The sequence below is a fragment of the Anomalospiza imberbis genome, chromosome 10, assembly GCF_031753505.1.
Source record: "Anomalospiza imberbis isolate Cuckoo-Finch-1a 21T00152 chromosome 10, ASM3175350v1, whole genome shotgun sequence".
Taxonomy (NCBI): domain Eukaryota; kingdom Metazoa; phylum Chordata; class Aves; order Passeriformes; family Viduidae; genus Anomalospiza; species Anomalospiza imberbis.
In genome coordinates, this window is record NC_089690.1 from 12,297,892 (window position 1) to 12,419,787 (window position 121,896).

Here is a 121,896-nt window from a genome sequence, read left to right on the forward strand (position 1 = left end):
AGCTCTGGCATGTGTGCATAGGAGGGACTCCAGTTCCTGGCTGCCTGTGGATCTTGCTGCTCCAGGGCTGCCTTGTCCTGTTCGCCAGGCTGGAGCTGTCACTCAGACCCTCTGTCCCCTCTGTCTTGTGAAATCACCTGGCCCCTCTCCCTGCCCTGGGGCGGATGTAATCAGTGCTTCTTTGGGAGCAGCTCAATTAATCAGACTTGTTAAAAGGAGCTTGTATTTGCAGAGCTGGTGAATGTGCTGTGGGACTCGCCTCTGCTCTGTTCTGGCACCTCGGGCTGATGGAGTTGATGTGGTAAAGCAAGACATTGAGCTGCCCGGGTTGAGCCTCCTGCCCTGAACCCAGAGGAGCCTGCTTCCCAGGCTGTAGTGTAAATTGCAAGTGCCTCCAGTCAGTTGATTGAGAGAGCGGTGCCTGCCAGCTTCTCGAGTTACAAAAGCAGTGGCTCTCCGCAGGACAAGCCTGACACGAGTGCTCCTGACTCCTGGCTGATGGGCTGCAGCAGGCGCTGGGCACCACCTCCACCTGGACTTAAAAGCATAGAGCTGTTCCCGACCCTGAGCAGCAGCCAAGCTCTGCTTGATGATTAATGCTTTGCATGTGGTTTTGATAGAGTTGGGCATTTCCTCTGCTGTTATATGGAAAACACGTGGTCGAGGGAGTGATGTGGGGCTGCAAGGACTCTGTAATCATGAGCTGCAGCTGACCCCTGTGACTTGAGGATGCCCCGTTTCCAGGCAAGATGCAAGCCATAGATAGTGGCGAGCAGCAGTCTCAGGTTACAGCTTGCATGGCCCTTCTTAACAAGTCCTAACTCAGAGCGGACAGCTTTAAGATGTGCCAGGATCCACTGGGGTTTCTGTCCAAATCCTGCTGCAAAAGCTTGTTGGATTTTGTCTGGATCAGCCAGGTGCCTGACTGTATCCAGGTGCTGGGAAAATGAAAGCTGGGGTGAGTGAGACCAGATGGATTAAACCTGCTGGGGTTTGATTCCCCAGCTTTGTTCCTGGTAAAGAAACATATTCACCTGATCTGAAAATACATCCTGGGAAGGGGTTGGTATGTGCCTGAGATAGGCAGTGGCAGCTTTTTTTTTTTTTTTTTTTTTTTTTTTTTTTTTTTTTGACCTGATCTCCCTGGGATGAGCTTTCCCTCCCTTCCAACACCTTGCTGGCCTGCCTGCATTGCCACCCTCACAGAGGCATCTCACAGCCAGGTTTTGTGTGCAAGGCTTGGGAATATCAGATTTGTTGTCCCAAGGCAGGTATGTAGCTGTACAGGCTAAGCTTTCTTTCCCTTCCACTATCTGGAGTGTCACCTTCCTGCACTGGAGGTACTGAGGGTAGGAGTGAGCCCACCCTGTGTTCAGAGAAGTGCTCGCAGGACCTGTCTCAGAATTGCATCAGACCAACTCCTGTTGCTGGATGGCTTGTGTGGAGCTGATGTAGACCAGTCATGCATCACCTATAAGAGTGAATGCTGTTCCATCTGAGCAGAGTCCTCCTTTTCTGCTGAAGCAGTTGGTTTGGAAAGCACATTAGAAAAAAGAGACTCTGCTGTAGGCTAATGGAGAACATACAGCAGATCCCAGAGTGAAAGACAAGATGAACCTATTTGCTAATGGAGTTTAAATAGCCTAGTATAAAGCAGATATGGCATGCTTGGGCCGGTTTCTCCAAAGCTTTCTGTGTTTACTCTATCCCACAGCCTGTTGACATGAGAGATCCGCTTGAGTTTGTGAGATTTAAGGGGATCAGAGCAATTCCCAAGAGCTGTGCTCTTGGTGCCAGTTCACTGAGCCCGTGACAAATTGGGATGACAAATGCAGGCTGTGGGTCTGTGGATCATTGTGTGTGGGAATTCTCCTTCAGGTGCAGCAAATGCCTTTAAACTGATGCTGTGGGATGAGCAGGAAAGGGTAATGGAGTAGTGCCAGGGAAGGTACAGGGCTGTGCTATGACCCTGCATGGGGACTGTACAGGACAGGTAGGAAAAGGGGCTTGACTTAGTGCTAGCAGATGGGATGTAGCTCCTGTTGGCTTCCCTGGGCACCTTGCTGAGCCCTGTCTGCTGGTGGAGAGAATCCTGGGAAGGGCTGGAGGCAGGTCTTTCTTGTGACCATTCTTGGGTTGGGCAGCACTTGGCCACAGTCCTCTGGGTGTATTTGCAGACCCGAGGGTGCTGAGCGGGAAGGAGCAGTACTCCAATCCCTGCCTGTTTGCAGTGCACCTGCACGGGGGTCTGTGTGCAGGGGGCTTTTCCTGCCTTCCCAGCACCCTGCTTTGCCCCCCACGCACCACGGAGCTTACAGCCCCGGCTGCCCCTCGCATCCCCGCAGCTCCCTTCCATCTGCTGCTGCTGCCGTCCCGGGAAACCTGTCATTAAAGTCAATTAACTTTTCCCACACTCCTCGTGAGCGGTGCAAAAGCCCCTCCTTGCTTCCTCCTTGGCTCTTAAGTGCTACCATATGGCACAGGCCCCCGCGCCCCCCCACGCCCGCCCTGCCTTTGATTCCAGCCAGACAGCCGGAGCTTTATGATTTAAGCCGGGAGAGCCCTCGTACCAAGCCCTGGGCCGCTCTGCGGCCAAGGTGGTTTTTTTAGCAGGCAAGGCTGTTTTCTGGCAGGAAATGAATAGCTCCCAGATGAGCTCAGGAACCTGAGAGGTCGTGAGAAAGGAGCGAACCCCCGGCGCGGTGGCGGGCTGCCAGCGGTGTGGGGAGCGCGGCAGGGAGCGCGCCGCTGCCGCCGCACACGAGCGCGCCCGGCCCCCGCTGGCAGGCGGCGGGGCCGGCCGCCGGCAGCCCGTGGCCGCACGCCGCCCGCACGCCGCGGCGAGCCCCGGCGAGCCCCGGCCCTGCGGCGGCACAGCCCCCGGCCGGCTGTCCCCGACCATCGGCCGCGCTCCTGCCAAGGGCCCGCAGCCGACGGCTGACCTTGGGCCGGCATCCAGGCGTCCTGCCCGCGGGGAGCGTGGGGTGGTGAAAAAGCAGCCTGGCAGCTGGGCTGGGATTTGGGGGAGCCAGGATGAGAGTCCCCCGGGAGCAGCACTGCAAACCTGCCTGGGGGCTGCGTGCAACAGGGTGTGTGAGCAGGTTGGGACGGCTGTGTGCTGCGGGGGTTGGGATGCTCCGGCCCCGTGGCTTCCAGTTGGGACACACAGCCCGGTGGTGGGACCAGACTTGCCAGCACATGGCTCCGGCTTGCACCAGCACCTCTAGGCCAGCAGCCCCCTTCGCTCTGCTGCTGCCCCTGGGGCAGGGAAGGGGACCTGTGATTTACAGGGGTGACGTGTTTAACTTAAAACAAGTCAAACAAAAGCTCGGTTTGTTTTGCGGAGCACAGACTTCCTGGGGGGATCAGCCCAGACAAACGACTCCACTCCCATTTATTAAACATTTGTGGCCATGCGATCAGCTGGTGCTGGGAACGGCTGGGACAATCTTATCCCCTTCCCAGCCTCTGCAGGAGGAGTGATTTCTGACAGCTCTGCCCAAGCAGAGCTCTGCCCCAGGGGTACCAGCTCCCCATTCCAGCATCTTTCAGGTATCCAAGGACAGTGATATTATCCACACAGGCCATAGTCTCTGGACTGTTTCCCTGCTCAGCCCCGCACAAGCATCTACACTGAGCAGTGGGAACAAGCTGGGGGCACATGTCCCTTGTGCCAGCACCACAGTGAGGGTTGCAAGGGGACTGTGTGGCACTGAAGGGGGTGCGGGGTTGGAGGGGCCTGCTGCTGGTGTGTTTGCCAAGGGGAGTGCAGGGGCAGCAGGGCAGGGCAGAGGTGCTATTGCTGAAGGACAGCCTTGGAGGTAGGGCTACCAGCAATCTGTAATGATTAGGAAGCTGCTCCCAGAAGGGGTTTATTGCCAATAAAGCCAGCTCAGCACAACTGCTGGGGCATTAACCCTTATCTGCCTGGCGCGATAAGAGCTCTGGGCTTTGCCTTCTGGCCCCAAGAGAGCAAACACCCGCCACAGGGCATGGTACAGACTGCACCATGCCCTGTCACCCTGGGGACACAGCCAACATCCTGTGTGGCTGGGACACACCGCCCTAGCACGTGTTCCCAAAGCCCCTGGCCCCGGCTGCTCCTGCCTGCTGCCCTGCACACAGGGGTGAGCAGCAGGAGCCGCAGGGGTGAAGGCTCTGTACCCAAACTCCCGAAGGGTTCAGCTGTACAAAAGCAGCATCCTGCTTAATTAAAAGCAGACCTGCTGTAATGAGCCTGCCAGAACAACAGCGTGGCTTGGGCAGTGCTGCTAGAACAGAGGCTGGGACTCAGCCTCATTGCAGGACTGAGACGTGAGGTGGCTCATGGGCTGCGAGCTGGGGCTGGGAGCCAGGGCTGGGTCACCCTGTGACTGGCTGCAGAGCCACGTCTCTCTCCGTGTTCTCCCAGCCCCACTAAGGAGACACAGTCTGTCTGATCCAGCCTGCTGTTGCATAGCACCTCAACAAAACTCATCCCTAAAATTGCTCCTGGAGTGGGGCCTCTGCTGGGTTCTTCCCCCCAGGTGGGGTCACACACCATCCCTGGGCTGTTGGCTCCCATCACACCCCCCAGCCGCACCGGTACCAGGACCAGCAGCGATCATGCCTGCCCTGCAAGGGGGACATGTCTCGGGCTTTGCCAGGAGAGGCTGCTCCCTGCTTGGGGCTGGGATGGCGCACACCGCTCTGGATAGGGATGCACTGGGGTGCCTCGCAAGAGCCTTTCCAAGACCTTTTTTTTCCGTTGTTTAGACAGCTTTTTCTTGCTGCTGAGGAGGTCAGAAGTGTTAAGGAATATACTTAGTGCAAGTACCTTGGTGTGCAAGCTGCAGGTTGTTTCCTGGACAGGGGGAAATGGCTGGAGCTGCAGAACAGGAGCTGTGAACTGGCACCAATTGTTTGCCTAACAAAGGACACGGGGACCTGTGGCACAACCCAGCAGGGAGATGGCTGGTCACCCAGAGACCCTGCAGGACCCAATGAAGAGCGAGAAGACCCCAGAATAAATCACACCATTGGACCAAGAGGCACATACAGCACAGACTGTGAGGGTATAAACCCCCGGGGATTGCTGTGTTCAGGTCTCTCCCTGGGAACACACAGCTTGACCTGTTGTCATGTCACTGCACCACTATTAAATTAGGAACCAGAGATCTGGACTCTGTTATGGTAAACATGGAGTTGAGTCAGGGAATGAAACTTGTCTGACTGTGTGAGTATGGGATGTGCAGGGAGTCAAAAGGGGCACCCATCGGCTCACTGGGGCCACCCACTGCGAAGGGGCTTTGGTCCCAGCACTGAAAGCGCAGGGTGGTATGAATGTGACCCCCAGAGTGGCTCCTTAGTGCTCAGACAGGAATATTCCTTTAAAAAGAGGGCTGTCATGAATGGCTGGAGGCTCCCACAGCTTGTCCCACTGCAGAAGATGGGCTGTACCTCTGTTCTCTGGAAAACATTATGAGTTCTTGAAACCGTAAAACAATCTGGCTGGTGTTTCTCCCTCTGACGCTGGAAATCTGGACAGTGTTTGTAGCAAGAGAGGGAGCAGGATATAGACACATGCTGAACCTCAGTAATGTATCTGGCCTGGATCTGGCCCTCACAGCCCTGCTGTACCCCAGGCACAGATAAACCCCCATCTCATTTGGCAGTGCTGACACACATGGGGCATCTGCCAAACAGAGGGAGTGGTGCTGGACCCCCGCCCCCCCAGCCCAGCAGTCTCCTCACTGATGCTATGACTGGTATAAAGCAAGACCAACACAGGCTGATCCTGCCAGGCTTGGGAAACATTTGGCTTTTTTGCATCTCCAGTATCAGGCTGAGCCTCATTCCTGCCTCCATCAGGAGGCAGGCTCGTGTCCGGACCTGGGAGCCAACGTGCCTTTGTTCCAGCAGTGATATGAATCCTGTTTATGGCAGGGGAGAGCAAATGGTCCATTGCACTCAGGCCTTCGACAGTAACATGTAAATGCAAAGCAATACTGGAGACCTGTGTGGCTGAGGAAGAGGGGCGAGGACATCCTTCAGGGCTGCATCACAGTGGGTGCTGGAGGAGATGATGAGCCTGGGAAGGGAAGGGGGAGCTTTGGGATGATGGTGCATCAGGACAAATCCTTCCAGTAAGCAGTGTTTCCAACCAAACCAGTCCCCTGCGTGGTGAATGCACAGGGAAATCAGAGCACTTATCCCTAGCTCTGCATCTGGGAGGGCTCTGGTTGGTCATCAGCTGCACAAGGGTCTCACAGCAAAGACTCCAACAGGCCTGATGGATACTTCCTTACCCCCTGCAGCCAAGCCTCGCTCCTCACTGTGGGATCAGTGCTGCTGTATCCCACAGTACAGAGCTCTGCACTTCCCACGGGGCATTTCCTTTCAGCCATCCTTCAGCTTTTATTGTGCTTCGAAACAGAGGCTGGCAGCTGGACAGCCTGGGCTGGTGTTTCTGAGCAGGCTCCAAGCAGATGTTTGTGCTCACAGACGGGGCTGGCGCTCACTGCCTTCCCCGCTGGGCTCAGCTGCGTGCGGGCAGGCTGCAGGCAGAGCCTGGGGCTGCAGGCAGAGCCTGTGGGCGGGCAGCCCCTGCCTGCACTGCTGCCTGTTCGGGGCGCTGCCCCCAGGGGTTTGAGAGTGGGTCTGGTGCCTGGCACAGGCTGAGCAGGGTCATGGCTCCTCAAAGGGATGAGGAGCTGGACCACCGTGGCCACCCACGGCTGAAGTAATGGATGAGGGCTGTGGGATGAGAGCCCAAAAACAGGCAAAGGGGAGAGAGGCATGGCTGAGAGCTGCATTGTGCTTGCTCAGCCAGTGTCACGGTGAGCAAGAGGGTCACAGAGAACCTCTTGGCAAGCTCCTCCCAGGCTGGGTCAGCCCACAGCACAGTCACCACTCCCTCTTCTCTCATCCTGGCCCCCGCTGCAAATCTTGCATGGGGTGAGGGGCTCTCTTATCGCTCAGTGTTTGCCAGTCTGGAGAGGCACACTGTAGTTGCAACTGGTTAACCATCACCCATGTGAAAAAGGGCAGGAAAAGGTCTGACAGCATGGACTGTCCGTGGCCTCCCATCCTTCACAGGGGAGGCTCAGGCCCAGCTGGTCCCATGCATGTGCTGGTGGTTGTGGGTTGCTCCAGCCATGGCTCTCTTGTCAGCTACATTTCACAGCTAAGAGCTGTCCCTCTTGTGTTAAAGCCTGACGAGACACCCCTCTCAAAGTAAACACGAGCCAGTTTATTGCTTGCTGGAGTCATTTCCCGGGAAGGTCAGGAGGGCTTTCCTTGGGGCTTGAGACAGCCTGGTAAGTTCCACTGAGCAAAGGTGTTATGAGACTACCATGTTCTGGGAAGAACAGCACTGGGCCCCAAGGATGACAGCAGCCTCATCTAAACCTTGGAACATACTTCTGTTTGTCTTCTCTTGCTCTTCAGGATGCTGTGCTCTGAGTTCCCCCTCCCACTTGTTTATGGCACTGGTGCAGAAATTTGTGATGGCTGTAATTGCCAGCAGTTTGCTGATTGCACATTCACCTGGTTTACAGGGCCAGAGACAAAAGAGCTAAATCCCCTTCCAAGGTCTGAAACTGTGTCATCCCAGTGGGCAGGAAGGAGAAGGGGTTTACTTATGCATTTGCTTCAAGAGCATCTGGATGTAAAATAGGACGATGCCCCTCAGGGCAAGGGCAGCCCCAGCATCTGTGGGGACTGCCCTGTGACAGGCTCACTGCCCCCATGTGTCTGTCTGCACCAGGGAGGCAGCTGGGCACTCCCTCATCCCCTCCAGGCTTCATGTGCAGGAGGCCAACCCCTGCACAGGCTTCCAGATCTTCTGCCCCCAATCCCTCTGCAGCCCGGGCAAACTGACAGAAAGCTTTCCCCAAGGGCTCAGGCATCACAGACCCAGGTTCTGCGCCGGAGCCGGCCCAGCATTGCAGGGGACTGCTCCTGACCGGGACTGTGTCCCTGCCTCCAGCCGGATCTCGCCAGGAGGCTTTTGAGATGGGGGAACCCCACCCTGAGTGTGAGATCCCAGCAGGAGCTCGGCTGCAGCTGCAGCAGGGCTGAGCAAAGCGATGCAAGATGTCTGGAGACGGCCAGCTACTGGCAGGAGCGTGTGGGAGAGGAGCTGCCCTCCACAGGGCTCTGCCTGCGCAGGAGGGACCACACAGACGCTTCGCCGTCCAGCCCTTCACAGCCTCAGGATGCCTGGAAAGAGGAACACAGATTTTCCATCCACCCCCAAACTGGGTACCCGCTCCAGAGTTGCTCCATCCCCCCAAAAAATATGGGAAGGGGGCAACCTAGACCCTGGCAGGGGTCTGGGGGAGCTGTGTGTGTGCTGCCGGGTGCTGGGGTGGCACAGGTATCGGTCTCTGGGGTCACTGTGGCTGAGGAAATTTTGCATGGGACCCCAGAGATGAGTGAATGAATACTTGGCCAGGCAGAGCCCATGAGGGCAGCGTGGGGAGAAGGGCAGCAGAGCTGAGGCTGGTGTCAGCAGAACACAGTGTTGGGGACACCCTGACCCCTCACTGTGTGAGCTGGGAAGTAGGAGCAGCTGCAGCCCTGCCAAGCCCCAAGCAGGGAAGGACCCTGAGCGCAGCCACGTCAGAGCACGTTCGCACAGAAAGAGTAAAACTTCAGATACCGGGTGTTGTTTCAACCCCAGAGCCTCCTCAATAGTGAGTTGCCCTCCAGAGACCTCCCCTCTGGACACAGAATGGAAGTAGCAGCCTCAGCACTTTGTCAGGAGCAGCGAGCTTTCTGCCTCCCGGCCCTGTTGAATAGCTGCAGAATTCCTTACAGCCCCATTTCACTTCTCCCTCCAATTATCCCTCTGGACAATGGGCTGGGGCTGCAGCGGAAAGTCCCTTTCAGGAGGTGCCGGTGGCAGGACATGCTGCCGGGGCTCCGTCGAAAGCTCCTTTGCTAGGGGGCAGTGACCTGAGTCCTGCAAATGCCACTTTTCGGCCAGGGCAGTAAGCATGCACAGGGTGGCAGGGCCAGCTCAGCCCCAGGGACTGGGAGATGCTCCCTGCAGGGCAGGAAGTGCTTGATAACAAGAGCTAGCCCCAGTCTGCATAACACCTGCAATACGTATTGCAGGGTATTTCAGTCAAAAGTAAGGTACTGAAGATTAATTAAGTACCAGACTGTCATTTTATCTGTACAGACACAGTGGTGATTTGGCCCATTTGGCCCTTCTCTGCACAGTGACTGTGAAGCTGCCAAAGACCACAGGTGCTGCTTGCATGGTGACTCAAGGGACTGGGCTCCTGCAGGTGACACCTTGTATCCAAAGTCCCAGATGTGATCCTTGCTGCACTGGCCACCCTGGTCACCACTCTCCAGCCAGCCATGTGTAGGCCCATCAGCTTCTAAGGTGAACAAACAGGCAGCAGTCGGCACCAGAGCCACTGGGGTTCTCTGAGAGCCTGGAGCTGGTGTTGAGAATCATGGGATGGATGTGATACCTGGGTAAGGGCTGGCCTTCACAGCTTGGAGAGGCCCCTCACTTCCTGAGATGCTCAGCCCCAACCATGCTCATTGCAGCACAGCTCCCCAGAGCCTTCCTCCTGCCCCGCAGAGCAGAACTCACTGAAGGGAGAGTTTAGGGGGGATTATGCTGAGTAAACTTTGGTGTGGGGAAGGGGAAAAGGGGCAGATGCCCAAAGTCTTGAGGCTTCATGGGGGGATTTGCAGCTGTGCAGGCAGGGAGGTTTGTGCAGCCTTTTGTTTGTTTGTTCCTTCCACCGCTGGCTTTGCAAGACTTAAAGGTTGTTTTGGAGGAGCTGACACAGGAGAGTGACTTTGCACCAACAGGTCCAATCCTGACACACTTGAAGCTGTTGCCAAAGCAGGCTGTGCCCAGGCTGGAGAGCCTGCAGAGAAACCCTGGGAGAGCGAGACAAGGACTGAGGACGTTTCCGATGGAGGCAGACAGGACACTCAGCCTACTTAGTTTATCAGGAAGAAGATCAAGAGGTGGCTTGATTACAGTCCCAAGGACCTTGGTGCGAAAGTATCCTGGCAGAAATAACGAACCAGGTACTTAAGAGCTCTTTAATCTAGCAGGGAAAGGCAAAACAAGGGCCAATTGCTCCACATTTCCAGCAGTTCAGGTGATTAACTCCAGAAGGAGAGGCAGGAACACAGGCTGCCCTCCCCAGGCTGCTGCAGGGCTGGCTGGGAACTCACACCTCAGTGTCACCTGGAGCAACATATTTTACCTTAACATAAGCTACAAGAAACTTTTGGGGATGGCAGAAAGGCTCAGAGCTGGGACAGCATTGGGTCCCCTTTGCTTGGGCTACAGAGGGCATATCTCGTCTAGTGAGGTGGTCACCACTGGTGCTTGGGACACTGCAGAGAACATGTGGCACTGTTCAGGAGCAGTGGATAGGGTGACATGGGGTGTGTGGTTCTGGCCAGGGAATCTGCAAAATGGTGTTTCCTTTGAGATTGCAGCTCATGGTGTCCAGGGGATCTCTAGGTGCTGATCTTCCAACTCGAGCAGAGGGACAATTGATCCTCTCTGCAAGCTCACAAACCTGACCAAAAACTCCTGAGGCCACAGAGGAGCTGGATCACCCAGCAATCAGCAGCACCCAGAGCAGATCCTGAAAATATGCCCCTGGGATCTCCCAGTGGACACAAATAACAGGTACTGAGCAGCCCCATTTCCATCATGCCAAAAGCATTGTGGAGTACAAGGAACAGAGCCCTTATCTCATGGAGCCATTCATATTTCTATTTAAGTCCTATTATCCCCTCATTTTTGCAGTTTTTCTAGTTCAAAACCAACAGCCTGGCCAAGGCCTGGTTTCAAAGCACTGGGAAGAGCCCTGGCCCGAGGCGGTGGTGTGGGGACCCTGTGTGCAGCCCTGATGCCCGGCGTGCTGCCAGTGGGGCTAACAAAAGGCCAGCAGCGGGGCCAGCCCGTGCTGGGAAGGCAGCGGCGCCGCTGTTGAATAGCTCTTCCCGCACAGAGGAAGGCATGAAGAGGCGTAATCAAATAAGGGTATCAGCATGGTGCTCCTTGAACGACGCTCCCAGCGTGAGCTGGCGGCGGGGCCGGGTGGAGGTGACAGGTATCTTTATCCCACCACGCAGGAGAGCTCCAACGTCCCGCTGGCAGGAATTTGTCTGCAAATTTTCCCCCATTGAAAGAAGAGAGGGGGCCAGCGAGGCACGGGCTGAGATGATCGCTTGATTAAGGCCAGGGCAGGCGAGGTGGAGAGACGGGGCAGCTCCCAGGGAGCCGTGCTCCCAGTCCTTAACCTCTCCTCGGGAGACCGCAAATTATATCTGTTAATGTATCAGCCCCCTGGTATCCTACAAATAAGTCGTCTGGCTAAGTGTGTGTCAGAGGTTCACAGGAGGAGTTGTTACCTTTTCATCACTTAATCATTTTCATCATCATCATCTTTTAATTTATTTTGCAATAAGCTTTAACCCACTGAGTCCCGGGGAAGGTAGGTGAAGAGGTTTACCAGCCCAGCTGGACCGTAAACACAAGCAGGAGGATCGGTATTGCAAAGAGAGTCTGAAGAATATTGGGAAACAGTTTTATCAGCTCTCACTTGAAAATGGGAAACCCTTTGCCATGGAGGCAGGAGTATTCCCGGCCCTATTTCCCATCCCACTCCCCTGCCAGCTTGCGACATGGGGATGATACGCAGAGCTGGGGTCCACTCTGCCAGGAACCAGGAGCGGCCGGAGGGAGGATGCTCCCCGGGTGTACTGGGACTGGGGAGGGAGGGGGCCCGTCACGCACTCCCCTGGGTGCCAGAAGTGATTTACACAGTGCACCCGAGAGCAGAGTCAATTAAGGTCACATTTCTGTGTTGCTAAACAACAGGCGGCTCTGGGTTCAGGCCCGCTGAAAAGGAAACAAAAGCCACCCCTTGAAACGGGGGCTTTGAGCGGGTTCAAAGGAGCACGGAACAAAAGGCGGGCTTTGTGGCTGCCCTCGCCCGCGCCTTCCCGGGCCCTTCCGCCACCAGAGACACCGTTCATGTGGCAAGGGGGAGCTTTTAATTGTCCAGCACAAACAATGCTGGCATATTTAGGCCGGCCTCATTACAGAGCCATCCGAAATGCTTGAGAAGCATTCCCACCGCTTAGCATAAATAGCAGAAACGCTCTTTCACCAGCAGAGCAGGTCCCATCTGCTCCCAGCCCGGCCTCACCTTGACTTGCAGTGGTGAGCCCACAGGGTCGGCCCCTCTGCCCCACTGCTCCCAAACTCTGGTACAGAAACCTGCCTCCCTGCCCTCAGCACCCCTGCCGTAGGGTGCTCCCCGCAGGAGCAGAGGGGATTTACAGAAAGGGGTGCTCAACTGAATTGGCTGCTGTGGTAGCCCTGTCTGGGCTTTGCTCAGCCCACCTGTCTCCGGCAGCTTGGCTATGGCTGCTGGGAGCTTGAAGGGCATCCTTCACACCTCCTGACTGGACAAGGCAGTTTGGCCCCACTGGGTGCTGGCTGATGTCTTCCATGGGGCATGAGACAGGGAAGGTCTTGGAGACCTTCCCCAGCTGGGCTGAGAATAACAGGGACGTTTCCCAGAGAGACCCAAACCTGACTGAACGAGAGTCTGTTTCAGGTTTACACCCCATTGCACTTATCAGAGCTGCCTACCAGCTTCCCAGCTGGTGTGTGGGTGCCCTGGAGTGAGCCGCCCCGGCAGCCGTGGCTCCCAGCACAGGACAGCCAGGGCAGGCAGCCTGTTTCCACAGCATGGGTGCTGGCACAGAGCCTTGTCAGCCCACAGAGATCAAAGTGAGCAGCGTTTCCCGACCGATACCTGATCCTGGTGCTGGAAGAGAGCCGGGAGACTGCCAAGTGCCTCCTGCACTGTTCCTTCCCACCACCACACAGCACCAAGCACACCATGGGCTCCGCACCTCTGGGCCGCATTTTATGGTACCGTGGTTTCTGCCAGCTCCCTCTTCCTCCTCCTTTGCCTCCTCTTTCTTGCAGGCAACCAGCTCTCCGCACCCCACAGTTTATTAAAAATCCTGGGTACCTTGGAAGAGACAACACAATAGTGTACTTGTTACAGCTGCCTGGTATTAATGGACTGCCCCTTTTGATTTTAGAGTGGAACTTTTGGCAGAAAACCAGGATCCAAAAGGGAAAATTGCTGTAAGCTCAGCAAAAAGGGGGTGGGGAGGGAGGAGAAACAGCCTGTAGCTTTGATCAGAAAAGCTTGAAGATGAATCATGGTGATGCCCAAAGCAGATTTGCTGAAGTTTGATTGCAAAGAGGGGAGCCAGGACTGGTGTGGAGAGGGGTGGCTGGAGTGGTGATGGGGCTGGGGTGGAATGGAGCCCCGGCAGCCAGAGGTTCAAAGGCCTCTGCAGCAAAGAGCAGAATTGGAGGATTATTCACTTTCTATATTTCCACTTCTGCAGCACACATGGGAATCTAATTGGCCAGGATGAGAAATACAGCTAGACAGCTTACAAGTGGACTTGGGAAGACAAAAATATTTGCAGCTGCAAGCCATTAAAGGCAAACCCAGCCTTGCTCTTACACTTTAATTACCCTGCTGTACACTTTCCTCAGCGTACCAGAGCTAGTGTCAGCCCAAAAACCTTTCTGATCTTAAAAAGACAAGCACAACGTCTGGCTGCACCAGGGCAGCAGCACTCCAGCACAGCAGGACTCCAGAGCAGCGAGGGCTGAACACCTTTCAGGGCATCAGGCATCAGCTCTCGCCCACTGCTGCAGTGCAGACCCCAACACTGCCCCTGCAAGGCTGATGGCAGTCCTGGGTCCCATCGGAGATTAGCTTGGCTTTTTGTGGAGGGAGGGCATCCAGCCTTGTAGATTTGGAGCTTCCCATGTACCCTGTGCTCTGCAAGGTCCACCCAAGCCCATCCCAGCATCACCTTGCTGTGACAGCAAGTGGCAAAAGCCTTGGCAGTGGTCACCCCTGTCCTACAGCCTCCCCAGTCCTCCCTGCTGCTGCTGTATTTCAGCTGAGATGCTCATTTCTCAGGGTCCAAAAGCACTGGCAGGGAGATTTCCCCTTTATTGGCACCTGGACCCACCCTGATGGCTGGAGGCAAAGGGTGACGGAATGACCCCATCTCCTCATCTCCCCCACCACAGCGACATGTCCAGGCGACTCTTGGCAGTGCTCTGGGCGCTGCAGGCTGCCCAGAGGGCCATGCTGCCCCCAGCAGCAGTGCAGCCACCCTGAGGCAGCACAGCACTGCCTGCAGGGGCTCTGAATTTGGTGAGGGTGATGCAACGACCATTGCAGCCCAGCCTGCCTGGCCACCACCGTGCTGCTCCCAGCTCCTTGACTGCTCATTTCCTTTTCCGCTCCTGCACCAACACCAAAAATGTTATTCCAGGTGCTGGCCCCAGCCATGCTCACTCCCCCACATGCTTCACCCTGCTTCTCCTGAAACCTGAGGAGAGCTGAACTCATTTTATGCCATTTTATTTCAATGCTCTGAGGGTTAGCCTTGTGCCAGGCATTTTCAGTTCTGCGATAAACACTAAAGAGGACAGGGCCCACACCTTTGCTTAATGAGCAATAGGCAAGGACCGCAGAAGATAAGGAAGAGCCCTCAGGGAGAAGGTCTGAAGTGAATATATGTTGTTTTTACTAGTTTGAGATGTTAAACCCAGGTGCATGCATGGGACAAGGAGAAGACCTGCCTGGAAATGCTGGTGCTGGGACTGTGCACCAGGGCATCAGTTGGGATCTCCCTGGTCCTGAGTCCCCACAACACCTGTGCTGGGGGACTGAGAGAGCTGCCCTGCTCCCACGGGAGACGTGTCTGGGGAAAACAAAGTACAGCAAGGAACTGCTGGAGCAGGGGGCTCAGGAGCCCATCACTGCCCAGGGACATCTCTGCTGGAGCCATCGTGAGAGGGGTGCGTGGGGTGACACTGCGTCCCCGGCACTGTCAAGGGCTGATGGGCACAGCACAGCAGAGCCAGGGTAGAGCAGAGACAGGGGTCAGCCCTGGCAGCAGCCAGCAGGACCCAGCTTATCTCTACTGCCCCAAGCCCTGCCTCCCTGGCAGGACAGCGGTGTGTGCCCACAGAGCCCACCTGTGCCCAAGGACAGTGAGGGGACAGCCACAGCAATGAACGATGGAATGACAGCTGGGGAGGGTGAAGAGAAGGCTAAATTAGGATGCTGGGCACTGCTGGCTGCCAGCCCAGTGCCGCCTGCCAAAAGCCCTTTGGCAGATGAAAATCAAATCCCGGTGGGAAGATGATGCCTGGGGCTGGGCTAAGGGCAAAGGAGTGATGTTAGTCCCTCCACAGGGTGCAGGCTAGTTGAGGACCATTCCGGACATTGTGTCCCCAGCAGGAATTTTCTGTGAACTTCTCTCACACCCTGCTGGAGGTTCCCTGTGACTCCCAGGAGGGAACTGGCTGGGGGACTCATCTTGGGGCCAGGGAGCCAAGGAGGCTGCTGTGTGCCCAGGCCAGCACTGGGCTGCTCCCGGCTCTGCCCTATGCGGCTGCTCCCGGCCCCTGCCAAACCCTGGGGGGCAGCACGGGGGGAGCAGGGGCTCCAGATTGGAACCACATGGAAGCACATTTGCAATGAATTAGGCTGAAAGCCAGCAGCTCTTGCTTGGCTGGGTGTGCAGCCAATCTTTGGGGATTGTCAGCTCCTCCCAGGTTTCCACAGCGGATGTTCCCTGGCCAGAGTGCAGCTGGGCTCTGCGCAGAGCTGCGGCCAAGGCAGCCCAGAAGGAGATGAGGACACGCGCAGGCAGGGACCTCTGCCCACACACACAGCCCCGCTGGCTCAAGTGGGCCCCCACATGCTCCTGGCCTGGGCTGGGCAAGGATTCAGGGGCTGACGATGCTCTGGGGCAAGGCAGTGGTGGTGCACAGGAGGAATTATTTGGCCACTTCCCAGCCTGGCAGGCCCAGGGTGAGCATCATGTCTCCCTGCCTGCCCTGGCTCATCAGCCCCTCAAGCTGCACCCAAGATTAAACAGATGGGGAGCTCTTGCTCAGGCATTGGTGTGAAATCACATCTCAGCGTACCTAAGAAAAGGACAAGATCCAAAAGGCGGGGAAGAAAAGCTCCAACCTGGCAGCCCTCTCGAGGGGTGAGAGGGTTAAGGCACTGGTGCAGAAAGGCTTTGAGTGTGCATGTCAAAGAATGACACTAACAACTCATGTGACAACCTGCCAGGAAAACTTTTCAGATCATAATTCGCATAGCGTTTGTATCATGTTCCCTTCCTGTTTAAAAAGGCAATATGGAAACCGTGCAAGGGGTTATTTGCTGGTCAGACCAATTTGCTGGTTATGTTCCCTGTCACGTGCGTCCCTTTAGGAAGTGATGCCACCACGACAGACATAATTTCTAAAAATAACACCATCCCACACATTAGTCTCTAGTACCATTTGTTCTAATTATTCATTCCAAACTAAAGAATAATGTCTAATCATTAACACTGGGTACATACTAAGCCCCTGCCAGAGCGAGAAGTTGGGCTACCCGCCACATGCCATCTGAGCATCTTCCTTGGTGGCATGTCCTACTGATGGCAGAAAACACAGAGGGCATGCTGCCTTCCTGTGCCCAGCCCAGCCATTTCAGCCCTCACAAACCAGTCAGGAGTATTCCACTGACCCTGCTCCACCTCTACAGGACAAATCCTGGGGGCACCCAGAGTGCCTGTGCAGCCTCAAAGCCACAGCGCGGTGCTCAGCTGGGTGTGTGTGGGCCCCAGCAGCACTGTGGCTCTCTGATAAGGCCATGTCTGTCTCTTGTTTCACGGGTGAGGGTATTTATGAAATGACAGGCTGCAGTGTTAATCTCTGGTTGGCAAGGGAGAATGCCAGCAGCGTGGCAGCCGGGCACAGCCGGCAAAAGCCTTTTGCTGAAGTTGGGTGGGGAGGTGCTCAGGGAGGTTCTGGAGATCAGCCCATCTGCCAGTTGCTTTCACCTCCTGCACTTTGGACAGCCCCTGCTCCCTGATACCCGTGTTCTTGTGCCCAGCTCCCGGTTCAGAGGGGTTGAGGTCTGTGTGTGGGCATCCCCACTGGGTTAACTGACCTGCAAGGACCATGTGCTCCTAGAATGGCCCTGGAACAACACTGGTCAAAATGCAACTCCCCCTTGGATTTTTTATCACCCACATAACACTGGTGAAGGAAGGGAGGCCACCGCCAGGGAACATCTGGGCTCCATTGCTCATTGTCTGAGCAATGAGTGCTCAGACACTCATTAATTGATGTCAGCGCTGAAGACAGAAGGGACGTCAGATATTAAATAAACACGACCGCACTCTGCAGACCAAGCCAGTCCCCCTGGGGAAGGCGCACATGCATCCGCACCCACACGCTCCCCCAGCACGGCCCCAGCCAGGGCCGGGACACAGGCGGCTCACCACACACACGTGTGAGCACAGCCACACGCTCGCCCGCTCCCACACAGCTCCGGTTTCATGTCAGCGAAGGCAGAGCAGGGTAAAAAATAGTCCTCCTTTTCCTTTTTGGTTTTCCAGCAGGCAGATTATCTGCAAGTGCAGAAACCGCCAAAAACTCTAGCCCGTGAAAGAGGGGGATGTGTGGAAGGTGGTCAGAGCCCTCCAGGGTCTGGGCTAGCTGATATTCCCCATCCAAAGTTGCTGCTTGGGGTCACACCTCTGGACACATGCCTCTGGCAAGGAGCAGCTGCATGCCAGAGGGTGTGCACACGCCACATGTGGGGCTGTGCGGGCTGTGTCCTGCCTTTACTGGTGCATCCAGCCCCTCCTGCTGCCCCCAGAGTCCCGCCACAGCCCAGCATCCCACGGGTCTCTGTGCATCCTGTCGGTCCAGCCAGCCGGAATGGACAGTCCCACCCCTGCTTCCACCGAGCTGTGAAAGGCTGTGTTTCTCTCACTCCAACTTCTATAGCCTCCCAGAGTCTTTTCTCCCGCCCTTCCCCTGCCTGGGCTCTGAGGAAGAGCAAGCGTGGGAGCAGCCTGACCCCAGAGAGCAGGGAGGCTGCCTGGCCACTGCCCTGTGACAGACACGTGCTGCAGGGCTGCTCCGGTGACTGCCAGCCCGGGGGCTGAGCGAGCCCATGCACTGTTTCGTTCACAGGCCAGGGCAGCTCTGCCCCACTGCCTGCCTGGTGCCAGGCACAGGATGCACAGCTGGGCTACTGGTCCAGCCCCAGGGCCGGGTCTGGAGTGGGGCTGGGGTGCACCATTACCCTGGGGCAGCATTATCCCTGGGGGCAGGCTGTGGCACTAAGCTGCTTTGATGTGTGTTTTAGTCACACCACAGCACCCAGATAAGGCCTGGACCAGCACACCCGTGCAGGTGTGCAGGATACTCCTGACCTATGTCCACTGCTGCTCCTTTTGCTGCATTACTGGAGCCAAGTTCCCTCCATCCTATGGCATCTTCCACTGAACAGGAAACATTTCAGCAAGACGCATTCAACCTGCACAAGTGCAGGGGGAAAAGCAGCCCCAGCAGGCTGGTAGGTGCCCAGGCTCAGCCAGCGTGATCTCCCATCCCTCATGACATTAAACTTGTGGGTCCCATAAAGGGCAGTGAGGAAAGGGACGGTCAGTGAGACGTGTCCTGTCACACAGGAGCACGGCACCAGCCAAGGGCAGCTTCCTGCTCCTGCGTGTGGTGGGGACTCATTAGCTCAGGGCTGGCTGTGCCTACTTTATTCTCTGGCAGCTTTTGTTCCTTTACAGAAATGTAGTCTCTCTCTCCCTCGCCCTTAGCCCCTTTTAATATTAAGGTCAATAGGTTGACGATTAAGCAGGAAAAGGGCATGAAGAATCAACCAAATTAAATCTTGTGTGCAAACAGGTGGGTGTGAAATTTCAATCAATGGCTGGTGTTAGCAGGGACCCCTGGGATCACGATTTCCCAGGGGAAGACTGGGAAGCCCCAGAGGGATTTGGGTACAAAAACTCCAGACATGGGAGAATAGAAAAAAAGTCTTCTCAAAAACCAATATTGACAAGGTTCCTGTGTTTGCACCCCGGCTTTCCCCGGCAGCACAAAGGGAGATGATTATCCTGGGTCTACCGGGGAGGGGATGACGGGAGCTCAAAGGTGAGCCAGGCCCCCACTCCCCGGCTCCCCTGGCCCCAGCTCCTCCACTTAATCCCCCTCTCGCCCAGGCTTTGAAGTCGCCAGAGGTCGAATATGGGATGTAAATCACGTTAGACGCAGTGTGTGATCACAACGCCGCTGCGAGACAATGCCGTGCTTCCCCCAGTGCCCGGGCATCCCGCCGAGCCGCGGCCGGCCCTGGGCTATAAACATCCCCAGCACCCCCAAGCAGCGGGCGACAGCGGGGACCGAGGGTGGGCTGCGGCCGGGGACACCCATTCCAGGCGGGGCAGAGCCGAGCGCTGCGCGGGGCCGGGAGCCGCGATGGGCACTGGCGCCCGGCGGCCGCGGGGCTGCCGGCAGCAGGAGGCTCGTCCCTGGGATTCATTAGCCGGGGCTGCGGCTGCGGAGCAATGTAAAACACGCTGGGCGTTGGTTCCCGGGGCCGTCCCGCAGCGCTGCACATCTTGTAAGCATTAGCATCACGTAAGGGGAGCCTGCACAGAAGGACCTGGGGTTTATTGGGCTGTAAACTGCGTTGTTCCCGTTACAGTAACGACGTTGCTGGTGAAGAGATGTGCCTTTAGCACATGAGGCTCGGGAACCAGGTGTGCCGGAAGGAAACAGAGCAGGGTTTGGAGGCTCTGCTGTCACCAGTGGGATAATAGAGAAACAAAGCAGACGTGGGAGGAAGCAGGGGGCGGCACCAAGGATATGCCACCCCTGCCCCCAGGGCTGCCGTGCATTTCAGCCCTTTGCATTTATCTGCCCCAGACCCGACTGGCCGGTGCTCGGCCCCCCTGCTCCCTGACATGGGGCAGCACACCCTGCCCTCCGCCTGGCAAGTTCAGACCCGGGTGCAAGGGGTGACAGGGAAACGGCAAGCGACTGCTGGCTCCTTGGCTCTGTTTTGATGGACTTTGCTCTGCCTTGCTCCAGCACTTCCTCTGCCTCCTGTGGCACCTGGGAAGATGTGACACATGGAGTTTGCTGCCCGGAGCAGAGCAGGGGCACTGTTGCCCGAAGGAGCAGCTCTGAGGACCAAGATCTTCCTTGCCCTGTGGAAAAGCCACCCATGTTTAATTTTCCCTTAGTCGCAGAAGCAGCCTCCAAAAAAATAAAGTGATAGTGGACCATAACAATTAACACATTTCCTATTTTCTCATTATCAAAAATGTATCCATGCTCTGCAGGCAGCAGGTTGGCTGGTTTAAGTCTTTTTTCACCAGTTCACACCTAAACCACGACTCATTTTTCAAGACCAGCACCAGAACTTACCAGCCATCACCGTCTGGCTGCACAGACCTGGATGAACTGCTTTATAGGCATGTTCCCACTAATCTGGCTCCAAATGCCCCTGTTTTCTGCCTGGTGCTGCCACCTGTCTTGGTGGCCCTGGCAGACCTTCCCAAGCAGGTGCCTGGTGAGAAACACAGAACCTGTCATACTCCCCACCTGGTGACAAGTGACAGAGAGGGTGATGGTTGATGCCAGGGACCTGAACCCCATGGCATCAAACCTCTGCACATACCCACTAACAGGAGTCAGGCACAGGCACCAACCCACCTCACCCTCCCACTCCCAGGCTCCCCTCCACTGCCGTGCTCCATCCCTTCTCACTGCTGCAGTGCCCAAGCACAGGACCCTGGCAGTCAGAAACTATCTGCTTTCAAAGCCTTTTTTCCTTTCTTCTTAACTGGGAGAACAGAGAGGTTTTTATTAAACAAAAATATGTTGTTATTGTGGAAAATATCTGCTCTCCACAGAACATGCCTTGCATTCGCTGTACACATTGCGGACCATACCAGAAAACATCTGATGTGCTTCCAAAATAGACGGGGCATTTATTTTCTTATTAGAGTGGAAATTTTCTTCAGGAAATAGGTTTTACCTAGTTTTCGCTGACATTTGCTGCAGCAGAAAGCAAATAGCCCTGTCCCCATCTCACCCTTTCATCTCCAGGAGGTGGCATCATATGGGCATCGTGGCATGACCAAAACCTGCAGCACAAACCCTGGCATTGATTCAAGATTTGACCCAAGTCCTGTAAGCCACCAAGCAACAACCACCAGCACCCACCCAGGCTGACCCAAGAGGGAACCATATTTTCCTGGGGCAAGATGATATCTGTCTGCAAAAACACAATATGGTACTGGTTTCTGGCTTTCAGTTAGTGTTGATGCTGTACAGTCATACTGGCCAACGTTAAATAGATGTTTATCAAGCAAAGTCAAACCTAAATATTGCCATTTCAGTTTGGTATTTTCTATGATTGTTCTATATAACAGGGGAAAAAAAAAAGAGAAAAAGCATGCAATGTTTTGTTCATGTCTTTCAAATTCATCTGTGATTAATGTAGATGTTAGGGTGGTGATTACAACTGCACCCATCGGTTTTCCCGCTGCATCTGTAGCACAAGGTGGGATGCACCTGAGGACAACTGTTATGATCCCTCCACAACAGCTCTGTCTGGGTCTGAGTCTGACTCTGTCAGCAACATTTCCAGTTGGGGACCACTCCTTATCTCTCTTTCCTCCAACAAAGCTTCTGGACACAGCAAAGAAAATTGTCTGTGCTCCATCACCTGAAATTTGCCTTACCCAGAGCTCCCAACCAAGTGCTTTTAGGTTCAACCCTCAGTGGTTCCCCTTGCACTCTGGAGAGCCTGGGGGCTCCTTAGGCAAGGGCTGCCTTCTCCAGAGACCAGCCCAGGAAGCTGCTGAGGTGCCGTGTGACACAGCCAGCCGGGACACAACCATATTCTCTATTTCTTTCTCTTTTTTTCAAACAGATTTCTGAAAAAACATCTGCTGTGCCCCAAGCCCACACCGGATCTGAAGATCAAAATAAAAGACTTTTGTCTTTTTATTAAGCATTTTAGCAAACGAGACTATTACATTCATATTATATTTCCCTGTTTTGTACAAACACGTTTAAGTCAGCACTAAGAGGATTACGTTTATGGCGCACCAATCTCTGCTCAAATGGGTTGACTAAGGAAACTCTTGTTAAACAGTATTTTCTCTAATGCCTGTTGCTTTTCTTCCTTGCTTTAGTGCTCAGACGTCTATCCAGGCTCCCTAAATCCACCCGCCCCATAAGCTTTCAGATCAAGACTCTTCCCCCCTCTGCCCCCCTCCACACTCTTTAATACAGCTGAAGATGAACATTAGTGCTTGGTTCAACTGCACTGGAAAGGGAAAGGGCAGATTCATCAAAATCTTTATACCTCCATAGAAAAATGTAGCCTTTTGCCTTTCCTCGAGTGAATGTCTTTTCTAGAGGGTATTCATTAGGGGTTTGGTCTGTTTTTGCAGACAGCTCCACAGATGTTGACATTTTTTTTCTTCACTGGGTTAAGACGCCTTCTATAGGCTTTCAGTCTTCATTTGTTACTTCTTTATTATCCAAGAGGGGTTTTTCTTTTTTTTTTTTTTCCGCTTCTTTTTTTTTCCTTTCTTCCCAAGGAGTTGACTCAGTTCTCTGAAGAGAGCAGTGGTAGTCAGGCTCATTATTATCTCGGGCCCTTTTTCATCGCCCCGGCAGGCCGGCTGGGGCCGCAGGGCCATTGTGGCAGAGCAGCAGGTAGCTGTGGCACAGCGGGGTCAGCGCTCCGGCCGGCGCAGCGCCTTTGTGTGCCCGCCTCGTGCTGCTGGCTCCGTTTGTCCGGCGGTGGGAAAGGTCAGGAGCATGCTGCTGCTCCGTACCTGAGGTTTTGTCTCCAGCCACTGCTGAGAACTTATGTAAATAATTCATTGGAAAGCAATCGCCAGACCTAGGGGGGAGCAGAGAGAAGGGGTGGAGATGTGCTGGCAGGGTGGCACCAGAGGTACCTGGTCCATCCAACATGCTTGCCAGAGTCTTGGCCAGAGCTGTGATGTGCTCGGGAAGCCATGGGCTTGCCACATTCCATAAGGCTTCATATCATCACTTCTATACACCATGATAGCTGGTTTCCCACTGCAAACTTTGCCAAGAGAGCCATTTGTGTGTGGAGGCTTAAAGCATGGTGCAGGCAGTAGCCTGCACTGAAATCCCCATCTCCGAGGCCGAACGCAGTGCAGTTAGACCAGGACCCGTTACCCTTGCCTGCAGACATACGCCATCCAAATGCTCATCTCAGTGCCAGTACCTCTACCTCAGCTCCCACAGAAACTTTACTGTGTATCTTGAGATTTTTCCACAATAAAGGTTGGCAGCACGGACATGGGAACTGGCAAAGGCATCATAATTCAAGTGGTGCTTCAGGACCTGCCGTAACAGAAACCCGAGGTAAGGACTCCAGCTAATTCACAGCAGGGCTCATTGTATCACCCCATCTCTGCAAGCCATACATTATCTCAAGGCAAACCAAAGCCCTTCTGCTCTTCCTGAGAGCCCTCCCAGCCCATTTCCACAGTGCCTGGAGTCACCAGCCCTGTGGAGAGCATGGAGCTCCCCAGCCGTGCTCCCAGCATGAGCTGGTGTTGGGGACAGGGCAGAGGTGACAGGTATCTTTATCCCACCATGCAGGAGAGCTCAAAAGTCCTGCTGACAGGAATTTGTTTGCAAATTTTCCCCCATTGAAAGAGTGAAGGGACTGATAAGACTGCTTGATTATGGCAGGGGCAGGCAAGGCAGAGGGATGGGGCAGCTCCAGGGGAGCCATGCTCCTAGTCCTTAACCTCTCCTCCTCAACCAGATGATTTAGTACCTTGGTGGGGCATGTTGGCTCCAGCCACGGGGCAGGGGGTGGACATTAAGGGTGATGTGGTCCCAGTTAGCAGTCACTATCTGAAAGAAACTACCTGTGATTGGGGAGGGAAGGTGCCTGGCCAGCAGACATGGCTCCCTCCTGCCCCGCAGAGCTGCAGGTCTGTGCCAGTGCTAGGTGCCCACATTGGGTGCCTAAGCACTCCCCAGCTGTCCTTGCCCAGCCAAAAGTGGAGCAGGAGGGGAGCAGCTCCCCCCTGCCTGCTGCAGCCCTGTGCTCAGCCTAGGACACTGAACTTGACTGGAGTCCACATGAGAATACTGATGGGGAGGCCAAAATCCATCACATTCAGCCCCCACCAGTATGCTAAAAGCTCTTGCCATTTTCTCTTTTAATCATAGCTTTAGCAGGAGAGCTCCCATTAGCTTTCCACATCATCCCTGGGGAAATAGTGCTGATAGATGTGTGAGATCAGGCAGGTGGATTTTCTTTTCATCACATACACTGGAAAAGCCTTCCACTGCTAAAAGCAAGAGGAGACTGAGCCAGCTCTTGCAGACTGTTAATGATTCAGCTGGAGGGTCCTGCCTGGATTTCTTGCTCTGCTCTAGTGCCTGGGTGCTGCCTGGCCCAGCAGGCAGGGCAGGATCTGGCCGAGAATCAGAAAGGCTTTCCTTTGGGCTGGACCCCTCATTTTCCCCCAAATGAAGACTGGTCCTCTCCCAGCACAGCTTTTCACCCCAGCAAATTCCCAGCACAACCACAGGAAGAAAGTAGCTTTTCTGTAAACGGTGGAGTGATGGCATCTCTGCTGTGCCTGCCCTTTGTCACTCTGCTGTGTTTGTGCTGGCCACTGCTCCCCCTGAGCACAGCAGTCTCAGTGGTGCTCACACACACCGACCGGCATTAGGGATATGAAGGAGCGCTGGGCACAGGATCCACAGCAGCTCCTGCATGAACATTACAAGTGCTGGGGTTTATAGCCCAGAAAATCTGGGCTCTGAAGGGCTCTATCTGGCAGGGTGAGAGGCATGCCGCCCTGCCCAGAGCCACTTTTATGCCATTGTGCCTTTTCAGCACTGCATTAAGGCAGCCAAAGAAGGGGGATTTTTAATGGTTCCAGGGGAACAAAGCGGAAACATTCGACCCAACTTCATTACAGAATCATCTGAAACACTTGAGGAACGTTTCCCACTAATTACCATAAATAGCCGAAAAAAATCTTTCCCTCCCAAAGCAGGTTCCAGCTGCCCCTCTGTGTTTTCTCACCTCCATTTCCAATAGCCTGACCCTGCCCCCGCACAAAGGGGACACCCCATCTCCGCTCCCCCCACACTCAGGGGCTCTAAAGAAATACAAACAGGCAGCAGATTAACAGCACTTGTTTGCACCTTAAACAAACAGGAACTTCCACCCCTCCGAGCTCTCTCACTGCCCAAGGGAGGATGCACCAGCTTGTTTTTCTTGCCCTTGCTCTCATGCCCTGCCCAAACTCTGGATAAAGGCCCAAGGCATGAGGCAGACAGGATGAGAATGCCAGGGGTGTCAGCCCCCCATCTGCTTGAGCCTCGTCCCTAATCTGTATGTCCTCCTGCTGCTCCATCTGCTCCTGGGGAAGTCAGGCCCCTGCTGCAGTAGGGCTGTGAGATGCCAAGGGCAAAGCAAATGCAGGAATGTCCCAGTTCAGCTCTTGCCCCTTGTGTCTCACAGAGCTCCTTGCAAGAGGCAGCCTGACCTGGCTGGATGGGTACTGTGAGTGGGTGTGGAGAGGGATGCTGAATGTGAAGGCTGGAGAGGGAGAGACAAACCATCCAGAGGACACACAGAGGAGTGGTGCTGGTGCTCCAAACCATCACCAGCATCGAGGAGGTACAGCAGCACACTAAGCAATGACTGGCAGCCCACAGGCCATCTCTGCTGACTGCAGTGGGGAATGGAGGAGTGCTGCACATGCCGAGCTTGAAGGCTGATCCCAGCAGCTGCCTCCTCTGCCAGGAAGCTGCTCCAAATTGTGTCCCCAACCTGCAGGTCCTATGTTGCCCATCCCACCTCTCCAGTGGCATTGCCAGCATCTCCCTGCTCCTACAGGAACAAGTGTCAGACCAGCTCCTTCTTGCTCTGCCCACAGCACACAGCCAAGTCAGCCCCCACCTCCCCATGCCTCTCAAACCACACTAGAAGCTTTTGAGACACTCATCCCATCACAGCTTGGCACACATTTGGCACCAGCACATGAGGCAGGCGTGCAGGGAGGAAGCTGTGGCAGTGTGGCCACGAGCTGGGACAGGTTCCCATCACAAGCCAGCAGTGAGACTTGCCCACCAGAGGCCCAGGCTTGCTCCTTGTGCGGGTTATTGTGCAAATCCCCTCATGCAGGTGTTCATTGCCTCCCCTTCCCATGAGCCACAATAAAGAGTTTTGCTTGTGAGCCCCCTTCCTGCCCATGGGGTGCCCCAGGGACAGGAAAGGGAACTGAGGCAGGTGGCAGGGACAGGCCACCACACCCACAGCATGGGTGGCTGCCAGCAGGGCTGACATGCAGAGGGCTACAGTCAGTGGTGCAGCATGAGTGACAGTGCAGTGGGAACCACTTCTCACCTGCACAGGGCAGGAAGAGCGCCAGCAGCAGCTGCAGGACTCCCAGGCCATGCTGGAGACCCCTGGTCCCAGCGCCACCCAAGGACACACATGTATGGTGTCCTGTCTCTGCTTCTAACAGTTGGTCACCTGAGGCTGTGAGGGACTCAGGCAGTCACAGCAACTGGGAAGAGGTGTAGAGTCACAAGCAGCCTGGAGATGCCACACGGGGATGCTCAATTTTTTTTTCCAAAGCAAGAACAAGGGGCATCCTGTGCAAGGAGCAGCAAGCAGAGGAAGGACAAAGCAAGGTGATGGCTTGTTCAGTGCATGGGCAATCTTGGGCAGTCCTCAGCACATGGTGCTGTGAATGCTAAAATCTTACCTGAGTTCAGGGAAATCAGAGAAATTCTGAGATTAAAACCTATCAACTACTACCCAGTGCAGTGACAGGCTGCAAAGGGATGCCTGTGCTGCCCCCAGCAGAGTGGAGAGGGTGTGCTGGGGACCCTGCACTCCACAGAGTGGAGAGGGTGTGCTGGGGACCCTGCACTCCACAGAGTGGAGAGGGTGTGCTGGGGACCCTGCACTCCACAGAGTAGAGAGGGTGTGCTGGGGACCCTGCACTCCACAGAGTAGAGAGGGTGTGCTGGGGACCCTGCACTCCACAGAGTAGAGAGGGTGTGCTGGGGACCCTGCACTCCACAGAGTAGAGAGGGTGTGCTGGGGACCCTGCACTCCACAGAGTAGAGAGGGTGTGCTGGGGACCCTGCACTCCACAGAGTAGAGAGGGTGTGCTGGGGACCCTGCACTCCACAGAGTAGAGAGGGTGTGCTGGGGACCCTGCACTCCACAGCACTGCCCCAGCCACACACCTTCATTGCAGTGAGCTGTAGCCCTGAAGCAACAAACGCTGATCTCCCTGGTGCAGATCCCCCTGCTCTGCCCCATCTCCATGTGCTCTCTGGCTGGTCTTGCTCAGCAGTCAGGAAACCCCAGGGTGCTGCCCCACAGGCTGCTCAGGCACATCGCCCCCAGGACACCCTGCATCCCTCTAAGCTCCTTCCCTCCTGGAGTACACTGTTGGCCCCAACAGGGGCAAATGGGAGCAGCTGCTAATTCCTCCCAGCCCAGCCCAGCCATAACCCTCCAAAGATTGGCCCTAAAGTGGTGGAGGGAGAGGAGTCTTGCCTGAGAGCCAGCTGCACCAGCCTGGCCCCGGGAACATGCTCGCTGTATTTTCATTGCAAATTACAAATCGATCATAGCAGCAAATTCCCGTGCTGAGAACACCCTTGGCTGTTATTATTTTACAGCACTCTGAAGCACTTAGAGGTGTTCTGGGCACTTAGAAAGATATGGCCCTTTCAGGGTATTATGGGGCAAATCAGTTTTAAAAGCAGCTGTAGGAATGTTGGCCATTTGGCTTCCAGAGCCGGATGGGCACAGGTGGAGGCTGCAGGGCTTTGTGCTGCTTTTGGATAGAGCACCACCCTGCAAAGAGGGAACCAGCACGCTCCGGAGCGAACACCTCGTGCCTGACCCCAGCTTTATTAATAACCAGTAATTAATATGAGAGCGGACATGCCTTGTGTCTCTGAAGACCTTTTAAGATGTGATTATGTTGTGCTAATCTCAGCCCGAAGTACTTCTCTGTTTAGACTGCGCTGGGCCATTAAATATCTGAAAAGCCAGCAGAGACCCCCCCCTCATCACCTCGGGAAGGGCTCGGGGTCTGTTCCCCAGCAGCCAGGCCCCGCTTTCAAACCCTCTAAATCAAGTATTAAGTTGAGTCCATCTGGATTGCCAGAAAAAACACTCCCTCCCCCATCTGTATCTCATTACCTGCTGTGCCAGCCCTGGCCCCGGAGCCGCTCGCTCCATCCCGCCCAGATGTGCTGCCCTGCACTCGCCTCCCGTATTTCACAGCCGTCAGCAGGACTTCAAGGAGTAGCTGAAGGGCCTGTGACACTGCACAGGTTCTTAGCAAGGATGTATATCCAGGTCCCTAATGCATAGCTGCAGGCACGAACTCCAGCACAAAGCCCCTTCCCCCTCACTGGTCTTGCACCAAGCAGAAGAACTGGGGTGCTCGGGGCTCACTGGCCAGGAGGTTTCTGAGTTGCTTTCCCACTTTTCCTTGTGAAACACACGTCCAGACTATTGCTTTTCAGGGACTCTTTCCCTGGGACACTTCCAAGGCAGGTAGCCCCTATGCCACACAATTGGGGAAGGCCACCCAAAGGCAGGAGAAGATGGAGCAGGCGCCAGCAGCAATGGCAAGGGGTTGAAGACAGGCACCTGCAACCCTGTAGAAACTGTGATCAAATTTGGGAACAGTTTACCTTGCACAGGGCAAAAGCAGCTCTGAACCTAGAGCAAAAAAAAAAAAAGGTATCTAGAGACCCAAACCAAGGGAACAACCCCTGCATTCATCAGCTCAAATTCTCCTTAAATAAAGCTTCCCAGAAAAGGTTTCAACACTTTATGTGATGGCAGAAACCACAGAGGAGCAGCCACTTTTGTTTAAGTTTGGCACTTCCCTAGGCCTGGCAGGAGCCCATGACTGCAGGGGTGAAGGCTCTCATCAACCCCTCCTGCCAAGTTTCCCAAGAGACCGGCTCCCATCCTGCAGCCGGGGCTCAGCACCAGGTGAGGTTATGGTAAAGAAGCACATGGCCAGCCATGCTGAAACATGAATCTTCCAGAGGGACTGGGCAGGCAGCACCACAAAGGGGTTTTGGAGGACATGAGATTTAAGAGTGGGAAGAAAAGCTGACAGTGCCACTGCCTGTGGAGGGTCAGCCCTGGTCCTACCACAGCACTGACTGGGGGCCCCACACTCCAGCAAGCAACAGGAATGCCCCACAGCAGGTCACGGCAAGAAAGGCCCCAGGATGAAAACAGTCTTCTCACCAGCCCATCAGACATGCAGAGGAAGCTTTAATATCAGGGAGGAGGAAAGGGAGAGGGAGAGGGGAAGAGGTCTGAGAGTGAGGGTGGTACAGACACGGACACATCCTGTAACGTGGCACAGGGAAGAAGACAGGTGCGGGGCAGGAAGCCTTGTGATATCTTTCTCCAAGGACTGCAAGCACCTTCCAGGGATGGGAGAAGATCCGGGTAGGGGCTCCTGACCCTCCATGGCTCCTGACCGCGGTGCGGCGGGGTCCCGGCCGGCGGGTGCGGAGGCTCCGGCTTTCGGTGGCCGTGGCAGCCACTGCCTGTGTCGGGATGCCATCTAGTGTCCCTTGGCAGAAGGGCCGTCAGGCAGGGACACCGCGCAAGGGCTTGCAGGCTCCCAGCATCGCCAGGATCCCAAAACAGCCTTGCTGCTGCGACCCCCTACACTGAGATCGGCCTGGGTGCCGGGACCCCCATCCCAGGGACAGCGCACCCTGCGGCCAGCACGGCTGCAAACCCCAAAAGAGGACGACTGGCACAACCCAGGTCATACAGGGGCAGCAAAGCTCACGGTGGTGCCAGGGCTGGCTCAGGGGTCCCCGGAGTGGCCAGAGCCTGAAGGCTCAGCAGCCTCACAGGTAGGCCGGGGTGGTGGCGGGTGTCCTGGTGAAGAAGAAAGGCGACCACCCCCCCCAGCAGCGTGCAGGCTGCCTGCAGTGCCAGCAGAGCCAGCCCCAAGGCCAGGGACACCTGGCACTGCCATGGGCTGGTCCACAGGGACCAGCCCCAGGCACGATGGCGGCTGGGGGTCAGGGGTGGGGAGGCTGGAGAGGGGCTCATGCTGTCTGATAGTGTGGGGATGGGAGGCGTTGGGAGCAGGACAGTGCCTGCCAGGGCAGGAGTCTGTTGGGGAGCAGTGGGGGTGGGCTGGGCACCAGCTGTGGACAAGTCAAACGTGGTGGAATAGCCCCATTCCCTGCCTGGTGTGGGAGCATGGTGTGATGGTGAATGTGAGGCCAGTGGGACTGTGCCCAGAGCAGCAGTCCTGGGGAATGGCCAGAGAGCCACAGAGGAGACTGAGACAAGGGGGGTTATGGGTGCTCCCTGTGGGATGGTGACTGGCCTCTCCCTGGGCACTGAGAGAGCAGGAGGCTCTTGTCTGGTGGTGGCTGCCAGCGAGCTTGTTGGCACCTGTGTGGTGGCAGAAGCTGGAGTGGGTGGCACAGGTTCTGGGTGGGTGGCCCCCGGAGACTGTAGCCTTACGATGGCTGAAGATGAAACAACTGATGATGGGGTGGTGATGGAAGCCTTGGGCATCTCAGCTGATGATGATGGTGTGGCAGTGGAAGCCTTTGGCAGCACAATTGGTGATGAGGTGGTAATGGAGGTGACTGACAGCACAGCTGGTGATGAGGTGCTGATGAAGGCTTTTGGTGGCACAGTTGGTGATGGTGTGGTGATGAAGGACCTGGGCACACTGGTTGGTGATGGGGTGGTGATGGAGGTCTCTGGCAGCACAGTTGGTGATGGGGTGGTGATGAAGGACTTCATCACACTGTTTGTTGATGGTGTGGTGGTGGAGGTCTTGGGCTTATTGGTTGTTGATGGGCTGGCGCTGAAGGCCTTCTGCAGCACAGGTGGTGGTGGGATGGTGACAAAGACCTCAGATGGCTTGGCTGGTGACAGAGTGGTGAAGGCAGCCTCCATTGGCATGGTTGGCAACACAGCAGAGGTGATCACAGGTGAAAGAGTGGTTGGCAGTGTCCTGATGGGAAAGGATGCCAATGACAGCATGGTTGGTGCTGCTGTGGACATGGCTCCACGTGACAGGAATCTTGACGTCCTTTGTGACGGTGTGGAGTCAAATGGCAGAGTACCTGGGCAAATCAGGTGTTCATCCCTCAGCAATGTTACTGCTTGCCCTGCCAGGTGGGGTGGGCTCTTGCAGGAGACTTGGGTGGACAATTTGACCTTCTCCGTGTTGCCCAGGATCCAGTGGTGCAGGTAACAGAGGTTGCAGTCACATCTCCACGGGTTACCACTCAGATACACTGAGCTGAGCTTCTTCAGAGGGTCTAGGAGCCCTTGGGGAACACTCTCCAGCTGGTTCTTTCGAAGGTTGAGGGTTTTTAGATTTGGGAGAGAAGCAAAGACCTCTTCATCTAGAGCAAAGAGTTGATTTGTGTCCAGCTGGAGGTCCAAGAGCTTGCTGAGGCCAGTGAAAACCCCTCTTGGCAGGGCTGATAGCTGGTTGTGGGACAAGATGAGTTTGCCAAGGGATGTGAGGTTGACAAAGATGCCCTCTGGGAGTGTGGCCAAACTGTTCCTGCTCAGATCCAGCTCCCGCAAATGTGGCATGGTGTCAAAAAGGCAGCAGGGGAGCTCCATAATATGGTTTGAGCCCAGAGTCAGCAACTTCAGTTTGTTTAAACCAAAAAAGCCCTGAGGTGGGAGAACCCTGATGAGGTTGTTGTCCAAGAGGAGTTTCTCCAGGTGAGGCAGGCTCCTCAGAACCATGGGTGGCAGTGTCCTGAGCCTGTTCCTCTGGAGGCTGAGCTCCAGCAGCTCCAGCTGACTGTCTAGCAGTCCCTCTGGGAGGTCCTGCAACTCATTCTCATACAGCCGGAGGACTTGCAGCTGGGTGAGTTTGCTAAAGGCATTCACAGGAAGAGTTGTGATCCTGTTTCTAGACAGGTCCAAAAAAGTTAGATTGACAAGAGAATCAAAAATGCCTTCTGGAAGAGAAGGGATTTCATTGATGTGCAGGGAGAGCTCTCCCAAACTTTCCAGACCATCAAACAGGCCTTTGGGGATGGATCTGAGCTGGCTGTCTCTCAGCTCCAGCCTCTGTAAACTTCGGAGGTTTTGGAAAGTGCCCACAGATAGTTTTTCTAATGAGGCACCAGAGATGTCCAAGTCCCTCAAGTTGTCCAAATTATCAAAGGCTCCAGGTTCAACAGTCTTGATCTTGTTGCCAATGAACAAAATCTTGATCAGGTTGGGCATGTACCTGAAGGCACCTTTACTTATGGAAGTGATGCTGGTTTGCACAAAGATCATCTCAGAAACAAAGGGCTTTGCAATCTTTGGGATCTCTTTGACATCATTTTTTGTCCCTCTGTAGACCTCCTGGTAGTCTTTGGGCGTTTCATATGGATCTTCACCCAGGATTTGATCTTGGCATTCATGGGTATTGAAGGAAAGGAGGAAAAGGAAAAGGAAATGCTGGTACATTGTCCTGGGAAAGAAAATTCAAAAATCAGTTATGAAGAACAAGACATCTCTGTCCACAGCTCATGAACTGTGGTATCACACTGTTGTTCAGCTCTCAGGACTCTTCTATTCACATACCATGACTCATTTCATGAGAAACAGAGACTGGACAAGTAAACATACACTGCATTTAAACGAGTTCACTGCTTTTGTTACCAAGGGATGGAGAGAGAAAGCATGCCAGCAAGATGCTCCAGGAGGGACAAGGGCTGGACAGTCTGTTCCCTGGCCCTTCTTCTCACATGTTCGAACTGTAGGCTCAGTCTGCCTGGGTGAAGAAGGCAAAGTGCTGCTGCCCATTAGTGCTGCCCCAGTGGGTCCAGTTAGTCAGCAGGGCAACAGCCCATTCATGCAACAACAGAAGCAGCCAGCTCTGCACTTGCTAATGAGGGATCAGCAAGGCTCCCAGGAGCCAGCCAAGACCAGAGGACCCTGTGTGTTTAGAATTTCCACACTGTGCTGAGTAGACTTGCTATTTCATTGCTGTTTCTCTCAGTTCAGGGGGCTGATTTAAAACATGGTTTCTAAGCACCTCTTTTTTCAGGATTCTTGCTAATTGTACCATATTTTGGCCTTGGTCATGCAGCTCTGACAGACAGAAATAGTTAACCTGTGAACAGCAACCAAGCTTTACAGCAAGGCTCATTAAACCTTGGAATGTCCACAGATGAACTCTTTAACACCTAACATTTGGGGCTCTGACCTTGCAGGTAGGAAGGGAAATCACTGATGCACACCTACTAGTAGAGCCCACTTCTTCCATGGAAGCATTCGGAAACACTCAGCTAAGACATTAACTGGGGTTTAACTGCCATGAGCGCCTCACTGGGACCATATTTCCAATTTTTAATTCACAGCCCTGTGTGGGAGCAGGTAAAAGAGGTATGAGTTTCTTCTTGGGTGACCATCAAAGCTGGCCATACAAAAAAAACTTATTCTGGGAGGGTAAATCTGCTATGAAAAGATATTTTTTAAAGAATGTTGAGACATCAGCAAATACAGGAGATGAAAGCCACTGGGTTTGAAGGGAAATGGATGGGAGGTGGCATTGGTTGGGCAGAAGCCACTGCTGATCCCTGCTCATCCTCTCCCCAGGTGGAAGAGCTGGGGCTGTGGCTGTAGAAGTGCCTGCTTTACTTCTGCTGCAGGGACAGTGCAGTGCGTGAAATGTGGAAACATCTGAGTGTGTGGGGATGGAAATAGACAGTTTTGAAAACCCCAAAACCCTTTTAAAACCCTCACTGTGGTCCCGTGCTTGTCCCCCACTCCAGCCAGGCAGAGTCATGGAGAGATGGTCCCAGCTCATGGCACTGAAGCCTTCCCTGCTCCTTGCTGCAGGGAAACAACCAACAGCCCTCCACACCGCCCCTCCCAGCACATTTTAAAGAGCAAAAAAGAAGCATGTTGCATCACTTACTTGGCTGAGCACTTGTAAATGAGTTCAGCCACCGGAGCCATGTCATGCGAGGAGTGAGGACACCGGATGGGGGTCTCATCACCTGGCCAGCTCTTTATCCACGTCCCAGGCACGGGGCTTAGTTTCACGTGAGGTCAGGACACAAGTGTGTGTGGGGAGATAAGGGACAGCCGGGGAGCCAGCAGAGGAGCTGCGCCCCCAGTGCAGGAGGCCACAGCAGAAACCCCTTGGAGGGGACGCAGTCACGTACTCCCCAGGCGTTATCTGCTGGCACCACTTGACTCGTCACATCCAGGGAAAGCTGAAGATCTCCAGGCCAGCCTGTTTGCAGGCAATGGTCTCTGTGGTCCCATATCTCCAGCAGGGTAGCTCACCAGTTTCACAAACACTACCCCCATCGACACAACAGACAGCTGTTTCATTCCTCAGGATTTGCCTTATGTAGCTAAAAGTGCAGTTCCGAAGCCTTTCTTAATGCTTATAAACAATGAAACATTTATGGCTCGACAGATACAACAACACACGGGCTCTGTGCTCAGCCGCACAGCTCCACACCTTGCTGACCCTAGTGTTGTGTGCTGCACCCCAGTGCAAGCCAAAGACCCTCCCATGGTGACACCAGGGCCCCTGGCTAGTGCAGGACATCCTGTGGGATGCTTATTTTGAGGCAAAGACAAACTGAGAGGATATGTGTTACTTCCCAATGGGTAATTGCACTGATTGCATTTAAACTTCTTCCATTTTCACCTGCTCCTGTAAAAGCTCGGCTTCTGCTTGCTGGGTTTCATTGCACGTTTCTTGGCAAATTTAAAAACAAACTACTGCACATTTTCAACAGCCTTACCCCTTTCCGACGCCAACATCGTACGCATCCATGTCCGCACTGGCGCTCCCCCGGCTCTGCCGGGCCCGCGGAGCCCGGTCCCGATGGCCACGAGATGGTGCCGCAGCACCGCCGCACCGCCATGCACGGACAGACAGACACGGGGACACTCACAGACACTCGCGGGCACGGACAGACACACACGGACAGGCCCACGCTCGCCCTCCCAGGGGAGCACACGCCTTACCTGTCACCTCCCGGTGGGCAGCACTGCTGGGACTTTGTGCCTCATCTCCACAGGTCACAGAATCAGAATCCCAGGATGGGAGAGGTTGGAAGGGACCACTGGAAGTCATCTAGTCCAACCTCCCCGCTGAAGTAAGGTTCCCTGGGTATCCATGGCTCTGTTCAGATGGCTTTTGAGTGTATTCAGAGAAGGAGACTCTACAACCTCTCTGGGCAACCTGTTCCACTCACTCTCACAGCAGAGTTCTTCCTCTCATTTACGTGAAACTTGCCACTTTCCATTTTCAGGCTGCAGGGCTGCAGACCAAGCCCTGACAGGGTAGGGGTGGGACCTGCCTGTGCACACCTGGGCTGGAGCTCACCCTGCAACCATGCAGCTCATGCCCCTTGCTGGGCAACCAGCAGCACTCACCCACACCTCCCCTGGACACCATAAATCCGTGTCCTCAGGTTTTGCCAGGCTGCAGCTGGGCCTCTCTTGTCTCTGCAGTGCCAAGGGAAGGTGGCTGCAGCAGGCAGACACGAGCACACCATGAGAATGCCAGAGTGGCACCTACTCACCACCGGGCACCTGCACTATGCCACACCATGCACAGCTCCTGACAAGATCCCAAAGTACCACATCGACCTTCACTGTCTCTCCCAGACACACAGACAGTGGTGGGGAGAACAGAATGATTCCTCTCTCTGCCATGGGAACTAGTAGCACAGAAATAATAGATAAATTTTAATTATATTTGAAATACACAGGAAACACATAGCTGAGAGGATAAATACCCCCAGGCCAGCTGTTGCAGAGAGCTCGGTGACAGCTGGGGACCATGGCAGCAGTAGCAGAGCGAGACGGAGAGCTGTTTGTTTCCCAGGCTGGTTCGGAGGCTGCCAGAGCAGAAGCAAACGCCTGCCCAAGCCTTAGGGCGCCGCGGGGAGACCTGGTGATGTGGCCTCGTTCCCGCTCCGTGCTGTGACGAGGACACTGACCTGCAGCGTGCCACAGCGGGAGCGCAGCACCCAGGCACGCTGGTACGCCGGCCCCAAGCCGCGCTCCGGCCCGGGAGGCGGGAGGCGAAGGCTCAGCTGCTGGCAGGTTGTGGCATTGCAGGCCACGCTTACGGTGCCCTCGGGGTTGGTGTAGGTGCACTGCCCCGGAGCATCTGTGGCCCAGCCTCCCTCTGGGGGGACACCGTGTGCTCCTGGGCACTCCAGCTGCCCGCGGGAGACCTCCAGCAGGGACTGGCCCTGGAGAGCAGCTGGATTGGCGCAGAAGGCTTGGTCGTGGATGAGGGGCTCAGCAAAGCTCTGGAGCCAGCGCAGGAGGTAGGAGAGGTGGCAGTCACAGACCCAGGGGTTGTCAGCCAGCCCCACACGCACCAGTTCCTCGTTGGCATCGAAGAGCCCCGGGGGCAGGCGGGCCAGGCGGTTGTGGTCCAGCACCAGGGCGGTGAGGAGGGGCAGCCCAGCCAGCAGCCTCGTCGGCAGTGTGGAGAGGTTGTTGTGGCTCAGCTGTAGCTCTGTCAGCCCTGCCAGCCCCTGGAAAACTCCAGTGGGCAGGTGATCTATGGCATTGTGTGAGAGCTCCAGGGTTTCCAGCACTGACAGGTTAGCAAAGAGCTCCTGGGGCAGTGTCTCCAGCTGGTTGCGAGCCAGCGAGAGGTGGAGGAGGCCAGGGGTGCCAGTGAACAGGATGGCAGGCACAGTGGCCAGGTTGTTGCCTTCCAGGCTGAGGACAGTGAGGCTGAGGAGACCTGTGAAGATGTCAGGGGCCAGGCTGCCCAGGGCATTGTGCTGCAGCTGCAGCCGCCGCAGCGCCCCCAGCCCGGAGAAGATGCCCGAGGGCAGCTCCTCCAGCCGGTTGCCATCCAGGTGCAGCTCAGTCAGCTGGCCAAGTGCCCTGAAAGCACCAGGAGACACCCGTGCCAGCAGGTTGTCACTGAGCTTGAGGAGACGAAGGGCGACAAGTGGGGCCAGCAGCCCCTCCGGCAGCTCAGCCAGAGCATTCTGTGAGAGGTCCAGGGCCTGGAGCCGCCGGAGTGGGTGGAAGATGCCAGGGGGCAGTGCCTCCATCCTGTTCCCTGACAAGCTCAGGTCCTGCAGGCGGCAAGACGCAGTGAAGAGCCCCGGCTGCAGGGTGCGGATGGCGTTGGCACTGAGGGAGAGCTTGCTGAGGCTGGTCAACCCTGCCAGCATCCCGAGGCTGACAGCTGGCAAGGGGTTGCCTGACACCTCCAGCTCAGTGAGGCTGGGCAGCCCCTGAAAGGCACCAGCCTCCAGCTCCTGGATGTTGTTATTGATGAAGACCAGCTTGGTGAGCGTGGTGCTGGAGCCCAAGTCCCCGCTGTGGATGCTGCTCAGGGCTGTCTCCACGAAGAAGAGGTGGGTGGCACTTCCTGGCAGGCCCTCTGGGATCTTCCGCATCCTCTCACTTGAGCAGAAGACTTTGGAGGTGTCATAGCACTGGCAGGTAGGGGGGCAGGATGGGGACAATGTCCCCACCAGCAGAGACCCCAGCCCCAGCAACACGTAGATCACCAGTCTGCACTGGAGAAGGAACCAAGCCTTAGCCCATGCACCCACAGGCAGGCACACTGCTGGGGAAAGGGCTTCTGCAGCCAGAAATGCAGCAGGATCAAGATTAACCTCTGAGACACCACCAGCATAGGCAGCTGCCCAGGCCATGGGACATCCCTCCAGCCCCTGCTGCCAGCACCTCCTCAGCACTCCCCTTGCAGGAATGGGGAGCACTTCCCTCTCAGATATCTCCCCAGGGTTTTTACTTTGGGCCCCAGCCCACCCTGTGACAAAATGGGGTGATGCCACCCTCACCAAAGGTGGTGAGCAGCCACATCCTGCAGAGCAGCAGCTGAGGTGGGACCTTTGTGGGTCTGTGGAAGTCTTGGGGGAAACCTGTACCCTCATCAGATGTCTCCACAGGCACAAAGCCAGGTTCTAAAGCAGGAGAATATGTGAAACACAGGGCTGTGCTGCACACACTGGGTGATGGGGACAACCCTGCAGGGCTGCTCTGAGCTCAGTGCCAATAGCTGTGGGCTCCACCACTTGTATTTCTAATTGCCTGTCGGGTACTTCTTTTTCCACAAGGAATCAGAGCAGCATCAACCTGCTGCAGGGATATTCAGCCTGACCAAATTCCTATTCCCAGCCCACAGAAGCACTTTTTGAGGCAGTGGCCCCCAGACCTCTGCCAGTCCCTCCCTAGCTGGGATACATACCAGTGCTGCCTCGTGATGGGGGATATTGCTCTATTGCCCACCCCAGAGAAATGCCCACCTACGGTGGAGCTCTCCTGGACTTACACCTGCACTTGAGAGCAGCACTGGCTTGGCATTTCCTTTCCTCCATCTCGCTTGTGTTCACCAGAGCCAACAGAGGCTCCCACCCATCCCAGGGCCCCAAACTACCCAAGCAGTGTGGGCACCACTTACCAAGTGTGGCATCACGGGGACGGTCACCGAACTTGTGGCAGATTTGCAGGGATGCTGCTTGCTGAGATGGGACAGTGTTTTCTGGGCGGACGGGAAGCCAGCCGAAGCCAGGGACAAGCTGTTCCTGCTGGGGCGGAGCTGCCCCTCACTGCTTATCGGCAACAACAACCCGTGTCCTTGGAGCACTTTGAAAAATAACCCGGCCTCAGAGGGACTCGAGGTGAGGCCAGGGGCAGCTGCCTGTGAGCATCCTGGCAAGGAAGTGGGGTTCTGGCCCCAGAACATCCACTGGTGCAGGGATGGTGGCAGGGTTCTGCTGTCACAGGGGGCTCCAGTGCCACACCAAGGTCAACACACTTGCTTCCAGAAGCCCCCTAAGAGAGCCCCAGAACTTCACTACATTTCCCTGGGAAATGGTGCTCAAAATATCTCTGCCATGAGAGAAGTGACCAGGTGCAGCTTAGCAAGGCAGATGAAAGTTGTACATGAGGTTAGAGGTCTTTTCCAACCTTATGATTCTTTGGGGAGGGGACCACTGTGGGACCATCATGGTGGTCACCAGGGGTTTTGTATCCTAGCCAGCAGTGGGATGGTGAGGGACCCATGGATCAGCTGAATTCTCTAGGAGTTTCAACCTGCCTGGAGGAGCAGCACACACTACTATAAAAGCTGCATTGCAAGGGCCTGTGTTGGCATGGGTTGGGCTGGCAGCAGCCATGGAGACACCCCCAGGGGCAGGAGGAGGGATGCACTCAGTCAGTCTCATGGAGCATAGGGTGACACATGGAAAAACACAGCTGACACAATCCAGAGGCAGCCAGCTCTGAAGGGAGCCAAGCAAGCTCCCTACCACCCCAGCAGTGGAGTGTGCAGGAGACAGTTAGTGTCTCTATTGAGAAGCTTGCTGAGAAGCTTGCTCACTCTCCAAAAGCCCACCCACTGCTGTTTTATGGCTTAGCCCTCCTTGGTCCATCATCCCAGGCTGAAATCCAGGGACCAGCAAGGGTTCTGCAAACACAGCCCACTAACCCTCTCCCAGCCTTACCAACTCATACAGGCTTTTCCTCAATGCTGTAAAAATCTCTGAGTGGAAATCAAGTGCAGCCTTGTCCCCGCTGGGCCATTCCCCCGCTGCCCACCATAAAGGAGTGAATAAACAGCTCTTGGCACTTGGAGTGGACAGTGGCACTTTAATGAGAAGGTCACACATCAGCACCCAACAGCCCTGTGACACAGTCGTGAGTCTCCTGTTACCATGCAGGTCTCTGCCCAGAGGGGTGACCCATCACATGCACCAGCATGGAGCTGCTTGTACCAGCACTGGCTGCTGAGGTGCTGTGAGCAGCCAGCGCTGCAGGGTGGACACCAAACACGCACCTTGTCCCACAGCAGCAGTCCTCAGGCAGCCTGGTGCCACTGCAGCACACATGGAGGTGAGCTCAATCCCCCCATGGTCGTGCTACAGCTGGAGAAGGCAGCTGGATGCAGGAGGGATGGTGTGGCACCCATTTGCAAACTGCAGAGCAGCCAGCACTCTGTGCCGCCAGCATCCCCACTGGCCAAGGGCTGCCGCCCAGCAGGGGACTGGGCACACACAGGAGGGCACTCAAGGGGATAAGAAGAGGATGAAGAAGCTTTGTCAAGTAGAGCAGGACCAGAGGTTGCTCACTAACTGGTGGAGGGTGTTAAGGAAATGAGAACCAGGAATGGGGTGCTGCAGAAGGAGCCCTAACATGCTCCAGCAGTCCAGGAGCACAAGCACAGGAGCTTCTCCCAGCCCCTGCAGAACCTTCACACCCATTGTCCCACTCCTCTACCCTCACAGTGCAAGCCCCTGGCACCCTGTGGGGCTGAGGCAGGGCGCTGCAGGTAGGGCCACAGCCACAGCAGGGTCAGCAGTGAGGGCTGGGGGGCTGCTCCTGCCCATCCCTGATGCCAGCACACTGTCCCATGGCTCTCCTGTCTGGAGGTGCACGAGGAAAGCAGGCAGATGCTGGGAGCAGGAGAGGGTGCTGGCTGTGCTCTAGCCTGCCCTGCCTGCAGGCAGGGAGGGCAACTGGGACGCACCTGAGACACTCAGGGCATGCCAGCCTGGCAGCAACGCAGCCCCTCGGGGAGCCCTGCCCAGGCACCGCTGAGTGACAGAGCAGCAGAGGACATGCAGCTCCCCCGGGGCAAAGGTGCTCCCCCGGCTCCTGGCCCAGCATGATGGCTCACACTGCCTGCCCAGGCAGGGGCAAGGGGGGAGGCATGGTGGGGGCAGAAGGTGGGGAAGAGGGGCTGGGCAGGGGTGAGGGCAGCAGGCAGCATGAGGGCAGCAGCACTGCAGGGAATGAGGCAAGGTGAAGGATGGGGAAGTCCTGTTATTTGGGGTAAAGCACCATCATGGCCAGGCTGTGGCTCCTGGCTCGAGGGGTCCCTCTCTGCATCCCACACCTCAGCTGCTGGACACAGGCAGGGAATGGGCACAGAGGCTGCACTGGAGGCAGGAAGGGCTGGGGATAGTGGGCAGCCATGGGAGGTCACTTGGTGGGAAGGCCCTGCTTCAGAGCAGGGGCAGGGCAAAGCAGGGCAGGACAGTGGTACACACAGCACACACGGTGATGCTGTCCCATCCCAGTCAGCAAGGGCAGATGATGCAGAGCCACTGTCATGTCCTTTCACCCCACAAGCACCTCTGCCCTCAGGGTCTGCCAGATATTCAGGCTTCATTCGGAGCCTTCATCCTCATGAGCACAACGTGGCTCTTCTTCCTACAGCCATAGACCACCAGTGCCACCAGAGCAGCCAGCAGGGCCACACACACCAGCACGATGACTGCTACCACCATGCCACTCTGCAGGCGTGTGAGCCCCCACTGCCCCCTCTCTTCCTCCTCCTTCTTCTCCTCCTCATCCTCCTGTGGGAAGGCTGGCAGCCCCGTGGGGGGCTCCACTGAGGCATCTTCTGCTGCTGAGGCATCATCTGATGCTGCCTCAGAGGTGTCAGCAGGGAGCAGGGTGCTGGGATGAGGAGCAGTAGTGGGGGCCTGGGGGTCGAGGAACTGGTCCTGTGGCAGCCCAGCAATGGGGATGCCCTGCAGGGCAGGAGGCTGGGCACACAGCGGGGGTATCTCACCCACCTTGTGAGGGTTCTCCTCCAGCCAGCCCTGCAGGGGCAGGATGCCCTTGTCACAGCGCCAGGAGTTGTTGTGCAGCCTCACCTCTCGCAGGGCAGTCAGCGGGGAGAAAATGCCGGCAGGCAGGTACTCCAGGACATTGGAGTGCAGCTGCAGGTGCCGCAGCCCAGGGGTGGCCTTGAAGAGGCCCCGTGGCAGTGCCTGCAGCTGGTTATGGTGCAGAGAGATGTTCTGCAGCTTGGGCATCCCCTCCAGTGCCCGGGCATCGAGGCGGCGCAGGGCATTGGAGTGCAGCGACAGCTCCAGCAGCTCCCCCAAGCCCTGGAAAGCCCCCGGTGCCACCGACCGCAGCCGGTTCTTGCTGAGAACCAGGAGCTGCAGCTGGGTGAGGTTGCTGAAGACGGCAGTGGGGAGGGTGGAGAGCTCATTCTCATAAAGCCAGAGCTCCTGTAGGTTGGGCATGGGCCCAAAGGCACTGGGGGAGATGTCCCGTAGGCGGTTGACATGCAGGGTGATCTTGGCGAGAGCGTGCAGGGGCAGGAAGACGCCGCTTGGCAGGGTGGTGAGGAAGTTGTTGGACAGGTAGAGCTTCTGCAGGTTGGTGTTGTGCACAAAGAGCTCCGGGGACAGCATCTCCAGCTGGTTCTGGTGCAGTCCCAGTTCCTGCAGCTCTGGCAGCCCATCAAAGGTGCCCACTGGGATGTGCCGGAGCCGGTTCTCATAGAGCCGCAGCACCTGCAGCCGCGCCAGCCGCTCGAAGGCCCGGGGCGGCAGGCGGTCGATGTTGTTCCTGGCCAGGTTGAGCTTGGTAAGGCTGGTCAGCTGGTCAAACACCCCCTCCTGCAGCTCCTTCAGGTTGTTCCCGTGCAGCTGCAGCTCCTTGAGGTTGCTCAGATGGGCGAAGTGGGAAGGCTCAACCTGGAGGATCTGGTTGCTGGAGAGGAGCAGAGACTCCAGCTTGTCCAGAGGCTCAAAGACCTGCACAGGGAGCTCCTGCAGCTTGTTGCTGGCCAGGCTGAGGTAGCGCAGGTCGGGCAGGTTCTGGAAGGCCCCGGGACTGATGCGTGACAGGACGTTCTTCTCGACGCGCAGCCCGATCAGCAGGGAGGCGTTGCCGAAGGCGGCGTCGCCCAGCTCGGCGATGCGCGTGTTGATGATCTGCAGGGTCATGGCGTTGGCAGGGATGGGGCTGGGGACCGTGGTGATGTCGGCACCAAAGCACTCCACCTGGGCACTACGGACACACCGGCACTGCTCTGGGCACTGGCTACTGGCCAGCTGGATGCCCACCAGCAGCAGCAGCCACCACTGCCAGCCTCCCTGCTCCATTGGACCTGCAGAAAAAACAAAGGAGAGGGGTTCAACCCCTGCAATTTCCCAGCTCCCAGAGCCACTGCAAGGGATGGGTGCTTCTTTCTCCCTGGAAAAATCCCCCAAGGTTGTGGCCATCCTGCCCCCAGCATGGCAACGAGGCAGAAAAAGGCAGACAAGGCCTGGGGCAGGCAAGGCTTGACTCAGCCCAGGCAGGAGCTCAGAGCAAGACAGAGTTGGAAGCCACAATGCCTGGCTGCCATACCACAGCTATTAGTGGCATGCCTGGCGTCCCAGCTCTCTTGGCTTCTCTGGCAGCCAGGAGTGTGGTTTCCTGTTTTACAGAGTGTGGCAAGCTGCTACCAGCAGCACTGGCCTCCCGGCACCACCAAAGAGCCCAGACCTTCACCAGAGCTGGCTCGTGGCACCTGCAGCGGATCCCAGCATTGCCCCAGACCCCCCAGCACCCACTGAGCTCTGAGCTCCTGTTGCAAAGCCAAGAGCAGTGCCTAGGGATGCTTTAACCCCAGTCCTGCAGGAGCCTTGGTCAACAGGACCCTTGCCAGCTCCCCAGCACAGGCTGGGTACAGGCTGGCCCTGTGTTTACTCATCCCTAGCGAGGTCTCAGCCTGGCCTATTTTTGCCATGAATGGGGTGTCTGATGTGGGCACGTGTATGCAGGCTGGTCCCAGGGGTGGTGCCCAGCAAAGCTCTCCATTACCCCATGAGCACAGGTACCATGGACACCTTCTCCTCTGGCCTGTGAGCTTCCTCCCTCCCTAGATTAAAGCAGCAGCCTTGTGCCAGGCTGGCATGGAGCAGCCCCCCATTAACAGCTTCATGTGGCACAAGGGAGGGAGAAAACCTGCAGCTCCTGCTCTGACCACAGCTCAGCCAGACAGGCGACTCAGGCAGTACAGGGGTCTGTGCCCCAGCTGGCACCCAGGGTATTGGGGCACAGCCCCTGCCCTCCTCCCTGCCCTCCCCACAGGGAACACTCTTGCTCTCAGGCAGGGAGGGAGGAACCCTGCACAAGCCAGCGTGGTTTATGTTTCCCATATGGAAACAATCTGCATCCAAGAACAGCTATGTTTATAGCAAGACATTTATAAACTTCCCCAAAAGCTCGGCACATCAAAAGCCCTGCTTATGTCACTCCTTGGTAAGGCAGCACTGAGAGCACCCACACTGAAGCAACCTTCAGGAAAGGCAGCTGAAAACAACTGATATCTCTTTTTCTTCCAGGGATAAAAAATTTACAGACTAAGAGGCTGAACATTTTCTGCTGCTCAGCCCCTCAGCATCTCACTGCTCCTAACATCAGTCCCCCCCCAAAATATTACTTTGCCCCCTTTAATTTTCTCTGTTGATCATTGTCTGGGATACATTGCCTATGTAACTCTTTCAGCTCCCACAGCATCTAAGTTTCGGAGGTTTTCAGAGAACCCTTGCAAGATAAACATCTCCATCAAATAAAAAGGTGCTGAATGTGCAGATCCCACCACTCCACCACCAACCCTCCGAGCTGCCCTGTGAGTCCCTGGAATCTGTGTCCACTCAGAGGGGCAGTAGGAGAAGGAGACTTACCCGAGTGTCCTGCAGCCACGAGCACCGAGCGAGCACAGCTCTGTGCTGGCAAGAGAGCAGAGTGTGGTTCATTCTTCCCCTCCCAGTATATAACCCGTCCAAATCAATGAATCAGCACAGGGGCAGTGGCGGGGTTAGGGAAAGCGCTGGAGCAGAGCTGCTTCCAACTCCTATTTCCTCAGCAGAGCAAGCATTTTAAGGATGAGTTTTGGGTTTCCCCCTCCTGAACCCCAGTGCTCTTGTAAGAAGACAAGCAGAGGGCCCTGTGAACATGCTGCTCATGTCAGCCAGTGCCCAGGCAGTGGCTTGGCCCTCGGAGTCCCCCTGGAACCCAGTGGGACACAGCCACTGACCCATGGGGGCAGACAAGCAAAGCTGGACCCCCAGGCACAACCCTGTCCTTCCCTGGCACGAGTTCACACCAGGGCTGCTCCATGGCACTTCCTTGGCACAGGCACAGCTCTTGTTTCCCCATCTATGGCTCCTGTAAGTGTCAGGACCTCTGGCTGTGCCCCAGCCCAGGGCCACCAGTGCAGGCAGACCCCTGGCACACTGACCCTGCCCAGGTCACAGCTCTCATTCCCCCCATAGCCACAGATGCCGAGGGGCCACAAACCCATGAGCACCCACTGAGGGCTCTGTCCTGTGGGCACCACAACCAGCACTGCCAGGAAGCGAGAGCTGTGCCAGGGTCAGCAGCTGTGTGGGTGCCAGCCACGGGCCAGGCTGCTTCAGAGAGCCCTCAGTAAGCCAGAGCATTGCCCACAAACCCTGAGGAACACCTTGGTGCCAAGGAACCCCCACTGCAGGCATCCCTGGAGCCCCAGAGCAGCACAACAGCTGTCTCCCAGTGGCTGCCCCTGCTCTGCCCCCTCAGCAGTCCTGACACACAGGTGATGGAGCCTGGTACCCAGGGGTGTTTGGAAAGCATCCATCGACTTTTTCAGGGGCACCTGCTGCCACCCCTCCCCTGTCCCCTCCAGCACACACGGATGCACTGGGGTGCCCTTGGGTCCCATCACCCAGCCCAGGTCTCCCCACCTCGTCCACCTCCTCCGGGCAGTCCCAGTCCAGCAGCTACCGGGAACGGATATTTGGGAGGAAGCAGCTAAGGACCATCAGCGTACGTGGCCCCTTGGGGCTTCCTGGAGAGCCACTGTGGTCCCTTGCTAGGCACAGGGCAGCTGGAACTTCCCTGCCTGCCTCTAATCCCGTCCCACCCCTCCATCGATTGCAGCAACTTCTGCTCAGGCTCCGGTGGCACTGAGGAGCTGCTCGGGATGGGAACAGCGTGGGGCTGCTGCCAGAGAAGGGGGAGGAAATGTGTCATGCTGGGAGGGCTGGGAGCGTGCAGGGCAGCGGAAGGGACAGCTGCTCTGTTCAGAGAGGGGACCAGACCAGGACAAACAGCAAACTGCAGGGATGGAGAGCAGAGTTCCCAGACAGTCTCAAAGGAAGGAGACGGGGATCGTGGGAACATGGTAGGGAGTGGGACCTCAGCTGGAGGCCACAGCCACCATGATGTCACATCGCATGAGAGGCCCATCTGCCATAGCACATGCTGGATGGCTGTGGATCCTCTGTCTGGAAAGTGAGTGCAGAGGCTGAAACTACTCCTGGCCATGCTTCCTGCCTGCTATGGGGCAAAACCCAGGCATTTGGGCACAGAATGGGCATTTTGAAAACACCACGCACCACGTGCTTTAGTTCACACTCTAGTGACACAGCAGCTTCCCAGAACCACATTTCCCAAAACAATCTCTCCACTTCTGTGACAGCACTGCAGCTGGAGGTCAGGCACTGGGACTGGGAGCTGCCTGCTCCCTGCAGCCCTGGCACGAGAGCGGGGCACTCACAGCCTTATCGTGGCTCTGTCTGCCCACTGCCAGTGCTGCTGGGCTTCTGCCCACTCTGACTCATCCAGAAGCTCACAGCTTTTCAGCGAGGCAACACAGAAACCAAACCTCAGCACTTCCGACAAACCACTGCCCCAAGCCCAGCTCATCAGAGGAATGTGGGACTCATCTCCTTCCAAGCAGTGCTGCCCCAGGGTGGACAGGGATGCAGTGATGGGTTACCTCAAACACCCTGCCCCAACACAGGGGGTCATCAGATTATGGTCCCTACCACGATGCAAAGTTTCAGAGCAGTCCAGGTAACAGCCCTGACAAAAACCCGTCTGCCTCTACCCAGGCCTCAGGAAACTGCCTCTGGCTTCCGTCCGGAAAAGATGATTGTTTTCAAGACATCGCTAAAAATAAAGCAGGGTTGAGCAACAAATGGCACAGCGTGTGAGCCACTTCAGCAGCCACTCCCGGAGGTGAGCACATGGGAGGTTGCCCCAGGCTACTTACAAGGGAGAGGAACAGAGGGTGTGAGAGCACCCTCACCCTGCTTGGGACAGCAGCCCGTACCCACCCCGCACATCTGGAGGGGAGAGGCAGCTCCTGAGACAGCAAACAGATGGGATTGAGGGTGAGATTAGCATTTTGCAAGGAGAGGCTGTTCCACGTAGCCAGGAACTCACACAGAGCTGGAAGGAGTGGGTCTCAGGCTGCCGGAAAGCCCCAGGTTCAGCATTGCCTGAACCTTTCCCACCTCCAGCTGCACCAGCCAGAGGCTGAAGCCCCCCTGACCAAGCCTTGGCTAGTGTGGAATCACTGTTGTATCCCTGCACCTTCAAGGAGACGCTGGAGCCCCAGAACAGCAGTGTCACTTATTGCTGGAGCTGTGTGCCTTGCTACAGGACAGCAGGACGGTCCCGTGTCTGTCTGTCCATGCTGGCACATCTCCAGGACATCCCCACGGCCAGGGTGGCGGATGCAGCAAAGCTGAGTGGCTCTGAATCACCAAGGGACTCGAGACTGCTTGGAAAAATTCATGTAATCGCTAAAATTAGCAGCTTGTGGGCTTGGCTGGGAGAGCACATTGCTCATCTGCCAAGCAGCTGAGCATACTCACCCACGCCGTGCAGACGCAGCTCCCCCCTCAGCCCCTGCACACCTCCAGCTCCTGCCTGAGCTGGCAGCCTGGGCAGGGTGGGCTCAGCCCATGGGCTGCTGCTCCCTGCAGTGCAGTGCAGGGACCCCCAGGTACTCTGTGCTGCTGCAAAGTGCCCACCCTGCTGTGAACCCCCCACCCCGGTGGCCCCTGGTGCACGGAGAGCCCAGCTGGTCCCAGGCTCAGGGCCAAACACTGCTGAAGCAGAGGAGCAGGGTGGAGGGCTGGGCTAGGGGCCACAGAGGGAGTCCTCGCCGTGTTCCAGCACAGGCGAACACCTCTGGGCCTGAGGCCTGCAGCAGGAGCCACAGGTTCACGCCACCGCTGAGGGGTGAAGGAAGGGGCATTAGTCTCTCAGGAACTGGTGCTGGGGCCACCTCCACCCTTAGAGAAGCACCAGCAGCCCCTGCCTCACCACGGGCCCATTCTAATCTTTTGAGGAGCCCAAATGAAAGAGTTCCTCCATAGGGCCAGCGATCCAGCCATAGTGACATTTATCCCTCCCTGCTTGCGGAATGCAGGGCCAGGGCTGCCTCACTGCTCATGCCATCATCTGTCCCAAGGGATGGGGACGTGCCCTGCCTTCCCTGGGAAAGTGCTTTTGCAAAGTGGGAACTCGGGGGGAGCAGCAGCAGCTTTGGTCCATCGAGGACGGTTAGCAGGGACGGCCATCAGGCTGACCTCCATCCAAGCAGCAGCCCCAGACCCACCACAAGCCTCCCGGAGCTCAAGGAAAATGGCATCTCAGGCTCCAGTGGGGCTCACCCCAGCAGCAGAACCGACTCCTCCAGGCTCAGCCCTGGCCCGAGCGATAGCAGCAGCACGCAGGGCTTGGCCCAGGCTCAGGGCAGCGCTAGGCTGGAAGGAATGCGGGGCCCGCGGCCAAGTCCGCCTGCAGAGATAATCCGAAGCGGAAAGAGCTTGTCCGACGTGCCTGGGAAAGGGGGAAGGACCAGCTGGAGCGGGAGGCATGGGGCTCATACACTGAGAAATGTTTCCTGGATCAGCTCCATCTCTGCAAAGCTACCTCTGGCACCACGAAGTGTCCCAGGAACCTCTTCCCAACACACGAAGGGGGAAGGGGGCCTCATTTCTTCCCAGGAGAAGCCAGCAGAGGAGTGAACAGCAGACTGCAGAGCTGCTGCCAGCCATCACTGGCTCTCTGCCCTGAGCTTTTTCCATGCAGAGAGACACAAAGGCACAGCTGGAAGTCTGGCATGCCAGTCCTACAGCAGCAATAGCACAAGGGCTGAGCCCAGTGGTGGATGGGTCCGGGTGCTGCTGGAACAGAAGCTCCCACCCTGTAGTGACTCACTCCCCTTGGCCCAAGTAAGAGACTATGCCAGGGCTTATCCACCCACAAACACCCACAGGTGAGTATAAACCCAGATTTTGGCTACAAAAATGGAAGCATAACACCTCCCTGTTTTGTCCCTGGCTGGGACAAAGCAGGAGCTTCAGGCCTTCTGCTCACTATGAATCTGTAAAGTCATGGTCTTGTCCAGTGGGAACATGCCTTGGGCTGCATCTCCTCCCAGTTCTTCTGACATCCCTAGGAAATGCTATCATATTATCAGGGCTGCCAAATCAGCAGCCCTAGGCAAGCTGTGTTGGTTGGAGGCCTAGAGAAGACACAGCCAATGCTCCATAACGTCAGGCAGAGGCTCCCAGGGCTCCTGCCTTGCAGCCAGCAGCTGCATGCACTCCTGAACCACAGAACACCACTGGGGGCCTTCTCCAAGCACATCTGCCATCACCCTACTTCTCTTTGACATCAGGACAGAAAGATCTGAGGTGCAGGCTCTGATCTTGCTGCTGTGCATTGGAGGACTGAACTGCATTTCACAGGCAGTGCCCAAGCTCACTGCCCTCTGCAAGCAGTGACAAGGGCCCTCCTGCAGTTCCTGGTCTCATGGGGCAGAGGTGGTGGGACGGAAAGGACAAGGACACCAGGGACACAAGGAAAGGACACGTGTGCTGGTGGCTTGGAAGTGCTTGCTGCAGTGGCTGTGAAACAGGCAGAGCTGCCAGTGTTTGTGGAAGCAGTTCATTCAATTTTGCCCTCAGCAACCTGTGCTTTGGGGACTCTCTGGCTTCAAATCCCAACAAGCAAAGGAGAATGGCATTTGTAGTGACATGAAGCTGGAAACACAATGAATAGTCCCATGGCTTGGCACAGTGTAGGTCAGAGCTCCCACTGCTCCAGGATTTCCTATACAGAGAGAACAGGAGCAACTGCTACAGCAGCAAGCATTAGAAGGGACGGAGCGAGCTATGACTGGGCTGGCCCAGCTGGCCTGGTGGTGAGGTACCCAAGCACTCCCAGCCAGGATGTGGTCCTGGAAGCAGGTCCTTGACTTGGAGGTCTGGATAACATACAGGGCTGTTAACCATGACTCTGCACCTCCATCAGGAGCCAAGAGAGCGGAACCAACCCCTTCAGCCACTGTATGCAGATGTGCTTTGCATTCACCTCTTCTTCAATATCAGAGACCCGCTGGATCAGGGATTAGGTACCTCCAGTTTCTTACCTCCAGCCTACCGTGTTCCCTTCCAGCCTGGTGGCAAAGGCTGGGCAGTAGATGATGCAAGTGTGGGCTGCAGGGACTGAAAAAATCCTTGCACACAAGGGAACGGTGCTTTGAGGCAGCAGCGAGACAGGGCTGCCCAGAGAGGGTCTGGGGACCAGCCTGCTGCCTTCCTGCCTGTCACAGCTGCATCATGCTGACCTGGACAACTATCCCTTCTCTGGGAAAAACAGGAATGGGGTATGCACAAGGATATCCTTGCATTTCTCAGGCCAGGGAGTTTTTCAGGAAGGGCTGAGCTCCACTGGGCAAGCAACAATGAATCAGAGGCAGCTCAAAACAGTACACCTCAGAGGAAAGTTAGTAAACCACCCCAGGCACTCATTGCTCCAGCCTTTTGTTGTCTGATGACTTCACTTCCCCCGTCTGGCTCAAGCATGGGGAAAGCCCGATGACAGCATGTGAAGAGGACTCATCCTGGGAAGAGGAATCATCCTCATCCTAGCACTTGACTGTACACAGCTCTGTGCCAGAGCCCCCACGTGCCAGAGCTGGAGCTCAGCGACTGCACCGGGAGCCAAGGAGCAGCGTGGGGGCCCAGCTGGCTCCACTGCAGGGCCAGGGCAGCCAGAGAGGGTTCAGAAAGGCGGCAGCTGCTGCTGCCCTGCTGCCCTTGGGGTGGACAGAAAGGTGTCATACCCATACCATGGGAAAACAGGTGCTTTTCCTTCTAAATCAGACACTGTGCATCCAAGTGCCTGGAGCACTTCACTGAGGTATCGATCACCAGCATGGTTTGTAGAACTCAAAACCAGAATTTCCTCACTAGTCCTGATTATACTGACCTGCCTACTGTGAGCAGATGCCTGCGTGGCACCGTGCAACAGCACTGGAGCTGGCACAGCACTAAGTGGTGATTACAGCTGTCCAACCAAGAACCTAAATTTGCAACAACTCCCTCTTCCTAAACACTACATGCACCCACCCAGAACTACCACTGAGAAAGTTCACTGTTGGTTTTGTGCTTCTCTCAATTATATTGCAGTAAATATTCTGGAGCATCTGTTTATGATTCCAGTCACAGCTTGCTTTGCACCACTTGCAGTGACTTGCATTTCTGCTTCTTTAGAGATAGCTCTAACTCCCATTTAGCCAGGTTTGCTAAATTTTGTTAAACTTCACCAGCAAGACAATGACCATTTAACACGATAGAAGTGCATTCTCTTTTCAAAACCTGGAAGAGAAATTTAGGCCCAGCAGCAGAGCACCCTGAAACAAAGCAGTCAGAGTTTATTCTCACTGCCTAGAGTAACAACAGCAGGGAACCAACCATAACCAACCTGCAGGAAACGCAAGTTTTCTTCACCTCAAGTCTGTTATGCATTTAAAGGCCATCCAGGAAAGTCCCTATTAGTGAGAAAGTCACTAAGGTTACAAAATTACTCCTGAAGTAGAGGCTCTCTGGCACAAGGAGCCAGGGATCCACACCCAGAGGTTTTTAAGCACATCAGAGTTTTTAAGAGCAAACTAAGTCCTATACTGTAGATAAAAGCTGATAGTTAAATCCAAGAGCTACTAAAGCACAGGCAGTCTGACAGCCACCAGTCTACCCATGAACTAAAATATTCACACAATGCAAAGTCTTAATAAAATGTTAGTATAATGACCAAAACCCACACTGTGGCCTAGTAGTTGCCTTTGCACATCAACACTTGGAAGGACTGGAAGACAGGGAACAGCAGTATGTAAAGTAAAAAATAGTGAGACTGAAAATGTGACTGAACACTCCAAGTTGATGAAGTTGTGTACATTCCCCAGCCAGCTTCAAAATGGAGGCGACACTTCATGGCCCTCAGTTCAGGCAGGCTCCCTGCCCCTCAGCTGCATGCTGCTGTTTTGCTAGCCAAGCCCAGGAGAGACCATTCTTTTCTCTCCCAGCTCAGTTGAGATGAGCTCTCAAACCAATTCACCCCTGTGGAGTCCCTCCTCAGGCCAAGGCATCCACCTGGTACTCTGGTTTCAAGATTCCCTGCATCACACAGCCAGGAACACCTTGTTTTTTCAGACCACTGGCCAAAGTTTAAGGATGAAAGTGTTTACTTAAAATTCAGAGTTGTAGGAACTTTACAAAGTTTCCAGAAAACCTCCAGTCAAACAATAAAATACATCAAGATTATACTTCCTAGCTCAGCATCTTCCTCTGCTGTTAGCTTTAACTGGTACCCCTTCCTCATGCCACGTCCTGGAAAGGGGCTGAGGACGGAAAGCAAAAGTTAAGACACTTGCACCACACCATTCTGCACACATCCCCATTGTTTAAAGGTCCTTCCCAGCATCTCCTCCCCAAACCACCATTTGTCTTCTCAGTAAGGAGACAAAAGATTGCAGGCAGTAGAGGAAATAATATTAATGGAGTAGTTTGGGTGATCTCTAAAGCACAGTTGAAGCCATGTTCGTATGTAAGAGTTCCTCCATTGATGGCACTCCATCTAAGCAGTGAACTCTGCAGGCAGCAGCCTCTGGCAGGGGACAGGGCAGCACTCCAAGGCAGGAAACCCACGGCACAGGTGTAGAGGTGACCACAGTACTTCCACCTTGCCCTCTGGGTTCATGCATTAAGTGCTGTAGCAATTTACAGTGATTACAGCCATTCTTGGCAAATGCTGTGAGGTGCATAAACTCATTTCCATTATGTTATAAAGACAAGGTCCTTATGGTCTTTGCTATGAAGAGCTGTAATCCAGATCTGAATCGAGTATTAACTGCTCAAATGTTCAAAAAGCATCCAAAGCAACACTTCCAGTTCTTTCTTGCCTAGATTTCTCTATCTTCTTAATATTCTTATCAGAACTACAGGCTGAGCAGGAATATTTCTGGAGTGCAAGAGTTGCCTGGTGTTACCCATCACATACAGACTGAGCACAATGACTACAGTCTGGAGTGTTAAAATCAAACTGTGAACACACAAGAATAGCTGGCAATAAGTAACTCTGGTATTAAAATAGGGTTTAGCACTGCTGTGCTCTGGAAACTCATCCCACCAGACAAGAGTAGTTAAATCTGTCCCTCTGACACTGTTGGTTTGTGCTATGATGCTGGGAGAAGTTTGGACTGGAACATCTGAGAAATGTAAACCAGGTTGTCCAACATCTTCAGCATGGGAGTAGGTAAAACCTGGAGCTGCAGGAAGAATTGATGTGGGTGTGCTGGTGATTTCCATGTCAGACAGCACTGTTACAGCAGTCTCCCGAGATGATGTGAAGTGCTCCGCCACAGGAGATGTCAAAGTCTGGGAATAAGTTGAGCTGAATGCCTGGTAGGTCACAGCTGTGGTTGGCAGGCACTCTCGGTCATCGATGCTTAGAGACACAAGGGAAATATTCTGCAGTGCCATTGGGCTGTGGCACATCAGAGATGGCACATTTTTAACTATTGCTGTGCTCTTTTGGAGCCATTCTTGGAAGCCAAGAATTTGGCAATCGCATTTCCAAGGGTTGTCATCAAGGACAACTTCTTCCAGCTCAGGTAAAGCAGTAAAGAAGTCTGCAGGGACAGACTGTAGGTTAGTGCTATTCAGGTAAACCTTCTGGAGGTGCTTGAGGTTATGAAAGAGGTTTCTAGGAAGAACCTCAAGCCTTGTATCAAAGAGGGAAATGTTCTGCAGTTTCTGAAGGCTCAGAAAGATTCCCTCTGGCAAACTGGAAATATTACTTGTATGGAGAGAAAGGCCCCGCAGTTCATTCAGGCCACTGAATACATTCCTAGGGAGAACCGTAAGCTCTGGGTTAAAACTCAGGACAAGAAGCTCTAAATTTGTCAAGTTACTGAACACAAAATCTGGTATTGTTGAGAGCTTTGTGTGATACAGCCAAAGGCTACCAAGATGCCTCATCTCTCCAAACAGTACTTCTGGAAGAGTCTTCAGTGGGTTCCTGTACAAGGTCAGTTTAGATAGGTCATGTAAGTGCAAAAAAAGGCCAGAAGGCAAAACCTGAAGCCTGTTTCTGGAGAGTGTCAGGGTTCTTAGTTTACGAAGACAATGAAATGCATCAGGAGCAATAGAATGGATATTATTGGAATGCAGGAAAAGCTCCTGCAGCTCCTTCAGGCTATCAAACATACCAGACTCTATTGAAGACAGCCTATTAATATACAGCATCAGCCTCTCAAGCCTGGCTAATGCACTAAATATATTTCTAGGCAGTGCTGCTAAGTAATTTCTTGACAAGTTCAGTACTCTGAGTTTGGCAAGTTTCTTCATCACGCCACTGGGAAGTGCTGTTAGTTGGTTTTTGTTCAAGTAAAGCTCCTGCAAACCATCCAGTTTGTCAAACAGATTTTCCTCAATAGATTTCAACCTGTTACTTTCAATGATCAATTGCTGAAGCTGCACCATGTCATCAAATGCTTCTGGGGGAAGTTCAACCAGCTTATTACCTAGCAGTTTGAGGACTTTTAGCCTTCCCAAGCCTTTAAAAGCCATTGGTGAAACCAGAGCGATGTTGTTTGAAGACAGGATGAGATGCTGCAGTTCTGCCATCCTAGCAAAAACATCCTCCAAGTATGATATGTTAGCATTTGTTATGTGAATTTCTGTCATGTTGCAAGGCAGATTTAATAATTCCAGGTCTTTTATGTGGGGGCCAGAGCAATAAATTGCATTTTTTGAAGAGCAGTCACACTTCTCAGGACAAATAGATGCACCCAACTGGAAGAACAGCTTGATCATCACTGACAAACGAAACACCAACATCCTTGTTGAAGTGCCAGAAACATTAGCTGTTACGAGAGATAAGAGAGAATCAGGATTTGATCATAGGTAACTTAGCAGCTTACAAAGATGTGTGCTTATATCATAAACCTGCAAATGTGTGCAAAATTTCCCTTGCCTTGAAAGCAACTTCAAAATCTCTTTTATTGTTGACTGCCAATATTTCTGACGTGCTCAGCTTACACTGAGAAGTACAGATAAATTAAATTTTGTAAATCAAGTATTCCTTGTCTATATTTGTACCAATTAACTATAACAAAAGCAGACAAAAATCATAATGAAACACTTAAGTAGTCAAAAGATGTATTTATTTGAACAGAAAAGCATTACAGAATCACAGAAGGGTCTGGGTTGGAAGGGACCTTAAGAATCATCTCTTTCCATCTGACAGGGACATCTTCCACAAGATAAGGTTTAGTATATTATACTAAATTACATGCCAAAAATATTTTCAAAAGTTATCAAAAGGTCCTGCACTCACTGTGTTTTTCCATTGTAAGTTATCTGAGGTTTAAAAATAAAAAATTTAGCCTGCAAAAATAGACAATGGAGGTAAAAAGGTTGTCCTGTACTTTAAGTGGTGAAAAGCAAAACAGCACTGTCCAGTTAAATCCTGTCTCAGCATTTTCAAGAGATGGCTTCTTGGAACAGCCCAGGAACACACAAGAAGGAACAGGCTATTTTTGACACAGCCTGAAATAACACAGAAGACCCCATATGACAGGACAGTAGTGAGCCTCTGATAACCAACAAGCCTCATTTCAACAGCTTAACACGATGCCGAGCTATCAGCAGTGGTATTAGAAGTACAATGAAATGAGAGGAAAGATGTGCACGAAATTAGATGGGAAGTTGTAGCAATAAAGGTACATCTGCATGAAACACACCACGAAGTTGGAAAGTTGCATACATTTCCAAACAAACAGGAAAGCAATCATTGTAGGTATAAATGATAATATTTAAGAGCAAGGCAAACAGAAACCCTCGGTCTAGAAATATTTCCTCAATGAAATCAACTAGCCCAAGTGTATCAGAAACCTGGATGTCAAGCACTGGCTGAGCAGCAGAATAAGCAGCACCTGGGATCACTGGAATAGCTACACAACTTCCACAGACGTAACCGGGATAGCTGACACAATGTCAGTCCTCTGCACCAGGAACATGGGGGAGAGGACGCTCCATCCCCAGGGGCAAGGATGAAGCTCTCCCACACCAATCCCACAGACAGACTGTTGGGTACAATCCCCTTCACTTAAAGAGAAATCAGGAAGAACAGCAGAGCTTCTCAGGCACCTGAACTGCTGACAAGAACATACCACAATGGACCCAAAACAGCTGAAAGTCCAAACTAGCTACTGCAGTAAAAAAAAAAAAACCAAAACAGAAGAGCAAAAGGGAGAGCTTTAAAAAAAAAATAATTTGTCCAGCTTCAGAGTACTGAAGTCTGGTAAAATCTCTAATTCTCCCTCAGGAAGGGAAGGCCATGGCATTTAGGGCTATCAACGACCAGCAACATGGTGCCACAAAGCAAGATCTCAGTGGGCTTTTCACAACTCATTGAATGAGACATAGGCACCACCAAAAAATAGCAAGAGATTTCACTCTTCCAAAAGTCTTTCACATATCAAACAAGAATCTTCCAGAGAATCTCACCGTCCTAGTAATCCTCCCCACCCCAAAACTCTCTGTCATAAGCCAGTGATGCTTTAACCTCAATAAATTTGTAATTCAGCCTGTCCTTGATCCTACCTTTCCCTACAAGCAGAACCCTCCATCCAGAAACACATTAAAAAATTTGTTTCAAGCCCTGACTGACATATCAACCTACACCACCAACTCAAGACCACAGGAGAACTACAGGATTCAGACAAGAGAAGCAAGGATCTAGAGAACCAAACGGATGGAAAAACCCCCAATTTGTTATGCTAGAAACTACAAATGCAGGTCCCTTGGAAGGTATGACTACAGGCCACTCTGTAAAATCAGAAACAGACTAACACTAGCCTGCAGGTTTGTGATGACTGTTTTCCTGGTCTTATAGCAAAAGATAAGAGTATACATGAAGACAAGTAGATGCTCAGAAATGCTAGAAAGCACTAGTTTTGACAAGCAAACAACAAAATGGTAGAAATTCTTTGCAAGATATGAAGGCTGTAAGTGCTGCCACAAGAACTGGACAAGCCTACGGGTCTCAAACAGCTAGAGCTGCTAACAGTATTTTTTGAAAAAACATTTAAAGATTTTAACAGTACAGATTACAGTAATACCCATAATAAAGATTATATTTATATGTTCCCATGCATTAAAATTCTCTCAAACCCTCCTGTGAGACACCTGACATTCCAGAAAAAGCACCAGCTGGCTGGTCATTTACCAAAGTCTGGTCTACAGCCTCTTTCCCTTTTAGCCCCCTCCCCCCCCAGTAATATTTCTCCAGACTACAAAAGGATGCCAGAGGCATTAATACATTAGTACTGTTACTATATCAGAAGTCTCAAATCAGTTTTGAACTTACAGAAAATTGAGCAATGTATTGCTTACAGTGGTGCTTACCTCTTTTAGTGTCTTCCAAGTTCCTAAACTCATACAAGCACGAAAAAGGAATTTTGAGCTGTACCTTAGAAACTTATCTGCTTTTTAAAGGAACTTACTAGGAGCAGAGCAGGCAATCAGGCTTCACCATGACACTGCACTTTAAATGGGAAGTAAAACAGCAAAACGCATCCTCTAGATAACACTTTCACCCATATTTGCCCAGTTACTGAGACAGGCCAAAGGCCAAACAATATTTCAAGCTTCTGAGCAGATTTTTGCCTACAATTGTTCAAGCAACCAACATACATATTATTCAAGCAACAACATACAGGTTGTATGTAACTCCAAAAGTAGGGCTTGAAGCCACTCACGTAACAGGAGAAAGTTTTAAGTCACACACCCAACAGCAGAAGCTTCTTGTAGCTTCCTTGGCAGTGATACTGGACTATGTGCTTCAGCCAACCCAAAGCAAATCTGAGTGAAGTCAGAAATCTACATTTCATTGTGAGATGTAATAAGAGATGTCAAATTTGTCACCGCTCTGCTAAATAGGTTTTGAAGGAATGGACACATCCACTTCAAACCAAGTGCTCCTACATTCACAAAGCTGCTCTGACTTATAATTTCTTGTGGGATTGGAGTCAAAGCAATTTCAGTAAGGAATGAAGGGGCTTTTTATTTAATGCTTTGGCTAAGCATTCCAAGGTTGACACATTTAGTTTCTGTTTTGCTTCAAAGTCTTCTGGCGTGGCAGGCCAATAAAACCTGTAAGATTCTGAAAAAGCTAAGTTGTAAAAATAGAAGCTTGAAATTGAAAGATTAAGTTTTTGTTATTAAGTAAAAAGGTATTTTAAGTATCTTGTCTTCAAGTGTAAAATAATGTGCTCTGCCAATGACTGTTTCAATGGAAGGTGAGCCCAGGACAGAAAAGATGTCTTCATTTCCATATGATTTTTCTGAAGATGACTCTGACAATGGTGACAGCTCAGATCATGCCTCCCACATGTCCAAAGAGAAGGAACATCTGAATAACCAAAGGTGGAAACAAGCTGCTATCACATGTACAAGGCTTTAGAATGGCTCTCATAAACCACCAAAAAAAGCTGCTCAGTGTGATCCCCTGCAGAACAGTAACACAGCAGGCACCCTTCCCACTCCCATCTGCAGAAACAAAGAGGCACTGAACAACAAATCCATGACATCAGAGGGAGTAAGTGTGTGTTCTTCAACAAGCTTTGCACCTAATTCTATAAAGAATAATTAAAACAATTTCATGAAACTAATGAGAAGAGTTAAAATATCCGTTCATTTTAATTTTATTTCCAAAGAGCTTCAGTCACAAAAATGATTTACAAGTCTATTTACAATTCTATTGTACAGTTATTTATGTATGCCTCTTGACAACAGGGTACCATTCTAGAGCAGCAATACATATTTTAAATACAAAGATGTAGTATCATTTCAGATTTAAAAATAAAAGGAAGCTGAGCTTCTAGAGAGTGCTGTAATGATGAACATTTTAATCTGTGTTAGGCTTGAGGAATTAATGACAAACTGAGTAGTTTCTGGTTCACATAATTATTAAACAAGCTGCAGTTTGTTGAAAATAGTTTTAAAAACCTGAAGCTTTACTGTTTATAAAATCAACATATTCAAGACTCTAAAAATTGTCAAAAACCCACAGCTTTCCCTTAGACATACAAAACCCTAAGTTTACAATTCAGAATTTCATGGGAGAAATCCTACAGGACTTGAGCTCTCTCATTTTGTGATGACCAACATAAGCATTAAAAATTTGCAGCATAAAAAGGACTCCACATCTGCTTAGTATTATACTGCATACACACATATACAGTACAAGATTATTTACCCAATTTGGGATGACTGTTCAGCACAACCTTCATGAAGAAAGAAAAAAATAAATAGAATTAAAAATCCAACAACTTTTTAAAAAGTGCAACAGTAAGAGTTTCCAATTTAAAGTTACGATGAATATGGACAGTCAGTTCTGTGGGTTTTTTCAGCCGCTTCTATTCAAGCATTATTTGCAGCATTTTCTTTTTACAGTAGATTTAGTTCTATAGTACATGAAACTAGAGTTACTGCTAATTGAATCTGAAGGGAAAGGAAGGAAAAAAACTTTTAAAATAACCCTGAGGGATATACAATTTCATGATCTTGTAATTTATCTCTAAAAAGTAACATTTATTATTTAGCAACTGCTTTTCTGGATAGACCAGTCCTTTAAGTATGTGCATAAATAATATTTAAAAATCAGTAATATTTACAAATCCTAATACATCAAAATAAAATACGTACAGATTGAAGTCTGCATACACAAATAATTTAAGAATAAATCAAAACTTCTCAACACAAGGCCAAAATATACAGCAGGAAGAAAATGTCTACCCAGTATCTAATGGAGCTCACTAACTTGGTCTGTTCACCTGAATTTAGATTTCCAAGATGAACACTGAAAGAGATTTTTTTTCACTACAAAATTATTTTCATCTTACTTCAAAACAGAAATTGAATACACTAGTGCAGATCTAGTTTGCTGCATTTCTGAAAACCAGAAAAACTAAACTGCTCAAAATGAGAAAAATGATAGGTGGTCAAATTCAGCTCTTGGGCAGGAAGGCATAAATCCCAATAATTGCAGAAAATGCAAATGCTTATTTTGTGGCTGAACTTGCAATAACAAGACGGATTCTCAGAAAAGCTGATTTATTATTCTTGACTAAGCGTCAGAGCTCAAGCATGCAACCCAGGAACATTTACCAACCCTGAACTCAGACCTGGAGGAAGCAAGCTCCCATTTGCAAAACACTCAGGTTTACTATGCTCATGAGCCATTAGTCACTCAGTTAAGTGGAGACACTTAGCAATTTCTGTTTTAGTAAGAGTTCCCATAAATGTTCTCCGAAGACAAGCCCACCTTAATGAGCTGTTTTCCTCCTCACTTTCTAGGTAAGTCTAATAAACTAGAGTAAGACTGAAAAACTAGCTCCAGAAACCAAACAAGCCGAGAAAAATTATCAGTCTAGGAAAGTATTAAGCAAAAGCATATAAAAGGGAAAGACACAAATATTTCCTTTCAGTTCTCATGAAACAGCAAATCTAAAACGGTCAATGAAATGGAAAGCAGAAGCTTATGCGTTTAAGGATAAGTCACAGCTCCCAGGTCCAAGATGCATAGCTTCACAATATTTTTCAACTAAAATATTATTTTTGTTTAGATTTGAATACTACTTACGCAGCTAAGAATTATTCTTCATCAGTTATTCCATGCTACAAAGATTTTGTAAAATCAACATTGGCAGAAATTAGCCAACTGACTCAGGTTCATGACTAATTAATGTACCCAATGTTTGCAGACCCTTTAAAAGCCACCAATGTTGTTCAATGTTTATGACCTTATGAAGCCAGGATAATAAGAACATTGCTCTGTTGAATGAATGCTAAGAAAACCATTTCCCTCTTTCCCCCTGCTCCACTCCTCAAAAACAAACAACAACAACAAGAGAAATCAGGAAAAGAGTTGACAGCTGGACTGGAAGATAGTACACCCATATGCACACTATTTAGGAGGAGCAGTAACTTCAACAACCAAGTTCTAGGAAAAGGTCTTCCAAACCATTTAGCACCACTTTTAAATTCCCTGTTGGCACAGTATATTCAACACTGCAGAAACCACAACATGATTGACATTAACATGGTTAATGGTTGATGATCTTCAAGGTCTTTTCCAACCTTAATGATTCTATGAGCAGCAGAGCACACTGTCCATACTGTCTTACAGAACAGCACAAGGGAATTGGGCCTGATCTGAAAAATTCTGCTTATTAAAACAAGGCTGGAATGGAAGTGCCTCCACAGGAATTTAAAAGAAGAAAACAAAACAAGACAACCCAGGAAAAAAAAAAAAAAAGGAAAGAAAAAGAAAATGAGAAAAAGAAAGAAAAAATAATCCCTAACATCAAAACCTCAAATTCCATCATTAGAATATACACACTTCAAAACAATCCCAGCCAGCCAGTGAGTCTGGGGCCCTCATTCCACAACTACTATAAAGGACCTCACTTCCTTCTCTAAAGGATCTCTACAGAATCATGACTTCTTCAGACCTCAGATCTCTTCCCAAAGCTTGGAGGTGTCTGGACCAGTCAGTTGTCCCTGGTCAAAAATAGACTGATCAAGACTCAATATTTATCATCTTCCCAAAGACACTAAGGAAGACTTTTCCAAACATTTACAAAGTTGACAATGGTTTCAAGATAATATAATTTGTAGTTAAAAAAAGACAAAAAAAAGACAAAAAAAAGTTTTAAGCCTTGAAAGTCAAAGTGCTGTCTGCTTCTACTTCTTTGTAGACCTATTTTTCTAGTGGTCTTGTGTTCTGATACTGCCTCATGGCAAAATGATGTATGGCTACCCCTAGTGCTTAAGCAGCATTAGTGGTGATACAAGCTTTTATTTTTATCATCTTGTTTTTTGTTTTTTTTTAATAAATAAAATCTGCATAAGCCTTATAGTTCTGCAGCAAGACAGACTTTAGCTCAATTTTCTCTTAATTTTGTTTCGTACAGCTACATGTAGCGCCTAAGACACCAGCAGACACTTTGAAATGCCTGTGCTCTTAATGTGCACAAATCCCACGTGTGGGCATGTGACAATACCTCCCTCCCGCTCCCACATCCCTTGCAGCAGTAACTCTGGCCTTACTACTTGAAGGTATATAGGAAAATTATCTTTAGATTTACAAAAAAAACATGGTCCACAAAGGGATAATCCAACCCTTCTGCTGGACAAAGCAAGGTCTACGGAGAAATGCATAGCTAAATGAAATAAAACATGACATAGAAGAAAGTGTTTAGATTCTCCATCCTTCTTTCTCCAAAAACTTTAGAGTGTAGCCAAATGGCTCCTCCCCTGGAGGCCACCTAAGCCTTCCTTGTGGTTAGCTAGAAGAGAAGTCAAGAATCCATTTGAAAGTAATGTGCTTATTTCTTAAGGACATAGCATATTGCTTCTACAGCATTCCCAATTCCTGCTGTGGCAGACTAAAGAACTGAACTTAGAACCCAAACATTACACCTGGAAACACTCCTTAGTAATAGAGACAAACTTAGAGGTACACACACACAAACTTTAGAACCGTTCTGAGGCACAAAACTTTTCATCAGTCAAATAAAAACCAACTAAACAAAACAAAATAACCCCAACCAACCAAAACGACAAACACAAAAAACCCCAAACCATGACAAGGTTATTATGCACCTCTAGTACAGCCATGAAACCATCACATCATAGGGTTTACACGAACACATGCCCAGATAAGCAGGTCAGAACAACTATTAAGATATTCCAGGCAAATAATGTGAACCTGTTTTAACTGCCCTGCAGTTTAAACCTTCAAATGCATCTCATTTAGGAACAATGAAATCTGAAAGAAGGTGGAAGGAAACACAATCACTTTTGTTCTGCCTAAGGTAACTTACATTTTTAAAATGTATAGCCATAAGACGCCTGGCTCTGAATTCTGTGTTCAGAGAGACAAAACAGTTGGAAATATCTGCATTAGAATTTGACATTTAGCACACTGCAGTTTCAAATAAAGCCTTAAAATTACATTCTTCTGAATACTACTAAAGATACATGCCACCAAGATCCACTGCTACGTTACAGTGATGATTTGATATGAACCATTTTCTTGGGATGGTACTTTTGCTTCTGTTGTTGTCCTGGGTTTTGGTGGCCATTCTGGATCAACCAGCAGTTCCTGAGCTAGGTGCATATACTTGGCTTTTGGTGTCTTCTCTCTACAGCCAAACAGGGAAGAAAGGAAACAGACTCCACAGCGGTCCCCAGCCTCCTGCAGAAGTGAAGAGATTTGAAAACTTGTTTTCAAACAAAAAATACCATAACAAAAAATTCAGTAACAATACAGTAAATTACTAGAAGAAAAACTATTATTTCAGTCTTTAATTTACTAGTTCATTATCACATTGGATTGGACCTCTGGTACAGAAACTCTTCTGTTAGGTCATCTCTTCTATACTATGGTAGCAATGACATTCAAAAAACATTAAGAAAAAACCAAGTATTTCACATTGTTGTAACATCTAAGACCACCAACAGTTTTAGTTCCTATTTTATAATCATTTCAATAATCACAGATAGAACAGGGAACAATAAACTATTTTACAGTTGGAGAATAAAAGCCTGGTCTAGAAAAAGCAAATTCCTAAAATCCCAAAACACTTTTTAAGTCATGAATTGTTAAACTGAAGGCAGCCAGTCACACAAAAGTAGCAGAATTTAACTTGTTGGCATGTGAAATCTAAATACTGCAGGTATTAATAGCTATTAAAAAAGACACAAATTACTAAACTTAAGACTTCCTTCCTATGCTTCCTCTCCCAGTCTTAAATGCATGTAATTTTAATTAGCTGGGGAGGAGAAACACCATTCCTCATTCTTGAGACTGAATCCCTCTCATGTCTCAGAAAGCACCTATAGTCTGCAGGGCTGACATTTTAATGGCAATATATTCTATAGTTTTCATCATGCTCTAAATGTCTATCAATTGGTGAACTGAAGCAAATGTGAGCCTTGAGCAGAGTCTCCATTCTTCAGTGACCAAAACCAATTTGTTCTACAACAGCCTCAAAAGGACAAATGTAAATCTGAAGTGAATATATTTAATAAAATTTAGGGCTGAGAAATAAACCACTATAATTCTAGCAAGCACATATGTACAATCAGCCAAAAGTATTAAGCCAACAGGCTTAAAGTAAAGCTGGTTTTTATGGGATTCACGTAGATTTCCTTCATGCATTAACAGCAGAGGGGCAGATTAGACCAAAATTCATGGTCACCTGAAAAGCCTTTCAGTAGTAATAGCGTATTTTCATTTGCCATCTTGTTTTGTTTCATTTGTACATGCTGAAAATTACCTCTCAGACGAGGACCTAGAACTCGAAGCCAAATTAATTTATTTTAATTGCTTCTAAGCAAATCAAGATGTTCCCAGTCCTAGCATACTAAGTTGTGACATTACAAATAAAATTTGCTAAGGTGGAAACTAAAGATGAAGTAGAAAAAGTCTTAAAGCAATATTCTAGGTTTGCTTCACAGTTCTTGCACACAGACTAAATTCTTTAATGTCAATACAGAAAAAAATATAAACCCAGAAGCCTTTGCTTTTAATATTCCAATTACAGAAATCTAATTTAAGCAGACTTAAGCTAAAGATAAGGCAACAGACACTTAGATAAGAGAGAAAACGAAATTAATCCACATGCACTCAAATGATGACAGCAAAATACTCGTCTCCAACCTGAGGCGGCTGGGGTATGGTGAGGCGAGAGTCTCCTTGTTTGTCTCGATTGAACACAACCTTCCAAAGGATCATATCAAGGAGGACATTCTGTGAGACATTACAGTGAGTGGGAAGAGTTAAAGAAACTAATGATCATTTGTTGTTAGTGTGCACATTACAAATAAAACATGAAACAGTGTGTTAGCCATAACTAATCCAGTGGCAAGCAACAGGGAGAGTTTATGCTACTTGTCAGTACTTTTGTGATAAACATTTTCATTTCTAAAGTGCTCACACAAAATTTAAGAATATGAACACATACTCTAAAATCAACAGCAAACAATGACCAAAACTGCATCCACTGATATGGGTAAAAAACAGAAATACACGTGTGTTTCAATACTCTAAAAACCTGTGCGAAGACATGAGTGCTTAGAGCAGTTTCCCCATAAACCATCTTGGAGTTATGCTTTTCACACAGCCTGTTTTAAACGAGGGACATTCTCAGAAAAGTAACAGTGAGGTGGCAAAGCTGAGCCACCAACAGGAATGAAGGAATTTGGTAGGTGTAATTCCAAGTTTTTAAAAGAGGGCAGAACTGAACAGTATGTTGAGCACATCTGGTTATTCTCATACAACTTCATGGGCAGACTCGGGAGCTTTGAGCAAATCTGACAACACAGGTGTGAACCTGTACCTTCCATGGCCTTGAGCCTACAGCTCTGGTCCTTGGACAGATTCCATTTCCAACATCTGACTAACCGCTGCCACTGAAAATGGGGAGCTGATTAGTCAGACTTTTGTAACAGATTTTTATAATGCTTATGAGTTTATAAAATATCAGAATTTGATAGTGCTTTTATAAAGCACCGGGCAACAAATCTTCAGCTTGTTAGATGTTTGCTTTTGAAACCAGTACGGTTTAAACATGTCTACACCAGGCATCAGGGGTGAGGAGGAACAGCTGCTAGGATCTGCCTTTGTTGTGCAATATTTTCTATCATATGGTAGAAAGAATCTGCATGCTTTGTGAACCTAGTCTAGCACCCACATGGAAAGAGCAAAAGCTTTTCAGGGCATTTCAGAAAACAAACAGAAAGCCACCACAGTCAGAAACTACTCCTGTTGTAAAAGCAATGACAAAACTACATATGATCATAGCATGACACAAAAGTGTCACACTGGCAAGTATGACTAAGGAGGATCCAATTCCTCACGTATCTCATAATTATGAGACACTTGAAGTGGCAGTTCCTGAGGGACAGCTCTCAGCAGAACAAACTCTAGGTGAAACACAGGGTACCTCGTTAAAAGACGGAAGGAGCTGCCACCAGTGGCCTCTCCCAGATATTCAGCATGTGACCTGTGGCACAGGTCTGTAGTGAAAGGTGGAGGGAGCAGAAAATCCAGCCAGGCACACAAGAAGAGAAAGACAATGAGCTATACTTGAAGGAAAGAAATAGCCTGGGATTTCTACACAACACACTGGACCCAAGGAGCTGGCACCACATGACAAAGCTTTACAGTGCAGAGTAACACAGCTGCAATTGGGCAAATGCAGTTCAAGAGGTGGGCTCAAGTTAGGGAAGGTGAAGTGTGTACTGTAAAACAAGGTTTGGGATTTGAGGATTGCTATACAACAGTTCTGTTGGGACACCTGCTGTACAGTAAAACAGCTCATCTGCCATAACAAAGCATTCAGCTTACACTTACAAAGTGGGAGAAACTTGGTTTAAGACAAAGCGTTAACAGCCTACAGAATTAGTGCAACGAAGTAGATACTTCTAATTTTATTACCAATGTACAGGCAACAAGATAAATAGGGAAGGCTGTTTAGAAGAAATGTGTCGAATCACCCCTGCAGTTTTGGCAATGAAAGTTAAATGACTGAAATGTACAAACAAACAAGATGCTAACTCAAATCTCCATAAGAAAAAGAGTGGGGTGAGGTTTGAAATACTGGGTGAAAGAACACAGTCTGCAGGTAATTATATTAATTAGGTGATGTTTAGTAGAAATTCACAAGTTTTCAGGCTGATGTGACAACCAGCAAGGCCCAGAAGTGGAACTTGATGAACACATATTTAAACCAGAGGAGAATCATTTGTCCCAGAGCCACGTGCTGATACATGGATTGGCACACTGTACAGACTTCCTACTGGAGCCCTTACACATCCAGAACAGAAACAACACCAGATTCTATAAAAGTTACAAGATCACCTGCAGAACAAAGGAATCTTCAAGCAGATGGTAAATTTATTTCTCTCAGTAATCTTTATCACTGGACTGAAAATTGAAATTAAATAAAATATTTCTGTCTATGTTTGTTTTAATTTTATCAGAAGACAAAAAAAAGCCATAATTCTGAAGCTTCAGAAGAGCTGTTTTGTTTCAGTGGTAAAGACAGCAAAATACATAAAATTTGACTTTTCAGAAATAAAAGAAAGTCAAAAAACCCCCAAACTATTAAGCAATAACTAATTAAAAAAAAGACAAAATCATAAAAACTGAAGAATTCAAGGCCATAAAGGAAAATCATCAAAGGAAGAGCGAGGGGACAACGTAAGAAAGGCATAGGAGCTTAAATAGTGGATAAACTTGTTAACAAGACAAGAGGCCAAGAAAATTAGTATCTACTGACACATTTTGGGAAAGACAAGTTGTTGCCTGCCATGTGCAAACACAAAAACATGTTCCAATAAGCAGCAACATAAGAGCATATTTTGCTAATTTTATTTGGAACATTTTAAACAAAACCTTGGTAATTTTGATTCAAGTATCTAAAAAAACAACCTTTGTTTGAGTTAATTTTTACTAGATCACAAATAAAGGGAAAAAAACATGTCAATTGGACAGAATATTAATGCTGTAGTACTCTTTGAAGACCAAAATTGTATGATCCAAGCAAGTATTATGCTGGTTACATTGACAGCAATCCCTCACATTGTAATGGAAATACTGATTAGAAGCAGTAGAAAATGCTACACAGTAAAAACAGATAATTGCAGTGTGCACTAGATAATGTTGGAAGACCTTTTCATCTTGCAGGAAAAAAGTGACTCATGACTGCAACCAAAACCCAAACATATTCAGGCTGGAAATCACACGTCAGTTAATAGGGAGAAAAACTAACCACAGGAATAAATAACTGACTGTGAATCCAGACTTCTTCTGGAAGACTTATCTGTCCAACTTTGATTCTCAGAAAGAAAAAGAAGGCACAGGGATGAAAGGTAGGGCATGTTTCTGCACACATTAACTCTGGAATTATAGCAGAAGAGGTCAACATCCAGAGTGATTGACTTCAGACAAGCTCAGTGATGGAAAAAGCAGATTTGCATGAACATCTCCACTTCTGGACTTTGATCATATCAGACCTGCAGAATTCTGAACAATAAGCTATGTGTATGATCCAAATGAAAGAAGGGGGGGCTCCCCTAAGGATTTTAGATAGTTCTCTAGTATGCTGTTATTCTGAAGTAACACAGAAAATAAAAATGGAGTCTTTTAATATGAAATAGTTGAATTATTAAGTCTTTTAACTTCCTCCCAGCCTCCATTTTTTAATAAAAAAGATTTTAAAATTACACTTTAGACACAGAAAGTCTTGACACCTTAAATGTAGCTTACAAGGACATTTGCAGAAATACACACTTAACAAGAAAACAGCAGCCACTCATACTGGCATGCTGTGAAGAGTGAGCTAAATAAAAGACAAACATGCACCCTGCAAAAAGAAACACTTAAAAGAGAAGCATTTTTTCCATGTGGATTTCTTACCTCCGTCAGCACGGACACAACTGCATTTAGAACAACGATGATGACAATTCTTAGGCGCCACTCCGGTGGCACACACACAAGCTGTGGAAACAAATTGCCAGAGGCTAGAAACACACATGTGAAGTAAACACACATCCAAAACAGACTCGGCAGGATAAATTCTCCCTTCCCCACCCAGTGATGTGAGCTAAAGCTCTGCAGGGCTCACACTTGCCCCAAAGGCAGCCCATCAGCTGCCTGAGGAAGCTGACACGCTCACAGATCTGCTCACTCTCACCTCAAGAAATGCGTCGATAGGTTCAACAGGATGCAACATGATGAAAAATATGAAGACATAAAGAACTATAACAGATAAAACAAACAGAACTGTAAAAGAAGAAAAAAATATTTTAATTGGACCATCTCACAATCAAGAGTTTTAGACAGTTTTAATATGTATCACGAGTTAATTACTGCCTGGAAAAAACCTCTCCTCTCCCCCTAAACCCCTTCCAGGCAAATGGGGGCAATATTACTTGTGCTTATAGCCACAGAGAGAAGGCCTGACTCCTTCTCACCAGCTCACTTGTGGAGTTGAAATATACATACACATATACAAATTAAACAACTATTAACACAAATTTCTCCATACAGTTTAATATTTCCTTATTTCTAGCTGTGATTATGGGAGGATAACTCCACTATGATCTCCTAGCAACACTATTGCTTCTGAAGTGGCACAACAGAATTGTCAACAAGTGCAGAGTCACTTGGGAGTTTTATTTGGAACTGTATATACTACGAAAGGACTTACAATTTTTGTAGCATGGTTGTCTAAAGGGCTTTCCTTTAGAAAAGACAATTGCCACTATGAGGTACTGAAAGCTGGATATAAAAAACAAAGTTGTGTTTTCATAATTTTTAATGTAATGTTCATCATGAATAGTCTCATTCCCATGGTGTGCAGAGCTGGTGTTCCGGGCGTCCAACACATTACATGCACTACAAGACAAAAACATTGAACACTGAGTTATGGAGAAGAGGCAAATGGAGCCCACTTATTTACAAAAATAATGACAGAACAAATTGCTACAGTCATAAAAAAGCTTAAACTTGAGAACATATTACAGGTTGTAAGAAATAACTCAAAACTGTGGCAGGGAGATAGCAATTTTTGTGAATTCAGAGCTTCAAGTTCTTTTATGCTGCCAGTTTGTAAATTTTCTACATAAACTGTTTAAAAACTATCATTGTGGACAGACTTCATAGACAGGTAAGGAAATACTGCAATATAAAAAAAATAAAATTAAAACACCTCTTCATTTTCAAAAATATCAATTTGATTTGCTGTAACTGTAACAGGAAAGCAAAGCTTTATAACATGAAAGAGATAGAATAAATCTGATCTGTAATTTCAACTTTCTACCTCAACTGTCCCAAAGCTGAAGAGTCATTAGACCAAGCCATCTGACTCTGACCCACTTTTGCTTTTCAGCCAGTGGGTAGCTCCCATATATTAGTAGGCTTTTCACAAAAAAATCAGCAGACTAACAAGCTGCAATACAGAAGCTTTATTTTCAAAGTCCCCACAGGGAGGGTCAAGAAAGAAGAGAGCATTATTATTGCTATAGCTTTCCAATCACTACTGTATCCTGCACAGAGCCACTGAAACACTTACTCAGAGTCTGGTGTCCAAGGCTTGTACCAGGACTGCTGTTTGACCCAAAAGAACCCCAAGGTTTGGAAAGCAAGGCAGATGATGATCTGAGACAACACGGAACACAGAAGTGGACCTGAGATAAGACCTGATGGAGGCCTTCGTGCAACAAGCTCTGTCCAAGCAGGGTTCAGACTCACTGCAGAGAGAACAAAAAACAAATGACACATTGCATCATTATGGTTTTCAAGAGTTAACCTGTTCACATTCTGTGGGATTAGAATGGCTTGCTCATGACATCACTTTAAAATTTAGTCCAGAACTGCAAATGTGAAACCACTTTGAAAAGACCACAGAGCCCTAGAACAATGCCACAGTGCCTTCTACAGGCTGGCTCCCCAGCAGCACAGCATAGCAGGGGACAGCAGCAGCCATCAGACTTAAGGAATTAGCAGTGTCTGGCCAAATTCCCTTTGTCTGGCACAAGGACTTACAGCTTGCCTCCTCACTTTTGGACTGCCATTGCTTCAATTAAGATGTTTTTATTAAATTTGAAAATTGAATTCTACTGTTAGCTAGTGAATTGAATGCTAGGCTTGTATGTGAAATCCAATGTTACACTAGGAAATGCTTTGAGTGTAACATTTTGTGGACAGAAGTTCAAAGTAAGAATGCAAGGAATCAAAACATTTGAGCAAGATGATACTGCAGTAACTCCTGTTTTGATTCCAAAACCAGCTTCCTGTACTGTGAAGACTTAGTTCCCCAAGATCATGCTCACAACCTGCTTCTTGTTTGAGGACATTCCACAAATTTCAGATGAATCAAATTCAGTACACAGTGGTGGTTTGGGTTTCTGAACACAAAGATGTAATAGTCATAACATCTTCACTGTATGTCACAGTGTTTTCTTAAAACCACATGTAATTAGATATTAAAGAAAATCTGCAAAAACCAAGCAAAAAGTAGTTCACAGAAGCCACAATGGTAATTCACTTCAGTACTTACTAGTGAAGACAACGACCAAAATGATTGCCAAATCAATGAAGAGAAACTGGAAGTCTCCCAAATTGCTCAGGATCTGGACAGAAACAACAAATGAAACATTGGTAATTTCTTCACAGCACAAAAAATTTATACTGACACTTTTACAGCATTAATTCTTTGAATTTCCCTCTATAAACAAGACAGTGTCCTATCAAACTGGACTCCTTTACCTGCAGGAGTCCTGAATACTCTACAATTCACAGAAAAATCCCTGAAGTATCACAGTATGAAACAATTTCCTTTTCAAGATGGACAAGCTATTTGTAGGTGAAATTTGTTTGTAATCAAAATTATATTATTGACTCTTACATAACAATGCAATAACAGCTTAGGCCTACAGTTCTTTAAAACACCATAGCCTTACTATATACTCATACAGCTGTCAAAATTTCCACCTCAAAGATCCTTTAATACTTGGCATCTTTAACTTGCTTAGAATACAAATTAAAATACAGGATTTCTATAACGTGCCACTATTATAAAACCAATCATATTAACAGGAAATATTCCATTTTGCTTCCTCCCCAAATCAGTACTTCCAGTTTCTTTCGATTCTAACATAAAAGGAATGCATTGCTCTTTAAAATAATTTAGGCTATTTCAAAATGCTGCAAGTTTTTAAATAATTTAAACCTGTATTTTTGCTTTGTATACATGCTTCTTTGGTCTTCCCACTGTAGAGACTTTCTTTTCACAGCCACTGTTTATTGCCTTTTCTAAACAGATACTACCATGTATTTTGTACAGTTAAGATGGAAAAAAACCCAAAATACTAAAAACACTTTCAGTCTAAATGTATTTCTGAATGCATATGTTGTACTCAAAGGGACTTGCAATAATTTATATTAATTATCTATCAACTTTCAAATCTCTGAATTATGCTGACACTGCATAGATATTTACAGAATACTTACAGAATACAGCAAAGTAACAGTGATGTACTGGATGATGCTGTACAATGCCATGAATTTAAACACACAGAAGGAAGTTACTAAAGCAGCACGGCCTTCCCTGTCAAAACAGATGCAATCATGTAACTACAAAGCTTTCTGTGCAAGCAGTTAAGTTCTGCCTACCAAAATGTTTGCTGCAATTAAACACACCTAATTTGAGGGACATTAGGCTACAGACATGAGAGAGAAGCAGGAGTCAGAATGGTACACTTCCCTCAACATCAAAGTTGTGGGCATGTCTTCTGAACTCAGCCACCACCTAACTTCAGTCCTCTTTGGACTTCATGTGGTTTTTCAACAGAGGTTTTAAAATTAAAGTCTTTTTACACAAGCATCTATGAAGCATTAGTTTACTGCATGGATTGAATAAACACACATTCAGCCACAGAGCTGCTGACTTCAGAAATGCTTCTGATAATGCATTACTTCATTAGCTCCCCACAGACCCCTTGATTCTTCTTTGGCTGAACTTCAGCCAAAATCATTACCTAACTTCCAATTCTAGGGTCAAAAAATAGGGTCAAATGCTATTTAGAGAATTTGTCTTCCACTTTTTATGGTGCTGAGCAAATATCTGAAGATTTTTACTGCTTTCAATTACACACAGCCTTTATGGAAACTAGCAGTGACTAAGACAAAATTAAAGACTAATGTGTAGAAGCTTGGTCATGCTTTGAAAAATTAACTTTACACGGACAAAGGATTTTACAACAAAATAGTAAATCATGGTATGGCAGGGTTTTACTCAGAGTACCTTCAGTAAAGAAACAGAACCACTAAAATGTATGTATTGTTCTATAATTCACACTGGTTTCCTGCAGCATCAAATACATACTAAAATGGAACATGCAAAATAAGTTACACAGACACATTTAAGTCTACAGTCAGTGGCATTACCTGATCAGCTTTGGCACACAGGAAATACTGGGTGTCCTGGAAGTGAATGGTGATGCCACAGAAGCCTCAAGTTCAGACAGAGATATACCACCGTGTGCCCTCTTCAGTGCCTGCCAGGTAACATTGAAATAGAGATCATTTTAGAACTTTCCTACAGCTGTACAATTTAACTGAATGCTTCTGTATGGAAAATAAAAATATACTTACCCCACAGTCATTTGCTCCATCTCCACACATGCCCACATAGTAACTATAAAAAGCAAACAGGTATCACCATTCTGGACCATTCTCCAACCATGGCCCATTTAGCTTACTTCATTAATTAGTTCTATATTCCTTTGAGTTATTCAGGGTTTGCATAACAATGGGTGATCATTAATGCTGAAATAAATTACTGTTGCTGTTATACATATAAGGAAGTAGACAGAAAAGTAACATGACAATGACAGGTCAATCAAAGCAATGATAGTTAATTAGCTCTCTATCATCCCAATGTGGTCTAAAGAATCTTTCTCTAGGCAATGACACTTCTGTAGTATTTTTAAAGCTGAAAGGCCTGACACCAACAGTCACATATTGACCAATGTAAACAGAAGTCATCCTGATAATACTTCTGTAATAACACAGAAGACATTTGATGGGTTTGTTTCATAAGCCAAGCAACTGCATTTATAAAATATGTTAGTCAGTTTATGCACATATTCCTCATTTAAAACTTCATGAAAAGTCTGAAACTTTCCCAACTAGCCAGCAGATGGTACTACTCTCATTCTATTAGATTAGCTAATAGGCTGAGCTATCAACACAAGGAGTTCTCTCAGCCCAGCATTTTTCTTTAGACAAAGCAGCTAGCAGCATGCAGAATTCTTGTCTCCTATCCCACCAAACACATTCAACCCTCTCACTTTCTATACTTAAATACTTACTCTACATTTTGTAAAGCTTCCACCAGCTGAGTTTTCTGATCAGGTGCCATGCGAGCAAACACAGTGCCGTGTAGCACGAGCTGCAAGACAGGAGAGCTCTTAATGCTCACAGGGCAAAATCTCTTCACCTTTGAATGCGCCCATACGCAAGTAAAATGCTCACCTTGGGTACCAGGTCCTGAAAATGCTCCAAAATCACTGCAAATGACTTCCCATTCATTGCAAAATGGTATTTTGTCATCTGGAGATCCTCAAGGCTTTCATGGACCAATTTAACTGGAATATCCTATCAAAAGTAGTTTAATACTCTAGCTGTAAGGGATTTACACAGATACCTTGCCATTTCAAGCTAATACTCAGAGGAGTACTCCTAGAGATCCCACACAAGACTACATTTATAAAAAGGTCACTTGAAAATAAACCCTCATACAATAAAAACACATATTTCTAAGAAAATGTAGTTTAATGTTTCAACAACAAGCAGATAGAGAAGTTCTGACAGATCGAAATGCTGGGGAAAAATCCCTGTCAAGTGAAATGTCAAGTGTGGTATCCCAGTTGAAAAACTACCTCCCATAGCTGCTTTACTAGTCTTTGGTATTTCAAGATCTGAAAGTTAACACGTATATCAATTCTGAACAGACACGTAACTCCATATTTACTATTTAATGGAATAACATAAAAAGAACAGTAAAACTAACAGCTTACATTCTAATTTATATGCATAATATGGTCATATTACCTCTGAGTTTATGGCTGGTGATGAACTAGTGCATTTTGCGAGGGTATCTGCATAATGCCAGTTGATCCTGGCAGCCTGCCCATCCTTTGGAGGTAGTGCTTCAGCAATAATGACCTTATCCTGAGGTAGAATCATTCCACAGTCTCTGGCCACAGAGATAGCAGTTAACATGTTATCCCCTGTTAAACAATTGCATTTAAAAGGGTTTCAGTCAGAAAAGCATTAAGATCATACGTGTATATTCCCTGAAAGAGAAAAGCTAACAAAGCCTGTAAAGAACTATGAGGAGGACTGCCCCACATACCAGTGCCAGCCTCAGAGCAAACCAAGCCTACAGACAACATTCAAAGCCTACCACGGAAACCCCCTCCTCTAGAAATTTTGTCTGCTGCTTGGAGCTATACTGACCAAATCTTAGTGTATATGGAAAATCAGGCAGAAAACAGGTAGCCATTTAAAACACTGCTTTTTACAGTTATAGAACATGCAAACACAGAGCTGTATTGTTAGCCTAGCAAAACATTCCAAAATCACAACACCTGTGACTTAAAAAGCAAACATATATTGTATGAAAAACACTGAGCACAGACATCTAGAATGCTTACAAGGACCTAAGTCATTCTCCCAGAAAAAAAATCCAATACAAAGTGACTTTTCATAGTATAAATCAAAGTGGTAGGGACCCTCAGGGCAACCAGTCCAACCTCCTGCTCAAAGCAAGTTCAGTTACAAAATTAGACTAGGACTTCCACTTAGCCTGATTTGGAAGACTTCTAGGGTTTCCATCCTCCAATTCAGTATCAAGTAGCTTATACGTGGAGCTAGGGAGAAGAAACTACAAAGTGGAATTAAAGCCTCTGCTGGTTTCTCTGACTCACCAAAGCAACGTGCACCCAAAAAGAAAAAAAACTGGTGTCTGAATATTTTCACAAATTTCAAAACTTCCTTGTTGCTATAAACACAGTGTAAACCCACTGACACTAAAATTTGACTTCATACACATAATTAAAACAAGAAGGAGATGGATCTTTGAGTATCAATGTTTACATGCTAACCTGTAACCATGACAGTGCGAATGTTGGCTTTATGCAAATCTTCAAGTACAGCAGGGGTTTCTTGCTTTAACTTGTTTTGCATTATAATTAACCCCATAAAATCCATGTTGCTTTCAATAGCATCTCTATGATGAAAAAGAGACAAGGAAGAGAAGATTTTAAGATTTAAAATCATTAGATGTAGCTTTAAAAGCCTAATTTTCTACTTATCAAAGTAAAGAGGAATGTGTATTTTAACCATGAAGTAATTTGCTTTATAAAAAGTGATGTGAAAGATATCATCACAATAATTTATATTTATTTCCCCTTTTTTAACTGAAAACCAGTGTGAGAAAATGCTGTTTCCTCTCAAGCACAGTTTTCAGTTTCTCCCATGAGAATGCTTTCTAAAAGAAATTACAGTCTCAAATAGGTTATAGTTAGAAAAGCTGCTCTGGAACTATCTGCATTCACAGGCCAAGTATTAAGATATGTTTAGAGTGCACATCTCTGTTTTCCAAATTAGCTGAACCTTAACATAAAAGGTACCACATTGTTACAAAGGCATGTAAGATTAACAGGCTCCTAGCTAATTAGGCAGAGAAACAAATTCCCTTTGGTTTACATTAAAAAATTAGTGTATTTACAGGTCTTGGGTATTCCACTGCTATTGTAGACTTTCACACCTGAAACTGGAAAACTCATTTCTCTGCTTTGCCAAATGTTCACCTTGCACACAGGGCTGATACAAAAGAACACAGCCAAATCTGGCATTTTCATAGCTGTGCTACACATTCAAGCACTGTGGGAAAGATGACATTATCCACAAAACTAGGCTCAGCTGAAAAATAATTCACAGGAGGTACTGCTCTTTGAAGGAAGAAACCTTTCTACCTTTCAAACCTCTGCAATGAGAAAATGGACATGCTGCCTTTAGGAGACAAAGAAACTGCATCAAAAATGCATAGGAGGATTTCCACTACTTGCTATTATCCTTAATAAAAACAGATTATATAAGTATGTGCAAGTAAAGAATTCAGATGAGGTTTTCTGCCACAACAATGTAAATTAGATATCATGAAAATAATATTCCAGTTAATTTACAGCTTAAAGCACAACCTCTGAATTCACTTAATTGCAGAAAAAAACTTCCTTATCTTGTGTGTACAGGACACAACTAAAGGATGTACAGAACTATATATGCCAAGACAGAAAAAAAGCTAAAGAAAAGTAGTAATCGATTTAAACAAAAATACACATTACATATTAATTCAAAGCATGCAGCTTTTAAAGTCTGTTACTTATTAAAAAAGTGAAGTCACTCTTACCTGCTAATAGTCTGGACTTTGTGCCATGTAAGCTTAGACTCCAGTTTTCTGTGAGCAAGAGCAATAACTCGGAAGCCCTGCTTAGTGTATTCTTCCAGGACACGCTCAAAGTCAACAGGAACTTTAAAAATATCAAGTTTTCAGTTATTAAAATATTCATATCTCAGCTCAGCTATAGAAGAAATAAATACAATTTGTTCCTTTACCTGTTTCCTGCTTACACAAGCTGGCAATCACTTCTGGGGCACCTTTCATGTAAGCATCCATTCTCTTTTCCCCTAGAACCCTGGCTATTACACACATGCGCTGCAACACTGAGGAAAATGGAAACTGGCGCACGATTCCAATTTCATACCCAGTCTGTGTCATACAGGAAGGAAGGAACAGAAGGGTTACATCCACATGCACCTTAAGAAAAATAGGTATGTGCCAAATGAAAAAGTATACTTACCGACAGCTCAAACAATTCCTGAAAAAAAAAGACACAGCCACTCTAAATATCAATTTTAAGTATTTCTTCAGCTACAAACTATTTCAACACAAATCAGTAAATGAATCTGCACAGCATTCTTCATATCAAGACATACTGTATTTTCAATGGATTTCATAAAAGCTATCAATACACTGCATCTATTTATTATCCTTTACTTTAAGTGAGACACAGTAGAACTGTAGAGCTTGACTTCTTGATTAGAATTTCCAAGACCTTTCACAGTCCAAACTGTTCGTTTAGCCTTTGTAAATGACTAAAGTACTATGCTGTTTCAGAATGAGGCCATGATTTTTAAGTATATCCCTTCAAAAAATAATGTAGTAAGTTTCAAGAATGTTAAGATGTCAACTACTGCACAGAAATTACTGTTGTGCACATACACTGAGCTCTGAACAAAAGAAAGACAGTTCTATCTGCTACAAAATACAACTCATACAAATGTACTGACTTGTTATACCCTCCCACTACCCTACTCTGTGATAATCTGGATATACACTCACATGCTTAAAACTTCCCTTTGGGAAATATTTAAAAATACTTCAAAATATAGCTAGAAGAAACTTTTACATTTGCTAAGTACATTTCGGTTTTTCACTCAGCACTTAATATTATCTCTAAGGTACAAGAGTGGCAAGAATTCCACGCTACACAGTGACATTAAGAAATTATTGTTTTAACTGAAATTGCAAGGTGAGCATACCTAAGCATTTCATGAAAACATAAGAATTTGGTAACATACCAATATTAAAAGGCATAAGCTCAAAAAGCATTACTGTACTTCATAACCAATCTGTAAAGGCAATAATGCTGACACTCAGTTTGCTCATCTTGAAAGGGGCATATACTGAATCACTACCTTCAACAATGGTTTAAACATGTTTGCTGTATCTTTGACATCAAAATCCTCACAGTTATGATCCCATTTCAATTTTATCAGCCAGAACCCCAGCATACAGTAAAATGTGTTTCTTTAACTCATATCAATTGTTTTGAGTTTTTATACCATTTCTTGATCCGTTGCTTCATTGGATTCTGGGGCAAGTTGTTTTGAAGGTCGAACCACTGTTGGCATGATTCGATTATGAAGGGCTGTTTCCTCTTCAGTTGCTTCTTCTAAAATCTATATTTTAAAAAATCAACTAATTTATACATTCATTAACTTTGATTTGCTCACAATGCAATATTCAAGGAAAAAAAGGTACTTACCCATCCTATTGCTTCAAACATCTTCAAATCAAGCGGATCCCCAGAAAGCACCCCTTCAATTTTTGTAAGGGAATGACAAGTTGCCATGCAAGCAACAAACTCTGACTTCAGCAAGCTCTCACTGCAAGCCCTCTCTTCCGGCAAAAGGAAACTGAAACAATGAAGTAATAACATACTTAGCACTATAATTATTTATTATGAGCCACTTCAAAAGGTTTGTTTAGATTAACAGAAGAAAATTGACTGCACAAGTCCCTTCACTTGTATTTTCACACATCACAGAAAATAAATTAAGACTCTGGGCTGGAATCTTCAGAAGCTATCACAACTTCTTCTTCCTTCAAACACTCAGTGTTCATTCTTTCCCTGTCTAGCTTGATCTCTCATACAAAGCCCTCTTATCACTTAGTAGTGAACTTAATTAGCTAAGCTAATTTATTTTAGCAGCCCAAAAAGTCATCACTTAGGAAGACAGGATTAAAGAAGCATGCAACAGTATCTGCAACAGTTTTGCAGTATGACCATGGTGAGGTCTCAGACTCTAACAAATAAAATTCTACCTCACCTTCACTGTGGAGTTGTAACTTCCACTACACCTAAACCACAGTTTAAGTGGCATTGCTGCAGCAGATTACAGAAATGTAAACATATATGAGCTCACACTGAATTTCCTATTCTATTCTGCTGAAGCTGTTGCAGTACAATATGAGTACCATATTTGCTATCAGCCCTGAGTTCATCCTTACCAAGCATTTTCCACCCGCTGAATTCCCCAAAGATCCAAGCCATCCTCAGTAAGTGTGCCAGTCTGCAAAAGAGACCAAGGGCATGGCATGAAGAAAAAGCCTTTGGAAACAAATTATCTTCCAGCAAAGCAAAAATTAACAGCTATTTAAGCAAATTACACTTGAACAATATATTTTCTTTTGTTTTCACATGCAAATCAAGACTTTGTGACAGAAAATACAGGATCTCCCTTGCTTTTTTGCTAGTAATTAAATTCCAAAGCTGTTAAATTAACTTTCAAAAACATTCAAAGCAGTCATGCTCCTCTCTGGAGACAGGACAAATGAAAAAGACCCTTAAAATCCAAAGATGACAGCACTTCATCTCAATATGCAGGGACTGGGGACATTGGAAATGGTACTAGATGGTATTAAACCATTAGTACTATCTTACATAGTTAAAACAGTAACTGAAATGTACTTACAGTTGAAATAATACGGTTAGTATTATACTTAGTATTTGATATAAAATCTAAGGAGGAAAATAAATTTTATCTAGGAAACAGCCAAAAGCAAAGAATTCTGGCTAGCAGCATGACTGTCTTTTACTCACGTTTGGTTAACAAATAATAACAAAATACACTTGCTCAGCTTTTCATTGAAATGAATGAAAATGAGAAAGAGTCTGGCTTCACACTTGAGTTTTTCAGAAGCTTGTGTGCTAAATAAAGTTCTTAATAAGCCTCAACTCTCACATTTCTGAGGTTCAAGTAGTAAGTTGGGACTTGGGAGTCTTGAGATAAGAAAGCAGCTTAATTACAACAACTTTTTAGAGAAGATTAAAGTAGAGAATTAAAAGATGGTAAACACCGAATACCCAGAAGCTAACAGATCACGAATCATCTAACTTACATGAAAAAGAATGAGTTTTCCCTTTTTGTCTATACAAACTCCCTTTCTAAGACAATACCCAGCCAGGCAGCAATGTTTCAAAATTCACCTAACCTTATCAAAACACACAAGATTCAGTTGGCCACAAATATTTATCCTTTGTGGGCTGATGCAGAAGATGCCAATTTTTTTCAACCTTCTTTGTGCATAAACGATGCCAGCAGTCATAGCAGCAGGGAGTGCTGGAGGCACCGTGATAGTGATAATGTCAAGGGACTCGATGATGATGGTATGAGCTGGAACCTGCAAGAGAGGTCAGAGTTAATGAACAAGAACTCACTGCTTACAGATTCACTACCCCGCTGACGTGTTACCAAGAGCAAAACCCACACATTGTTTTCCCTAGTACAGTGTGTTCTGGATTGCCCAGAAATTTAGCACAATCTTCACCCACCATCAGCAACCACAATAATCCAGTCCCAAATTATCCACAACCCATAACTTCAAATTTGCACTTTTCTCCCTGGAAATATATTACTTTTAAACAATAGCTAAATAACGCAAAAATTTTTGAGAGCAAAAAAAGAAAAAACAAACAAAAAAACTTAACAGTTATCAGGTTATTCCTTGATAAGGATTTTTTTTTGCCTGCAGCATGTTTAAGATGGGCTGTGTCCTATTTCTTCCACTGTATATAATCAGATGTTAACCTTACATGTAACAAAGATAAAAATCTAGTAATTGGGTCAAGAGAAACCAAGGAAAACTCAAATTTCTCTGTAACATATTAAAATTCTGCTTCTGTGCTGAATTTTATTCTCAGTAACCTTGTCACATTTCACTGATACAAAACAGAGCAAAGAAAATTCACTTTAAAGCAAATAGTTTCTCATCATCTAAAGTGTGATGGAAGTCATGGTCACCCTTTTTCTAAAATAAGGCAGTTCTGGACCAGAAATTAAAACATACCTCATTTAAGATGCTATTGACAATTGTGTAAAGAAACCCAAAGCCTGCCACCACCACCAGAGACAGGAGAAACAAATAGGCATCTCTGTAGAGCTTAAAATCAGTTGGCTTTGGATACAGTATGGAACGAACAAGCTGTCCTTTAGCAGTACTAAAGCCTAGAAATAGAAAAGGAGTAAGTTATTAAAAATACAAACAAAAGCAAAGCTATTAAAATATATTAAAAACCTCAATAAAACCCTTAAGCTACTAATTTCACTACAACTGTTTCTCAATATCCATAGCAGATGTTTTGCAATGCTGTAATTAAGGTGCTTATATGTGCACATCATACTAAGGGCTTCTCTCCTATGGCAAGGACATGCAGCTGATGCAAACAAACCCCTCCTCTGCAGCAGCAGCAAATCCTCACATGGTTTGGCCTGGCAGAGCTTGTTGTACTGCATTTTGTCCCTCACAGTGCAGAGCTAGTGGGTATATTTATCGTCTAATTAACCCAATCCTTGCAAAAAGGAAATTAGGATATTCAGAGTCCAACATTAAATACGTAAATGGCAGGTCTACTTAAGGTCCCTTGAGAGCCAGAATGAAAGATTCAGAAAAAACTGCAGTGCAGGGAGTCATCTTCTGAGAAGGGCACCTCCTGATGGCATTTTGACAGCTAAACAACAAGGAGACTATCCTTCCAAAGGTCTTACAGTTGAACAACCAACAGATATCCCAAGGTCGTGCTTGAACTTTTGCCTCGACGTTTAAAGAGGCCAACATTAATGCCCGATTTTGTGTGCCCAAAACATTTCTCATCTGCTTGGACTTCCAAGTCTATTACTACAACTTCAATGTCAATGCCAGGTCTTCTGGCATTAGTGACAGCTTCTCAGTCTGCAAGCCACCCCAGCAAAGGCTGAGCCCTCCACCCTGACATTTGGCACAGAGGATTATACCAAAACAGAGCAACTATGGCATCACTCTTGAAGTGGATGAGCTCATCACAAGATGAAAAGCCACGAAGCCTCCAGGCTTTGAATTTGCGACTGCAGAATATGAACCATGGGCCCGTTCAGAGAAGTTCACCATGTCTGTATGTACTTGAGTATTTAGCAATGAATGCTTTGTAATTCAACACAGAATTACACAGAATTCAAAAAGTCAGAACGACTTTTTTTTCCCATGTTTTGCAGAAGGCTCTGTAGCCACACAGGATAGAGCACATCAGGGTAAACCAATAAATGAAAACCTCATGGGGTGGCTTTAGAACACACTGGATATACAGATAACTTTAGTGCACAATTCTGTTTTCTAAAGCAAAATAACCAGTTTTGAATTCTTTTCAATTACAAATAGGAGCCACAAGACATCCATCAGCTGAGTTTTAGGAGGAAAGAAATCAGTACAATTTATCTCTATTTCAGCTGTAAAATCAAACATGTTAAAGGCTTAACTTGAAGAGTACTGTGAGTATAGCCCCGCAGATCAGTCTTATATCCTGATTTATGACAAGATTAGGACTACATGCCTTTGCACACATATTGAGTTCTGTTCTCCTATATCTTTTGAAGACTAGATTTTTAAATTTAAAGTATTTTCAAATTTGTGGCATTTCCCTCCCTTTTATAAAGGGATTCTTATTTGTATCTCACTGTGTGAGAATTACTTTAGTTCTTACTATCAGACATTTTAGGAGCAAGAAGCTGCAAGTGCTGTGACATCTGTTCTGTGGAGAGGGAAATTCCCTATTGCCCAAAAATTGTTCCTGTGAACCAGATAGGAGAACAGAGAATTTTCCATCACTTTGCTTCTCTCTATACAAAGCCACAGCAGGAAAAACACATTTGTCCATACAAAAAACCTGAATAAAGCCCAGCTGAATTCATCCTGCTTACAACAGGAGCTAACTTGGACCTGCCATTGGCAAAGAACATTTTACAAACACAACTTCTGATGTCAGGGCACTAAGACTCAGAGTGTTGGGAGCAATGGCAATGTTCCTTGAAAGAGTTACAGACCACAGTATCATACTTCAAAACAAAAAGTACTATCCTTCCTGCAGAGCAGAAGCAACATGCCTTCAGCAGTTCATTTCTGTTGCTGTTTGGGCTCACCTTGCTCTACATGCACACCGGCTGAGCACATGAAATTAATTTAAGAAACAAAACAAGTTGAGATGGATATTATTAAAGGGCAGATGTGCTCAAGGGAAGGAAATATCTATTTGAAAAAAAAAAAGACTATTAAAAGCCTCAAGAAAGAGAATAAAACAAAAAATTAGACCTTTTACTGCTAAAGCAGACTAACAGAAGGTGAACAGAATATATCAGAGTAAGAAGCAGCTAATTAGGATGAAGTTACTTGTTGGAAAACTTGCTTTAAGCAGCAGACTCATCAATGCAGTCCAATTTCTTCTATCTAATTCTATTGTACCTTGGATTATAGCTTCCATTCATTTATTTTGTGACAATTTTCTTAAGATGATCTTTTTAAAGCAGAATCCCATAATTGTACTTGCTTGTGCAATTGGTTTTCATAGACTATTATTTAATGCCAGATCTCTAACATATGAATTGTCATTTCTGTAGATAGATCAAACTATTTTTTTCAGTAAATGTTACGTACTTTGAAATAACTGCAGGTAAAGAAAAACATTTGGCATTGTGAATGACTCTGCTAAAATCAGCTGTTCCTCACTACCCACCCAATCAGCTGTTCCCTACTATCCACCCAAACCTCTTCCAAGGGGCACATGCAGTTCAAGCAAGACACTACAAAAAAAAAACCTCTAAAGGACATGAAAACACATTCAAATAAGTTTTAAATTGATGCTGAAGACTGATTCACTTTCGTGCTTGCCAACTGTCAATCCAACCATCATCTAGTTTTATTATTGTTTTAAGACTTTAATCAAGCTATTTGGGGTATATTCCTTTACCCAAGCTTAGCAGTATCAGCCAGCTGACACATACCTACAAAAAAGAGTAGTACATTAACAAGGATAAACTTAGCAATCAATACCTGTTCTCACTACCAGAGCTTTGACCAACTCTCCAGTGTAGAACCGGGTCTGAATGACATTGGTTCCACAGAACAGCGTGTGCCGCTTGTGCACTTCGGGACTGTAGATCTCATCTCCCACTGCTTTTGGATATTCCGAAGGATTTGGCAGATTAATCTTTGTGACAGGAACACTTTCACCTTAAAGGAAAGAAAGTCTCTAAGCAAGATCACAGAAGAACAGACCTTTTTTCATTCACAACTACAAGTAGTATAATATAATCTCACTTCACCAGCACAGGCAAACTTATTGAGGTCATCTTCCTTTCAGCATGTTATTAGGTGGTCTCTCACCTATTAGTCTCAGATCAACAGATTCCTTACCCAAATGCTATTTAACTCTATTCCTTATAGAGCTTCAAATCAGAGTTTGTGATGTCAAACACAAGTTCATTAAAAAAAAAAAACAGGACAAGCTTCCTTCTCTTGCTGAAAAGCATCACCCCCATCTTTACTCAGAAAAACTAGAAGCTGAAGAAAATTATTCTCAGCTCCTTTGGTGACCGAGTGCACTCAAGCTAGGGCTACAATCAATTTTTATCAGTTGCTAGCAGCAGCAAAATCAAGTATATTCAGAAAAACTGAACATGACGGAACAAAGAATCTCTGAACTAAAATTTTCTAAAGGTTGTCAATTTGGACAGATTATCCTAGTCACTGAAGCTGTCCTTTAAATACATCAGATCTCTGATTTCAGCATATGCAGGTACAACTTGAGATAATAATTTGTGGTTTTAAATACAGCAGAACATTCTACTCACTACCTTCCTTTTTGGAAGAAGCTAAAAAGTTTGAGCAAAAATTTTCTGAAGAAACAGGCTCCAGAACTCCATCTGCACTGAGAACACCAAGTTAAGAGGCAGGAAGACAAACTATCAAGAAGAAATCTTTTTAACAAGAAACAAGCATTCATTTTTGGAGTTTCTAAGCAGTATTAGGCAGCTGTTGCAGATAAGCAGGACACAAGTACCTAAGTACTTCAGAACATGTCTAATTGTAAGAACATACATATTTCAAACAAAATAAACATATCCACTTCTGCTAAAACGTACTGCAAGTGAGCATGCACATGGGTATAAACTAATAGTTTTAGCCATGCTGCACTGTGTATCAAATTTACTTTACCTGTTAGCATACTTTCATTTACAATGCAAGTACCACTGAGCAGTACTGCATCACATGGCATAATTGTCCCATTGGATGGAATCAACATGGTATCTCCAGGCACGAGGTCGGTGGAAAGGATTTCTTCTATTTCTGAATATTAGAACACAAACAAGTTTATTTGAAAATAGCCACCATCTACAAAACCTGAAAAAGAGCCTCGCATTCAAGATCCAGGTGAAGTATGACTATTAATAAAATGAAGTATAACTTCATTAAATTAATGACATTAAGAGATTTTAAAAATATCCAGAAGAAGTCATTGATAAACCCCAAATCCGCCACAGATTAAACTCCAGAGCACATGGATAGAATATATCACAACAAATGAAAAAAAAAACAAGCTTATACAAAAGATATTACAAATTATTAGCTACAGTGTAACTTCAGTATAAAGACAAGAGCAAAACACAAATATATGTCTTAAAAACAATATTATGCATCCCAACCTTTTGGATACCACACCTTTAACTGCTGTGGTATCCAAATGAGGGGAAGTTCAGAAATCATCTTGCAGCCCTTGTTGGGTAATAAATTGTAATGGAGACCCAACACAGGCACATATTTAAGTCAGGAAAGAAATCAGAATGACAATTACATAAGTGAAATGGTAGAGAATGAGAAACAGCAATAGGACAAGCATCCAATCTAGAACAAAACTGATACTCACTGAAAGTACCAGCTAGAAGGTTAACCCTGAACATATTACACTATCTAAATTCCACTTTGAATTTCTTTTCTCATACAATTTTGTTAAGGAATACAAGTGTTTCAAACTGATTAAAAAAAGAACAGATGCAGACCCAATTTACACTCACACTTCATGACCAATTTAAATTCAATTTTCCAGGCCACCTGTAAAATTTACCTTGGTTTCCTCTGCAGACAGAAACCCTTACAATGCTGTGAGCTGCTACCATGTCATGTAACATAACATATTGCTGCAAAGGGGAGAAAAGTTGATTATTCAAAAGCACAGCTTGTCTTCTTCTAAATGTACATTCTACAGTAGAAATCATGAGAATCTCTACTAACATTCTTTAAAAACAAAATGCTACTCAAAACCTTCTCTTGAACATAGTTTAGAAAACTTAAGGGCAAATAAAGTTTGAGTGTATCAACCTGTACAGCTCTTCCTGTTTTAACAGCTTCTTGGAAGCAAACATATACACTGTCATGCAAAATCTTATAAAATAATTTGGTCGTTAACATACAAAAGTAAAAGCTGCAGTAGTTGTATGAACTTGAATTAAGGTAGAAGTTGTCTGGGGTTTTTTTTTTGTCTCTGGTCTGAATTCAGAGATTGCAATTTAAGGATAATTACTACTTTGATTTCAATCAGCTAAGTCTACAGAGCAAACTGAATCACCAGTTTAACAATCCATATGCTTCACTGGTGCTCAGCTCTGTAGGGCTTTTTCAAACAAGGAAACAATACATGATGGAATCACTACTGTCAATAAAATTTGGTACATAAACTTGTGTCTGGGTTTCATTTAAGCAAGCTAGTGTTTCTGTTATCTGAGGCCAACCTATTGATTCATCAGTGTGGAAAGTCTGCAAAGGTCTCAAAGAAAACTTTAAATCCAAATTCTTTCAGCTCAAAGAGGGAAAATGCATAACAATATATATAACTCTGAAATATGTATAACTCCGAAAAATTCTTAAAGATTTGTAGACAATTTCACAACAAAATAAGGCAATCAGTAAAAAGCCAAAAAGATGCATCCAATTTCTTTGAACTTACCTTTCTAATGGTGTAGAGTGAGCTAACAATGGATATTACAGACATAATCACAATTGCTAATGCATAGTAGTGATACTCATCAGTGATCCACAATATCACACTGAACAACTGGAAAATGTAAAAAGGGTTGAGAACCTAGAAGAGTGACAGAACATTCAAGTTACACCAGAAGGTCACATGGGTTCTCCATCAGAACAAAGCTGAAATTATCCTCCTCCAGGGAGAAGACAATTTCAGTTCTTTACACATAATTTTTGTTTGATTTGCCCCTCAAAAGCACAGTTCTCACTCAAATAATACTCAAATACAGACTTTGAAGACTGCTTGCATTCTCCCCTACACCTCAAAACAAGGTAATAGGAATATCTGATGCACCTTAAGTTATAATTCTTAAACCAATTTGGATGTTATTTTCTATTTATTCTCAATAAATGCCCTGATACCTCAAGTTCCTACTCCTTTAGATCAGGTTGGAGAGTTTCTTTGCTCAGAAGTTCTACTGTGCATTATTACAGCACAAGATAACAAACCAGTTATTCAAATCCACCTGATACAAGGCAAATGGAACAAATCCAACAACACTACATTTGATTTGCTGCGTATCTTGTAATATATAATCCCCGGCCTCCTCATGGAGAACATAAGTCATTTTATGTTTGAAATTAAATACAAAAAATACATAAGATGCTGACCCTTTCAAAGAATTCTGACATGTTTTCTGACATCCTTACTAAGGCACCAGGCTGTGAACTCTGAAGAGCTTATAGTTGAGGCCTCTTTGATTTTAGCTCTAAGGAGACCTGGAGAGCTCAAAAAAATTGTCCATATGATTTTGTTTTACAATGTGGGGCTCTAGGGGAAGGTTTCCAACAGTCAATAGTCATTGCACTTTAAACAACTTTCAATGATATACCTTTTTTCTGTAATTTGTTAAAGATAAGATTTTACCTCCTTAACCAGAAGCTTAAAAATGGAAGGCACTTTCACAGCAATTTCATTTACTCCATAGAATGCTTTTCTGCATTAAAAAAGAAAAATACAAAAAAAAGTTAAGATTTTTAAGAGTCTTATTGATGTCAAAGTAATTCCACTAATCTGATAAAGTGTAACATGTCCCTAAATCTGTGACTCTCTTCTTATTTATCATAGTTTCAGAAAATGCTTTTCAGAAAATGTTTACCTAGTGAGATGTTGCAGTACAAAGATAATTATTTTATATTTCAATTTAAACTGTACCTTATTTTTTAAATTCTTTCATAACAAGATTTCTCTGTAAACTGTGTATGGGTCCCATATTATTAAATATGTCATTCTGAAAGCCAGTATGTGATTGTCATTAGCTTGAGCTTAAACCAGTGTTAAATCTTACCCTGCAGTAAGACTATGTTTTCAAGGTCCTATATCTTAGTTTTATTCTCAGCACAAAGAAAGGCAAATCATGAAAGAGGGAGCAAGAAACCAAGCTCTGATGGGATCAGAGGTGGTTAAATGACTGAGGCATGAAAAAGCCCTTAAAATGATCTGAGGGGAAAGGCTTTTATTTTAGAAAAAGACACAAATTGCCAGAAGATGAATTGATAAGCAAGCAGATGCTCCCATATTTTAACCTGTATGAAGGTCTCATTTTCAAAAAAAAATCAGACACTGATCACTCAATTGTCTTCTGGGCTTTTTAACACTCTGAGCACAGGTAATGAAACATCAACAATTCTTCCCTCAAATACTACTGCAACATTACCTGTAATCATGCATTCCCTTTGTCAGTCCTGCGCTGTGTTCGTTATGAATTGCAGAGCAGAAGGTAGATTCATCTAGACCTCTAAATAAAGGAAAAGTCAATGAGTTAATTTTAAATATCAGATTTCTTAAATAAGTCTTCAGTGACTCAAAAGAGTTCGGTCTTTTCCAAGACATATACACTGTTTTATAAAACAACAAAATCTATGGACTAATGTGTTCTTAGCTGGTTTTGTCACAACTGCAGATACCAGTGATACATCAAAAGCAGTCTTCTTGTTGATACATCTTACCCTGTAGGATAGTCATACCTATTCCAATCAAAATGGAGACACTTAAAAACAAAGTAGAATACTAGGATAACTACTATTCAAAGGCTTCTAAAAAGTGAGCAAGTTTTATAAAACATTATATGAAATCAGTGTGGATTAACATTTCTTCACATTACCTTTGTTTGACTCTAAGTAGTAATTAAGTTTTTTAGAAATAATTATTAATCAATTTATTAAATAAATCTGTACCACAGCTACTTCACAGCATCTTACAATCACAGTGTTATCCGTGACTAGGAAAAATGCACCCTACATTTTCAGTTCTTTCTTATCACCAGAAGATTCATTTTCACAGGACTTCTCCACACGCTGTGGAAGTTAATGCTGTGCTTTAGGAAATCTACAGATATGCAGAAAGACCTAAAACATTGTTATGTTTACAGCTATGGGACTGTGTCAACAATCAAACTCAGTAAATCAGATGTATGCTGCCCAATATCCAGGCATTTTCTCGTGGACATACTGTGGATGCACAGGAAAATATCATCACCTTCCAAAAGGCTTTCACAGACATCAGGACAAAACCAGCATTATTCCACACTATTTTTATACTGGATATCTATTAAGTTATCTGTCAAAAAGGATTCAGAGTTGTCCCAGCAGAAAAAAAGAAAAAACCCAACTCTTTATTGTGCATATTTCGTAACAATTACTTCCATTCTCTAGAACACAGAGAAAGCTTTAAATATCCTCACTGCTGCAATGCCTAGGATCACATTTCCACCAACTGCTTGTACAAGAACAGAAGATGAAAATTATATGTTAACTTGGCCCTAGATTTAGCAGGTTTCTCTAAAACTTTTCAAGGATTTGAAAAAATATATTTAAATTTAAAAATACACAAAACTTTGTTAATAGCTCTGACTTTCCTCCCACTCTAGTATGAACAACTTTTCTTTTCCTATAGGAAAAGAAATGTAACAGTGGATTTAAGGAGGGTCCCTAAATTTAAGTGCTCTATATGCAAATATGCATATCCTATGTATGCAATGTCCATGCAAAGACAGAGCTTTTAGCACGATGTTCTCTGCTTTTTACACTACTGCTACAGACTCAATTCCCAGGGCATTAAAATCCCTGTGTGCAGAGTTTATTATATAAAGCACTCATCAACCCACTCAGATATTCAGCTGACAGTAGCTAAAACAAAACAGACATCCAAGGTCAGAGTTGCATCCTCTTTGGCTATGTGACCCAGTCTGACTTAGTCCAAGAACAATTACACTTGCATTTCCTGTGTTTAAAACAGTGATCTTAATATTATGGTAATATAAAAAGAACAATGATATGAAACTCAAACTCTCATAAATGAAATAGTCATCCAAGAAACCTTAATTAGCCCCCCTTTTGTGTTGTGCTAAGCCTTTCATGATGTGATCAAACTGTTCTGTCTCCGAGTACTTGCGTAAGCAGCAGCCCAAAGTGAATACTCCTCATGATGCAGTGTTGTGCTTAGATCACAACTACAAACATGCTGCCTGCTTTAAGGCTTTTACTATAAAAACCTCTGTCTCACAGACTGTCTCTTTATAAATATTAATTTGATTCTCTGCCATGTTATTAGGTAATATCAATTTTTGGTTTATACATATAAACTGAAGAGCAGATTAAGAAGACATATCTTAGAGAAGGACAAATTTTCCAATACTTCTTTTCAGAATATTTATCATTCACAAGCTCAGATATTATTTTGCACACGGTATCTAGTACTTCACTACACGACCATACACTTTAGAGGAAAGTTTAAATAAACTGGCATTTTTATCTGACCTTGTGGAAAAGGGATTTAGTGCTCTAACAGTATCGAGTATGTCTTAGATCCACTTCTTCCTCCTCTTTATTATTCAATAGCTAAATAATCATGTCCAGTTCAGCTACTGTACCTGACTAAACAAGTGGCCAGGCTCAGTCATGGCTAATACATCAAATAAATGAAAGTTTGGCTTATCAGCAAGAATGTGATTGAATAAATGCTCGCATAACTTCACAGGCATATCTGAGATTTTTCCAGGGCTTATAAATTGGCTGAGTTATCACAAGAACATCAAAAGGCACAGTCAGATTGCCACAAATGCCAAGTTTCAAGTCACTGCTTTAATGCTAAGGAACAACATTTTTTTCTAAACACATGGAGTCATATGATTTTTTTCCAATACCTGCTTTTAACATACAAGTACATTTCTTAATCTCATCTGTGGGAACTCTTCCCTTTGAACAGTTTAAATTAGGAGCACTATAGGCATGAAAACAGGGGCCTGCAATGCAAAATGATGAGTGTCACTACCTGCACAACTGTATTTCATGGGAGGCTTAACACAAAAAATGCACACAAAGCTTTTAATTACTTACTCCTGGGAATTGAGACATTTCCACCCTCCCAGATGAGGACTGCTCAGTTTTGTAATTGCTTGTATTACAGTCATTTCTTAAAGTTGTTTTCACTGCTGATAACTTTCCATATTATTTGCACACACAAACCCATCTCCACATGATATAGTTCAATGCAGTGAACATTGATTTAAGTTTAAAATAGATTTTGTGATCTGAATTTATTGTTTTAATGGGCAGTTGCCAAAAATGGAGAAGTCAGTGCTCATTTAACTTGTGGCACTACGAGAAGGCCTTATCACAGAAAGAAAAACTTTCTTCTTCAACCCTAACATCATCCAACAGTGTTGCTGGATAAAAGAAAATACAGTGCATCACAAGCTAGCACTGCCCACTATAAGACATTTTTTTATCAGTGCAATAGACCTGTTTTTGTTACTAAACAGCAACAAAAGATGGATCACATCCAGCTCAACTGCACTAAAACGTAGAAACAGACCTACACAAAGCTGAGCAAAACGGGTATTTGGTGAATTCCCCTTCTTCCTAGACACTCCTTTTGGGTCTAGCTCAGCAACACAAAAAACTGTAAGTTATTCCATCATAAGCAAAGTTCTTGAGTGTTTATAGAAGTACTACTGTCTATGAACAGGTGCTCTGATTCTCAAGTAACACTCCAAGAACATGCAAAAAAGCCTGCAGAAGCATGCAGCCTATCACCCTACACAAATCACACTTGATAAAGGCAGATTAAACAAACACCTGCCTTCCAAATTCGCACGGAGTTAAAATCTCCCTGCCCTCACTATGGTTCAAACAAAGACTCCATGAGCTAAAACAGCTGTCTGAAAATAACACCGATTTTCAGCATGTTCTTAGGCATGCTATTTTATTTTTTTAAATGCAGTTTGAGGCACAACATGTAAGAAAAAAGTATTCTTACCGTACAACATCAAAACTTTGAACTGAATCATTCCAAAAATACTTCACACTGTGATGCGTGAAGTAACGAATCTGTAAGGGCAACAAAACGTAGATGTCAAAATGGTACCACTTAACACTTCTCTTCTGACTGACTTTATTCTGAGAGGTGACAGAAACTGAATTTAGAAAAGCTTCAGTGAGAAATGAATATTTTTCTTTCAACATTAATCTTTCAAGCTTTCCACAATTTCCAGTAACAGGTTATTCAGGACATTTCTGTTTCATTCAAGAATGACTTAGCCCTTCAAACTAAAGTAGCAGCTCACATGTGTGTTTATTCTCAATAGTACTTGAGGATTAGCCAGCATAGTACTGCAAGTTTACTTACAGGCAAATGTTTTCTCAAATCGTTTTTATTCTCTTCTGCAGCAGATTCAGAGAAATGAATAGCATGGCCATTTGAAATCTTGTGCACAATAGGATTAGGATTCTGTAAAAGATTGGCTCCCAAGGAAGGCATAATGCGAACCTTTGCACAAAACCATATCTTGAATTCATCCTTAGAAAGGGGGAAAAATGAGTTAGCTGAAAGAGCATTTAAACAGCATTTTACTACAACAGCTGCAGCAAAATCACAGATCATAGATTAGCAGAGCCCATACAGAATTACAGAACATACTCCACGTTAACATCAGCTACCTTAAGAATAATTTTCTTTACAGAATTCTAAAAGCATATTTTTGCACTTGGGTCAGCAGTTACACCTTACTTCAGCAAATGTATCTTTGCTGAACAAGGGAGGGGAAACCATGTCTCAGCTTATAGGAACAAGGTATTTGTTCTGTGGCTTTTGATGACATCAGCATTCATGTATTTGATTCTTAAAACTGAAATACAGACTACTCGCTATGCCCACTTCAAACAACTGTCAGTCTTCCCACAGAGGCACAAAGCCACACACAGGACTACCATTCTGCACTGCTGTAAAACACAATCAAGTCTACACAGCGAGGCAAGGATTGGTGTACTCCAGCAAGCAGAAGGATCTGCCAACAGGGAGAAGCACATCCCCTGTACACTTACAGTTGTCCTCAGCAGAACCACCTCACAGTCCTTCAGTGCAGTCCTTTTGCACGTTGCTTTCACACGCCACTGGGGCATCCAGTAGAGGAGGAGGAGAAGAAAGCCACCAGAACAGATCACTCCTAGAGTAACTAGCACCAACTTCCAGCGACACAGATCATAGCCATAGATCTCCTGCATGGCAGTAAAACAAGTAATGATGACACTCTTAATTATTGTGGCTCGGGATACCGACATTAATTTTTCACAATGTGCAGTATTTAAAGCAAATCAAATTTCAAAGCCATTTCCTCTTTTTTCTTTTCTGGGGGAAGGAAACATTTGGAATACTTAATACATGGTGGCATGGAAGCAAAAAGGAACACTGTTTTGCTTAGTCAGAAATATAAACATCAGTAAAAGCCAGACAGAGGCAGGATCATCCACACTGTGTAAAACATTTCATTGCAAGACTGTCTCCTCTCTGCACTGCTTCCTAAGGATTGAGGTTGCAACACAACCTGCCTTAACTCTCAGTGAACAACATTTTTGACCATGACAGAGCACAAGTCAGCTAAACACTTAAGAGCAAAAGCATGTGGTTTTATCAAATGCTGATTTTATGATATAGCATTTGATTAGCTAGCATTCACAGTTTTGAATTACTACTGTAGGCTGAATTTTAAACATTCTAAAAAAGCCCCTAAGTATATCAAACATCACTTTCTAGTAGAGAATTTTGCTTATTTTGCCTGCCATTTAACAATAAATGCTACTTTACAAACTCCAAGCCACACTCAAAGGTTCTGTAACTTGCACCAGTTAGAAAAATCCTTCTCACATGGAAAAAAAATCCCAAGAATTCAGTGTGCAAGCACTAAGTTAACTTAATGACAGCCAGGAACAGAAAATAATTCAGTGATTTACTGGACACTGTGTTACATTCCGAGTTTCACATTACATCATTAGATTATATTTCCTGCTGTAAAAGGGTAATGAAGTTTCCCATTGAGTCCAACCCATTGTTCATACTGACATGAACTTCTTGGATTTTTTTTTTTACTTTTCATTAAACAGTGTTAGAAATTGTTTAAACTCCTTTCCTAAGAAAAGGCTTTTCAAAAGATTGGTTTGCCACCATGTCTGATGACAAAAACCAGAAATAAAGCCTATTCTCTCTTACCCCCAAAACACTCTTCAGCAATAAAAATAGGAGAGTGAAAGATGGCGAGAGAAATAAATGCTTATTTTTAGGAGAAAATAAAGTTATTTCCTTAAAAAAATATTAATTTTAGTGATCAGGCCATAAGCACCTCCTGTTCTACAATGCATTTGCTTACTTTCTGTATTGGAGCTGTCTAGTGAAGCACTACTTTTCCTAGCAGTGTGGACAAGGACAAAACAAGAACTTCAGTTCACAGAAACCTATCATTTTTGCAAACAAAAATCCCTATATATACCAAATGGACTAGAAAAATCCCTATGAACCCCAAGTGGGCTAGAAATTGAAAGATTAGCTGCTAGTACCTTCCTGTCAAAGCTTACTGCTTTGAATCGCATTATGAAGCATTAACCTGTTTTAAAATACAACAAAAAATCTCCAGGATTTGGAGGGAAGAAACTCCAACTGACCAAAGAACAATGAAATAATGGTAATAATAAAAAAAACCAAAACACAACTCACTTTGTTTCCATTTTCATGTGTAAAAATAGAAATGTTAAGCACCAAAATGCGTTATCTATTGGACTATTGGCCTTAACAAAAACCTTCACTATGCCAAGACAAATTTCTCAATACCAAAAAATATTGCCAAGGATAATCTTATAAAATTGCTACATTGATTTAAACTGAGACAATCCACTTCTTGATGTAATATGCCCCCTTTAAGCAGAAAACCCTGCAAATATGTGTCTTTTATTGTATAAAAAAAGATTAACAGAATTCATTACCATCTCATCTTCCTCTGCTTTATTGACATATTTCTTTTCTTCTTTCTCCATGTTTAGTATGATATGGAACTTCTCAACTTGAGATATGGAAGACCTTCAACAAGACAAGAATTAAAAATGGAAGAAACATTACTGATTTTACACCTAAGTTTTGGGTTGTTCCAAGTTACTTTGGGTAAGTGCATATATATAACACAACACTGACAAAATATTAATATTTATCTTCAGTTTGCACTTTTACTAGTTTCTAGAAGTAGCTATCCAAGGAGGTCTATAAAGCTTTATGACTGGACATTAGATGAATACAAGTGAAATACTGCAGAAACATCAGGCTTTAAAAGAGGAGGAAGAAGCTTGTACCAATTTAACTTGGTTACATTCTACACGCACCAAGCAGGTTTTGGTATATTCTACAAGCTTCATGACGGAAATGTAAATTAATCCTGCTAAAACAAAAAAAAAGCTTAAAAGTAGGTTAATATTACACATTACTATCACTCTATATGTAATAGCTCCAATCAGATGCTTTTAGAATTCAGGCTATCTATCCTTCAAGAGGAAAGGCACAGTACCCCTAAGAGCTACACTGCTCATCTGAACAGAATAAATACTTTCTCAAAAACATTTTGTCCCCAGTTCATTATTTCTAAATCAAGACATGCTTTTTCGTCAGTCTTTCCCCTTCCTCCCAATTCCTCTACTATTCAATCTGCATCAAAATCTCTCACAGTTGCTGATCTTGAGAGGTGCTTTAAGGACAGATTATGATCACAATTTTCATGAATAAGAAAAGGCATGGAAAAAATATGGCACTGTCTGCGAGATTAATGTAGTGCACACAGATCTCTACTCCAAAATGGGAGACCTACAAACAAAGGCTAAATACAGTGAGGCTTATCAGAATTTTCCTCACCACATAAGCAGGAAAAATCTAAAGTACCATGTCAAAAAGGCAAATTTTTGAAATTAAAACTGCATCTAACCTTCATTTGGGCACCTCTGTACATGTTAATTGTATACAATTTATAATTAATGCACAGGAACAAACAACTACCACAATTAAAATCACTAAATAGCCAGTGCAAGACATAGATGAACTACAATTCTCTGCACTGACATGGTACAGCCTCCAATTTTACTTACTGCATATACATAAATCTCTCAGAAGACAGCACTTACTACCACAGCTTATAACCAGTCCCCAGGTATTAAGTCACAGCACAAGCAGCTACTCTAATTTCCCTTTTTCAGGCTGTTATTAGTATTAGGTAGCACAATAATTACAAGCACTACCAACTTCTCTGTCATTAACTCCCCAACATTTTCACAAACCAAATCACCAGACTACAAGTCAGATCCTCTCAAAGCCAGCCCCTGGATCCATGCACTTACATTCCCCAGCAATGCCAGCTTCTAATGATGTCTCCTCTCATCTCCTGCAGCTTATCTACAGCACCACATCCACACGTGTTTTCTGCCACCTACCATCTCCTTCCCACTTAACCCAATAAATGAAGCAGGAACCTAACAGGAAAGGTTTTTTTTGCTACCCAAAACTGGATCTCCTCAGAGATCTACTTCCACTGCTGAATAAGGTCCTAGTAGAAGAAACACACACTCAAAGGAGAGAACTGCATCACAGCACAAAGCTGAGTCTCGGGTGAGAAGAAGCTCAGTACTTCATAAATCAAGTACTTGATACAGTTGGCATTTTGTTCTGAATGAAAAGAAGCTAACTTGGCAACAACTGCCTCCTTTGATTGGAACATCAGCTCACACTTTCCCCACCTTGTTAAGGTGAAAATTTTCTATTGCTATACTATAATTTTACTGCAGATTTATTTGGTTATTAAGCCACACAAGTCATTACAGTTCTAAACCACACTTTCATTTAAACTGCCACTTTTCTTAACTAAGGAGCTTTCTATCCTGGGAAAGATATAGATAATACATAGAATCAGTTAAGAATCTGTCCTAAATCTACACAGGACTGCTAAGAAAGCTCCTGAGGACAATCTTTGAATTAATTACATCAAACAATTTTATGTACACCATACAAATCTAATTTTCAATCAAGAAGTTATGCAGCCAGAAAATGTTCTGCGTATTTACAGAATTATACACCTAATAGAGTTCACAGGTCCAGGAAAGAATTATTAGGTTAATCATCCTTGAGCTAGTCTGCTCTTAAACAAGCACACACTTCCCCACTATGATGTACAGTAACATCAAAAAGGGTCCTGCAGGCAACTGTCCAACCTTGATGGACATATCAAGTAGGAACTTGATACAGGAAAGCACCAGGCAGAAAAATAAATGCAAACAGCTTCCAGATCAATGGATCTCAACTGAGATTTCCATTTGGCCAATATGTCAGCACAGGGACCTTATGGGACACCGTGGCAGAATGAGAGAGAAGTGCAATTGCCTTCACTTAGGCAATGGGAATGAACATCAAGTTGTGGGTCTGAAGAAGTATGAAAGAAAATCTCAGCACTAGCAATAATTCCTGTGATTCAGTAAGATCTTTGAACAGCTGGGTAGAACCCGACAGGAATACATGAGGAGAATTAGGAGGCTATTTCTGACTCACATCATTAGCTCCATCTGCATTATTTTATACAGACTCATTTACTGAACAACCTTCAACTAACACACGTTCTCAACATGGCACATGCTGCTGGTAATTTTCCATATTAAACTCCAATTCAAATCTCTAAACTTAAAAAGCATTAAAGAAATATTTTCTTTGTTGATGGGTCATGAAAATTATTCCTATGCCACAACAAAGAACTGCACTCTCCCTTCTATCATATCTCTTTTGGCACACCATCGGCCCAAGCATGTCACCACGAGTTCAAATGGATAAGTCCTTGGTTTGTCTCCCAGTGCCCTGCTGAAAGCTGGGGTTGAAAACCACCACATGGACTCCCCAGGGCTGCCTCCTTGGGTGACTTCAGGGTGCTGGGTCAGACTGAAAAAACCTTAGCAATTCAGAAGAGACTTTAGCAATCTGCACTTGAGTTTTACTTCCTTCCTTCTATAATATGATGGGGAATTAAACATTTCACTACTTTAAACCTTTAATTAAAGATTTAAATATAAACCTTGGTCTTTTCAGACCAAGTGAGAGAGTATGTCACTTTACTAGGACTCAAAGTGAGGGGGAAATCCACTTGCAATAAGCAATATGAATGCAGTAATATCCAAATATAATGTGCCTTTGATGCAATCACAGGCTGCCACTCAGCTTCTCTCTGGTCCTGCAGTGAATAGCCAGAGAAATCCACTGCCTCTTTTAACAAATTGAAAATAACAACCTTTTAAAGAAAGAAAACTTAGAACCAATGGAAATGCTGAATGCTACTGTAACTCCACTCATAATTTTTACTTATTGAGTTGCTATTGTATAGCTAAGCATATTCTAGAGTCAGAGTAGAAGGAAATATCGAAAAGGTCTACAAAAGAAAAGGCTGTTTGCCACTTAGATTAAGAGAATCTCTTGCAACATTTTGTAACAATGTAGGCATAAATTTAACAAATGGTCTAGAGATCAGCTGAACAGTGAAAGGTACATACTTCTAAGAGTATGCAATTGAGTCACAAGCTTAAACAGTAAATCTGCAACTCTGCAAAATACAGTATATAAAAATTAAGTTGAACAGCATTTCCAATTTGTTACTGTCCTGAAGAGTGTGCAGCTGCGAGCAGGACAGCACCTGCAGCTTCAGACTTAAGTTAATGCTATTTTGGAGCTAAAATAAATCACAAGTTGGATCACTGAAGAAATTACAGCAGAGTACAGAGCTTAAAACTATATGCATACTTCACAATGAAGAAAATGCTGCACTTCTTGTCAATTACTACACCACTCCATATTTGTTCATCTATCCTGACTAAACAACCAGGATACCAAGCAATTGTACCAAAATACCTGTAAGTAACAAACATTTGTAGCAATAGTATAAGAGGTGCAAGAGAAGTCATGGCATATTTATCAAGGAAACTGTACTGAAAGCACCAGAGCAAGTCTCCATCAGTACACCTGAAGATCTCTGCAAGCCACACTTTCGAAGGACTTCTGCCTTACCTCAAGTCAGTTTTCTAACAGCTGGCATAATTAGTAAACTACTTCAGTGCAAATTTTACTCTTAGAGTTTGATTTTTGAGGTGGGAAGCAAAGACAGTCTTCCCTCTGTTACCCTCAACATTTGTCCCAATTCCACGATCCTTAAAAACTAAATAATACACACGTTGTTGCCATCTGTTTATTCTTTCAGTTTTTCAATATAAATAGAAGTATCAAGAGAAAAATTTTTAAGTCTGGGTAAATTACAGCTCCAAAAGAAAAAACTTCTGATATCTCCTGCAACCACTGGGTAATTTAAACTGATTTCTCAGATTATAATATAATTTTTAAAGCTGAAGTCTTTAATAAAATCTATGTATGGATAGATATAAAAAATTACCAAGTTCTTAATTTTGTTTATGCTCTTATCATCTGTCTGCTTAAAATACACGAGTAAACTTCCACATTTGTATCTTAAAGGCTCCCTACTTTATTCTTTTCACATTTCTGTAAGAAGTCCTGTGATAACGAATAGTTTCTCTTACCAAGGAGCAGTCCAGCAGCTGTCCTCTGCACTTGCTTTTGTTACCATGAGTTAGCGAGGCAGTTCTTAATAACGGAGACCCTATCTACAAGGGAAGTCCTGACAAATGAACTATTTTGTCTAAAATCTAAAAAAAGTCTCCAAGGGCTTTTCAAACTGTTATCAAAAGATTAACATATCAAAGAAAATTTGGCACTGCTTGGAATGCTTTTTTTTTTCCCTCTTCCCTCCAGTGTGGCCGAACAATTGCAAGACTGTGGCCGGGCTGGCGTGGAGGCTGCGCTTCCAGGCATCAGCAGCCCGGTCCAGCTCCTTCTATTCAAACAAGAAATGCCTCCCCAGGAGCCTGCAGACACTCGCAGGGCTATGCACAAGCCCTGATACTATCTGCCCAGCTAAAAGCATCTATGCTTCTGACCAAACCCTTCCTTGTATTTACAGCGCTTGTGAGTGAAGACAACATTCATTTGGAGGAGCTAAAGGCAGCAGGTCAGAAATGCACGCATTTCTCACTCTCAGCGTTTTGCAGTTTGTCACAGAGCACAGTGAGGCAATCACACACCAGATCAGACGACCTTTAGAGGCCGAGTGCTACAAAGCTAAGAAAGTGAACTTTGTCACTACCTGAACATCACAGAAACAAGGTACTTTTCTGTACAAGACAAGGCTCAACAGCTCTGCTTTGGTAAGAACACAAAAGGCAAACCAAAGATGTAGCAAGGCAGACAGAAAAAGCAAGAGACACATAAGAGGCTAAACTTCAAATTCACCTCTGTGCAAAGATTAATACAAGTAAATCTTCCTCAGCACGCTATGTTATTACTCTCAATAAATAAATCAAACCAAGTAAACTAATACAGGAAGAAAATTAAGAACAGAAAATCCCCTGACTGACCTGTCTAGAGAACAATTGAACACAATTCCTATTCCTGACATCTGAGCTATTGTCCTAGCAAGTGACTTGCCTGGCTCTCCTGGGTCCAAACAGGCTACTAAAGGGGTAAAACTCCTCTTTCAGAACTTATTCACAACAAGTACATCCTCCACTAAAAGCCACCTTACACTCCTATTATTAAAAATTATGTTTCTAAATAGGTTGATGTCATGAAAAGCTTTTAATATTTCTGAATAAAAAACACCTAGAAAGTCATCATCTTCAACTGTATCCCAACTAGCTGCCAAAACACAGGGGAAAAAAAAAAAAAAAAGATTTTTTTTTTTGGAACTTGAAAGCCAAACATTATTTAGTCACTCAGAAATTCAAAATTTCTCTACTTTAGAGCCATACTTTCAAGAATTTACCCCAAGAAGAAATCAACCCTACAAGGGAACAGACCTTACAAAGGCAACGTTTACCACTAGGGCTTATTCTTGTTACGCTTCCAGGAGATTCACACACACTGAGATCATTTACCAAACAATCAATTTTTTTCCAAATATTATAGTGAAAGTTTTTGGGATTCACACAATGGGCCTAAAATAGAGGTAAAAGAATTGCTACACATACACAAAACACCAGCTAATGCTCAATCTCTGCCATACTGGCAGTAATGAAATTAAAACTGAAGAAACACTCAAATTGGAAGAGCTGTAATGAGCCAGGAAGAGGAATGAATGTATCTTCTAAGAAAATATTCCATCTGAAAATACATCCGACTCCTTAGGAAAGATGAAAACTCAGCCTGGGCAACAGTTCATTAGGAGAAAGGGATGGCAGCTCATTTTCCTAGACACGAGGAAATAAACATTTGCCTTGACACAAGGCTAAGAAAATGTAAGGATCAGAAAAGAAAAAGATTATAAAATACTTAATAGCACATTCTTCTCAAAACATATTTCATAATATGCTGTGCATGCTAAAAATCAATCACCAAAAAAGCAAATTTGGACACAACATTTTCAGCTTGCATGGGATGGAATCAAAATTTCTGCCCACAGTGTCTTGGACATAAGTCCTGTATTTACTTTCCAGTCTTGCTCTTTAACCTAAGATATCCTACTTTAGCATCTATAAAAATAAAGCATTATTTCCTAAAATTTTTCCACTGCCAGCTTTTGAAACAGGATAGGTAGAATCTGCAGCCACTGAGAATGAAAGAAGGACCGTTTTAATACACTTACAATTAAAAATCTTGAAATATATTCTAATGGCTATAAGAAAGTCCTGCTAAAATGCACCTTTATGACACCTTGTCACCAAACAGTCTGTAATCAGGATTTATCATTAGTCTTTGTACTTCCTTTAAGGAAAGAGTTTGAGTTGCTCTTTCTGGATTCTCAGTCTCCAAGGAGCTTCTGTACACAGGTATGACTGCACTCTATGTTTTTGCTTCTCCGATTCTGCTTCACCGTTGCAGGTACCCAGGTCCAGAGCCATGGTGTGTGCTGGATGGATTTTGCTACACCCTGGACTTGGAAGGATCCATGTCTGAGCAGCAGCACAATGCCAGAGACATCTCACACCACCTGGCAAGCCTGACACCACATGAGAGAGCCCCTTTGCCTGTCCCCAAAACATAAAACCCAGGTCATGCAAAAACCACCCTGAAACTGAAACATGTCCCTTTACAGGTGATACATGACTTAGCCAAAGGCCTGGGGCTATTACACTTTTATAACTGTAAAAACCAAAAGGTTACGACTTTTACTTCAATATGCATTAACATGACCTTACACACATAATGCACTTGTAAAGCTTTCAGTATTATTTTAACATATCTGTCTTTTTACAAGCACGTGGTTTACAAACACAAGAGATACTCTACTTGAGAGGCAGCCTCATCCTAAGAAATGCATCTTACAAAAATGGGAGCTGATGCAGTTTACAGCTCTCCAGTAACTTGCAGCTGAACCCTTAAATACTAACTTATCTACATAATGTACAACAGATGCTCGGGTAAGACATACAAACTAAAATAACTATGGCAGATCAAAAATCCTTCAACTGCATTTTGAAAGGAGTTAAGGTTATAATTTGTACTACAAACAAAGCTTAACACTTTAGTCAACTAACCAAGCTCTAACAATAAGAATGACATAATAGTTTAATGAATACATGGAAATTTTACAAGTACACGAGCTAAATTTTAACAAAGCCCTCCACTCAATACCTATTTTATCACTTCCCATCTTAGGCTTTCTGTTATAATACAAGCTTTTGTTTCTGTGTTTAGGCTTAAGGAAAACCATTGTATCCAACAATCACCAAACCAAAACTGTATTTACATTTGTAGAGTGTATTCTTTGTAAAGTATACTTTTTGCAGGCTGTAAGAGCAATTGCAATGTTTATAGTAGAGTACAGGCTACATTAAGGAAAGATAATTCCACATCTAACAATAAACTCAGTATGTCAATTCATCATGATAACAAAGTACTATAGCCAATACTACACTCAAAACGTACTTTGTAACTGGTCTTCAGATCATTATTTTCAGACCACTTAGAAATTTGTTATTAATATAGCAGCAATGAAGAAGTCGAAGATATGTTGGAAGAGAATTTAGGAAAGCTGTCGGTCATCTCAAGGACAATCAGTCAAGCGTTTTACCACCTAACCTTCCCAGCATCTCGTTTATCTTACTTCAGGCAACAGCTATTCACATTAATGAAAATTTTAAACTGGAAACCAAGCACCAAAAATCACAATCACCCAAAGCTTGTTCCTACTCTCAGGCTCACAGAAACAGAGTCTTTACCCATCTCCTTTCAGATTTCTGGATCTCTTACCTTACTGCCATGAGGGAAAGAACACCTGCCCCACAGTCAGGGAATCCAACAAAGCATACATTTATTTTGGATGCTTATTAGTTCTTTTGTCTCTTGGAAGAGTATACCAGACATTTGGGTTAGAATTCACAGACCATGTTTTGTTTGTTCTTGGAAGAGAAAGTTAAACTCTTGGTAAGGCATGGCACCATTACACCCAGCATGAGTTCTCAACAGCTGAGCACTGAGGCTGTTTCCAAAGAAACACTTCTCACACGAGGTGTGAACTTTACTCAGCCCTTCTATGTGATTAAATAACCAAGACTATTCTGGTTAGGTAATGGGGATGGCAAAGATGCCCCATCCCAGCACCAAGAGATCCGCAGCCATTCCAGTGGAGAACTGGGAGTCTGAAGACCCAGACCCAGCAACAATGGGTCCTTTCAAGGAAGCATTTCCCCTTAGGGGCTGTGCCAAGAGCCCAACCTTTCCTGTGTGGCTGCAGCCTTATTGTGCAATGCAGAGTATCTGCTTCCTGGGATATATTTGCTTTTGTAGTATGGATGCTCAATAAAAGGAGGCAATGACTTTTTTTCCTCTTCCTCTAGAATTCTTGGAAATATTTTTGAGGTTAGCATAAGAATATTTGAATCAAATTTCTCTTTGTCTGCAAGATCATCAAGCACAACTAGACTAATCACAAGAGAAGAACTTTCCTCTAAAGTTTAGCCATTTAACTTTTGTTTCCTCAGAAGCACATATAGTGGCATGCTATAACTACAGCAGTCACACTCATTGTAAGCAAGCAATTGGTTTTCTCTTCTTCCTTTCCCATCCTAATTATGGCTTAGTACCTTTCACTGCTTTCAGCAAAGTCTTCTCAGACAAACCAGCAGTATTTCTTCAGTTTCCTGAAGTCAAAATGCAAAAAAATCCAAAGTTCAACTATGTAACTACTAAAAGTACACAACACAAGAGTATATTCCAGAATAACAGACTGTACTAATTGCAACTAATTTCTAAAAATGTATTCTGTAAGAAAATCTATACATTAAACCAGGGGGTTCTACTGTTTACTGAAAGCACAATTTTTTAAAATAGTCATAATAAATTGAGACAAAGTCTGAAGTATGTGGCACATTCACTTAACTTAGATCTGAAACACATCAAGGAAAAAGCTCTTGTGTGCAAACAACTTGTCAATTGATAAAAATACTATGCACTACAGAAACTGTTAAAACTCTATCATAACAACACTAAATATTAATGTTAAAAGACTGTATAAAAGAATTAAATTTAAGATGTCACATATGATAATTTATTTGTTTTGATCTCAAATTACAGTAACTAATAATTAACAGAAAAATCTGCAAACAAGTTCCATTCTAAGATTGAACTGCTGTACAGGACAATTTTTTATGCAGAGGAATTTATAGAGCCTGACATCTTAACTCCTGAAAACGATTAATTTACCCTCAGAAGTACCATATGAGGCAAGCTTAAAAAAATCAAGAGGGAAAAGATGCACTCTCTGTTTTCATGAAAAGAAGTTTGACAAGGACAAGACATACAGGATATACAGGACTGTAACATTTAACTCCATGCCTCTGTGCCTGTAATGTAAACCTTTGCCCACATCCATCTAGCTGCTATGTCCCAGTCATTCAGAACAGTCCTAGAAACCCAGAAGAGCTTCAGAGATTTAGTAAACAGTTGTATTTCAGAGAAGGACTTCTACAAACCATGACATTAAATTAACTCCCCACATCCTACTACAATACATTTCATCATTGCCTTAAATAGCTCTGTTTAAATGACACTATTCGGTGCTTCTGTGCCCCTTGGGAATGACTTCTACAGCATCAGCAGTGGGACACATGTCCTGTATATTTGAAAGAAACTGCAGAAATCTGACAACGGATATCCCTTCAACTGCTGCAATCTTCTCAGTCCTTATGACCAGCAACAAAGTTCGTGAATCTTGCTTCTCCCATAAGTAATAGCTTTTGCTTATCAGTCCATTCACAGTTAACTTTTATCCTGCATGCTCACCTTAACGGAGAAATTCTGCCTTAACATATTTTGTCTAGAGCAACATTTTTATCTCTGTTTGAAATACCTTTTTTAGAACTTTTCTTTCTTTCCTAGCTATTAAACTTTTTTATAACAGTATTAAGAGGTGTAACTCTATCTTCTCAGCTGCGAGGAGGAAAGTTTCCCTAAAAGCAAGACTGAAATGTTTCAAGTAAGTGAAGTGTATCAAGGAGTGCTTTTTCCGCAAGCATTGACCTCACTAACTGAAATATCACCACTGTCTAGCCAAATATTCAGAAGTAGCCTCTTTCCAGATAGCTCTAGTCTAGATGCTCGACCCAGCTTTCCCCCTTCAGCCTTGCTTTTTCATAAATGTTAGGTGAAAACAGAGGTCAGCTTCCTAAAGCACTACTGAGGATTGCCACAATTTCACTTATTAAATGCCCAAGTATCTTTAACTCTTTGTGTCAGTGCCACGGAAGAACAGAAAGTCAGGCTGAAGGCTAATAGAGCAACTAAACAATGGGCCAGAAAGGTCAGATCAAATGTGCATTTCCCCTGCAGTCAAGGAGACAGCACAGAGAGTCAAATAATGATGCTCCCCAGTGCACAATCTCCAGACCCAGGGACTTGTAGTTCAAGAGTTTCATGAGCCAAATACCCTATCATCTTATTTATTACTAAGTGGATTTTTCCTGGGGTTTTTAAGATTATTTTGTGGCATATTTTAAGCTTGCCAACATCCTGCAAAGAACTCCTGAATTCACAGAGGATTCATTTTGCCCTTATTTTGACCTTCACTCTATTAGCTTTATGAACATGCACTTTGGTTTCTCCTTGCCTACAGCATTCAGAAAAGCAAACTGCCAAACAACTACTTCATCTGACTATAAGCAAAATAACAAAAAATGTTTTGAAAAAGACTGAAGCTCTGAACATACCTCATTTCTATGGGACATTAAGAAAGGAACCAGCCACCAGTTACTATGATTTTACTATCTTTCAGCCTGATGTTATAGGTACCAAGCTCTTTTTCATAGCTGTATATACTACCACACTTCAAAACTGAAAAACACTAACCTAGCTAAAATCAAAATTAGTAACCAAAGAACAAGGATGTTCTCTGATAGAGGGACACACAGATATAAAACACAATCTTCAGGAATCCAGCAAAGATAAGATGGGAGAATAGAGCAAAACACAACACAGACGATTCACCATAAAATACTGCCCCACAAACGTAGCAAACTGTCTGGGTATAGCATAATGTCTGTACTACCAAAAATTAGTCTCCAAAGTAAGTGAGCTTTACAAAAGGTGAACTACTTCCATTAAGCTAGGCCAACAAAAAGTATTTTCTGAGAGCACACAGCAAAATATTCTCAACCCAAAACATTCTTCTGTTGACAGTACCTCATCAACCAGCACTACTGTCTTGACTATAAGGCTGCATGAGTTCTGCTACCACACCCATCAATGCTACATACAAGTGTTATCAGACTTCAGCTACACAGACAATTCTGGCATTTAAGATACTATTTCTTCATGGACATTTATGCCAGCAGAGGATGACAGGAAGCTGGAAACTGAGACTATACATTTGGTCCAAATGCAAGGTGCAGACTGCACTAATTCAAAATATTCTGCTCTGAAACCAGAGCCAAGGACTTCTGTGACCTGTTCCAGCAATGGACTTATGTGGAACAGCACCTCCAGCAGAGACAGCCACTGTTTAACACACCAGACAGTCACTACTGAAATGACCATGGGATAAGAACTGGGGTTACAAATGCTACCAGCATACCACTACCAGATTAAGGCATAAAAGTCCTCCATAATACATGTTCAGAATGCAATTATGCCAACAGTCTCCCTACTTAAAAAACCTGTATCACTCTGGGGAAGGGATTTTGTTGGGTAATGGAAAGGGTGGCAGAAGGAAGAGTGCTGTGAGGACAACTCCATCTGAACACTACTGAGTATGGACTGTCAAGCTGACAAGACCATAAGCTATTTTCCATTGTGCTCTCACCCTACAAAAAGACATGCAATGCAATTTGTGTGTTCTTATTTTTGCCTGTTCATTACTAAAGAACAGGCAAAATCTATATCTGCTGGAGAAGACAAGTTCATAAAAAAACACAAATTATATTGGTATCAAAAATTAAAATTTGTAGATGAACTAAGGAAAATTAAGATGTCAGGAGCACAAGTAGACTTTCAACCAACTTAGACTGCACAACAATGGTTTTCCAAGTGCTCCAGTTCACTCAGACACATTTTATCTGTCTCTGCTACAGACATATGCCCTTCATCACAGGTTGATCTCACTCAAGCAGTAGAAAGCCATCACAACAGCACAACTGTAACAGAGCAGAAGCTGTGTTTCATCCATACACTGTTGGCATTTAAAGTCTGGCTGTCTGAACTGGACTCAACACCATTACCCCCTACCACAACACAAGTCTTCAGTATTACCAGTATTAAGGCTCAGTAGGCTGCCTCTAGCAATAAAGCATGGCTACAATGCAGGAAAGTAATGTCAGGACTCTCTCTCAAAGCACTACTCAAGGTTTCGAGGTCCTCACTAAATGGATGAACTGAAGATAGGGTTAATCTAAAGAATGCACTCTGCAAGACTGCACATTTGACAGCCCTTTTATGTTTCTGTTTGAATTACCAGTTGGTCTGAAAAGAACTTTTTGCTGGCTTGTCAGATCTGGAGTACTGCTCTAGTGACAGAAGCACCACTTTCAGACAGCAGCACCCTCAGCCAAAGACCACTCAAGCCAGTGGAACAACCCTTTGAATTCACTGGACGTTGGATCAAGCCTTCACAACTTACTGACAACAGCAGATATGTTAAGAACCCTCCATGCCTGTATGACAAAAATAGATCCCCTGTTTGAGAAACAGAGGTAAGAAAAATTACCCCTCTGCTCAGAGAAAAAAATCTCTAGCCAACAGTAATAGGACTTTTCAGGAAACAAACCTGTACCCAAAAGTTAAACAGTTCAATAAATATTATTACAGGGTAAAGGTAAAGTCAGGCAGGTAATGCAATTCAAGTGTACAATCTCCCCACTGGAAGCCATACATTACCCCAGTCATTGACCTTTCAGCTACTGCTCTCTACTGCTGCATTAAATGGAGCCTCCAGAAAATAAGCTCTTGCTATTGTTGATGTGAAACACCATAGCAGATCTTAAGGGCAGGGTTCATGAGGGTAACTGTACTTTTCTTCTATGATTTGGAGATGTGATATGGCAGCAAAATGTATAGGATTAACTGAAGTGTTTTTACACATTGCAGTTACATTACAAATCAATTGCTGAAATGGAAGGATTAGCTGGACCCTTTGTTTTGCCATGCAGTCTACTGCAGACAATCAAAAGTGATGGTAACAGTGCATAAAAACAATTATATATAAAATAGCACGGCTATACTTGCAGTTGGATTTTCCACTTTGCAATAGGTCCATCCTCACTTAGGCTCCCTGTAGTGGGGAATATAACACACTATGGGAACTGCAAAGAGATCCTCAAAGCCAAAGGTGACCTTAGTAACTATGGTTGAGAAACATTATAAGATTATCACCTGAAGCTAAAGCAGTAATCTGAAAGCTAACAAGACTACTAAAATGAATGGAAATTCATCAGTGCTCTGCTAGGTTTAACTCAGACATTGCTAACATGCAGAACCTCCACCATGGATGTTTAGAACATCCTGACAGCACAAGAAACCTCGCTCCATTTGCAGGAGGCAGCACACAGGAGAAGAAAGTAATCCAAAACACTGTATGTTTCCAAACCAAGAGAAGCACCACAGCTCTAACCATCTGAACCTGTACAAGATCTACACTCACATGACATGACCAAGAGATTGACAAAAAGAAGCCTGTCTATTTCTCCCTCACTGGCTCAAACTTGACATCAACTAAAACTAGAATCTTATAAAATGAGATGAAAGGGACAGTAATAGTGAGTTTAGTCTATTCTCCAACCTAAACCATATACCATTCTTTCTAAACACACAAACTTGTTCTTCATGGCCACAAGTAAAGACTTCTTAAAGTTATATGTTAACTCTGAGAAATGTTAAAAACTTAATTGGTGTTTTCTGTGATGAAAGTTAATCCCACTTCAATCTGCCCATCAAGGCCACTGAAAATAGCACCTCCTTCTTACACATCTTTTAAATACTTGAAATCTCTTACATTCCCCCTAAACTCCTCATCTCTTGCCAAAATAACTTGGATTTTCTTCCACATTTATGAAGTTGTTTCCTCGAACTCTGATTACTCTAATTTGTCTACTCTGAACTCCTTCCAAGTGGTCCAAATTCTTCTTGAATCTTGGCACCCAAAACAGATGCTGTCTGCACAGACTGTACATCAACAGCAAATAAAGCCAATGGATTTAAACTTTACATCTCTCAGACAATACTGCTGTTTAAACATCCCAGTAAGATATTTGCCTTTTCTGCAAAACAGCATGACACTGAGTCATGTTCAGCTTGTGATCCAGTACACCCCCAGGTCCTTTTTCTAGTAGCTAACCAGTTATTCTTCACCCTGCATTTCAACAGCTGGCAATTCCTGCCTAAGTGCAGTACCTGCATTTGTCCCTATTGAATGTTGAGCTGTTTTTTCACGTTCTTTTGAACTCTCATCATGTCCTCCAACACAGTCCCTGAGAATTTAATAAGCACATTTAATAAGCCAGCTGACTAATATTTTCATTAAAGGCCAGGACCCAGGACAGAATCCTTCAACATAACTTCTCACTTTAACACCAAATTGTTAATTACAGTTCTCCAGATAGGATCATGTACCCCCAGATCATGCCCCCATTTACTTATGAGGCCATTAAAATGAGGAAAACCTTTTTAAATCAATCAATTCAGGAGACTAAAGCTCCATGGCTTCTGCTATAGCCACTGAGCCTTCTGCTCTGCAGTAAAAAATTATCAAGATTTCAGACACAATTACTTTTCCCACAAATCAGTTCATGCTGCTGTATCTTCCAAGTATTTGAAAATAGAATGTTTGCTTATTAATCTCAACTGATGGAAAAAACTGGGACAAACTGAACTGTCAGACTGTCACTTACCTTCCTCAGCTCTTCTCCTCTGTAACTGTCTGAAGACTCATCCTATGTTGTCTTCTAGTACTTTTGAGTAGCTCTAGGTAATATTTTTGAGCTGTTTTGAAAATTGTACAGTGAAACTTATCAGGGGCAGTTGACACAAACATCTAGTGGAAGTACGCTGTAGTGTAAAATACTACCTTGTCAAAAATATTCCTGAGAGTAAGCACCTGCATGACACTGTGTGAAAGACAAGCAAAACAGGCACTCAGCCCTTCAAATGTTCTGCACCTCCTGCAGACACCTGCGCTCCCCACCAAATCAACTGAGGCATTTCCCAGTCTTCCCAATCTACTACTTCCCTACTACATTTCCCAATCTTCCTACTGCTTTTACAGGACTTTTCTGTCTCTTGCTACTTGCCATTCCATTTGCACTGCAGCCTTTGTGATATCTGCCCCCACTAGTCTTTTTCACATGTTCTTCACAATGTGACTCAATTTCACATTCTACATATATTTTCTTCTTGCATCCCAAGTCAGTTAAGCTGCTCTTGCTGCTGTTTCTCAAAAGCCTTCTCATTACAATGTTCAGCCATTGCCATTTATCACCTTTCATTTTGACATCTTCTAGCTAAAATAAAATCTGAAGAAGCTGGCATTTTTGTCACTGCATATACCCTCTAAACTGAAAATACCATTGATATATAACTTTGCTAAAGGTCAAAAAAGAGTTGTGTATTTTGATTTTGAAGGATGATCTTTTAGTCTTAAATACCACATTAAAAAATCTCAATCCAACTAAAAAGTAATGGACTTGCTACCAGTTCTACTACCACATCCAAAGGGCCATTTGAAGATGAACAATGCAATGTCACAATTCTAATAAAGCAGAACCATAAAAAAGGGCTAAATTCATTCAAATGAAAAACACACAATGAAAAAATGAAAACACAGAATGAATGCAAATGCAGCTAATTCTGCTAAATTTGATAGGATTATGAAAGTAATTGACACTGCACCACTTCAGAGCAATCAGCAAGATTCCACAGCCAGGGAGACCCCTTCCCAATCCCAATCCTCTCACAGCATTCCATCAAGATTTTACAGAAATGATACATTTTAGAAAAGGAGCAGCAAGACACAGAACTTCAGCTTTTTGTGCTGATCACATCCATAGCTCCTGAACAGAAACTGTAAATCACCCATCCTTTTTTATTTAAGCCTGCTTTTCAGCTACCAAAAATTAAAGTTTACAGTCTTATTTCAATCAGGAATAAAGGTGTAAGACTTGGAGGTATAATACAGCTACAGTTTACTACAAAATGAACTTTTGTTCTCTGCTATGCAGATTATTTAACAAAGGAAGCAGCTTTTTTATGAATGAAAACTATTTTTAGCTCATTGTGTAACAGTGAAAGGGAAACATTTTAGCATTACTGTTATTTAAAACATTTTTTTCAATGTTTTCTTGTGAAATTAGGATTTTTGAACTAGGATTTGTCTTGTATGAACTTTCTCATGCTAATCATAACCATATCCAAGCACCAGTCAGAATGTTGGGAGGTTTTTCGCCACTGCAAGTCCACAAAAACTACTTATCTGCACAACATGACTCCAGACCCAAAGCAGGTTTGACCATAGTAGATGCCATGCTGTGGAGACCAGTAATCCCTGCCCAAAAAAACCCTGAATTTAAATACAAGCCCTGTCCTCCAAGGCAATTCTTGCACATTGAAAAGATGAGCCTGGACACAAATGGCAGAACCACCTATGTTCACATTACATTGATAAGGTTTGGGCACTGAGTGAATTAAATCTAAGGAAACACTTTCTCTCTAATTTCCAAAACTCAAGAGTTTTAGAAGATTCAACTAAAGGACTTTGTTTCACAAGGCAATATAGGAATGACACATCTTCTGTTCATGCCAGCTACCATCAGGTTTTCTCCTGGGGTGACTTTATGATGCTGGTATCCATCATCTGTCTACCACACAGACATTAAATAAGGAAGGTGTTACAACCATGCTCCCTGGTCTGCAGTTGAAAATGCTTGAGCACAGCACTCAATAGAGACATTTATCACAACAGAAGTAATAATTTCTACAACAGACCTTGGACAAGCTAAGTCAAAGTAATCTCCTGCTGCAGATTTCTGTTGTTTACAGAAATAAAGCAAACACTCTCTGAAGGTTTCCAGAAAAAGGAACAAGGGTGCAATGGTCAAAATTTTTGATGAAAACCTGACCTTTCCATGTCAGTTCCCAGTTCTACTACTGATTTCCTCCATGACCTGGACACTCCACTTGGACCTGGCTTTAACAATATAAAGGTATTTTACTTCCACAGAATAAATGGAATTTGTCTTCATCCCACAGAAAATCAATGTCTTGTTGGCTGTTTTATACTCCACACAGAAAACAGTATGATAGTACCTCCTCAAGGCAAATGAGAAAAAATAATCTGAGGGTTCCATGTCAATAAAGAAATTTATTTCCTTCTTTTTAAATAATTTATTAGCAAAATAGTTTGTCTGATGTGCCATGCCGGTCACATGGCACAGAAGCAGAAGAGGACTGAATCACAAAGTTTCTCAATCACTCAGGCATCATGATGCAACTTCCCTTCCTGCTAGGCAGCCCCCACGCTCCCTGTGAGCTTCCTGACCAGGCAGCTGGGACCTTTCACCCCCCTCTCTCCGGGTTAGGGATGAATTAGTGCCTACCAATGTACTGAGGTGTCCTCCACAGACTAGAAAGAAATGAAAAACAAGTACAGGAACAGGTGCCTGATCCTAGAAAACAACAAACAAAAAATTTAAGTGGGGAGAGCAAAACAAGCTCAAAGTCTAGACAGCACTACAGGAAGACACCAAGCAGAGCTTGCAACAGCCCCACTGCTCCTGGGAGGTATTTGGGAAGGCAGCAGCTGCTGTCCAGCAGCTCTGCTGGAGTCTGCAGAAGTGCTCAGACCCCTTTCACTGCTTACACCTCCTTGTGTCACGGACAGTCAGCCTTGGCCAAAACCAAAGTTAACAAAAAGACATCTCTTACTCATTTTCTGAAGCACTTTAAAAACTGATAACCTTGGAGCACATCACTTTTTCACAGCTAGCCTAGGTGCTCTCACTGGAACACTCAGTGTAGCCAGAAGTCACTGTTCTTTCCCACAGGTGACTACACTAACAATAGATGACCTTTTTGTTTCACTAAGTCATGTTAATCACACACTTCTTAGAAGTCAGGAGGGTTAGATCAGTACTAATCAATTTCCAAGTCAATTGAACAGTTCAAAGTTTACACAGCATATTTTCTTTAAACTTTGTGAAACTGTACTTGTAATTAGCCAACAAGAAAAAGCAGCTAACAAAAGCAGGAGTACATAGCCATCAGTGTCATGCCAAACACCAAGACAAACATTTCCTCAGTATAAGTGTAACAAAGATACACTGCTGTCACTCACGACACTGACACAGGAACATTAAGTTTATGAGAACCACACTTACACCATAGAGTAATTTTAAATAATGCCAAAAAAGCTGTTTCTCACAAGATCAAGAAAATCAATATTCTACAGGATGTATCGACATTGTACAAAATTTTAAGAAAAGATAAAAGTAGCAATTCTTTCAAACATGATAGAACTAATGGTTGAAAAACATTGCTAACCTGTCTGAAGAGCCAGTGTGCGGACAAATCTCATACATACAACAGCTGAGTCACCTACAACAAAAAAAAAAAACAGTCAGAGTAATGAATAGGCTAAATGAAACATAATCTTGATTGCCCTTGCTAAGAAAACACCATACAATTGCAGTGAGTGCATACTGCAAAGAAAACACATTAATGAATTCTAACTCAGCAACTTAAAAGAGGAGGAAGCATTCAGCCAGCGTGGCCAGACAACTATCAGCACTCATGTTAGAACAGCTTAGAGTAAACCATCTCCCACTGCTGGAGGCTATGCTATCTCGGCTTCCCGAAGGCCTCCAAAAGTCTCTTCCAACTACAGCACCTGCAGGGATACGGTGATCCCAGCAGGCAAGCCAGAGCACTGATGGTGGCAGCAAGCTTTCAGAGCCAATACTGTAGATACTCAAGTTTATCTTCACCTTCAGTAGCAATTCTGTCAAGGTTCTCAGTGTTTAATTCACCTAGGAGCTGTTTATCCCTGAACAGGCATAAGCGGGCCTCCTCTTAGGGATGACGCAGTGGTTGTCAGAGGCGCTCGCAGTGCGAGATCCCCGGCTCCGTAGCTCAGCTGATGCAAAAGTGCTCTGTAAGCTTTGTCAGCAGCAGGAGAACGCACTGACTCATGTGCTGAAAAAAGGACGAGACGCACTGAGTCCTCATCCTGGGCTGCGAAACTTTCTCTTTGGTACAGGATCGCCAGCATTCCCCACCGACCCCGCCACTGCAGAACACGCTGACGTGTGCCCAGGCGGCGGAACGCGCGCTGCTCGGTAACCGGGACCGCCGGCAGAACTGGGGGCCGGGTTCAGAGGACGGGAGAAGCGGCACGGGAGAGCTGCCCGAGCTGCCGAGGGGGCCCCGGCAGCCCGGGGTGACCCCTGGGCAACGCGGGGGGCGGCCTGGCCTCTGGGCCAGCGCCGCACGTGTCCGGACACCGGCGGCCGCCGCACGCCGGGCGCCCGCGCTCCCGGCCACGCGCGCCCCAGCCCCGGGACCCGCTCCACGGCACCGGCCCCGCCACAAGCCCCGCGCCCGCGCCGGGCCGCCCCGCGGGGGCCGCCGCGGGCGGAGGAGCGGCCGGCGCGGCTGAAGGGCGCTGCGGGAGGCCGTGCCGCGCCCGGCGCGGCGGAGACTGCGAGCGCCACTGGAGGCCCGCGGGCCCTCCCTCACCTGCCGGGCCACACCGCGCCGCGCCGCGCCGTGCCGTGCAGTGCCCGCGGCCCCGCGGCCCCACTCACCGGCGGCCTCAGCGCAGCCCCATCGCCGGCGGGGCGGGCGCGGGACCGGCGCGGGACCGGCGCTCCCCCCCCACCCCGCCCGCCGCGCGCGGCTGCCTCGCGAGGCGCGAGCGGATCGGCCGCCAACCGGCTGCACGCGCCGGCCGCGCTGGGCGGGGCGGGGCGGGGCGGGCGCGGAAGTGACGGCGGCGCGGCACGCGCCCGCCCCGCCCCGCGCCGGAAGAGCGGGGTGTCGCGCGGGGCCGGGGGCGGGGCCAGAGGGGGCGGGGCTGCGTTGGGAGGGGCAGGGGGCGGGGCAGGCGGCGGGGGAGCACGTGGGGAGACAGACGGCTGGGGGGACGGGGTGGGGACATGGATGGGGACATGGCTATGGGGACATGGCTATGGGGACATGGCTATGGGGACATGGATGGGGGACATGGATGGGGGACATGGCTATGGGGATATGGATGGGGACATGGATGGGGACATGGCTATGGGGATATGGATGGGGATATGGCTATGGGGACATGGCTATGGGGATATGGCTATGGGGACATGGCTATGGGGACATGGATGGGGACATGGATGGGGACATGGCTATGGGGATATGGATGGGGATATGGCTATGGGGACATGGCTATGGGGATATGGATGGGGACATGGCTATGGGGACATGGATGGGGACATGGATGGGGACATGGCTATGGGGATATGGATGGGGATATGGCTATGGGGACATGGCTATGGGGATATGGATGGGGACATGGCTATGGGGACATGGATGGGGACATGGATGGGGACATGGCTATGGGGACATGGCTATGGGGACATGGCTATGGGGACATGGATTGGGACATGGCTATGGGGACATGGCTATGGGGACATGGATGGGGACATGGCTATGGGGACATGGCTATGGGGACATGGATGGGGACATGGATGGGGACATGGATGGGGACATGGCTATGGGGACATGGATGGGGAACGTGGATGGGGGACGTGGATGGGGACATAGCTATTGGGGAAAAGGATGGGGGACATGGATGGGGGAATGGATGGAGGACATGGATGGGGGGACATGGCCATGGGGGATGTGGGGAGGTGGGTATGGGGGATTCATCTGTGGCAGGACATGGATGTGGGGAGACATGGATCTGGGGTAAATGGCTGTGCGGGGACATGGCTATGCGGGGCTCTGTGGGGCAGGCCAAGGGGTCACCTTGGGACAGGGATGGCAGTGGGTGTTGCATGGGCTGCAGGACCCCACCTCAGGGTGGGAGCCGGGGTCCCCCAGGCTACACGTGCTGGCCATGGGGTGTCCTGCAGGCACAGGAGGCTGGGTGTTGCCCCTAAAAGCTACACAGCAGACATCTCTGCGGAGTCAGGTCCAGTGTTACCTCCAGTCCTCCATTGCCATGGGACAGGGAACAACACCGGGCCAAGAGCTCTGGGGGGGATTTGGCTCCATCCAGCACTGGTGAACACTGACAGGCAGGCGAGGTGCCAGATGAGCAGCTCTGCACATCTCAGTGTGACCACTGGGTAAGTTAGTGAGAGGTGAGAGAGGGTGGGGATCACCTCAGGGCAATCCCTGTAAGGCATAAGTGCCCTGGGGCTCCGTTGAGGGGCTCCATCGCAGACCCCAGCTCAGGAGCTGGGCACAACCCCAGCCCCACAGTGGGTCACTCAGCTCTTCCTCTCAGCCTGACAGAAGTGACAAAGAGATCTTTCCTATTGTCCTATTTACACCTGCTTTTAATAACTCATCCCTGCTTCTGTCAACTGACTGCTCAATTTTGAAGAGCACTGCAAACCATTTAGAGGATTTGTAAGCCACAGTAGGATCTGTATTTATTTTCACATACTACTTTTTCCAGTAGTTCTTTTCCACTGCAGATGAAGGGAGCCATTGACTGTTACATCTCATTGCATTCAACCCTGGCAGGGACTGAACAGGGGTTACATCCATCTGGCAGAACATCACATCACCCCAGCACCACTCTGGGCTTCCTGTGACAGCTCCAGTGACCCCACAGCTCTGGGGTGAGTCAGCCCAGCATGGGAATCCAGCAGGAAATTCTGACAGTGACAGAAAGAAAAGACATAGTTTTTTGTTGGCCTGGTGAGTTGATTCACTCATGTGACCACTGTTTAAGGGAATGCGAGGAAAACAAAATGAGAAAACTGCCCCTTCTGGCAGCCACCCACACATAATGCTGAGCTGCTCTGACTCAAATCAAATGGATGCCTTCCTCTACCCGAAAAACCCTAAAAACATCTATTTTCTGTTAATGTGCTAACTCTACTGTCACAGTTTGATTCTCTGTTGACTGCACACCTCACCGCTCTTGTCAAGGCTGGTGTCAGCCTGGCCAAGTTTCTGTCCCTGCTTACCCGGGACACACCAGTTACTGGGTTTTATGTAATGACTCAACAGTTACTTCCCCTGATTCTCTGGAAATTCAGTGATACAGAATTTACTGTAAGAAAAATCAGTACTAAGAGTTTGGTGATGTTCTCAGGCAATTCTTAAAATACTTTTGCATGACAATTTTAAAGATGGGTATAAACCAGTGGTTTTCATTCACTCTGGTTACATGTGAAAGACCATGTGAAATACCTCCAATATGGTGACACTATTGTGTCAATTTTTTAAACAGAGAACAGAAAAATTAATTAAGAATTTCAGGGTTTTTTTTCAATGAATTGCAATTTTTATTGTCCAACATCTAACCTAAATCACTGCTAGGATTTTATTTGTGCCTCAAGGAAATGGCACTGGTGATCAGTGGTACTGGCCAATATATTTTCATTGAATTTCCTTAGCTAGTTACCCTTTTTGCAAACTGCCAAACTACCCATTGCTATCAGCTTGCAAAAATCCCATTTATATATGTCTTTATTGTTGCCTCTTCTTCCCTTTTGAGCAATATGTTTTGTTTTAAAACCACAAAAGCCTTCTTTGATGCCACTGAAATTGTGTACATTCGAGTCACCTAACGATACATTGATGAAGGACTCCCCCAGGTTCCATTTGGATCACACTGAGGTATTTCCTCGGGCTCACTTTTTCACATAACCTCCTTTAGCCTTCAAACTTGCTAGCAGTGTCTCCAGTAGAGTCATAGGAATGTGGGGAGATTGAAATTGGTACCCTTCTGCATGGGTGTTGGAAAAACAGAGGTAAAACACATTAGTAGAAATAGCTTTCTAGGTCATACAGACCTAGAAACTACTATGATGAGAAGAAGCCAAGGAGATTTTTTTTTTTATTAAGTACTGACTGGTAAAAAGAGCCTATCATATGACTCAGAGGAAAAATATTATGAAATTATTAGTGCTATTAAACAGAAGCTCTTACTCTATCATTCCCTTTTAGTAAAAGGAGTTAAAAGGTTTGCTTTGATATATACATTTCTATGTTGTTCATCAAAATTCTTTTAGTAATTTTCAATTAAAGATTAATTTCTCATCACGTTTTTCAACACATTGTATATTCTAATGTATTATCTTTATACCCATTAGAAGGTTTCCCTTAACACCTAATTGCTTTTCTTTTTCAGTTGCTGGCAAATTTGAACTCGTTTATTGCTTCACAAACCTCAAACCATGAAGGCTTTTATTAACTCAGAGATTAATTTTGTGGTTGGCACACTCCCTGCTTTCCAGCTCTCTTGGCATCACTCTGGTTTGTACTGCTGGAAGTGCCTGGCAACCTCAGCTCTCCTGCAGCATTCCTGGCTGCAGCTTCCCTAGGGAAGGGACGGCTCACAGGGCATCGCAACTTATTTCTAGGTATACACCTAGAAATCACAGCATTCAGTGCTTTTAAAACATCAGGTGTTTAACTTGGTAGAAAAAATAAAGTAAATTACAAGAGAAATTACAAGAAAAACAACATTTTTCTCTACTCTGTTCACTCTAGAGGGATTGGTTTGCAGGAGGAAATGAGCCAGAGAACACAATCCAGCATTGTCAGTGCTTCTGGAAATGTTATGGCCATTCACAGACAGTGTAATTCCTCCAGACTTTGCTCAGTGGGAGGAGGTAAGCAGCTTGGGGCTTGAGGACAAGAGGAGTGGTAAGTCCTGCAGCCTATCTTAACGGGCTTCCCATGACGATTTGGATTGCATAGTTACATATATTCCACTTGAAACCTTAACTGGGTACAAGTCCCACTTAATAATAAAACTTACAAGTCCTTTAAAACTTTCTGTGACCAGAACATTTCTCACACATGACATTTCTCAATTGCTCCCTCCCATCACCTTTTCCCCAGTGTCGAGGGCGTTTGCTGTTTTCCGTGTCTGGCTTTGCCCCGCCAAACCCTCCACTCTCTCCCAGGTGAGGCACAAATGAGCTGAACAATGCTTATTAAGTGTACAGCATTTAGTGAGTCTCAGACTGACTAATCACATTTTATGTGCTTTCCCAGTCTGACTGTACACACTGTTATCTCTCATCTGTAACTGTAAATCCTCCAGGGCAGAGATCAGCATTGTTACCTGTTGTATATTACCTAGCTGAAAGGGGCCAAGGATTTTATGTGCTTTGGCAATAAACAGCATAAATATCATGACGCTTTAAGAACATTTGTGAAGTTTTTCTCCTTTGCACATGTTTTCTAAATCAGGCAGGACAAAAACCTATCTGGGGATCACGTTTGTGTGTGAAATCTATCTTGTGCCAAAACTAAGATATCCAAGTAGCAGAGAAAATAAATCAGAACCTACTGTTTATTTATTCAGTCTCTTTAATGTGTATATATTAGCGTGTTCCACCCTGCCTTTTCTGGTAGGGCTGTATGTGCCTTAGCTCAGAGGAGCTTATGGGACCCACCTCTGCAGTGTACCAGCAGCCAGCTGGCCACATCTGGTCCCAGATGCTGCAAGCACACCTCTGCTAGCCCTGTACCAACAAGCCCTCCCTGAGGACAGCTGTGGGGCCTCCTGTGGGACACCTCTGGCCCTGTTTGTTTGATTTTCCTGGCAAGTGTTGTTACATAGGGAATAAAATCCCCATAGCCCGCATTCTCTAATCCCCATATATCCTTAGGCAAACAAAAAGAGGCTCATAAGAAAAGGGGCTGAGAAAGGACACAGCTCCAAGCCTTGGCTGTGTGTGTGGACATGACATTCCTCCTACTACCTTTATGTGTTTTCTCTGACCTCAGTTGCTTGCAGGCTCTGCCAGCTTAGATTTTCAAGTTCAGTAGGTTGGCAACAGCAGTGGCATCCCTCTGGGCTCTTGGATACAGGCATGGGATCTGCATGGGAACATGACTCTTGAACTCAGTGCCAGAGCTCATGAACACAGACAGGTATATGGTAACTCATTAAATGGAGGTTAGCAATTATAGTTTCACTCTTCAAGATGATTCACCTGCAGGTGAAAGCCACAAGTCTTTAAAAGTTTCCTTTGAAAGCTCCTTAATCTTTGGCAAGCCTGAGTTGTTGAACAATTTATCACTTCTCTGCCAGATGAGCTTGTGAAACTGCTTTAAGAGGAAACTGTACAAAGTGCCCAAGATTGTCACAGATGAAGTTTCTTTTCTCTTGTGCTGCCCAATCCTTTTTCCCCCATTTCCCAGACATCCAGTTCTTCATGGTTTAAAGTAGCCTGGCTAGTTAGCTGCTGTTCCCATTACAACAGCAGCCTATCTAATAAGTTGCATGTCTTCAACAGCAGTCAGAGGCAAAGGAGAATTCATTCCTCCATTTACTTGAACAAGATCTTTAAAAGTCACTTTTTATAGTAGATGGAAAAAATAATACTGTGCTTTTCTATTCCTCTCACTAGCCCCATGCCATGGGAAGTAGTAAAGGAGGTCACTCCTATCTCCAGATTACTTCTTGGGTCCTTTGAAGACTATTCCCTCCACAGAATTTACCTTCCACTCTCCTCTCCTGGTTCCCTCCTGCCACAAAGCTGTAATGGAATCACTGTGGAGCTACTTGCTGCATCCTTTTGTTGGTACTTGTCCCTTTTCCTCTCCCTTCTATTAAAAAAAAA

General features: G+C 46.2%; 5 protein-coding genes and 2 long non-coding RNA genes across 11 annotated transcripts in view; 2 read left to right on the forward strand and 5 right to left on the reverse strand.

Annotated features, from left to right (window-relative positions):
- Window positions 1-1,859, forward strand: part of HES1 (hes family bHLH transcription factor 1) — a 3,871-nt gene extending 2,012 nt beyond the window's left edge. The window contains exon 4 of the mRNA XM_068200700.1: window positions 1-1,859. This exon is cut by the window's left edge and continues 771 nt beyond it. The gene's annotated coding sequence lies outside the window, so the exon portion shown is untranslated.
- A 27,397-nt stretch (window positions 1,860-29,256) lies between these two features.
- LOC137479953 (TLR4 interactor with leucine rich repeats-like) lies at window positions 29,257-35,578 on the reverse strand. The gene is made up of 2 exons (XM_068200705.1): window positions 33,928-35,578; window positions 29,257-32,475 (listed from the first exon to the last, which is right to left on the reverse strand). The coding sequence occupies exons 1-2, from the start codon at window positions 33,966-33,968 to the stop codon at window positions 29,805-29,807; spliced, it is 2,712 nt and encodes a 903-aa protein (XP_068056806.1). The 5' UTR covers window positions 33,969-35,578; the 3' UTR covers window positions 29,257-29,804.
- Window positions 35,579-35,710: 132 nt separating this feature from the next.
- On the reverse strand, window positions 35,711-45,668 carry LRRC15 (leucine rich repeat containing 15). Its single transcript, XM_068200082.1, has 5 exons — window positions 45,506-45,668; window positions 44,456-44,500; window positions 41,147-42,891; window positions 38,440-38,679; window positions 35,711-37,534 (listed from the first exon to the last, which is right to left on the reverse strand). The coding sequence occupies exons 3-5, from the start codon at window positions 42,884-42,886 to the stop codon at window positions 35,909-35,911; spliced, it is 3,606 nt and encodes a 1,201-aa protein (XP_068056183.1). The 5' UTR covers window positions 42,887-42,891; window positions 44,456-44,500; window positions 45,506-45,668; the 3' UTR covers window positions 35,711-35,908.
- A 5,242-nt stretch (window positions 45,669-50,910) lies between these two features.
- On the reverse strand, window positions 50,911-58,429 carry GP5 (glycoprotein V platelet). Of its 3 annotated transcripts, none has more exons than XM_068200707.1 (2): window positions 57,887-58,429; window positions 50,911-54,762 (listed from the first exon to the last, which is right to left on the reverse strand). In XM_068200707.1, the coding sequence occupies exon 2, from the start codon at window positions 54,734-54,736 to the stop codon at window positions 52,808-52,810; it is 1,929 nt and encodes a 642-aa protein (XP_068056808.1). In that variant the 5' UTR covers window positions 54,737-54,762; window positions 57,887-58,429; the 3' UTR covers window positions 50,911-52,807. The 3 variants fall into 3 exon arrangements, with proteins under 3 accessions (XP_068056808.1, XP_068056809.1, XP_068056807.1); XM_068200708.1 differs by having other exon boundaries at window positions 57,406-58,429; XM_068200706.1 differs by having other exon boundaries at window positions 57,308-58,429.
- Window positions 58,430-58,576: 147 nt separating this feature from the next.
- On the reverse strand, window positions 58,577-116,063 carry ATP13A3 (ATPase 13A3). 3 transcript variants are annotated; one of them, XM_068200701.1, is made up of 34 exons: window positions 115,903-116,062; window positions 114,641-114,694; window positions 95,533-95,626; window positions 93,604-93,777; window positions 92,909-93,079; window positions 92,540-92,610; window positions 88,938-89,018; window positions 88,148-88,217; window positions 87,200-87,334; window positions 86,321-86,393; window positions 85,414-85,545; window positions 84,250-84,429; window positions 81,241-81,398; window positions 80,386-80,574; window positions 79,402-79,463; window positions 78,656-78,806; window positions 78,453-78,569; window positions 77,408-77,425; window positions 77,163-77,316; window positions 76,957-77,077; window positions 75,650-75,774; window positions 74,595-74,773; window positions 74,016-74,138; window positions 73,853-73,932; window positions 73,134-73,176; window positions 72,927-73,036; window positions 71,991-72,087; window positions 71,038-71,110; window positions 70,051-70,228; window positions 69,187-69,374; window positions 68,671-68,759; window positions 68,394-68,474; window positions 64,632-64,721; window positions 58,577-63,164 (listed from the first exon to the last, which is right to left on the reverse strand). In XM_068200701.1, the coding sequence occupies exons 2-34, from the start codon at window positions 114,676-114,678 to the stop codon at window positions 62,967-62,969; spliced, it is 3,843 nt and encodes a 1,280-aa protein (XP_068056802.1). In that variant the 5' UTR covers window positions 114,679-114,694; window positions 115,903-116,062; the 3' UTR covers window positions 58,577-62,966. The 3 variants fall into 3 exon arrangements, with proteins under 3 accessions (XP_068056802.1, XP_068056803.1, XP_068056804.1); XM_068200702.1 differs by lacking the exon at window positions 115,903-116,062 and adding an exon at window positions 115,084-115,107; XM_068200703.1 differs by lacking the exon at window positions 64,632-64,721 and having other exon boundaries at window positions 115,903-116,063.
- A 1,780-nt stretch (window positions 116,064-117,843) lies between these two features.
- Window positions 117,844-119,457, reverse strand: LOC137479956 (uncharacterized). Its single transcript, XR_011002609.1, has 2 exons — window positions 118,833-119,457; window positions 117,844-118,003 (listed from the first exon to the last, which is right to left on the reverse strand). It is a non-coding gene; the product is annotated as an uncharacterized lncRNA (long non-coding RNA).
- Window positions 118,741-120,627, forward strand: LOC137479955 (uncharacterized). The gene is made up of 2 exons (XR_011002608.1): window positions 118,741-118,933; window positions 119,448-120,627. It is a non-coding gene; the product is annotated as an uncharacterized lncRNA (long non-coding RNA).
- The last annotated feature ends 1,269 nt before the right edge of the window (window positions 120,628-121,896 follow it).

What these genes read in the sequence shown, in the direction of transcription:
- LOC137479953 (XM_068200705.1), bottom strand. Translation starts at nt 33,968, where the DNA reads ATGGCTCCGGTGGCTGAACTCATTTACAAGTGCTCAGCCAA. An exon ending in ATTTACAAGTGCTCAGCCAA is followed by an intron (nt 32,476 to 33,927) that starts GTAAGTGATGCA and finishes TTTCTTTCCCAG; the next exon opens with GACAATGTACCAGCATTTCC.
- LRRC15 (XM_068200082.1), bottom strand. Translation starts at nt 42,886, where the DNA reads ATGGAGCAGGGAGGCTGGCAGTGGTGGCTGCTGCTGCTGGTGGGCATC. An exon ending in GGATGAAGGCTCCGAATGAA is followed by an intron (nt 38,680 to 41,146) that starts GCCTGAATATCT and finishes GGATGCTCACAG; the next exon opens with GCAGCTGCCCCTGGCCTCAC. An exon ending in TCCCCGTGATGCCACACTTG is followed by an intron (nt 37,535 to 38,439) that starts GTAAGTGGTGCC and finishes TTCCTTCTCCAG; the next exon opens with TGCAGACTGGTGATCTACGT.
- GP5 (XM_068200707.1), bottom strand. Translation starts at nt 54,736, where the DNA reads ATGTTGGTGTTTCGTTTGTCAGTGATGATCAAGCTGTTCTTCCAGTTG.
- ATP13A3 (XM_068200701.1), bottom strand. Translation starts at nt 114,678, where the DNA reads ATGTATGAGATTTGTCCGCACACTGGCTCTTCAGACAG. An exon ending in CACCAGCCATAAACTCAGAG is followed by an intron (nt 74,139 to 74,594) that starts GTAATATGACCA and finishes TACTTTTGATAG; the next exon opens with GATATTCCAGTTAAATTGGT. An exon ending in TGTGTGCCAAAGCTGATCAG is followed by an intron (nt 72,088 to 72,926) that starts GTAATGCCACTG and finishes CTGTTTTGACAG; the next exon opens with GGAAGGCCGTGCTGCTTTAG.